Consider the following 144,179-nt stretch of genomic DNA (forward strand, 5'->3'; position numbering starts at 1 on the left):
CTCTGTATAGACCAATATTTGTCTGTGCCTGAAGATGTCTCGAAAAAAGTATAAGAATAGGGCAAATGTGTAATACAGAATCACAGAACTGTAGGAGTTTGAAGGGACCTCTAGAGATCATTGAGTCTAACCCCCCTGCTAAAGCAGGTCCCCTACTGCAGGTCACACAGGTAGGCATCCAGACGAGTCCTGAATATTTCCACATAAGAAGACTTCACAACATCTCTGGGCAGCCTGTTCCAATGCTCTATCACTCTAACAGTGAAGAAGTTCTTCTTTACATTAGTATGTAACTTCCTTGTGTCCCAGTTTGTGCCCACTACTCCTTGTTCTACTGTCACTCACCTCTGAAAAGTGTCCACCCCCATCAACTTGACTCTCACACTTTAAATGTTTATAAACCGCAATGAGATCCCTTCAAAGCCTTCTCTTCTCCGTACAGAAGAGTCCCAGGAAAGTCTCAGACTTTCCTCGTACAGGAGATGCTTCAGGTCCTTTATCATCTTTGTGGCCCTCCACTGGACTCTCTGTAGGAGATCCTTGCCTTTTTTGAACTGAGTAGCCCAGAACAGAACACAGTACTCCAGATCTGGCTTCACCAGGGCAGAGTAGAGGGGAAGGATCACCTCCCTCATCCTGCTGGCCACACTATTTTTAATATACCGCAGGATACCATTGGTCTTCTTGGCCACAAGGGCACTTTGCTGGTTCATGGTCAATTTGCTGTCCACCAGGACACCCAGGTCCTTCTCCACAGAGCTCTTCTCCAACATGTCAGCCCCTCACACGTATTGATGCATGTGGTTATTCTTCCACAAATGTGAGACTCTACACTTGCCCATGTTGAATCTCATAAGGTTCCTCTCTGCCCACAAGGGGAACTCTCCAGCCTGTCCAGGTCTTGCTGAATAGCAGCACAGGTTTCCGGTGTGTCTGCCACTCCTCCCAGCTTTGTATCATCAGCAAACTTGCTGAGGGCGCACTCTATCCCTTTATCCAGGTCGTTGATGAAGAGAGACTGGACCCAGCGTTGACTCCTGGGAAACATCACTAGCTACAGGCCTCCAGCAAGACTCTATGCCACTCATCACGACCCTCTGAGATCTGCCAGTCAGGCAGTTCACAATCCACCTCACTGTCCACTCAACTATCCCACAATTTCTAAGCTTCCTTACAAGGATATTGTGGGAGACAGTATCAAAAGCCTTGCTGAAGTCAAGGTACACAACATCCACTGCTCTCCCCCCAGCTACCTGGCTGGTATTGGCATCATAGAAAGCTACCAGGTTGCTCAAGCATGATTTTCCCCAGGCGAATCCATGTTGACTGCTCCTGATAACTTTCTTCACTTCCAATTGCTTGGAGATGGCATCCAGAAAAAATTGTTCCACCTTCTCAAGGATGGAATTGAGGCTGACTGGCCTTTTAGTTCCCCAAATCATCCTTCTTGCCCTTTTTGAAGACTGGTGTGATACTGGCTATCCTCTAGTCTTCAGGAACCTCTCTCATTCTCCAAGACCTTTCAAAGATGAGTAAGAGCAGTTTGGCAATCACTTCTGCCAGCTCCCTCAGCACACATGTGCATCCCATTGGGGTCCATGGAATTGTGTGTGCTTTCCTTGTAAATTTAGCGGCATGCAAACATGGGGTTCCTGAATTAGAGTTTTCTTTCTAATTGAAAGAACTTAAAACAACTCCTCTTTCATGAGTTTAATCATTTTTTCTCACTTTTTAACTCTGCAAAATATTAGAGTCCAAAATATTTTGGAATGAATGAACTTTTAATAGCATACTGTGTTAATAATCATAGACTCTAATTTGTTTCCACACTGCCACTTGCTAGTTTCATTTGATCAATCTCTTATTTTTGTACTAGAAGAGAGTCATCTCCTCTTTCCATCCTTCATGATATTCATGACTACATGGTCTTCTTTTATATCCCCACACAGTCCTATTTTTTCAACCTGAAGACCCTGTCTCATTTCTCATTGAAGTAATGTTGAAAAGGAAATGAGTTTACTTATGCTGTTTTATTCAGATAGAAATTAAAGCAAAAACTGCTGTTAAGTATGCACAACATTTGCCGATATAATTTTAATCTACAAAAATTTGCCAAGAAATTAATGTGCTATTTTCCACTAATACTTATATGACCCATTCCAAATATATGCTGGTCTGAATGTAGTACCTCTTATTTATTTCCATGGAAATTTTTCAGCATAGTCACCACCATTAGCTCTGCATTTTCACCAGGAACAAGAACCTGCATTCTGTGCTAATAAAAATCTGTACCAGATGTGACCCACTGTTTCACAGCTTCTATAACAGTATCTCCACTGAAACCCACCGCCCACCACCTCACTGTGCTCACATCCACTGTTAGGTCTCCATAAACATCCAGCAACCATCAGTGAATGTCAGCGGATGTCATATTTTTCTGCATGGAGGAATTCAATTCCACACCTTTGCTTCATACGCACTTCCATGTCAGACACCATTCTGCCAGACTGCTCCTCTGCTGCCATCAGTCACACAGTAACAAAATATAACAGAATATTGGTGGGGAGGTTCAGCTTCTACTGCCATACCACCAACATCTGCTTCTGACATCGTGGAGCAGTATCATGAAATAGAAGACATTACTTTTGGAGAAGACCTCATAGATTTTCTGCTAGTGTGCTCTTCTTGAGGTGTTTGATTCAGAGCTAGTGGCCAAGTTCTGAAGATCTGTAGTTCTGAAAAAAAAAGAAAAAGAAAAGGAAAAGAAAAAAATAAAAAGAAAACAGAAGATCTCTTTGGAAGTGGTTTTTCAATAAATCTCTGAGGCACTATACAGAAGTGCTTTCGTATGCATAGTTAATACTGTGTAATGTGTAAATTCCAGTATAACAAGCCATACTGGATATGCAAGGGTACTTGATCCTTCATTAAAAATCACTTACTTTGTTACTGTTATGTATCAATGATGATCCTTGTGTGCTGGAATAATTCGCGATGATACATTAGGTTTTCTCACAGAAGTTCTTGTAATAGAAAAAAAAAATATTCCTCTTTGCAAAAAAATCACCTGTGCCTAAGATTCTTGATTTTAATAAGGCCATTATGGTGGAATACAGCAGCCTTGTCAACAGAAGATATATTACAGCTAGGGATCAATACCCTTGGCCAGGCTGGAGGAACCCAGTAGCTGTTGTGTCTATTTGTCAGATCAGGTACAGTCAGTCATTAAAAGTATTCATACATACTGATGGGCTGCAGTTGACACTGGTATTTCAATTTATTAAAACTGTTTCTTTGAAAATAAAAGTGTAGGTCTGCGTGATGAGATAAGACCTTAGAGTGTGACAGCACAGAGTCACACAACGAAACAATTCATCTCCTGTTAAGGAGACAGACAAAAAAAACCTGTTATTGCAAAACTATTGAAAATTTAACTATTCAACATTTTCTACACCACAGTGCTCAGGAAACATCTTGGTACCTGACTAAATTTTATAGTCAAACAGCTGCAGAGGTATAGGGAATAGTAGTGGGATACCAAGGCTCGACACTGGAAGCTGGTTTCAAGCCAGATCTGCTATTGTCTGAGCATTATTTCTACATGATAGTGCAGCCAACTGTGAAACCAATTATTTTCCTATTTCACTTCACCTGATGAAAAGAATCCCACATTACAAAGCCAGTGCTGCAGTTTGCCATTCTTGTTCCACTCATCGGCAGTTTCCAAAATTTTAGTCTTGTGGATTTAGACCATCTGATTCTTTCAGGGAATGAAATAAGGAATGAATTGCTCTGGTGAGCCAGTGGGGTAACTGCAATGTCAACAAATGCCTCTGCTGCTCCATGGCATCTCTAGTCACATCCAACTGACACCCTCCACTGACAACAACACCCTCATAAACTGCTTTTAAATATAAGATTGAATTCCTCAGAGGACTTTTGAGTTAATAATATTGTTTGTAAAATAAGCATTTTAATCATAATAAAGACAATTAAATTCACCTTCAAGAATATATTTATAGCATACATGGAGATAACTGCTGATTGAAGAAAGTAGTTGTAAGAACAGAGTAGTAAACAGAATGGCTTATATTGTATACAGCCAGATAATTTAGATCGTTGTGATTTTCAGGAGGGAAAAATAACATAATCATACGTTTTTTTACTTTCATCTCTGAAAATAAGAATAATATATTTTGAGACAAAGGACTAAATGAAAACACAGAAATTTTTCTCTGATAAGTATGTTTCCTGTTTCATCATTCTTCCACTAGCAATAGAAATCTTTCACTCTGCAGCTCCCATTTCTATCTTTTGGTGATGGTTATCAGCTCTGAAATTGTTTTTGCATTTGCTTCAGCACGTATGTTTCTGTGTTCAGTACCATGTTACCCCACTCCTTTAGTGTTTTTTAAGCATATAATATGTTGATTACCACCAGTAAAACATTCACACAGATTAATATCATTAACAATTCTACTATGCAGAGCCATGTTTCTAGCTTCTAGTGAACAGCCTGCAACTAATGATATCAACTTCATTGTATCAGTGAGGAAATTGTTGGTTTTACAGTTTGATACCTGTCATGGATCCTGGGGTAAGCACTATGCTATACAAGTTAGACCATACAACTCCTTTTCACACTGGAAAACCTACTCCCAGATTAGAGACTGAGTCAAGTCAAAAGCTGTATTTCTGGATTTGGACCAACCTGTTAATATTTGGTGATCTTATTGTAAGAGAGCATTCTACCGTTATAAGTTGTTTCTGTGGATGCTGGTTTTGTATAGAGGTACTTGTCCCTTATGTATAACATTGTCTGGGTCTTAGAGCTCATTCAAGGCAATTTCTGGGCCATCAGTGTGTACACTCATCTCTCTCTGGATATTTATGAACAAAATACTTCTGATAGAGAGGGCATCTGGATAATTATAGGTATAATCCCTAGTGTCTATTTTGTGTACTGTATTTTGCTGAGGTTTTGTTGTATGTGCTCTGTTATATTAAAAGCTATCATGAAATAGAGCAAATGTGGCCACTTTTGGTGCAGTTAGTCTTCATTACATACTTGCAATAGAAGTGACACATCCATTGACCATACAAAAACCAATGTCACTATAAATAGTTTTTCTTCCTGGTACTAAAACACAATAGGAAAAAAATGGAACGAAAATATACCATCCTTTAAAAAAACAGATAACACTGTCATACTACCAAGAAAAGGATGCTAATTTTTATGAGAAAAGCACTTTATTTACAGAATCCAGCAAGAAACTGACTTCTGATTCATCTTGATGTTCTCAGTTTTCACATTTAGCCCACTGGAGCACTGCTAAGAACGTCTACATTTTACAGTTCTTTTGGGAAATCTTGTTTCAGAGGTCCCAACTGTTTAACAACTTTCCTGCGCTCAGCAGTGCTTATTCATATCAAATGCTTTTGTATACTCTTCCTTAGAATCTGGTAGGAATTTAAAGTTAGTCTCCAGGAAAGCTGCCAAATGGCAAATGTATCATACAATAACAGATCCACCAGAAGCAGAAAAATATTCATCGCTTCAACACATAAATATGTAGATAATGCTCCTTTATTGAGTCTTGCGTGGCAGAAGAGATGGACTGAAGTCTTTTCCATCTCCTACTTCGCAACAAGACTTATATATTTCAGCAAGCTTTATTCATGGGATGATACATAGCTATAAAGCCCCAACATTATCTGAAGAAATGGGATCATGAGTCATCATTTCTTCCCATACTGCTCTGGTAACAGAATACTTTTGTTGTTTTTCAGCCTGAATGCAATATGGTCACCTTCACTGCATGAGGAATTTATGTTATGAAATGTACCTTTTTTTCCCTTGGTATTTTCTAGAGCACTGTCATGGTTTTGTAATTTTCAGTTATTGATATACCACATCATAACATCATGTAGTGAATGTATCTGGTTCTCAGAAGAGAAGGACTACTACATTTCCCAGGGTACTTTGCTCCTTTGTTACCATTTTCCAGCCAGAGGGAAAAGATAAAAGCTTGCAGATCACAAGACCTAGTCCCTTTTTCCGCCCGTCTCTCGTCCTGGCAGCACCTCGTTCTCCAGCCGCCTTATCGTCGGTAGTAGAGTAAGGCCTACCTTGATTTTGGGACATTCTCTCTCTCTGTATTGGATTTATCAGCTTAAATTGTAATTATATTGTTTTATAGTGTGTTGTTTGGCGTTCTGATATCTTATTTAGTAAATTAGTTTGTTTCTCCTCAGATTGTTGCCGCTGTTCTTTGCTCTCAGGGCCATCTCCTTACCCTTTTTCCCTTTTCCCTTTTCCCGGGTCGTGAGTCTGTGGGTCCCCCGTCCCCTTCATCACGGAACCGGGCTGAATGCCCGTAAACCGTTGACAAGCACCAACAAGAAAGACACCATACAGTGGGCACCTCCCTCCGAATATATCCAGATTTGGTCTATATCACTCCATTCATGTATAACCATTTAATGTAGCTAGTTAAGATACAAGCTGATTCCCCTGAATCACCTTACAAAAGTGCTTATACTTCTCCATGACCTAGTGAAGTAGCCTAGGCAGACTACTTAACTAACTTAGGTTTTTGACTCATCCTCAAAGATGAATCAACATGATTTCTGCAAGGAAGTGTCTGAAACATGCATGATTTTTCAGTCTGCATAATCTTAGTTTTGATTTACAAGAGAGAAGTGAAGAGGGATAAAGGACAACAATCAAAAAGTGCTACACAAACATCCAGTCCTTTCAAAAAGTAATAGTAATGATTCATCATGGTGCTTATTTGCACAGTTTTGAACCTACAAGCTTTTCTAAGTTTCACATTGGTGTTTGATGTCTGATATATCCCATAAAATTTGTTCATTCATTCAAGAGGTCATCACACTTTTCTGTGTTCTTAAGCAAATCAGAATGCATACTATTTCTTCCAGTCATGAAAGATTTCTCTCTCTCCACAATTGACAGGAATATTCTTTCCAGAACTCTTTCCTTTTTCTAGTCCAACAACACATTAACAGAATTAGTTCTCTCTAAATAAAATTTTCATGCCACATTCTTGCCAAAATCATCTTTGCACATTGTCCTATTTGTTTAATTAGACTTACCTGAACTGACGCTTCCCAGAAGATTAATAACACTTTTTAAAAATTATCTGAGTGTTTCCAAGACACAGGAAGAGCACCAGTGTCATTGCACGTATGGGAAGCTAAGGAGGAGGAAGGCAAAAAATAATTAAGGAGAGCAGCATGATTAATGTTGGAATTAACAAATAAAGAGGAGAAACAAAAGCAAGTGTTCTGAAGCAGCTGAACCAATGATTCTCTCATATCCCTCCAGAACAATAATTCCCCTCCACATTCCTGTGACTTTCACTATTTTGTAATGACCCGTCAAATCCTTATAACCTATTCCCATGATATCATCAATTTCCCCTTCTCTCCTAGCCTCGCGGTACTCTCATCACTTTTTTCTACAGAGTAAGAGGCTGGTCAAGACTTTACCTCTTGAAGACATGCTGAGTTGCACTATCGCTTGAAAAGCCTACAACGGTTCCAAATTCCATCTACATTCCAACAGACAGATCCACCAATGTGGGAACCCCTCCTCTGATGAAACACCATTTTGTGTGCTATTTGCTGAAACAAAGTCACATCAAAAACTGTCTTCTCTGTCATACTTGGCTGAAGTTTTCCTAACAGTTCAAAAGTGGATGAGGAAAACAGACATGAACAGTCATAAAGTCTAATCAGCTGATTTCTTTAAGAAATTGGTCTCAAAAAGTGCTTACAAAACTCTGTCTCTACAGACAGCTTTCAAGTAGCTAATTATCAGAATTGTGGGTGTAGTGATGATTCTGCATCAAACTGGAAAGTTTTGCTGACATAATATATTAGTATTACTGTTACCTTTTTCCATTCACACTGTCCATCTTCTATGCATGGTTCTCTTTGGATTAAAATATTTTGTCAAATGGTAATGGGTAATGTTTGAATCTGAACTGGCTTGAGCTATGACAAGGGACATGTTTCCCATCAGAATGATTTAAATTTTTAATTCTTTAAGTAGGGTGACCTCTGCTTTCCTGTATGTTATTGAAGTGGAAATGCCTTATCCTTTGATGCTCTGCCATTTATTTGAGGTTTTTGGCAAGTTTCCGACTTCCAGTTGCATTAATTCATATCACCTTTACATTTTCTTTCTTTAGTTAATCAATGAAAAATAAATTACAATCCTCCTCTAACTTAGGACAGCAAAGCCAGCTCTGATAGTTTTTAAAGGAGACTTTCACCTCAGACAATTACTTTAGACAACTCCTATTGACTAGTTCTTTTTAACATCAAGTTTCCTCTATTTCTCTCCCCTTTCTCCCACTTCAGAAGCTTCATGAATCATTCTGAAAGAGCTGAACAATGAGCTCTCATCCTGTTTGGACGAGGTGATCTTTATTTCCTGTATAGCACGTTTTCTCAATAAAAACAAGAGCCTAGTGGGGATTTTTCTTCACTGAACTATTACGTTTTGAAAAATCTGTCATTCTAAGGCAGTAACAGACAAAGCCAATGATGGAGAAAGACATATTGCATCTATAGGGAAACACGGTCCAAAACTGCTTACATGTACTTCACTGATAAATAGAGCGGTTCCTTCTCAGTTAGAACACTAAAAGTAAACATGTCCCAGGCCAACTAAGGAACAACCTTGATGGTCTTTACTGATTTACTTTAGTGTTTTTAGTTCTGATCAGAACTGTGACTATGGAGAAGACCCTTTTTTTCATTTTTTCTTCAGGAAGCTTTGATTTTGAACTTACTTCAAGGCAGAAGCAAGCTCAATGGAGTTTTGTTAGCATTCGTACAACATAGCTCCACTGAAACAACTGCTGAAATGAGGCTTCTATATCTGATTTATAATTCAAGGGCCAACGCTTTGTCACATACATTTTTAGACAGTTTAGTAAAACTCCACTGAAGTTATTCAAATTATTAGTTACTTTTACCACTCCATAAATGTATTGGCAATGTGTACAATCAAAATAAGAGGCACGGTATTAGCTCAAAACAAGCAATAGTTTTCTATCCACTGAACATCAAGAAGCAATGCCAGCTGAACTGATATTATTTTCAACATGCAAATCACTAGAACAGAAGCTTGTTCTCTTCTTAAGAATGAAGAAATTGATACCATAAGAACCATTTTGGTTTTTACTTAGCTTTGCAGTAGGTAATTTTGATAATTTGTGATATTTTAAAAATTATTTTTATTTGACTTGGAATGAAAGCATTTGAACATGTCACCAAACAGTTTTATGCCACAGTGATTTTTCTCAGATTGAAAATATCAGCTTTTTGGAAAATAATAGTTTTCTTTCATTTCTATTCTTTCTGGCTTTTTATCTTCCCTCTTTCTGCCTTCCCTTGTCTTACAGCCTCTGAAACAAATAGGTCGTCTCCCTTGGATTAGAAAAAAAAATCCCATCAAGAACTTTTTCAGATTCAATAACTCTAAAGAAATATGGCAATAGGACAACTATTGTAAGTAACATTAAAATAATAGATGATAGATTCTATAGATAGAATTTTCTAACATACTAGGAAAGTATAATTATCTTTTTTCATACCTTGGTTGGTTTGTCCCACTCAGTCAGATTCAGCTAAATGTGCATAATCTCTTCGGTTTTCCAGCAATTTCACCTGCAATGGAAATAAGCCCCACACCCCACCTCCGCTGCAGTCTGATAATTCCTGGAACAAAGAAAACTTTGTTGCAATCCAAAAGGTTTCCAGTATGAAATTGTTCATAGAATAAAGATCAAAAGACAAACTCTGTGCACTCATAAGGCTACTTTTCCTTTGTTTTTTATCTAATGTAGTGGTTCTCACCTCGGTGCCAGGGAAGGTTATGGAACGGATAATCTCAGGATACATTGTGGATCAGTTAAAGGTCAACCAGGGGATCAGGCCCAGTCAGCATGGGTTTTTGAATGGTAGATCCTGTTTGACAAACCTGATTTCGTTCTATGACAAGGTGACCCACTCAGTGGATGAAGGCAAGGCTGTCGACGTGGTCTACCTGGACTTCAGTAAGGCCTTTGACAGTGCCTCCCACAGCATCCTTGTGGAGAAGCTGGCTGCCCATGGTTTGGATGGGCATACGCTCTGCTGGGTGAAACACTGGCTGGATAGCCGGGCCCAGAGAGTTGTGGTGGATGGAGTTAAATCCAGTTGGTGGCCAGTCACGATCGGTGTCCCCCAGGGCTCGGTGCTGGGGCCTCTTCTATTCAACATCTTTATCAATTATCTTGATGAGGGGATTGAATGCACCCTCAGTAAGTTTGCAGACGACACCAAGTTGGGAGGGAGTGTTGATCTGCCAGAGGGTAGAAAGGCACTACAGAGGGACCTGGATAGACTGCATCGATGGGCCAAGGTAAACCATATGAGTTTCAATAGGGCCAAGTGTCGGGTCCTGCACTTTGGTCACAACAACCCCAGGCAACACTACAGGCTTGGGGAGGAGTGGCTGGAAAGCTGCCTGATGGAAAGGGACCTTGGTGTGCTGATGGACGGTCAGCTGAATATGAGCCAGCAGTGTGCCCAGGTGGCCAAGAAGGCCAATGGCACCCTGGCTTGTATCAGGAATGGTGTGGTGAGCAGGACTAGGGAAGTAATCCTGCCCCTGTACTCGGCACTGGTGAGGCCTCATCTCGAGTACTGCGTTCAGTTTTGGGCACCTCAATACAGAAAGGACATTGAGGTGCTGGAGCAGGTCCAAAGAAGGGCAACAAGGCTGGTGAAGGGCTTGGAGAATATGCCCTGTGAAGAGAGACTAAAGGAACTGGGGCTGTTTAGTCTGAGGAAGAGGAGACTGAGGGGAGACCTCATTGCTCTCTTCAAATACCTGAAAGGTGATTGCAGTGAGAGCGGGGCTGGTCTCTTCTCACTGGTGACAAGTGACTGGACAAGGGGAAATGGCCTCAAGTTGTGCCAGGGGAGGTTTAGGTTGGATATCAGGAAAAACTTCTTTCCAGAAAGGGTTGTTAAGCACTGGAACCGGCTCCCCAGGGAGGTGGTTGAGTCACCATCCCTGAATGTGTTTAAAAACCGTTTGGATGTGGTGCTCGGGGACATCATTTAGCGGTGGGTTGTTAGAGCAGTATGGTTAGGTTGCAGTTGGACTTGATGATCTTGAAGATCCTTTCCAACCTGAGCAATTCTATGATTATCAGCTGTGCCATATTATTGCTACTCATTAGAAAGGCCCACTATAATATATAATATTTTATTTATAGCATATAAACTTTTCAACAGTATGTAGTCTTCAAAGCTTTTTCAGTATTTTGCTGCCTGTAACTGTATTGGGTTGGTTTATTAACTGATATCTCAACTTATGAAATGTTAGAATAAATCACACTGTGAATTTCAATTTCAAGTTCTATATATGAGTGACTGATTGCTAATTTTTTTTCCTAGGATCAAGCAGTTTTTTCAACATGTGTATTTAAGTCAGTAGTCAGTTTGTCTGAAAAAAGACATACTTGATTCTATGTCTGATTTCTTCACTCTAAAGGAAAATTGAATTTATTCTTACACATACTCCTGCATTAAAAGAAAGGACTCTGACATAACCTGGAAAAAAATAACATAGTTGTCTTTCATGTGGGGAAAATCATCACCACCAGATCAGTTTTGTAACCCATCACAAATCAGTGTGCCAGGCAGGGGAGAACATTAAGAGAAATGAGGGTTCAGGAGGAAGTTCTTCAGCAGAATTAATTTAATTCCCCAAAAACTTCATCAGGATAAAATAAGTAGAACCGTAATATCAAAAATTTTATAAGACCCAAGAAAGAATAATATTGTCAGTTCAGGGAGTAGAGGAAAGAATTACGTGATCTTAGGAGCTAGTACACAGGGAGGAACGAAATAAAGTACTACAGAGAAGGAGGATGTTCACAGGCAGACTGTGACCTGACAGTAAATTATAGGGAACTGAAAAAGTGTGAGAATGAGGATAAATGATGGAGAGGTTTATGATCTGTGTGATGTAGCTATGAGAAAATCTGATATATATTTATATGTATAGGGAAAAATATTGTTACAGTTCCTGGTAACAATATAGTTATAAACCAAACACTACGTATTCAACATAACACACTTCTGCTTAGGAAAGAAAATAGTTCAAAGTCTGGATTCATGTTTTGACATCACTATTTTTCCTAACATCAAAACCTGTTGTTTATTTAATTTATAATTAACTTATTACTCAATTTATATTAGGTGTCCTGACTGAAATACATCTTTGCTTCAGATTTGAAATTATGACAGTGCTTAATATTTGACCGATAACACACTGCCCGTGCTATTAGAACTTATACTCTATGGTTTTCTGGAAAGTGACCAAATTTTTTGTGCAATTAAGATTTCAGCTCTTGGGGGCAGGGACATTTGATCATTGAAATAAACTGATAGAAAACAATCCATTACATCCTGGTCCCATCATTTAAGCCAATTTCCCGTGTATGGATTTTCAGAACATCTTTCCTAACATGAATTATCAGTTATTGGCTATAACAAAATCCAAATCCAATCTGAGTTATATGAGATGTGAACTCAACCTTTTCTACTTCCTGAAACTGGAGAAAATATTTTCAAAATGAGGAAACACATAACCTTATTGAGAGCAAAATGAGATACCACATTTGTTACAGTCTCCCTTAAATATGCCTATTAAAATTGCTAAGCATGTTGAGAGAAGAGAATGAAAGTTAACTTAAATAATTAAACACACCAAGGGCATCTCACCTACGCACCACACTGGCTTCCTAAGTAGTTATTTCTGAAGTCTTTCACAAATGAATACTGGGGTCATTTTGTCTTCATGTTCTGTGTTGAAAAATAAATAATTCAACAATACATATATACAACGGCAACGTTGTAAGAAACATTCAAACAGTGGAGAAATAAGAAGGCTGGGTACAGAAATTTTTCTTTTCTGATGACAAGAGAAGAAAAATAAACAAAAAACTTAAATGCAGTGAGACTCTCCCGGGGATTCAGTAAGGATCTCCCTCTGTTTTATTCTCTCCAAAAGTATATGATACATGTGATATTCCCTGGCAACACACACTTTCCTCTTGCCTCAAAAAAACCCTTTATTATCTATAAATCATTCAACATTGAAATAATTCAGTGCTGCTTTCTGCCATCAGACTATCAACTCTTAACCTCAAGCTCCTTAGCTTCTTGTGGAGTTGTTTTTTTTCAGCCTTAATCACAGCAATAGCAATAGCATGTGGAATGACCAATTGCCTCTACACTAAAGTCTCAGAATAGCACCTCTTCACCTTCCAGATATTTAATTGTTAGGTAGGGAATGAGATATCTATAGCCTCTGCAGAGAAGCATGAATGTATGTCAGTAGCAGTATTCTGGAAGAAAAATAATTGAAGAAAAAAGAATGATATTTGTTTCCAACCTAAAACATGAACAAAGATGGAGAATGAAACGTTAGAATTGCCATTTGGGCATATGTGATGCACACAGCTCTAAATGTGGACACCCAATTCTTGGTTCTGCCATGTGAAAACTGAATGGACAGCTTACTACTGAGATCCTTTTGTACAAATAGTCTGATAAAATCCTGCTTGATCACATTTATCTAAAACTCTACATTTTCTCCTTCTATATACCTGATATTTCTAATCCAGCACACTCATGGCAAGAAATCAGAGGAGACACAGAGGCACCTCTCTCTTGCCCCTACATGAATGCACTTTCATGGGGAGCAAAAGGACAGTTCTGGAAAGGCTGCTTAGTGCATATATTTGCATGGATTGGTGTTTGCATCTAATTTTGTTTCATAATATAATCACGAGGATACAGATTACTTTGCAATTTAAGCTCAATTTCTGCTCCTCTTTATAACAAAAGGAAGAGACTGTACAAGTCCATACTACCTTCTTTGGGTTTATCAGTGATTTTGCAGTAAAAAAATATATTGTCTGAAATAGTTTTTGTCATTCTAATCACACTGTTATTCTCTTGTTGAATTTCAACAAAAAATTTGAAAGGAAGAAGCTGTAAGTTTTAAACTATGGTACTAGCAGCAACTTTTCTCAAGGAACCATTTACATTCTGTATTCTTCAAAGAATCAGAAGTTAGTCCAGCACTCCATCTTCAGCATAAAACCAGGGAGTGTGACAATTTCTAGTATTATACTGTCATAAGAATATTGCACAGTGGAAAAATATTCATAAAACATACACAGATTTCATTAGCTTTGTTCAGCTCTACACCTAAATCTGTGAGGTCACAAAGGAGGCATGAACTTCCAGATATTTTATAATATTTTGGATCCAAAATTGTAACTTTTTATGGAAATTCCGGCTTAGATAAGTAACCTAAGCAAAATATACTAGTTTGAGTCAAACCATTTTATGTGGTAAAATGAGACTTTTTCCAAAGAATGGGATGAGATTGTTAAAGATATAGAAAAGCAGCCATGCACAGAATTACGTTCAGTGTTAAACATTCGAAAATCTTTTGAAGATATTGACATAAAATAGTTCAGTTGGAAGGGACCTGCAAAGGTCATCAGCTCCAACTGCCTTACCTCTTCTGGAAAAACCCGAAGTTACACCATATTATTGATGGTTAATGCCCCCTGAACAGGCATGGGGCATCCACCACCTCTCTATGAAGTCTGTTCTGGGATTTCACCACACTCGCAGTAAATAAATTCTTCCCAGTGTCCATCCAATCCTTCATGGTGCACTTTGTCTCATTCCCACCCTGCCAACAGTGACCAGGAGCAGGGCACAGCACCTCCCTCTGCTTTCCCTCCTCAGGGAGCTGCAGGCTACAGGGAGTTTGCCACTTGGTCTCCTCTTCTCCAGGCTGGGTAACACAATGTTCTCAGCCTCTCCTCAAAGGACGTGCCTTCCAGCCTTGTTTCCAGATCTGTAGCCCTCCTCTGGATCCTTTCAAGGACCTTACAGTACTTTTTATATTTTGGAGCCCGGAGCTGCACACAATATTCAAGGTGAGGCTGCACCACTGCTAAATGCAGTGAGAGTACCATCTCTTTTGTCTACCTGGGTCTGCTGTGTTTAATGCACCCCAACATGCAGTTTGCCCCGTGGCTGCCAGGCACACTCTGGACTCCAGGACCCTGCCAGGCAGGTAGATCATTGCAGTGTCCTCTGTAGGCAGTTGGGCAGTTCAGAGGCAAGGGATGAAACATGTCTCCTTCCAACTACAACAATAACAGTTTGGCCTAAAGAGAGAGGAGACTACAGCAAAGCTGGTCCCAGGCCAGCAAATTAAACAAAATTCCATTTAGTTCCTACTGTGTAGATCGTACAAATACAGAAACAGTGTACGCTCCAGAAAGATATGTTCTTAATGAACACATACTTGAATTGTGCTACACTTTCAGTCTCCAGATGGCTGTAAGGAATAGCCCTGAGTAAAATACATTGCAAAATCTAAGCTGAAAGTAATAGCTACCAAATGCATGACCTGCAGAAAAAAATAAATAAATCAAAAGCTCAGCTACTTAACTAAATAAGGGTGAACATCAAGGAAGGAAACCAGATTCTTTTCCTTATAGTAGCTCTCTGATTTTTTTTAACATCGGCAGTGAACTAACTTCATTCCTACCTGACTCTTCCAAGTCAAAACTAGCAATATTATCTTTGCCATCTGTTCCTGCTGTTTCCCATAACGAGCACTTTAGTTCTTTTCAAATCAGACATCAGCCATCCAGCCCTTGGCTGCACACGCATCTCACTAATACACACAGGCTGGGATGGATGTTTTGGATGGATACAGCTCAAGGTCGTGAGCTCGACCACGCTGACACCAGATCCATATACAGCACACACAAAGGAAATCCTGATACAACTTGTTCACATGAATGGAGAACGTAATATATGCTTCCTGAAGTTCTCCTCGTGCTAAATATGAAAATGGTGGCTCTAATTAAAATAAGTGCTTCCTACAGTTGCTACAAAATGTACTTGTGTTAGAGAGTTTTTCCAATAATGTATCTGTACAATAGGCTAAGTTTTTGGAAGAAATATTATTTTTACATTACTTACAAAATTGTCAGAACAGTTTAGAACTTTTCTAACAAGAATCTTTCACTTTTTCTTAGAAAATAATCTTGTCTTTCAATTAAGATAAGATTACCAGTTGAAGCTGTTAATATTAAAAATTAATGGAAAAATATTTTACTTGAATCAGTTGGACTTCAATTTTGCAAATGCTTAGATTTTGTTGTTTTATTCTAACTTAAGATGTTTTTTTCCCAGTGAATTCATTTTCAAGTAAAATGGATTCATTGGGAAAGAAGATTTTTTCCTCATTTGCTTCCTACTTTCTGTATGTTTTCCTCATAGCTGCAGTTTAAAAATAAGCTGTATATAAGGCAATCTCTCAATTAGAGTATTATTCAGACTATGGCTACCCGGACAACCTTCTTTCAGATTTCAAGACACAGAAAGGTGGATTACTTTATAACTCACTATGGGACGTTTACTGAGATGCGTTCTTCAGCTTCTTTTTCAGATTTGTGAAAAGCTTCTATATTGTGTGCAAACCCAGAAGAAAACAAATAGCATGCTATCAAAACAAATATCAGTCAGCTGAGAAAGGCCAAATAGAGGTTAATCCAATTACTTAACGGTTGTCTCCTTTTACCTCTTCCTTCAGGCAGCTGTGTTTTTACAAGTTCTGCTTCCACATCCTAATGTGTTTTTAGAATTCTTCCCTTCAAAAAGGAAAAAGCACTTCACTGTGCTCTCTAAACACAATTTTTCTCCATTATGGAGAAAAAAAAATACTTTCAAAAACTTAAACACATAGTGTTGAAATCCTTCATTTGCAGCAAATATTTAATCTCATTTAAAGTGAACAGGCTATTGCTCTTAAATTCGTTTATATTATTCTCAAGGTTAGACCCACTGTTGAATTAAATATACAGTAGGAATAGCACTGAAAATGTAACAGTACTTTTCTAGAGATTTGATTCATACATTAATACTTTATTGTAAATACTCATCTCCAGAGATAACAGTATAAATAGCAGTAAAATAAATATGCTTCATAGAACTCTAATGAGAACAAAAATTAATGAACTGCATATATATATTTTCAACATTCCTGCCTCAGGGAAACTGAGCGTGCTAACTCCTGCTAACATCATCCCTCTGGGAGTCCAATGCCCGACCAGTAAGCTGCACAAAATGACAACGTACCTACAGGGAGGGAAGACAGGAAGCAAAGAGTAAATGAGATGGCTGTGACAATTAATCTTTGGAATTCACTTATAGTATGAGGAGTAATTATCCTTCTGCTTTTAGGATTTATCAAAACGTTCATAGTCCCCTGAACCAGACCTCCTGTGCAGACGCTCAGCACTCCTCTGTCATCCTCTCAACCAGCACTGTCATTGTCCATCCTTGATGGTGTCCTTTGGCACCAACTGAGGTAGCACTATTTATTCCCTGTCAGCCTGACTCAGGATTCCTTTCTTCCTGCAATAAAATTACGATATTTGAGCTGTAAACTGCCCAGAACTGATTCTGCTTGATAGCTTATTCAAACACTGAAATCAATCCTCTTCATTGCTAAATGAAAAGGGAAAACTTCTTTCCTCAGTGTTTCACTGTCATTAACTCAGTGAGCTAATTTGGAAGTTATAACAGTGGGACCAGGAAGAAAAACATTATAACAATAATCTCTGTAAGATTTGGGCCGGTGGATTGGATGGCTAAACTACAAGGTAGGTGAATCTCTTTCTGGACCAAAAATTAGGTCAAAGTCTTGATTAATGTTTCAGAGTTTAACTGGCAACAAGTTTTAACCCATGGAGTTTAATAATGAAGCCCATATGTTTAACTTCTTCACTGACCACCTGGGGGAGAGAGATAAATTGTATCCTCACAGTGCATCAGTGACTGACTAAAGACCTCAACAAATAAAGTGAAAAAGAGCACTGGGAGCTTCAATAAAGACAAACTTCTGTGCCAAGTGGTAATAAAAACTCACACAATAGTACAGGCTACTGACCTCAATGGGAAAAAAAAAAAAAAACAAAAAAAACAAAACAAAAAAAAACTCATAAGGATGATGGTGGATATCAAGCTAAACTAGAGGCAGTAGTGCATCCTTGTAGTGATGGAAAATAACAACAAGCTGGCCTGCATTAGCAGGAGTTCAGTAAGCAGTTTTGGGGAAATAATTGTCACATTCTGCTTGGCATCTGTGTGTGTGTTTGGGGTGGGGGTGGGGGGGGGGGGAGGTATGCAGTGTTCTGTCTCCAGCTTTGCCCCTTGTTACAAGAGGTGACCTGCATACAGGCCAAAGAGCAAATGAGGTGGTTAGGGGCTTGCAGTACGTGATGCATAGGGAAAGGCTGAGGGAACAGGTTTTTGTTCAGTGTGGAAAAGTGGAGAGTAAGAGCAAAGTCTAAAAGCAATCTTCCACTACTCACAGTGGGGTTATGAATAAGGTAAAAACACATTCTTCCTGGAAATGTAATTTTCACAAGTTGCAACAAGAGAAAAAAATGTCATCATCAGAGTCAGTGCCCAGGGATGCTATAGAAGCCCTATCCTCAGAGATTTAAAAATTTTCACCGGCCAAGTCAATTCATGAGTAAAATGATACAACTTTGGCAAAAGTTCAGGTCTGCCCAGACAGTGGGACCGGGTGACTTGCAATGCTTCCTTCTGACAAGAACTGCCCTGTGATTCCCTCAGCCTGAATTCGAGTTCCAACCATGCTATACTTAGTATTGGAACCTCTGTTACATTAAGTAATGCAGGACCAGTTCCTATCAAAGGAAATCAGTAAGAGGGCTGGTAAAAGCTGGGCTATGTGGCTTCCTTCTCATTCTTCATGGGTTATGAAATGCATAAAATACCAGGTGTTCCTTCAAGGATCTAGCAAGTATGATTTACCCAAGGTCATATAAGTCTGATGAGAGATCTGGAAACTGAACTAAACACAGGTTTCCAGCCATCTCACTGATTAATCAACTATCCATTAGCATTACAGTAGCTGCAGCTCCTACAGAAACACACCTGTTGAAGTGATGCTTTCCATCTGCACATCTTTTTTTTTTTTTTTTTTTAGTGAACAAATGGCAATTATAAATACCAATCTTCAATAAATTACAAACTTTGTAAAATAAACCCTCATGTTATGCCCAATTCTTCTTTGTCTTTGAGTATATATTTATGTCCTTGAAAAAAGTTAGCAGCATAACAACAATTATTCATGTCCTGTTCAGAAGATATCTGTTACTTTGGTTCAGCAAACCAAAGTGATCTGAATAGTAGACAAAAAAAACTTTGATCAAGTAACAAAGAACCATTGTTCATCATTTTATAGCTGCAGGGGAAAATAAGACAGAGCAGCCTTGCCATTAGTAGTGCTACATTTAGATCAAGTTAGCCATGCCTGTCATTTCATTTTTTCCTATGCCAGTTCAAATGTAAAGTGTTGAACACACAAATAGCAGTATCTTCAAGCTGTTTCTAAATAACACAACTCTCTTTCAAAAATATGTATGTTCTCTGACCCATTTCCTTACAAAAGGGCAAATTAAAATACTAGAAATCTTTTTGAAAGCTCTTTGCAAAACAAAATTCCTTAATCTGCACAGGCTGTTCTGTAGTGGAAGAAATCACAACTGGGAGGGCATGATAACATATTTCAAAGGACACCTCTATCACCTGCAGTAACAGCTAAGGTTCAAAGATGACTCATGATCTGCGCAAGTTTGGAGTTATAGGCTACCCATGAACCTTCTAGATTAGGAGACAAGGATTCACCTCACTGAATGGTAGATGGCAGTTTTGGCTGTTAGTCACCACAGGATCCCTTCCTCATCAATGGAGCCCTTGTCAGCAATGTCAAAGAGAACAAGTATAATTTAAGAAAGAGATATCTGAAAGAGAAGGTAACTTGCAGCTTCCCCCACTGTCCGCTGAGCAAGTCTGCACTGACTAGCCAGGGCGCACATCCCCTCACTCTGGCTCTGTCCACGATAACAATTCCACTACCAATAGTCCTGGTACAAAAATGATTCTAGTAAATAGTGTAATTCAAGTTTTCCTGTATTAATGTTTTTTTTTTTTTCATAGCAGTTTAGTGGGAAACTAATATTTCTTGTGTGGTTCCTATAGCTCACATACAGCTGCTTAACTTCAGATGAGGTGAAGTGATCATTAGCTACCTAATGTGCTCTTTTTGCTGATGTTGCTCGATATAATTCTTAGTGGTGTAGCTGAATTCTTCTCTTTTTCTTTCTCTCTTTCTTTTATCTTTTTTAGGAAAATGGCCAACTTTCTTGAAATGTAAGGGACAGTAATTGTTAGGCTACACTGGAAAGGTGGTTGAATGAGTAGTAGCAGTCCACAGTGAAAAGAAATCGTGGAAAGGCCAAACATTTAGAGGGAAAAAGGCATCCCAGTACACCAAGCAAAGGGCTCCAGGACCTTTTCAGAAACAATTACTTTACAGCTCACTGGCAATGTCTGTGAGCTGCTGTCTACAGAGACATACTCATCCACTGAGTGAAATACTGAGAAGTCATTTTATTACCATATAAATATTTGGAGTTTCTTAATTTCTCAGTTATTCTAAATCAGATTTTATTAAATTCAAAACCCTTAGTAATTTTTTCCCCATACCAGTGACTGAACCTTTTGATGCAGAGAAAGACTCCGTTTGTCCTTTCATAACAAAACCTTCATATGGCCATTCCAGAGAAGATAGATGTTTTTCTCTTCATATGGAGAGCAGCATAACAGAAGCTGGAATCACACAATTATTGGATTTGTTGTCTCTGAGTGTTTCAGACCAGCTTTAACTCTATCATGTACACAATTCTGGCAACACCACATGTAGTCTTGTCTCTAAATTCATCCTTACCCAGAGAAATGTGGTCAGAAATTAGTAAGAATTTGGAAATACTGCAGTAAATGAAAGTAAAGAGCATTAATCAGAGGTTACCATAGATACCACAGAATCTCAGGACAGCTGGACCTGGCCAGGTGCTCAGGGTGTCCACAGCAGAGTCCCACAGCAGTCCCAGTGCTGAGGCCAGGCTGGGCTGCTCAGGGTTGAGCATGGTTGAGGCTAGAAACACTGAGGATGGAGCCAGCATGGCCTCTCCAGGGCAGATGGCCCCGTGGTCCCAAGGTCCCATGATGACAAATACATTTTCAGCTGTTGCTTTGCATTTCCACACCACCAAATATCCTAGAAAATCTGCTGTTGTGGTGATTGTACATCATTGTAATTCCACCACAACGTGACTATGGTGGAAATAACTAACGGTGAAGAATATACTAGGAATCGTTAAGGAGACTTCTCATCTGAATAAGCAGATTATATTATATCTATCTAAACACTTCTGTAAAAGATAATTTCTGATCATTTAGATGTCAAAATTTAGGTCATGATGTCTTTTAGATGTCTTTTAGGTGCCTAAATGTCTAGGTATTGAAAATAAGGACAACAGATAGTTGTCGCTGTCCAGGGAAAGACATTTCTTTCTCACCCCTTGTTTTGAGACACATGAAGCAATGTTATATCACACTTCAATTTTCAAAACGGTGTTCTATGAAATCCAAATCTTCAGTCTCAAATACTCCATGTCAAAGCTCACTCTACTGCTCTGGTTCAAAAGGAAATGACAGAGAACATGTTGGCAGTAAGTTCCAATTTCACTTTGAGTAACAATGTGAATTTTTTTTCTGGCATGAGGATAACAAAATCCCACTGAGAATAAAATGACAGAAATCATTTTAAGTCACTGTGATTTACTGCTGTTTTAACTACAGAAAAAGCATAGCACTGAAGAAATATTATTTTCCATACACACAGTATTCAGATGCTATTTGTGGGCTGGTCTTTGATGATAGGTCTTTTCCACATCCATTTCCTACTTTATACCTGTAACCCAAAAAGAACTACAGATCACTAGCAAGCATAGAATAATCCTCTCCATTTAAATTTCAGAGCTTCTAATTCCAGACCTGGCCTTTTAATTGAAATAGGTTAGATGACCACAGCAAAGCCATGAACTCCTGCTACTGTGCAATCTTTGGGGTTTCTTTCCTGCCATATTAAATCATGGCAGAGAGCATCAAAAGATATTTGAAAGACAATCCTTCAGGAGTATTTTTTTTTTTGTAATTTTCTGAATATTATTTCTGAGTATTTGAAGTGACTATTTCATAAATACTTGTTTAGCTCATGCTACAAATGAAAATTTCATGCCTGTTCTTCAGATTTATGCATTCTTTTCCATTCAGTTATCAAAACCAAAATTCTGCACACAAAATATTTTAAAAGTTGCACTATTTAATAAACTACTGTCAAGGTTTTATATTCCAAATGTGATCTTCAGTTTTATAATCATTATCTGCAATGGAAAAAGAATCTAAACCTATTTTTTAAGAAAATTTATAGCCTCTTACAAAACAAGTAATAGTAACAAGAATTAATGTCAGTATATTTTGTGCTTTCCCAAGTGTAAGTAGTGTAAAGGAATACATTTGTATTTCTGAAACAACTCCTGACATTAGCACATACAACTCTCTAGTGTTTACATTTTTAATCACATCTGCAGGACATCCCTTATCAGCTTTTAAATCTTTTATTTTAAGTCACATGGAACCAGTCTAAATTCCAGAGAAAGATATATTAGTTTTTCAGAACAATTCCACACCACTGAGGGTAAAATGAAAGAGTGAAGCTACACTTCTGACAAAGAAGGAAGCTGATTTAAAGCAGCCAGTGGGAGTGATTATGAGATACTAGATTATATAATTATTTATTATAAAGTACATTTTGTTCAGAACTGGCAATGCCAACAGCTCAAAAATCATGAGCCAGATTCCCAAAAACTTCATTACCTTGAAAGTTTATTTTAGCTAATTTAATTGAGATTTCAGTGATCATGTTATATGTCTGCCAGTCTCTCAGAATAACTTTTGGATGCTAACTAATATTAATCAAGACCTCAGAGGTCTTCAAAAATATTAAGGCCTGCAAATGTAATGAATGAAAATTGCTAATAAGATGGAGCACCAGTGGCGTGCCCAGTGTTGGAAAGACAGGGCCACATCACTGCTCCTGTTTATGTTGTCCTGTAGCAATAGTTGCCAGTGACCTTTTCCACAACTTTGAATCAGTTAGTGAATGTTGTCACTTGCCCAAACAGCATTTGGAAGAGACAGGTAAAGCAAATGAGGTTCTTGAGGAAGAATAGTATCCCTTGCTATTGTGAGAAAGCTGAAGGACTTGCCCTGACAGACTGAAGAAGGCTTGTTGGAGAATCAAAGGTAACAAGGTAGGGGGCATGGAGAAGATGCAGGGAATTAGGATTGTTAAAACGGAGAGGCAAGAAATGTGGTGCAAGTATCCACAGGAAAATGGGCCTCCTCAGTTCTGCTATTCACAGAACAATTTGTTTTAAGAATGAGCTTTTACTATTAAATCCTTCTTGTGCTGCATCCTCAGGCTATCTTAGAGTCAATTATTTCAGCACTCCTCTGATGGTAGGAACAGTAGGAACTTAGTTTCATATTTTTCTTTGACAGCTTAAGTTCTCACAGTGACAGAAAATGGAGCTTAAAAAAAACAGTTTGAGACATGTGATATAAACAAGTAAATAATAGAAAACAGGGTTGGAAGCATCTTCACTATGCTAGATAAGCTATGTCTAAACCATTCCCAACAAATTCTTGCCTGCCATACTTTTTACAAACCTCCAATGATAAAGTTGCAAAAACTTTTCAGGGTGCTGTGTTCCAGTGCTCCACTATTTTTACACGAACCTCACCAGCTCTTCCTGAACTATTAGTTGGCACTGTCAATATTAATGCACTGCTCAAGAAAAGCTGAAAACCTTTTATGAACAACTTAGAGAAATATAAGATCTATGTTCTTACTCACAAAATTATCCTTTTCATTTACCCTACTTAACTTTGGATCACAATGGGAGGAAAGAAACATTAAGCCCATCCAAAAATGAAAATTTTTACAGAAATTTGCATCTGGCAAAATTAATACAGGAGAGAGTTGGTCATCAAGCTCTTACCATGATTTCTTCAGCTATACAAACAATACAAATGTGATATATAAATTTTTTTCAGCTACTGTTAGGTAAAATAATTCTTTAATGGGAAATCTGCATGGATTCACTTGAATTTTAGAAGAATCTTGATTGAAAAAATATTTTAAACTTAATTCTATCATATTTGTTGCTAAATATTCTGGACAGATTCTAGCCGACGGCTTTCTGTAGAAAACATAAAACCTCATTCAGAGACACCTTCAAGATGTTGTTTATTTCAGCTTTTTAGCCCAGTTTTGTTCTCTGCTTACAGTTAAGAGATTTTAGTAGTCTGACCCTTTGTCATTTTTTCCAGCATAGTCACCACCATTAGCCAATTTGCATGGATGAGCTGATTGAGTGCTCTTCATTACCTGATGTGACAGCTGTTCATGGTCATCTAGAACTTGTCTTTCATGTCACTGTCACCACTGTTGAAATGCATCACCCACCACCTCACTGTGCTCACATCCACTGTTTGGTCTCCATAAACATTCCAGAAGTATGAGTGGGTGTCAGTGGGTGCCATCGTTTCCACACAGAATCATAGAATCATAGAATGGCCTGGGTTGAAAAGGACCTCAAAGATCATCTAGTTTCAATCCCCCCTGCTGAGTGCAGGGTTGCCAGCCATTAGACCAGGCTTCCCAGAGCCATGTCCATCCTGGTCTTGAATGCCTCCAGGGATGGGCCATCCACAACCTCCTTGGGCAACCTGTTCCAGTGTGTCACCACCCTTTGAGTGAAAAACTTCCTCCTAATATCTAACCTAAATCTCCCCTGTCTCAGTTTAAAACCATTCCCCCTTGTCCTATCACTACCCACCCTCACAAACAATGGTTCCCCCTCCTGTTTATATGCTCCCTTCAAGTATTGGAAGGCCACAATGAGGTCTCCCTGGAGCCACCTTTTCTCCAAGCTAAACAAGCCCAGTTCCCTCAACCTTTCTTCATAGGAGAGGTGCTCCAGCCCTCTGATCATCTTGGTGGCCCTCCTCTGAATTCGCTCCAAGAGTTCCACGTCTTTCTTGTACTGGGTGCCCCAGGCCTGGATTCAGTACTCCAACATGGAGGAATTCCTCCACATGGAGGAATTCAATGATACAGCTTTGTTTCACATGCACCTCCATGTCAGATGCCATTCTGTCAGACTTCCCTCCTGTTGCCATCCGTTGTATGGCAGCAAAATGTAAAGGAATATTGGTGGGAAGGTTCAGTCTCTACTGCCATCCCATTTCAATCTGATTACTTTAGCCCGGGGAAGATATGTTCTAGTAAAACAGAATTCTGATAGCTGTAAAAGGGTCTGAAAGCAGCATCAACATAACACAAAAAATTTCTCGCATAAAAATGATGTATCTGAGTTTCCAACATCAGTATGTTTTGCTTCATGTTTTGAAGAGAGAGCTTGTTTGAATGTATGTCTGATTATTTAATGGTGCAGAGATCCTTGAGAGTTTTAAAAAGCAGTGAGAATAATATGGCGATGATTTTCAGTCTGAATTGGCAGTGATATTTTTATTATAAATATAAATGGCAAATGTATTTGTCTTCTCTCACAGAAGAAGCCATAGCCCCACTTGAGCTCCCCATACAGGATACTGGCTTGCACTGGGCTTTGTTGCACAATGATCCCTCAGAGACCAGGAGTCTTACTAACACTGCTTGACCTAGTCCAGGCAGAGCTCTGCATAGCATCACAAGTTTTCAGTTATTCATATCCACCTCAAAGCTTTCTCCTGCAGCATGGTGGCCAGTAGGCTCTGGCCTCAGTGCGTGGCCCTGGAAGCTCAGCTGAGATCCAAAATTAACATATCTACTTTTGCCTGACACCTGCAGAACTTCTGGTTGTGACTTCTAGAGAACCTCCTGTTGCAGTGGCTGCTAACATAACCTTCCACTTCACTGCCCCAAGGGGTGGACATCTCTGAGCTGCCTCCTTGCATTCACCCTCTGTCAGACTGGGTCTCCTCGATTTGATGTTTTTATTCAGTCATTTCATCACCTAATACCACACAGTCTGCTGTAAGTCTAAACAGAGGCTTATTTATTAAAGCTGAAGGTAACAAATTCAGAATTATACCTACAAGACTGCAATCACAGGTGATATAAATTGGTACTCTTAAAAATAAAGGGGTAAAAGGGTGTTTCACAAAAAGACTTTGCAGTGTATGTTGACTTGAGAAGCCAGTGTTAATCTTATTAATCTTTCATGAAACAATGACATCAAGTCATTACACCAAATTATAACGGATTTCTCTTTTTTTCTTTTCTTTTTTTTTTTTTTTCTTTTCTCTTCTTTGTTTCCCCAGATATACTAAGCTTGGTTTCTAGTATCACTTCCAGGTGAATGATCATGTCAGTGCAATTTATTGTGGCTCATATTTACCCCATTGTATCATCCCTGCCTGAGCTAGCCAGGTGCAGACATAACATACATCCAAGCAGTACAACCACAGAGCCCACCTAGCCTAGCCACATGTGGGAAGGGTGGGGAAAGACTGAGGATGGTAGTAACCGTCTCTTGATACCCACTGTAACTATATGCTAGCTAGTGTTTATTGCTAGATGTTTTCAGATCTATAAAATTTGACCATTAATCTTCATTAGTAAACTTTGTTGAATCTGCATTATAATAATCAAAATTATTAAACTAATTCAAATCAGTAATCTGACTTAAAATATAAGTCATATCTATTTTAATAAAACGATGGCTTTTTGTGTTTCTTCAACTTCTTCTTGAGACTGTACGTAACTTTTACGGATAGAGACTTCAGAAAAGATTAAAGACTGACAGTTGTCTTCCCTCCTCAGTACCTGTTTCCAGCTTTCAGGCTTGTTGATGAAAGATTCAAAAGGAGCTCCTCTTAAAGGTTATGCATATAAATCTCAGGGTTTTGCTATATTTTCACAGTTACCTCCAAGAGATACTCAGAACATGATGCAAGGATAAGAAAGACAGAAAGACAGAAGGACAGACAGAAAGAAAGACAGACAGACAGACAGAAAGAAAGAAAGAAAGAAAGAAAGAAAGAAAGAAAGAAAGAAAGAAAAAGTCATTTTGTCCTTGAGAGACCTCGTGAATTACCCAACCCAGACAGCCCAGACCACTTGGATTAAACAGCGTACAGAGGAATAAAGCCTTCATGATTTTTTCTCTCTTGGACACAGATATTACCACCAGCCTTCCCTTAGGGTACCTCCATAGAGATGAGCACAAATAAGCCACAAAACCACTGTTTTTCTAGAAAGTCACTAAATAAAGAGGCTGAAAGGAGACTGGGAATTGCTGGTAGCTAAGTTATTAAAATATTCTCAATGCTGGTTTTGTAAAAGCCTAAGCAACTTCTAAAAATACATTATTTTAAATGTAGCTATAAAATAATGGAATTATATAAAGAACAGTTGGGAGCAACCCTGCGAAAATCAGTTAGCACAGCCCTGGCAGGAGCAATTATCCCTGTGTCATTCATAACAGCTGTATGGCTAAGCTGTTTTTAATATCTCTAGCAATTAAGATTTTTACAACCTCTGCAGATGTCTGCTCATAGAGCACAAAGCTGTATTTTTGACAAGCACTATCACTTACCTTATAATTACAAAATATTTCCTAATATCTGATTTGATCTTTTCTTGCTTAGAAAAGCTGTTTTAAGTTGTTTAATGGTTTTAAGATGTCTGAAGACTTGGAAAAGAGCTTATCCTCTCAATCTTTTGTCAGACTTCTGTACACCTAAAGTCTGCTGCCTTAGCCTGGTCATTTCCTATTCTGTGTATTACACAGGTCCTATTCTTTCAGTGTTTCTCCAAAAGCTATCTTTACAAGGAGATCTCCTGGACTCCTTCCAGTTGCTTCACATGTTTCTCAAAGGATAAGGAGTACAGTAATAAAGTTCGGCCATACAGATCTGAGAGGAGAAGATATCCTGTGGGCTGTTTTCTGAGCATACTTTCCAATCACGTTAATAGCTGTGCAAGATTACTAACTCATGCACTGGTTATTTTCCTCCATAAAACTCAGATTCTATCTCAAATAACAGATATTTCATCTTTTTTTTTTTTTTGCTGTGTTCCCATTAAGCTTAATCTTGGCTTTTTTTCAGACAAATTTGTCAAGACCTGCAGTCCTTCTTCCCTCTTCTCTTTAACTATTACCCAAAGAATTTTGGCATAAACTATTTACTTGCAACCTCCAAGAAAGTGTGTTATCTTGCATGCACACTGTAATAAGTTTTCCCTTCTTCCTTGCTTGTCCTTCACGAGCATACTGTAAAAATTTAAGTTCATTTTCCAGTCATGTGAATTATCCCATCTCTGTTATGCCTGTTACATCACAACAGTGATGAGACTAGGTTTCTTGCATTAATATACGGGTGCCTATATGGTACCTACGCTATGTAATATAGAAATCTTTAATGAGCTGATCAATTATTTCTATTTTTATTCTTCTTAAGAATAATATTAACAACTTAGTAGCTACCAAAAGTATCTTTTTGTTTCTAGGTCCTCTTTTCTTACACCTGCAAAGATCTTACCATCTATCACTTCCAATACAAGGTGTGTCATGGTTTTATGATTTTTCGGTTATTGGTACTCCACATCATAACATCATGTAGTGAATGTACCTGGTTCTCAGAAGAGAAGGACTACTACATTCCCCACGGCACTTTGCTCCTTTGTTACCATTTTCCAGCCAGAGGGAAAAGATAAAAGCTCACAGTATAAAAACTTGCAGATCACGAGACCTCATTCCTTTTTCCGCCGTCTCTCGTCTTGGCAGCACCTCGCTCTCCAGCCGTCTTATCGCCGGTAGTAGAGTAAGGCCTACCTTGATTTTTGGACATTCTCTCTCTCTGTATTGGATTTATCAGCTTAAATTGTAATTATATTGTATTATAGTGTGTTGTTTTGCATTCCGATATCTTATTTAGTAAATTAGTTTGTTTATCCTCAGATTGTTGCCGCTGTTCTTTGCTCTCAGGGCCATCTCCCTACCCTTTTCCCCTTTTCCCTTTTCCCGGGACGTGGGCCCTTGGGTCCCCCATCCCCTTTGTCACGGAATCGGGCCTAACACCTGTAAACCGTTGACAAGGTGGTATCCTTCACACCTAGATGGCAAGAAAACATTCTAGGATAATCTAGATCAGCAAGATAATACCTCACTTTTGTGAGGTTGTCAACGGTTTATGGGCAAGTTTGGCCTAGTTCCACGACTATTGAGGCGGGGGACCCACGGACCCACATCCAAGGAAAGGGAAAAGGGAAAAAGGGTAGGGAGATGGGCCTAAGAACAAAACAGCAGCAACAATCTGAGGAGAAACAAACTAATTTACTAAATAAGATATCAGAATTAAAAATAACACAATAGAATATAATATAATTACAATTTTAAGCTAATAAATCCAATAAAATGAGAGAGAGTGTCCAAAAACCAACGAGGCCTTACTCTAATTGCTGAAGGCAAAACGACTGGGGAGCGAGATACTGCCGGGACGAGAAGGGGCAAAAAAGAGAAGGTCTCATGATACGCGAACAGTTTTATCTTTCCCTCTGACCGGAAAACGGTAACAGCAGCAGAGTCCTCTGGGAAGTGTAGTTCTTCTGAGGACCAGGTACCTGCAACTATCCAAGATCCATGGAGCTGGAGCATTAACTCTTTAACTCCCAGTGTACTACATAACGTTATGATGTGGAATACCGATAATAAAAAATCATAAAACCATGACAGAGGTGAAATTCCCTTTGTCAGCAGGCCATTGGACTTAATTTCCTGCTGAAGGGACTTGTTCTTAATGAACGTTAAGGAGTCAAAATTTGGGTTTTGGTTACAAAGAAAGAAATTACACATATATGTCAGTTAGTTACTTACATAAATGATGGGTTACATGACTACCTGTTCATTTGCATGCACAATTACCCAAACCGATTAAGCAAGCATGGCAAATTTAATGTGCAAATTGGGAGTGCAATCAGGCATTTAGCTACCTCACGCCTAATTGGGCATACTTCGCTTAGAAAATTATTCTCCTTATTTTTTGCTTACTTTTGTATTTTTGGGTGAAGGCTCTACAATCATTCTTTTATAGTTATAAAATCAAACAAAGAGGAATCACATTTGTTCACAAAGTATATACACAGTAACATCACCTATTTTTTTTTTCAGTTTGACCTTGTCAGAAAACTTGTATAAGGCTCTACCAGGCTGCAATGTTGCCATTAATAGGTTTATAGACTCCATTCCACAGCAATCTATTAAACTTGTGAAAATAACTCAGCACCAACTCAGCACTATGCAGAGTTTATGGCTGAGTGTTCTATCAGACCTGGGACTCATAGATTCTATTAGGTACAAATAGTGCTGGATGGTACGAAGTTATGTTTTTAACTAGGATGGCATTTAACTCACTGAGAACCAGACTTTATGTGACAGGCAAACACAGATGTTTGTGGATGCCTGATTTATGTGCATAAACGCCAGCTGGGTAATCATAAATCAAGTATCTGCACACACATATACTTACACTCCAAGTGGATATAAACATAGGCGAACAACTGATGTAAGTATACAGATTCACTTCTGAATCAGAGATAAGCTAGTATTTGGGATGCAGTGCTAGCTTCTACATTCAGGTTAGCCAGAGTTAAAGCAGCTGAAAATAGCTGAAGAATGATATGATTAAAAATATGGAGAATGAAAATATGTTTGAATTTCTTTTGAACATTTGCAAGACTATGGGGCCAGATGGGAGTCATTCAGCAGTATTGAGGAAGTGACAGAAATGCTCATCAAGCTACTTTCAATAATTTGTCAGCAGTTCTGACTTACCAGAGTGGTCCCAGTTGACTGGAGGTGAGCAGATGTGAATCCAATCTACAAGAAGGGCAGGAAGGAGGATCCAGAGAACTGAAGGCATATCAGTCCAACTTCCATATCAGGAAAGGTCATGGAACATATCATCTTGAATGACGTCACGCAGCACACATAGGACAATCAAGTGACTGGATGCAGCCAGCACGGGCTTATGAAGGGCAGGTCCTGCCTGATGAACCTTATCTCCTTCCATGACAAGATGACCTAGTCAGTAGTTGAGGGAAAGGTTGTGGATGTTTTTAACCTGGATTTTAGTCAAGTATTTGACACTGTTTCCCACTGTGTTCTCCTGGAAAAACTGCTTGTGGCTTAGACAGGTGTACAGTTTACTGGGTTAAGAATTGGCTGTATGGCCAGGCTCAAAGAGTTCCAGTGAATGGCGTTCAAGCCAGTTGGCTGGTCACCAATGGTGATCCTCAGCACTCAGTACTAGGGCCAGATTTGTTTAACATTTTTAGCAATTATCTGGATGTGGGGACCAAGATCACCCACCATAATTTTGCAGATGATATCAAATTAGGTGGGACAGTTGAACTTTTTGAAGATCATAAAATCAAAGAATCATAGAATCTCAAGGATGGAAAAGACCTCTAAGATCATCTAGTCCAACTGTCCACCTACCACCAGTGCTGCCCACTATCTCCTTAAGTACTACATCTACCCTTTCCTTAAACAACTGCAGGGACAGTGACTCCACCATATCTCTAGGCAGCCTGTTCCAGTGCCTAACCAGTCCTTCTGAGAAGAAGTTCTTCATAACATCCAATCTGAACCTCCCTTGACACAACTTGAGGCCATTCCCTCTTGTCCTATTGCTAGTTACCTGGGAGAAGAGGCCGACCCCCATGGAAGAATTTGCAGAGGTTAGATTGATGGGTCGAGTCCAATAGCAAGCCATTCAACAAGGCTCAGTGTTAGATACCTCACTTGGCCCATAACAATGCTATGTAGTGGTAGTGGCTTGGGGAAGAGTGACTGAAAAGTTGCCTGACAGAAAAAGAAAGTGGGGTGCTGGTAAAAATCCAGCTGAACATGAGCCAGCAGTGGGCCCAGGTGACCAAGAAGGCCAGCAGCATCCCCACCTGCATGGACATAGTGTGGCCAGTGATTATCCCTTTGAATACTTGGATACTGTGCTCAACTTTGGGTCCCTCACTACAAGAAGGATGTTGAGTTGCTCAAGAATGGGCAGATAAGAGAAGAAGCTGGTGAAGGGACTAGAAAAGAAGACATATGAGGAGCAGCTGAGGGAACTAGGGTTGTTTAGTCTGGAAAAGGAGAGACTAAGGAGAGGCCTCATCTCCCTCTAAAGCTACCTGAAAGGAGATTGCAGCAAGGAGAATGTCAGTCCCTTTTCTCAGGTGACAAGTGATACAACATGAGGAAATGGTCTCAAACTTTGCCAGAAGAGGTTTATAATCAGTATCAGGAAGAATTTCTTCATGAAGAGGGTGATCAAGCACAGAATAGCCTACCTGAGGAACTGGTGGAGTCTCAGTCCCCGGAGGTATTTAAGAGATGTTTGAATGTGGCACTGTGGGACTAGATTTAGTGACAGAACAGATCAAGTCCCCCACCCTTTTTGTCCAAAGCACAGTGTATTAAGGCCTCTCTCACAAATTATAATCAAGAGTTTGAATAGCAACAATATTCAGGGTGGAAACTGCTAGTGAGAGAGAAGCAAGAGCAGGTATCTTCATTTCCTCTTACAGTAGATGCCACACCTGGCATTACTTATTCATCGTAGGTGGTTCAGGAATTAGTTGAAAGGAGGTTACATTGCTGGCTCTCAGTTCTTAATTTCCTTAGAGAAATTATCTGTAAAAAAATATTGAAGTTCTTTTCTCATTAGAAGATGTTTTGATTCAAATGCTTTAACTCGGTCCACAAGATGATTTTGCCTATGTTTTTTCTTGATTAGATTTTTAACTCACTTGACAAAATTGGTAACTTTTGCCTTTCATAAGGTGTTTGATTTAGTACCACATGTGAGTTTTATTATAAAATTAGTCTTATATAAACCAATAGAGAACACATTAAATGTATTAAGAATCACTAATTGGCAGATGCCCAAATGCAGCTGTCAATGGAGAGTCATCAAATGAGGAATATTCTAACAGGATGATCTCTTTGCAGAGATTAATTCAATAATGTTTTATTAATGCTCTGGAAAAATACACAATATCACTGCTAGTAGCATTTGTGGATGACACAGAGATTGCCAAAGTAGCAGATAATAATGATGAAGACACGCAACTTGTCAGTCTGGGTGCACTCAAAAAAATAATCTTCTTAAATGCCAATTATTTCTAGACCAAAGCATCTGGACCATGCCTCTCAAATTAAATAGTTCATATGGAACAGGCACTCTGTGAGAACCACAATGAGCAACCTACTGAGATTCCAGTGTGATAATGTGGTGAAAGGGGGATAATGAAATCACTGCAAGTATGCAACTAGTGGAGTAGAGGTCGGGGAGAAGAGTGTACCTCTGTATGGGTCACAGATAAGGCCAACACTGGAATGCTAGAGGAGAAACTTCCAAGAATTGTCACTGCCTAAACACACAGTCAGATACCCTGCTCGCTGCCATTGTTCATCACATCCACTTCTTTTCTATGTGCAGCATCCAGTGGACAAAAAGCATGAGCTGTTTCAGGAGCAGTGGAGTGCCATACATAACCACTGGACAGCCCAACATTACTATGCTCACAGCCTATTTTCCTTGGCCCTTCAGCTTTTTCTTTCGTAACAATGTTGCTCAGCACCCTCACACCTCAGTGTCATGACAAGTCCTCCATCCATTATCCCATATCCATGCTTCCCACAGCTGGATCTGGTACACAAAACAAAGATGGGAAACATGTTTCTCCTCAATGTTAAAAGAATGGAAAAAGCCATGTTTTCAAGGAATAAGACCTTCTCAGTTGTATGTTGTTTTGTTTTTTTTAATGAAATGTTGCACAAGATTCCCATCATCCAACATTCTGTGGATCCTGAGGAAGATTTAAAAGCCCTCCTTGAGGTTATGCTCAGTCTCCTGACCCTTTCACACCTATACAGTCAGATTAAAAATGGACTACATTTTGTCAGCAAGACTTGTTGATTCCATGACAACTGGAGTATTCTTAATTCTACTCAAAATATCTGTGTTCATTTAACTCCAGAAATGAGGTGTGGTATATAGCTATATGTTCCTGGGCTCTTGGACAGCCATAAACCAATTAAATATACATTTTTTTTCAGTTAGATAAATCTTTTCAATCCCATTAAACTATTTATTTTCTTAAAATAAATATTTATGTTTATGTAGTAAAACAATAAAATAAAAGTTTACTACAAATCTTCCAATAACCTTTCTAAGAGAAACTGAGATCTGCCTTTCTTCTTGGCTTGTGACTAACAAGACAAATGACATATGTTACAGGTTTTTGCTTTAAAGAAAAGTTTCCCTTCATGTTATTCAGACTACATAGCTGAAATAAGCATATGTAAACTATGATTGTTGGTTAAGAACATTACAAGTTGTTAAGTATATATCTACTGTTTAATGTCTTTGGAATAACAATATTCCTGAAGATTGATCTTGCAAACTTCTAAGAAAATGCAGGAATATCTTATAATGTCTTCTGGTGTTCAGAATTCCTAATTAATTAGTTTAGTCTTCTCAGGCAAACATTTCAGTTTCATACATAAATACATCACACAAAAAAAATTGTTCTTGTTACTCTAGTAATAGGAAATATGCCCCTTTCTCCCAGTAAATTAAAATATATATTTAATTCTCCAACAGCATTTATCCAAAAACATACCTGCTTTCTTGTTGTGTAAGTACTGTTTAAAAGAGTCTTAGTAAATATCAACATAAATACTACATTAAACATTTATAAATATCAAAATGTGCTCAGTGCTAATTTCCTCCTTCATATGCCTGGATCTGATGGGAAGATGACTTCAGATCATTCCCACACCACAAAAAAAATCTAACTCCTGACCAGCTCCTAAAATCATAAAACCATGACAAGAACCCTGTCTCAGGATAGATAGTCTTCAAAGTGCTGTAGTACATTTAATTTGGCTGAAGGAGGAGCAATGAGCAATTTAAACATAATGAAGAAGAAATAATTGCCTATTATATGTGCAGAGAGACATTAAGGGAAGAGAATGATTGACAACTTGGAGAAAAATATATAGTTAATTAAAGGTATAGATATAATCATAAGCATACATACAGATAGACTTTGGGAAGATGTAATTCACTGGGCATAAGGAAAACATTCAGGTAAGAAACAAGCTTGCATAAGGCAAGTCAGACGGTTTTAACCTAAATAGCAGGAACAACTGGAGTATTGTGTCCAGTTCTGGGCTCCCCAGTATGAAAAGGACAGGAATCTTCTGGAAAGAGTCCAGAGGAGGGCCACAAAGATGGTAAAGGGCCTGGAGTACCTCTCTTATGAGGAAAGGCTGAGCGACCTGGGTCTGTTCAGCCTTGAGAAAAGAAGACTCAGAGGAGATCTTATGAATGTTTATAAATATCTAAGGTGTGGGAGGCAAAGGGATAAGGCCAGACTCTTTTCAGCGGTGTGTGGCAAAAGGACAAGTGAAAATGGGCACAAAATGAAGCATAAGAAGTTCCGCACAAATGCGCATAAGAACTTCTTCACAGTGAGGGAGATAGAGCACTGGATCAGGCTGCCCAGAGAACTTGTGGTCTCCTTCTCTGGAGACATTCAAGACCCGCCTGGACACCTACCTGTGCAACCTGCTGTAGGGAGACTGCTTTGGCAAGGGGGTTGGACTCAATGCTCTCTAGAGGTCCCTTCCAGCCCCTACAATTCTGTGATTCTGTAATATTTCATGGGTGTGTGCTTGTCCATCTAGGCCTGACTGAAGTCCTGTCTGGTCTTGTTTCCAACAACGGGCAGGAGCAGGTGCCAAGGAAGGATATATGAATGCTGCAAGCAGGAATCTGTGCTCCTTGATGAACTGCACGTGTTCTTGTATCTCAAGATCTCCCTGAGTCAGTGGCCATATATTTTTTTGCCTATAATGACCTTATACAAATAATTCTTTTATGAAAATGTTTTGGAAGTCATTTATACTTTCAGCATCTATAGTGCCACATGGCAATGAAGGGAAGATTTTAATTACAGGTCACATGAAGACATGCCTCCTTTTGTGAGTTCCAAATGTGCTCACAGATCATTTTGGGTGGTGGCTCTTTGTTCCTATATTTAAAGATAAAGAAATAAAGCTATTCAGTTTCTCCAAGCCATTCAAGAATTTGTATGCCTCAAACCCCACAGGCTATTTTCTGTGCTTAACTGTCCTACTGCATTTATTCCCCATGTGCAGATACTGTTATGTCATCTTTGTTATCCCTCTCAGTGAATTTTTAGTTTTATTATATCCTCTCTGTGCAAGCCAACTCATAAATGACCTTTCTAGACTGACTGCTGATAGCGGTCAATATCACTTCAAAGGGGAGATGATCTCTTTTGTAAATAAGGCAGCAACATGTGGTGTGCTATTTGCTAACATATAAAATCAATTTATATAATTGATTTTCATATGATTAGCTGATCAGAAAAGAAAGGGGGCTCCTATTCATGGGAATTACATGTAAAAGCATGGTAATATATATCCTAATGCTTTACTTTCAAGCCATCACTGCCAGGTCTGTGACTTTGCTAATTTTTCAGCTCTCTGCCCAACTCCCTCTTTCTCCAGTATGGTTACTTTTCATTTCTTTATATTCCTGTCCATCAAGAAACACTGTGTTTGTGCACGGTTAATTGCTTCTGACATAATAAGTCTGGACGTAAGATTTTAAAAGGAAAGATGTAAAGCCATCATAAGAGTTAGAAGAGTTTCATGGAGAGTTTAGCCTTTGCCATACCCAAACCCTTCAGTGGAAAATGTCTTCTTGGACAAATTCTGCTTAGTTTCTGGACAATTGCAGAAGCAAACCTTCCTAAAGGAAAAAATTCAAAGGTTTTAAATGTTTCCCTTCCTCGCTGCTTCATGCAGGTGAGAACAGTTTCTGATGACCTCTGATACCGAACTACCTTATAGTAGTATAAATTCAAATAGCATGAAATTAAGCACCATTGCTCTGCTCTGGAAAAATGCACACCATGGTTGTAGGTGTTATGCAGGTAATAAAGCGGAAGGGTGAGTTACTTAAATTTATACAGCAGGCGCAAGCATTAGCTAAACTTTTCAGAAGCCTAGTCATACATTTTAAGATAGGAGCTCATTATCCAATTATATTATATATATAGTTCAGGAAATCAGCAAGCAAGTAAATTACAGCATCCTTTTTATTCTCTAATCTTTGTTGAATACATTGGTGAAAAGAACTGATATGTTTACTGCCTTTGATTTCTCTTGACAGAAATCAAACAATAGAGCAGCTTCAATCTAAGAATTCCTTTTCAATGGGAACTTGTAGCAGTTTCAATTCATTCTGACACAAGGAAACAAAATATGATCTGAGATTTCCTTCAAAAAATTTAATGTTAATAACTCAGGCTCACTAATAATAATATCGTTTTAATATTAGTAATCAGAATAGTAGTTTCAATAAAAAATGAAATCACTTTAACTATTTTAGTTGCATTTTATAAAATGTCATGAAATCATTTTAAATTTAAAGACATTTTGAAAGGGAAAACCAAGGGCTAACTTATCATTTTACTCAAAATGCTCTTGCAAATAAAAACTGCAAACTAGAATACTGAAATCAATACCAGTAATGCTACAAGCCTGTGGTAGTTTTGTCACAACACAAAAAGTCCCTTCGGGAAAGTTTGAGCTCAAGAAAGCTGACGTTACATTTTCTGCCTTTCCAAAATGATTTCTCTGATAGCACCAATACATTTCTCCCTAGGGTGCCGTACTCAGTGAGGATATGTGACAAAAATTCCCCAGAGACTAAGAACCATATCAAATATCATTTATGGAAAAAAAAAAGAGTTTGTATATTTCAAATCTAAATCATGATCTGTGCTGCATCCAGCCTTCATGACCTCCCATTATTTAGTGACTTCAGCCCATAACACAAATTCACTTCAGAAATTTTACAGCCACAAATTACGCTCTGCAAACCAGCAGCAACGAAAGGCAATGGGCAGGTGCCTGAACACTGCATTCAATAAATACAGAACATTTCCTGGTAGTCATTTGTAATAGGGAAGTTTTTTTCTGAACTAACATAAATGAAAAAGCTGTAATATTACTGCATATTTTTGCACAAGGGAAAATGATGATAAGGTAAAAATTAATCCTTTACAGAGGGAAATACTCAAGCTAAACAACATTTCATGCATTTTATTGTCTATGCAGAAGTGTAAATTGCTGTCACTGGGTTTTATATTGCACTGATAAGGTGCTTCCAGGAAAGGGAAACTAGGCAGAAAATTGGTATCATTACGCATAGCTGAGATGCTTATATTTTATAATTATGAACAGCTGATCCTTGAATAATAAACAGGGAGGAAGGGGGGAGAGGATGGAAATCAAACAGTCAAAAATAAATGTCTGCAGCTGCTGAGTTATGAAAACATCACTTGGTTAATAACCTTGAAAAGGAAAAAAAAGACTTATCTCTCTACTTTCCCTTGAAAAAAAACGACACGAAAATAACTAGAGAACTGATAAAATTAGAAGACAGAAAGCTGGCAATTAATGGAGAATAAAGAAATTCCTATATGTAAGGACCATCTACTTCCTTTCATAATGCAGGGACATCAGTAGAGAAAAATTAAAGGCAATGAGCCTTAATAAAGAAGCAAAGAACCAATGGTAGTAACTCACATCTTTTCTGAAAACGTCTGCATGATCCTCAAAAAAAAAAACAAAAAAAGATAATGCCTGCCTGAATTTTAAACAATCCACATTGCACTGGGGTTTCCTCAGTGTTTTATCAAAACATTACAGTGTGGCAGTATTCTCATACTGCGAACTTAAGAGTAGGCCAAAGTCAATTTTTCATAGCAAGATTGCTTACTAAGTCGGCTTATTTAAGCTTATTTAAGTCAGCTGATATTTCCAGGACATATACGCATTTTTTGCTTTTTTGCTTTCTTTTCACTTATTTTGGGTTTGACGACCATCGTGCCCTAAGGTGACAGCAAACCATACCCCTTGAAGAACTAGGTGATTGATATATCTCTTGCAAGGACTTTTCCAAACACTTTCTTTTGAGCTGTAGAATTATTTCATTATCAAGTTTAGGCCATGAATGCTCAGAAGTAGTTTGAAAGCAATCATGCTATAATAACATAAGATGTTATTACAGTTTAATATTCTTGTACATGGGGCATGAGATCCAGACAAGATCACCCTGATGCAGTGTATGGGCTAAGATCCACAGTCTCAATTTTTTAAAGAAAAGTTGTATGTATGAGGAATGAAATAAAGAGATCAGCATGAGCTGTGATATGCCTTGTATCTTTTCTCTGTAGAGGAAACAGATCTGGGGACATTGGTCGATGCTTGGCTGAACATGAGCCAGCAGTGTGCCCAGGTGGCCAAGAAGGCCAATGGCATCCTGGCTTGTATCAGAAATAGTGTTGCCAGTAGGAGTAGGGAAGTCGTTGTCCCTCTGTACTCTGTGCTGGTAAGGCCATACCTCGAGTACTGTGTCCAGTTTTGGGCCCCTCACTGCAAGAAAGACATTGAGGCCCTAGAGTGTGTCCAGAGAAGGGCAACAAAGCTGGTGAGGGGTCCAGAGCACAGGCCTTATGAGGAGTGGCTGAGGGAGCTGGGTTTGTTCAGTCTGGAGAAGAGGAGGTTCAGGGGAGACCTTATTGCTCTCTATAACTACCTGAAGGGAGGTTGTAGTGAGCTGGGGGTCAGCCTCTTCTCTCTTGTAACTAGTGACAGGACGAGGGGGAATGGCTTCAAGTTGCACCAGGGGAGATTTAGGCTAGACATTAGGAAATACTACTTTTTGGAAAGAGTGGTCAGGTGTTGAAAGGGCTGCCCAGGGAGGTGGTTGAGTCACCGTCCCTGGAGGTGTTCAAGGAACGTTTAGACGTTGTGCTGAAGGATGTGGTTTAGTGAGAACTATTGGTGGTAGGTGGACGGCTGGACTCGATGATCTTGCAGGTCTTTTCCAACCTTGGTGATTCTATGATTCTTTTGTTGTTGTTGTTGTTTTCTGCAAACAAGATGCTTTATTTCTCCTTGAGGTCTTCGCTATATAAGCATTAAGAGAATCTAATACTAATGTAAAGCCTTAATAGCTAGAAAATTTTCAGTTAATAGTGTGATGAACAGCTGTGCTTTATGTTTTATGCTGATCACTTCAATATTTCAGGTTATTTTCTTGTTTGTTGGTAGCTTGGTCTGGACTGCAAAAATTTATATGCATTAAAAAAAATGAACTGTAAGCTTTTGAATGTTGAAAATGTTCAGCATCGTGTCAATTTAGAAACTAAAAATCTTCTGTTTTCATATTCAAATTTTGCAATTTTTCAGTTAGCACATCAAAATAAAATCAAATTTTGATATTTTTTTTTCATTAAGATCAGCATTTAAAACCTAGCTTCTTCATCAGGGTTAGGCTTTCTGCAGGGATTCTGTGAATGGATATGGTAAAATCAGTCTAATTCCAAATTTCTTGCTTCATGAAGAAGTGCCATATATTAATGAAATGTATTTGTTTTCAGAGATTGAAATAAAAAATATTGCCATCAAATTGTACAATTAACTGCATCCTCTAGCATTACCATTGCTGTAAGTAACATTTTAACAATGATCTTTTATAATTTTTTAAACTATTTTAAAAACTTCAATAATAAAAAAGTAAAAAATTGCAGATATGAATAGAATGGTAGTATAAAAAATATTATTTCCATTTTGACCAAAGCAACACATTTTTGATGCATATACACATTTCTTGGTTGTTAATCTCCAGAGTTTTGAACAGTTAGGTTGATGGATGAAGGAGAGAAAGATGATTGTTTGACAGCCTAGTAATCTATCCAGAGAGGAAGGAACACTGTCAGTCAGGGTTCAGGTGCTGGAAGTGCTTTTGACCAGCCAATCATCTGCATATGTTTAGAAGGCCAAACACTATTTTTCACTATTACTCATCTTCTGAGAATGAAAACCACCCTGTCAAGACACATGCAGGAACTGAGGCAAAATTATTTATCTTCTACTATCATAGAGAAAATTCAACTTTTTTTTTTAATGTTAAGCTCAGTAGATATTTCTAGATGGAAACCTGTATCTTGTGGTGTTCCCCAGGGATCAGGACTGGATCTTATCTTGTTTAACATTTTCATTAGTGATCTGGATGAAGGGTGTAGTGGAAGTGCTAAGTCACAGCTTGAAACAGTGATTGAGCACCTGGGAAGGCAGGACCAACCCAGAGGAGTTAGGTGTGTGGAATGTACCTGAGTGACTGGGAGGGGTGGATCCTGGCTCCACCCCTTCCCAGACCTCATTTAAGGGTTGGCAGTGGAAGCAAGGTATGCTTGTATACCTGAGGCCTTCTAAGGGTAAGTAGTTTCTTTACTTTATGTCTGTGGCTGTTGTATTTGAGCAAATCTTCACTTATTGTAGCTTGGGATCTTGCTGGTCTGTTGTTATTGCTGCGCTTTCTGTTGTGTTACAATGGGATAGAATGCATCCTGAGGAAGTTTGCTGATAACATAAATCTGGGGAGAGTGGCTGACAGATCAGAAGGCTGTACTGCTATTGAGCAAGATGTGGGTGCGCTGGGCAGAAAGGAACCTGATATGGTTCAACAAGGGCAAGTGTGGAGTCCTACAATTGAGAAGGAATAACCACATACATTCCTACAGCTTAGGTGCTGATCTGCAGGAGAGAAGCTCCTCAGAGAAGGACCTGGGTGCTCTGGTGTCCAAGAGGTTGCCCATTAGCCAGCAGTATGCCCTTGTGGCTAAGAAGGCTGATGGTTTCCTGGGGTGCATTGAAAAGAGTGTGGCCAGCAGGTCAAGGGAGGTGATCCTTCCCCTCTGTTTTGCACTGGTGAGGCTGTATCTGGAGTATGGTGTTCAGTTTTGGGCTCCTCAGTTCAAGAAAGACAGGGATCTCCTAGAGACAGTCCAGTGGAAGGTCACAAAGATGACTGGGGACCTGGAGCATTTCCCTCATGAGGAAGGGCTGAGAGATCTGGAACTGTTCAGCATGGAGGCAAGACTAAGAGGGGATCTTATCAATGCTTATAAATAACTAATGGATGGATGTTGAGTGAAGGGGGCCAGGCTCTTTTTAGTGATGCCCAGTGACAGGATAGGGGTCAATGGACACAAACTGGAACAAAGGAAATTTCACACAAACATGAGGAAGAACTCTTTAAGAGAGTTACAGAGCACTGGAACAGGCTGCTCAGTGAGGTTGTGGAGTCTTCTCTGGAGATATTCAAAACCCATCTGGATGTTTTCCTGTGTAACCTACTCTAGGGAACTTGCTTTAGCTGGAAGATTGGATTAGATTTTCTGTACAGGTCTCATCCAACCTCGGTGATTCTGTGGTTTACAGTGCTGTTGAAGCACCACCAGTTTTGAAATAAATCTCTCTGCTCACATTTCCATTAGGCACTCCTGTAACCTATGCTATGCCATTTTAGCCTGTTGAGGGTGTGTGATCAATAATTAATTTTCCAGATAAGTCTCTGTGACTCCGTGGAGGTGGGAGCTACACTGACACTCCATTTGGCTGGAAGGTATGTACAACCTATGGCCCATACAAAAACACTGGTGCCTGACAGGAAGAGTTTAGCATGTTTGCCATTAGGGAGTTAATAGGATTGCTCTTCCCACCTACATGCTTTGATGATACCACATGTCTAAATCACCCTGTAGTCCTACTGTTGGTGCTCATGGCAACCCAGTTCCCTCAGGCCAAACACAAAGCTGGGCTTCCTCTCAACATCCTCCAGCCCGAAGCCTGGACTCAAAGCTGCAGGATGCTCCAGCCATCTCCCATAGCATGTCTGGGCTACCTCAGCATGTCACACTTTGCTCATATCATTGTAAAGGTGGAATATGTTAGCTGTATAAAGCTTAATGTTGGGTGGAAATAAATAGTATAAAGCCTGTTTAAAAAAATTAAGTAGAGTTCATTCAATTAACATCTGTCCTTCAAGTATTTTTTTTTAGTGCTAGCAAGCCAGACAAACACTCCCAAATACAAACACAAAAATATATATGTATTTTAATTTTCATTTGGTCATGTTTTATTTAACAGAATGTCATTCTTTCTCAGTATCCAACAATGATTTAAAGTAGTAGTACTCTCCAAAGCAGCCCACTGATCACAGAGAACTGATGATATTTAAATATACACTATAAAGAGTGACATGTTTCACAAGTTGCTTAATCTTCAGATTTTAGGTTGGAACACAACAGACCATAAGTAACAATCTTACTAGGTCCAAGAATAAAATTCAAACTGACAACAAGTTCTGAAAAGAGAATAATGAAAATATACATAGAGAGAACATGATTGATAGACTTGTCCTGACTTTACAAATCTCAGACCCCCTGAGTCCTAACAATACTAAATTAGAAATGAACAAACAAAATTTATCCTGAGGATACAAGCTCTGTTTGTAAATTACTTCTGTAATTTCTGAATTCTTGATGTGGTACTATACAGTTTTTTGCAAGGCTTCAAAGTAGATTACTGCATGCAAAAAAAAAAAAAAGTATTCAGTGGTCACTACTACACAAGTACTACAGATCAGGACAGGCTTAAGGCACAGATAGCCAACCTAGCTACTGCAATTTTAGGTGTTGCCATGATTAGCTGTTTATCACCATCCTCAGAGATGTTTTAATAGATTACATGAATATTTTTACATGTACATGAAAGCAAAACCAACAGTCAGTGCGAGTTGTTAACATTTATTGGAAAAGGAGTACTGCCATAATCTACTGCTGCTAAAATGTTGGGGCAGTAATCACTAGCTGAAGAGTGATCATTAACAGCCAGGACAAGGCAACACCATAAATCACAAGAGCTGTCTCAGGTGATTGTCTATCTACACCTTTGTGGATTCGTAGTCAAAATCTTTTTTGTATTCATCTACGGTGAGGTCAGTCTCTGCTCCATCTTCCATTTAACTCTGTTATCAGAGATTTCTGTAAGGGAAATATTTTAAATAATGGTTTTCAAGCTCCTGTCTGTAGACTGTCAGTGTGTTGTGTTTTTTTTTTTTTTTTACAGTTTTCTCCAGTTATACACAGAATGAATTATATACAGAAAACAGGATGTTGTGGAATGCAAGGGATAAAAGAAGAATGAATGCATATGGGAAAGGTTAGCAGGATACATTTCATACAACAGTCCATGAAAACGCTAGAGCCAACTGATTTAAGAGACATTATTGTCAAGCTGAAACCTAATTAACTGCAAAACATTTTTACTTTAATACTGCTAGATATTCTACATGTGCCCATCTGAACAAATTCATAGCTTTAGAATCATATTTTCTACCATTTAATTCCTTCTGCCACTGATGTGTTAAAGATGTACATATGAACCTCAGGAAAAAACTCAATTTAAGGGAAATTGATTACATGGTAAGTCTCATAAAGGTTACAATGCAACCAAACACTGAAAACTTTTAATTCATTATAATCTTAGGCATTACTTGCAAGCATCGCTAATTCAGTATTTTTAGATTTAAGTGTAGTGCTTAAAGTTGTCACTTTCCTTTAAATTATCTCCACTCTGGGTGCCTAGTGGCTACTATTGACATCACCAGCAGACCTCTTAAAGACACAGGACACATCATCAGCTACAGCTTGAAGGCTGCATAATTATCACACAGCACCAGGGTGTGTAGGGGAGGTCTCTACCATTTACGCTCACAGCCTTCTACACAGAACATGAACAGATATAGATGTTAGGGCAAGATAGACTTGAATCCATTCTCCCCTGAAGTTACTGCAGAATATATCCCTTCCTCCTCCTCCTCCTCTGGAAAGATTTGTGAACGTGAGCTTTGCAGCTCCTGGATGCTATGTGATACCCACATCCCAGCAGCCTCAGTGGAAACAACAGCAGAGATGGTTCAGGTCTGGTGTACATATCAGGTTTAAATACATCAAAATCAAGTTTGTGTTGGAAAGAGAGAAATACATTTTCTCACCCTTCTGATAGCAGATTTGCCATTGGGCTTTGTAAGGCCTCTTTAATATCAATTACAGATGAAATAAAAGCCCCTCTCACCATCGTATTCCTATGACTGTCCTGTTCATTCTGTCTCCCCATTGTCCTTTACTCCATAGGCCTCCCACCTTTCCTTTTGGGTGTATGGCTCCTTGCCTTCTCTTCCTGCATGACTTCTTCAACCAGGCAGGACACAGCAGTTTGCATCTTTCTTCAAGTGCCCAAGTCTCAGTCAGCCCAGGGCTCCTCTCTGGCTGAGGATCTGGTGGCAAGCACTGATCTGTTAAGTCATGTTCACAAGCTCAACCAGTCTGTGATTTCACAAGGTAGCTCAGAAGCATCTTCTGAAGACTTGGGAAACTCCATTATGGCTATACAAGTGAAACAGCGTGGAAAAAAAATCGGAACTCTGCTCATAACATAGGTGGTAGACACAAGGCAGACATCCCTTCTTGGAAGCATTTATTCAAGATCCCTCACATCATTTTTTGCCATTCCAGCTTTCCAGCACAGGCCATCTTCTGTCTTTAATTATTGCATTTTATCATTTTTCTATTATCTCTCCCTTTTCTTTTTTTCTCCCCTTAAATTTTTATTAACCAAGGGACCCATTTTGTGATGCTTGCCTCTAGGCACTGCTGTGCATTGCTGATGATGTAGCAGCCTCTTAAGGAATCACAGCAGTACTTCCATATTAAATACAAATCCTAATTAATTACCACCATTTGTCCACTGTTGAGATATGTCAATTCACTGAAAATTCATTATTTGCCAAAAGCAAATAGATTTGTCACACCTTTATTGGAAAAGACTTGTTGTTTGTGACTGGTATGGAAACAAAAGAGTTGCCTGACCAGAGTTCCCATAGACAAAATACTTTGGTCATGTTTCAACATAAATAGCATGCCATAAGGGAGTATCAACATTTTCCCTTAGAGCAGTGTTTCCTTTCCATTTGAGTTCCGCAGTCATATCACCAACTCGGATTTTGAACTCACTGTAGAAAGTTTTTTTTTCGATTTTAAACTTGAGTTTGATATATTCACTATCAATCAAAGCAGTTTATATACACAAAACATTGGAGAATGAATGACAAATTAGTGTGAGCTTGTGACCTATGCTTCAACTGTACCAATGCCCAGCACACTACATCTTGTCATTTTTTAACAGCAAGATCAAGTTGCAAGTTGTGCATTCTGACAGGATTCAATGCCATATTTGTGGCAACAGATTCACTTAAAAGAAACAAAATAAGATCCCAAAATCTGAGAGGAAAAAAAATTCCTGCACAAATGGAAGCTGAAATGCAGACTGAACGATATGTCAAAGTTAATGTGCTAAATACAGACCCTTGAAACAGCATCATTAAAGGTTATGAGGCAATACAGAATGTGGTGTCCTATCTAGCTGGCTTGCACTTTTACTTGAGGTCACTTAAGAATGCCTCCAAATGAAATGCCAGTGTTCCCTGTATAGTTAATAGGACATAAGTATTGTTCAAAGCCCTCAGGAGGAGATCCTTCCTTGACAAGTTCATAGATCTTTATTGGGCAGCCAACAGTAAACAGTTTTTCATCAATTACACGGGGCAGAAGTTATTTCATCTTGGGGACATGCTTCTTTTTTACCAATTCCTCAGCAGAAGGCACATACGTTCAGATATAACTCAAGCAAACCACCCCTGGATTGTAAAGGGCTCAAGCTAAAATGCTTACAACATTTGTAAGGAAACTAGGCATGACTGAATCAACAGCCAGACATTCTTCTCACACAAAATATTTTCTTTCAGTTCAAACCGGACTGAGTGATCAAAGCATTGCTTTTGCCATACATAAACTCAATATGAATGTCTTCTACTGAGATTTGAACATTTCTAACTGGCTTTGTTTCTATATTGCTACCTGAGAAATGGGATAACTATTATTTTCTTGATTTTATAGTGTGCTTTGACCTTTTTGGATGAAAGTACTATTCTCAGCACCACACATGCATGCACAGAAGCTACTCACAAAATGCCTTTCATTAAAAGGACATTACACAGCTAGCCAAGTGATTTTTCAGTACAGACCTTTGAGATCTTTCCTCTTGTTTTTCACACTGATATTCATCTTACAAATTTGTAAAACCCAATCTTGTTGATAGCTCAAACGGACTTTCCCCAGAGGCAAATAAAAATTATCCAAAACAAACTCAGCTTCCCCCTGCCCACAATCCTCTCTTAATATTCTAAACAAAAGCCTGTAGTCTTATTTTGAATTTTTCTCTCGTGCATATGCTCTTCCAAACATGACTTTTTCAAAAATCTGGACAACTACATACATTGTTAATAACAGAAACAATATATTAACAGGGACATGACCAGAGCTTATTGCAAATTGACTTCCAGGTAATTCTAAATGGTAGAATTATTATATTTGGCAAACTTTTTAATTTCCCTAAGAGAAATAATAAAAGTAAATAATAAAAGAGATTAACGTAATACCATCAAGTTGAAATTTTGTCAGATATTGTGCTTAGGCTTCGCTGTGACTTTAAACAATACAAAGAACGTTCCATGCAATGTACTGAGTTAAAACAAATCTTTAAGAGAGACACAATTGAAGAAAATCTGCCCTTCCACACAGCAATACAGCTGACATCTTGAGGTCCCTTCTACACCTATTTTCTTTAATTCTGTGTTGTTTATGTATACCATTATAAACATATTTAGTGATAGGCATATCATGTTTGCAGAATGCAAAACATCTTTTTAAATATGCTATACAATAAATTTACATTTCTGTAAAGACTTCTTAGAGCTATTTTACACCTAATATCTATTGGGAACCTGCATGCTTGTTGGAGCTTAGTGGGACTGATTACCTGTCTTTATAAGGCCAATAGACTTGCACGTCCATGATTACAGCATCAAGGTGCTTTGGGCATTAAAGTTTCCATGACTTCTTCATATAAGCTCAATAGAGTCTTTCATGGAAAAGACACTGTTTAGGAGAGCATTTTTTGATCTTCTTTTTGATCTTTTGATCAAAGGCATTGAATCATCAATTTCACACCTTTTTTCCCCTTTTCATTTTTTTTCACTTAGCTGGTTGAACAGGTGAATCCAGTCTTTCCACTAAGTTCCGCATATGGCAGGATTCTTCTGATATGCATATCGGCATGCATAAGCACAACAAGATTTATTTGACCCAATATATAACAAAGGTAAGAAATAAAAATGACCCTCCCAAACACGTGAATTTTATTTGTAGCACTTCAATTCTGCTATAAAAATTCAACATTAAGTCTTATCATAATAAAGATTGGAAAAAGTTTTCAGTCCAAATTTCAGCTATTAAAAATTGACCTATCTGTAAAGATTTTCTGCAAGAAGCAAGGGAAAAGGGGAAACCCTTTACATACTCTAATGAGTAAAAGATAGATGCCTTCAAAGAATACCAAGAGCATGTGACGGAAAATTGGTTTTCTTATCCATTTTCAATTTTTTTTTCCAATGTCACAACTGCAGTTACCACTGCAAGAATTTGCTTCTGTGAAATAAAAGCTGCAGCCAAGATCTGCAGCCCAACTCCTTAACAGTGAGGATCTTATTGAAAAAGTAGTTTTGTTCTTGGTGAAAGATGAAGACCACATAATGCAAATTTATAATATACCCTACTTTCACTAACTGGAAATAATATATTAATGCTCATTAATTTCAAGCTGAAATCAGGCATCAGAAAACTTTACATAAATTACAGCTAAGTGCATAAAGGAATCACAAACAAAACAGATTTATCAGTTGGTATGCAGAAGCTTCATACAGTTGAGCAGATATACTTTCCTACAAAGATACTCTGTCAGAATTAAGAGGCATTTGCATTTTCTGTCCAGACAGCGGGTGTACTCTGCAATCAGTACTGGGCTGGCTTACACCAAGGTTTGGCCCAGGTATACAAAAGCATCCATGAAGACTTTGATCACTATTGTGTCACAGTTAGCACAAATGTGACTAAATCCCAAAGCCCTTACAAGGAGAACATTTCTACTGATATTACTGTTTATCTGATCAGGATTAAACAATCAGCTATGGCAATACACTATTCCACTAGCCATAAATGTGGGAATGTATAACACATTCAAATATGGCACTTACGTAAATCCTAGAGATACATCTTACCTACACAGCATGATGTTACAAGATTCATGAAAAATAGAATAAAGTTGTAGATAAGAACTCATCAATCTTTCAAGCCCATCAAAGAACAGAATTAGAATTACAATAGCTTCATCTACTGAAAACTTGTAGGACAGACTGCAAAGATGTAGGCAGCTTCAGTTCCCGTGTATCCTTTCTGCAATTGCCACTGATTAATACTTCTCAAGTTCAGGCTCTGTATCTTTTCCCTTTGCATTTCATAACACATATCATGAAAATAGAAATAAGAGAGTGGAAAGGAGATGACTAGTTCAGACAAGTATCTGCAATATGCATGTTGAAGCATATTCTAATTATCAGTGTTCCTAATGAACTGCTTTATCTATTAGCCTGTGTTAATCAAGGGTGATGCTGGAAGAGACTGGCTTATCTCAGCACTGAGGAATGCCAAAGTTGCCACCACGGCTAAATTCTGAGATGACACATTTCCAAGATTTCTCTTAACTCTCCACAGTCTACCAATTCTTAAATCTGCAACCATCCTGGGAGAGGAGAGGTGACCTATAACCAGAAATCTTGAAACTTCAGTGAACACTGAAGTAATGGAGGAAACTCTTACTGCAGAGCTTCCGAGGCAGGATACCTATGAGCTTTTGCCTTCGTAGTGGTCATCTGTTGAGCATATTCTTAATCACTGCATTGTCCAGACATACTGTCGCAATATCTCCAATTATTTGGATGCTTAGATGAGTACCCTGTGCTATCTCATTTTGACTGCAAAGTTAAGCCCTGATAAGAAAAGCCTGGCTAGTTCAAAGAATGTATTCTTGTCTCAGTATATAATAAACTGCACTCGCATCAACACACAACAAAGATTACACAGCCCCTGCATTTCAGCTGACTTAATACCTCGTGAAACCCATTGCCCTTTTGAGGTAAAACATATTTTTCTATTATGGCACATGTTAAATATATACACTTACACTACAAAAAACAAATGAACAAAAAAAAAGTGCCCTGAACACATAGGCTGAGATGTTTGACTACAACTTATTAATATTAATCCTTGCTTGGAGTGGGATGCTGTTGTTCTATGGAAAGTTGTACTATATTAATCATGACATCATCTCAGTATACAATCTATAATATATCTAAGTACATTGAATAGGTATGATTTCCTGTATAAACCTTCAATTAAATATACTTGTCTAACAATGTCACCTTATATATTTGTCAGAGATTGGTAAAAATATATATACGAATGTATCCAAGTCTCCCAGTGCACAGGATTCAGTGATTAACTTTTAACCCCTGCTGCCAGGCTTTACTTTCAAACATTGGTTCTTACATTGAACTTGGAGGATTATTTTCTCATTCCAAGGGAGAACAGAGTTCTGTAAAACTTCTTGACGTGCACCCAAAATGCAAGAGAAATAACTCCAATATGGCCCACATTACAGCACCCAGATTAGGGTAACAAGCCAGGTTACTTGCAAACTGTAAATAAAAAGTTAAGGAAGAAACCTCATACAGAAGACTCATACAGCCAAACATCAAAGCTGTCAAAGAGTTGGTTCCAGCTCATCTGTTATCTTCTTCACAATGCTACATGGTTTATGCTAAATCACAACTCTAAGCCACAAAGTTAGCTGGAAATAAATTCCTACATTTAGGAAATACTTGACTGGTTACAGCATCCCCAAGTTCTTATAATCCCTCTTTATCTTTGCACACTACTGAGCATTGCAGAGAATATACTGTATATTGCAGTCAATATACTAGCTGCAGTATGGCTTCCTACAAGAAGGACAACATTTAATTGGCTTTGATACTTTTCCTTGTCCAGTATGTGTTTCTCTATGTGTGCGCATGCATGTGTGTGTGCATGCACACGTTTACTACTCTTCTGTATGGTGCACTTCATTGACATATTTAGTAGTCACTCGTAGCATTTGCTTACCATAACTTAGAAAGTCAAATTGGAGGATTATATTGTATTTACAAACAAGTTGGCACTTACAGAATAAATTACTGATTCCTATTTTTAAGTTATTTTCCTTCTTTCTTCTCTTCTTTTTCACCCCAGGGCATCCAGAATTCAGGCAGAATAGTAAAAATTTTGGCCTGCTTCCATTATGCTACATAAACATGAGTAAGTAGGATTCCAGCTGGTACACTCCTTCCCGATGGTTTGCTTGTTGCTGAGTGCCTTCCACTTCAGTTCATGTTCAGTGCTCAGGAACTGTTAGTCAAGGGAAAGCAAAGGCTGCATGTTTTCTTCCTCATTCTTATCCATACGTTTTAGCACCCCAGGATCCACCACTGACTGAGACCTGCAGAAGGGTAACATGCTTATTTGACATTTCTAGATGAAAACAAATGAGGGAAAATATCAGCTTTCTTTTGCTTTTCCTTTCTGCCAAGGCTTAAAAACAATGATATTGGTACACTGAACATCCAGTCATCACAAATGGTCAGAAAATACCCTCAAGAAGTGGATACATGCCTTCAAAGAGCTCTGTGTTGGTTTGTGGAAACAGGGCCAAAAAGTGCAATAAAGTAGATCCTCTTTTCTTCAGTGAAGGAGTGAAGTAAAGTGCATCCTTAGCACACAACAAAGAGCAAACAAAGCCGTCTTTTGTATCGACGCAAGCATGGACTCTCTCTACCAGAAAGCAGCTGGCTGGTGAAGAAAGTACAGTTCAGCCACCCAGCTGGCTAATGGCATGCTGCAATTAGTGGCATGTATTAGCTAGAGGCATATTTGTTCCTTTTCCGAACAGCACTTAATGCAACAGAGCATGCTCCTAAGCCAACCCTGGGGAAGCCTGCCATGGCCAGCAGGATTTCTGGAGCAGTGGACACATCTGTCAAACTCACTTGTCAGCTCAGTTAGACACAGCAGAAAAGGATGGCAAAAGGGCAAACTCAGCGATGATTGTAAACCTTCTCCAGATTCTCTGATTCAGCACAGAAACATGACACTGGTATGGATACCACACAACAACCATTTGTGAGGGAGAAAGAGGAAGCCCCAGCCTCCAGCAAAATCAAAACATTCTGTCGGGAACAAAGCCCAAATGAGGTAAGAATGGGTGTCACATCTTGTCACAAGCTTGTCAAAAAACAGACACTTCTAGGGTACCGTGAAAGAAACCTTTCATAGATGTTACCTTTAAAGTGAGATGAATCTCATGCTAGAGATGTACATTTCCTTTTTGTAAAGAGGACTTGACATGGCTAGAGCATGTGTACATCTCAACAATGTAGGCACGAATTTTTGATCAGGAGAAGAACATTGTGATGGCAGCATTACTACAAATTTGCCCATCTGAAGGGCTACAGCACAGAGAAAAAGCTTTATGAATTTAAGATAAAAACATACTGTCAGTATCTGACTGTAGAATGATCACCTGAAGCCAATGAATGAGGTTGCTTGCAGGAGTTGATTTGGTTTTTTTCTCAAAAACTATAAGGAAAACATTTAAAAACATGAACAAGGAAAAACATCTGAATCAAACCTTATAAGAAAACTTTAAATACAAGGACATTTTCTAACAACAATTATCACATGTTCTTACCAGTGCTGCAGTTGAGAAAATTAACTTCAAAAAATCTGATGGTCTCTCTTGTGATAAACACAATTAGAAACTTTTAATTAATACTGTACAATAACCATCATTTAGAATGTTAGCTCAACAGGCAAAAAGTTAAACCAATAAATTAAAAATGTTTTTTTTTAAATCTGCACAAGGTACTGTTCAAAGCTGATTAAAAATTTGCTGGTGGGAAACTGTACTCCTGGAAAATCCAGTCCATCAAGATAAAAAATGCTGTGGGAGCATGCTAATTTCAAAGAATTCCCAATTGAATCTATGTATTAATAGGAGGCTGAGTCTCCTTAGGCTGCCAATATCTGAGAAGCCAAAGTTTCCATTTCTCATCTGGGGAACTGAAGGAGAGATGAAAAGGCTGCAAACCTGGCCTCAAATTCCCAGGGACGCAGTTATGACCATAAATTCTCAGGGCCTCCAAGCTTCCCAGTTCCAAGGCAGATGTGAAAATGAAACTGCACAAATCCTGACCTATGGCTTGCAAGCTCAGGAGAACAAATTCCTTGCAGAAGAAGAAGAAATAGCTTTCATAGAATCATAGAATTAGCTAGGTTGGAAAAGACCTACAAGATCATCCAGTCCAACCATCCACCTATCACCAATAACCCCACTAAACCATGTCTCTCAACGCTATATCTAAATATTTCTTGAACACCTCCAGGGACAGTGACTCAACCACCTCCCAGGGCAGCCTATTCCAGCGCCTGACCACTCTTTCAGAAAAGTAGTGTTTCCTAATGTCCAGCCTAAATCTCCTCTGGAGCAACTTGAGGCCATTCCCCCTCATTCATTCATTTTAAATCAACATTTGCTGTCTTTCCATTCAGCAGCAATTCACGAATGAAGTTATGTTAAAGGGAAAGTATTTGTATAAATCCATAACATCTTCTATTTCTGTCTCCCAAACAACTTTACAGACATTGCTGAATATATTCTCACAAATCACACCAGGACAGAGCTGTAATGCAAAGTCCCACTGAAGAGATGAGGAACCAAAGCTACACAGAGATAATTTGCAAACTTCGTCAACACAGATATCTGCACTGCAGAGTTAGATGTGCAGATCTTTGTGACCCCATCTGAATGCCTCAGCCCTGAGAGCCATGGGTGGACATGGCCACAAACTAAACATGATTACTGAGACAGCTGCAGCAGTGTCACAATGTGAAGGCGTTCTCCTAAGAGGTTTTTGCTACTTAGTGGGGTTAATTTCTCCTTATCTCCACCAGTCTACCTATGATCAGCCTTTATTTCAAGGAGAGATCATCCAATTTACCCAAAGTTCAAGGAGATCTTAAGGAACTTCAGTGGCTCATATGGGGGCAAATACAAATAACAAAGAAATGAACTCTTAGCATGATCTTGGTTTAAGAATGATAATGTTTCAAAGCAATAAGCTAATTCTAGACTGCCAAACCAAACTAAATATGGTAACTGCTGGAGAATTGCTAAACCCTTGTGAAATTTTGCCTATGAACTCAAGCACTTTCATTGACCTACTTCATGTTTTCAGATGTCCTGTTTCTGCAGTAACATACCACACACAGTGTGGTTTTAAACAGAGAGAAATATTATCTGTCATATATTCAATTCAAGTTAAATTTAATTTTAGTAGTATTTTTCTCTTCCTATCTTAACTTTTCTATTTCTATTTTTAAAACATTTGTGCAGTTAATACATCAAAATTGTGGGATTTTGTCCAGAATCTTGCTACCGCTCCCTCCTACTTGGTACTAGCACAGTAAGTCTACTCAGTACTTTTTATACCCAGCAGTTGGGAAGGAGGATTTCAGCAGGTACTGCAGATATGCTAAAGGAAAATAAATACAATGATGGTGAGGAAATTTCAGCTGAATGTAACATAGATCCAATTTTCAACATCCTTATTTTCTGCAATGTTTCCTAATGTGTCAGCTAGCCCGGACTGAAAGAATATCTGGCAGTAAATTCCAGATCAATTAGAAGTATACACTGAAGCATAAGTCTGCATGAAAGACTTTTCAAGCACAAGTTAAATGAGAGGAAAGTAGGTATGCTTTCTTTCCTTTAAGAAAGAAAAAAGAATCTGTCAATCGGCTACTTTTCCAAAGTACTTGTTCAGAGTAGTCTGGAAAACTCTGCTTCAGAGAGTGTTGTTACAGGATTTCTCATGGGTCCTTGCTGCATCCTCAGACAAGGCAATTTTCCCTCATGACTTAATTTTGCATCACTAAGACTTCTGTATTTCAGCTCCTACATTCCACTCATCTTTCCAAGAAAGCTTCTCTACTATTTCATAATTCTTGTATTACGTACAAATCATATATAAATATATCACTCATTTTTCCCCCCTCCCCTAGCTACTCTTTCCCAGCCCCATTTTCTCAAATACTTTTGGTAGTCACACCTTTTTCATATGGATTCATGATCATTTTTTACTTTATTTATCCTAGTTCATTCCCAGCCAGGCTCTAAATATTTCCCACTTTGAATGAATTATAGATTTCTGATACAAAATCTTTAAACTTCGTTGTTTTTTTGTTTGTTTGTTTTTATTTCTATGGCAATTTTCTCCTCTTCGTTTCCTAAAAAAAATCTCTCTTTCAAACTGCACTGTCTTACCAAGTCTTTAAGATATACTCCAGCCAACGTCATTTTCCTGGCTGACAAGCCTCAAAATATTTTCTCCTGTTTGACTCGCTCCCAAATTCTCTCTCACTTCTGCATCAAATGCCAACTCCTGACAATGAATTCTCAAGTTAGCATGTTATGACTTAATTTGAAAGACTTTGTGAAGATTTTCTGTCCCATATGTTCATTGCTAGGCTTACCCAGTATGAACTGGGGGTCAGCCTCTTCTGCCTAGTAACTAGTGACAGGACAAGAGGCAATAATTAACACTATGGATTATAGTCAAGAGTCTTCTTAAGGAAAAAAAAGTCCTTGTACCTAATAAGCTGAGGAAACTACCTACAGGTTCATAAACAAGGAACACAGAAGTTCCATACAAACAAAATGAAGAACTTCTTTACTGTGAACGTGAGAGAGCACAGGAACAGGCTGCCCAAAGAGGTTGTGGAGTCTCCTGCTCTGGAGATATTAAAGAGCCATCTGAATAACTACCTGTGTGACCTGCTGTTTGGAGCCTGCTTTAGCAGGGGATTGGACTCAATGCTCTCTAGAGGTCCCTTCCAACCCCTACAATTCTGTGATTCTATGATTTTGTGAGAAGCCAAATGTTAACCTCATGGCAATCCTGAAACATAATAGCATCTTTAACCCACCTTTTCATGGACTTGGGAGAGAGGTCCTTTTCTATATCTTTTGCTGGAGCATTATAGGAGTCCGCATTGCATTCACTGTCATCATCATATTCATGGTCTAGCAGTGTTCTTGCCCATGTCCCCATGTCATATGGGGGCAACATTCCTCCAAACTCTGAAGGCAGGATCTCAGGATGTATTAGCTGATGTAGACTGTTGAGGTTATTACCATGAAGGAATATCTGTATGTATATAAAAAGGTAAAAACAAAGCAGTATCACAAAAATCATCAAAGCCCAAATTACATCATCATTATTACAAAATATTGCACAGTTCCAATGTTATGCCTGTGTTGGGCTAACAGCAATAGCCACCAAAGCACACATCACTTCTGCCTTCAGTACAGTCAGACAATGTTTGTATACCTACACAGCAATTAAAGCATTAATGTTTGCAGGAAAAGTGGCCTAAAGATTGTAAGATCTAATGTTGACTAACAAGACAGACTGAAGACAAGACAGACAGACACCTTATCTTTTGTAATTTGTTTATCCTAATCCTGTGAAATAAGTACCTAAATTAAGCACACAATTTAATAAATAAAATTAGCATCCATTATATACATTAAGGAATATATATTGACTTCCAAGCATACAGCATTGAGTTCTATGAAAATAAGATAAAAAAGATAAACAAGAATACAATGAAGAAAAACTTCTTCCTTCTGTTCATACATGGCAAGTTACGAAGCAAGTAATAACAGTAAAATACTTTTGGTGACAACAAGGGAATCATTGGTGGTCTACTTGATATTGTCCATCAGTATTTTTATTGACTGATTTATTTTCAGATATGCTTTACGTTTACATACACATAGTGTATGTATATGAAGTACATGTATACCTATACTTACATTGACACTTCTATTTATACTTAACCTCATTGTTTCTCCTCAGAAATCTGCAATGTGTGATCAGTGAGTACTAAAAATGGATGATCTCTGGATTTGGATAGCCTTCTCCCACTTTGGAGGACCTACAGACATAACACTGAGAGGAAATGCCTTCTCTTGGGTGTGGCTTCACAGATAGTTCACAGAAGCTATTTCTAGAGTAGCAGAAAGGCCAGGATTCAATTACTGGCACCAAGAGCAAGTACTACGGCACAGTTTACATCCACAGAGTTTAATTCCCTCTATCTCCAGAACAGGCTCATCTCATCAATACTACTTACTGGTCCTTACCATTCTTGAACTGTTTCAAAGCAATGTCTAAGAGCACTAGCTGGCACTGGCCAGTGCCATGCCAGAGAGTGCTTGTACAATTAAATAGTCGGAATGGCAGTGCCCAGTCCTTTTTTAATTGACTTGTGCAGAAGCAGCCAAGAAGGCAAGGGAGGTTATTGCCTCACAACGCTGCCTCTTGCTCTCCATGGGGCAGGCAGGGTGTACAAAGACGTGGAGTGCTTCCAGTTCACATCCTACTTCACCTTGCACGGGCTTCTCTGGGCAGCTATACCTTGATTTATCAAATGTTAAATTCAAACAGCAGAAACACACACACACACAAAAGCAAATATATGCTTGTCTCATATTTCAGCCCATTTGGCCATGGGACATGCTCTCTGTACCTCAGCTGGAAAACTGATTCTGTAATGGGAGTGAAGAAAGGTAAAGAAAAAAAAACAGTCATAAATTTTGTCATCTTCCAGTCAGCTGCAGAGACAGAAAGCTTAAGGTAAACATGCAAATACAGTACTTCCTTCTCTGAAAAGAATTATCTCTGTGTGAAAGAACAAATATTAATGGCAAAAGTAACTTATTTTATGGTCATTTTCAAACTGAATGATTCACTTTTTTTGCAATTGCTTTATATGTGCCAAGTACTACATTTATCTGAATGCAATTATCAGTTACAAATCGACCAGACATATTCAAAAATTGCAAAAATAATTCAGGAAATACATAAAAGATAAACAATGAGATCTTGATACAATTCTGAAGATAATTCTGTGGGATTTTTTTTTCACAATAATTTGTTCTCTTTCATTCTTTTGAAACTTTTTCAATAGTTAACTACCTGACCACTGGTAGAAATGGCTAAGAACTGACAACAAAAATTGTAAAAAGTTAGTATTTGGACAAGGGAAGAACCACTGATGTCATCTATCTGGACTTCAGTAAGGCCTTTCACACAGTACCCCACCACATCCTTCTCTCCAAATTGGAAAGATATGGATTTGATGGGGAGACTGTTCAATGGATGGAGAACTGGCTGCAGGATCGAGTCCAGAGAGTGGTGGTCAATGGCTCAGTGTCTGGATGGAGATCAGTGACGAGTGGTGTCCCACAGGATCAGTGCCGGGACTGATACTCTTTAATATCTTCATCAGTGACATCGACAGTGGGGTCAAGTGCACCCTCAGCGAGTTTGTGGATGACTCCAAGCTGTGGAGTGCAGTCAACACACCAGAGGGATGGGATGCCACCCAGAGGGCCCTAGACAGGCTTGAGCAGTGCACCCAGGAAAACCTCATGAGGTTCAACAAATCCAAGTGTAAGGTCTTGCACTTGAACCAAGGCAACGCCCACTACAAATACAAGCTGGGGGACGAAAGGACTGAGCGCAGCCCTGCTGAAAAGGACCTGTGGGTACTGGTGGATGGGACCAGTACCATCCACCAGTACACGCTGGACATGAGCCAGCAGTGTGCCTTCACAGCCCAGAAAGCCAACCTGTATCCTGGGCTGCTTCAAAAGAAGCATGGTCAGCAGGTCGAGGGAGGTGATCTTGCCCCGGTGAGGCCTCATCTGGACTGCAGAATCCAGATGTGGATTCCTCAGTACAAGAGAGACACAGACCTGTTGGAATGCATCCAGAGGAGGGCCACACAAATGATGCAAGGGGTGGAACACCTTTCCTATGAGGACAGGCTAAGAGAGCTGGGAGAAGAGAAGGCTGCGACATGACCTGATAGCAGCCTTTCAGTATCTAAAGGGGAGCTACAGGAAAGAAGGGGACAGACTCTTTAGCAGGGTTTTGTGGTGACAGGACAAGGGGAAGTGGTTTCAAGCTTAAAGAGGGTAGATTTAGATTAGATATAAGGAATAAGTCTTTTACAGTGGTATTCATGAGGCACTGGAATATGCTGCCCAGAGATGTGGTTGATGCCCCATCCCTGGAGACTTTCAAGGCCACGCTGGGCCAGGCTTTGGGCAACCTGATCTAGCTGTGAGTCTCCCTGTTCACTGCAGGGGAGTTGGACTAGATGACCTTCAAAGGTCCCTTCCAGCTCTAAGGATTCTATGTTTCTATGATTCTATTTCTGAAAATATAAGCCACTGATTTAGATGTCTTAATAAAAATTTAGATACCTAACTGATTAGCACATATTTTCTACTGCCTTGTTGCTTACTTTTAGTCTTGTAACAAACCCAGGAGCTGTACTTTACTCCCTTGCTGTGGATACATGGTCCTTGACTTAAATAGGCCTCAAACATATCTGGCACTGTAATGTTCTTTGTTGAAGCTGTAGTCAGTCAAGTGCAACTGAATCCTGCAGAATGAGTTTGCATTTGCATATTTACAACAGATATTACATAAAAGCCTTTGTGATCTATAGTTCAAAACCTGGTGAATACCAGAGGCCTCTAAAGTGTAATGTCAGTAAAAAGCAGCTAAACACCAAGGATCATAGTAGCCTTATAGACTGTGTTTGCAGGGAAAAAACAGAGCTCCTAAGAGATCTGACCCTGTAAGCAAACAAACAAAAAATATAATCACATTTTTGGTAGTGATTTTGTATGCAATGCTATGTTTTGCTGGATGATAAGTTTCCTGTTACAGAAATAATACCACTCTTTGTGCTGTTGCCACAAAGCTCTAATTTAATTGCACTGATGCAAATGCTGCAAATCAACATCTGAGAGACTACTCATGCTCATGCACAGACACATGCATACACATTTCCTTTCACTGGCTTTAACTCAACTGAATATGTGCAAGCTACTGTGTACCAGCTGTGTATTTTAGTTCATACCAATGACAAGGAAATCACTAGGAAAGGACTTGCTATCCAGTATGTCTATCATAAAAGAAAGACACAAATAATTCCAAGATTTTATTGCTACAACTTTCTTATAGAAATTCCAATGCTGACAACACTATTATATAATGCAGAAGGAATCATATGCTTGTATGTAAAAATACATTTTAAAAACCTGCTTTACAGTGTCCTTGGTGGATAAAGCTACATATGTCTCTAAAACAGGTTCAGAAACTTTTTACAATGCAGCTGCAATTAAAAACTTTCCACCAATAACAAGCTGATGAATTGTGTATATCTGTTACTGTACATCTGCTGATTACAATTACCAGGTAATGGAAAATCAAACAGAAGTATACCCTTTTTCGTGTCTTCTCCTTTAAAAATGGCCGTATAACTGTGTAGAGGGCATGAATATACCATGGTTGATTGACAAAATGTATTCCTCCAAACCGAGCTGGAAAACTGTCCTGTACATCAGAAAAAAAAAACAAACAATAATAGATGCAATGTGAGTTAAATCCCAACAGAAGCAGCACACACATATATCAAATCTTTTTTTTTTATGCTGAATGCTTTCATTTTTATAAAAAGAAAAAAACTCAAATGAAAAGAAATATTTTTCAGAAGTGTCCTTTCAGTGTGTTTCAGCCTTCCATACCAAGGAGCAACACATCCTGAGCAGACTGGTTAAGAACTGGGACAAAACAGCTAGGACATTCGAAAAACAAGAATGGATACAGTATTTCTAACCTCCAGAAATGCTTTAAACACATGTGATTTGTCCATAATTCATCTATGCAATATATTTTTCTCCTTCCCACTTCTTTGGAATTTTATTCATTTTATTTACTCATCTCTACCAGTGTCACTAAAGAGCACTGGAAATGCCCCTCTGATTTCCACTACTATTAAAAATGTCTCCAATACTACTCATATTTCATAAAACCGAGAATGCATTAGACATCATGCATAAATGTGTTATGCAAAATCCACAACCACAATTTTTCTCATGTTGTCAGAGGCCTTCTGGGAACTTAAATGTATGGATAGAATATCTGTATTGAAGAAATGACTTTTTTTCTTATTGAAAAACACAAGGGGTAGACAATCCCCTAGTAAAGATTCTGATCCGCATTTTCAGTTTCTAAGTGAAGAGAATATGCAAAAGGATTTGGCAGTCTGAAAAGGGCAGACACTCTGTCCTGGAATACTATTGCCAGATTCATCACATGTCCTGATCTTGTCTTTGCCTGATTGATCATATGCTCAAACAATGCAATAAGCTGCTGCTGCTTCCCATGTTGCCTAGTCTTACAGGCATCAGACTTGATGAAAGCCTCCTTTTGTTTCCCCAGATTATGTCAGAACCTTTGTGGTGTTTAGGTAATACAAACTTATTAAATGAATGACTTCCTTTTGAAGCCGTATTCAACATGTGGAACAGTCCAGGCAATCACAATAGTCACTTATATCAAAACCATATTTTCTTACAGCAGCAGCAATTCCTATCTCTTTCTTGACAATATAGGTAAAGACAAGGACATGTTTGCCAGCTACACCTCCTGCCCTTGTGTGGCTGCAATAACGCAGATTCAGGTCAGTGTCAGAGGGATCAGAAGCTCAGAAGGAGGCAATCAAATATTTTGACAGGACCATCCATGTAAATATACTTTTTTTCTAATCTCCTCTGGGGACAAGATAGCAGGCCATATACAAGTATCCACCAGTCTAAATATAACCCACAAAGGACCATTTGAAGCGTACGGATTTAAGGTCATAGAGTACACAGTAAAAAAAATAAAATAGCTAAGAAAAAGTCATAAGCTATATCAACCAAGCAAGAGTTCTCAAATAAGGAAAGCAGGAACTAAATCTTTAATGAAATGTTTCCAGACAATAATATACCTTGACAAAGTGTATGTGCCAAGAAACCTCCATAGTTCTGCAAGTGCATACAGAACTGTTGCAAAAATGAAGCCTGAAGAGGGCATCTGCTCCTCTCAACACTACCCATTCAGATCATGGTAGGCATTCCTAACGAAGGGAGTCTTACCCACTCGGAAGCAACATGATGTGATGCAAAACTGTAATCAGAATAAGGATATAACTGTCTTGCACATATGCATGTGCCTTGTATAGAACTGACGCATGCAGACACACATATGCAAACTTGTTTTTCAAAATCTCAATCTATGTGATTAGTACAGTATCTCCCTTCTTCCCTTCTCTCTGCCACTCTTTTAGTGTGTGCCACTTACCTTCTAATTCCAACATATGTGAGGATTCAAGGAAGAAATACTTTCCATCAAGGAGGCAATACCTTAAAATATTCTGCAGGGAGGTTGACAGATAAAACAGACACTACTAACATCTGGATGGCCACAGCACAACAGCCAATGTGATTAACAGTCTATTTTGAAGATTTTCTCCAGAAATATTTGATTAACAAGAGCCTTGAAATAAAACAATCCTACTGGAAGATTGTGCTACTTGCTAAATGCCCATTTCCTGCCAACACTAAATGTCAGACAGGATAGTTGATAATATGACATGTAATTCACCCTGTTCAATATCATAAATCCCCAAGCACCATTTTGAGAACACAACCTTTGATATATGAAAGGTAGTAAGTTATGTCCCTATCACAGGAACCCAATGAATCCATTGGAAAGGATAAATCATTGGATGACAACCTTTCATTGCAGGAGATACCATTCATCTATAGAAGGTTGTGCGTATTGGTTTATCCAGCAAGGAAGTGCAGTGCAGCAGGCTGCATACACAAAAGAACATTCACTATATCTGCAGAGGAGATCTTTTGCTAGTGCCATCTAAATGTCTTTGAAGATATCTTCTGAATTAATAGTGGAATGGTAGCTACATTAAGGCTTGCGAGGATCAAACACTTTTTGTAATGTAAGTAATATGGAAGACAACAAAATGAACAAGACATTCCTAACAGTATTGCCTTCCTGTGTAATTTTAATAAGCTTTTAAAATTAATACAAGTACCCCCAAACTTACACACACAAAGCTACAGAATGCTTGTTCTTTATTGCTCAAAAAATGCCTCCCACAGAAACTGACAATTTTTGAATAAGAAGATCTCAGTAGGCTACACATGGATGCACACAGAGCAGCGAGCCAACTGCACTTGTATTCTACTATGTGGTCAAAATGCATGCCCTGACAATTTGTGGTTATTTATGAAGATATTACATTTCTAAGAGATAAATGGAGTATCTTAGAAAGTACCACTTTGACACTTAGGATTTTCCTGTATCTAGGAATCCATTTACATGGACAACTGTGAATAAATCTGAAATGATCCTTCAATAGGACATGCCATTTGACATTAAAATCAGTTCGTCTTGGTGTTCTTCAGCAATTCTAAAGGCATTTTCCAAACCTGACTGAAGTTCTTGGATATTTAACAATTTCTATGACTACACCCATACCCACTTTCAGCTCTAAGTCGGTACCCAAAAAATTTAGGCCCATAATGAGAAAGGGTGATTTGGTCAAAACATTATATCATTATCAACAGTGCTGAGAGTAGAATTCAAAAGCTCCTGAATGCAGATAAAAAAAATAAAAAATCAGCTTCATCAGTACCTAATAAGAAAATAAAAAGGCAGAATAAGGAACAACAGCTGCTGGAGAAAGAGGCGTCAGAAGGTTGTCTGGCTCTTCTCAAATCTATCTGACTACCGCACTGGGATTTGCCAGACAGATGGCCATCCTACACAAACAGCAGGTACGAATTTTTTCCAAATCACTGACTCTTGTGTGTTGTGTTTTGTTTTGTTTTTATGTAGATTAAGTCACAGGTATGGTAGTAGTCATGAATGCCTCTCTAAAAATACTGTATTTCAGCAGAAAAGCCTGTAACCCATGAATCATACAAATCTTAAGTAAAAGATATCCCATGCCAGAAAACAATCAGAAATGGAGATCATCCATAAAGTAAGCCATTTTACAAGAAAAGTAATAAATCAAATGGGGAAATACCAAACCATGGAAAAGGTCTAATTATATATACACAATGTGAGGATTTGTTAACATTCACAATAAGCTGTAATCTGTAAGCAGAAAACAACCTAAAGATACCCCAGATATCTTGTGACATGGCCATTCCACCACCACAGGCAGACAGGTAGTTAGAATTAAGGCCTGCATTCCTTGTGATACAAGGCATATAAGGGACAATTAACAGCATGCTGTCAAGGAAGAGGCGCAGATCTACGCGATAGATCTGTTTGCAGGACTGGGTGACTACCATTGCATGGTATTAACTGACCTTTCCTCTAATGTCTCCAGGCCAGCTATGGAAAATGACCCAACACATGCTACTTTACTGGGTTTCCAGCCCTGACAGCAGAATTTTGCTCATACGCAGGAGAGCAGTTTTTTCTCTTCCTCCCATAATTCATAATACCTGTCTCCCTCCACTTTCTTCCCAAGGAGTCAGCTGCTGTTTCCTCTTACCACTCACAGCACACGCTGAGAGGCCAGGTTTCCTCCTGCTGTGCACCACATCCCATCCTATGCTGTGCTCAACCATGATCTGAAGAAGCTCCCTTGGAGTCAGAGAGGGTTCTGGCCTTCTCTGAAGAAACTGAAGGCCTGAAGAAACACTTGTAGCACATGTAATAGCAAAATCAGTACACAGTATTATCAACAGTACTTAAGAGAGGAAAGTGCCAGATTCCAACCGAGTATCAGTCTTCTTGGTGGTGTGAACACTGTTACTGTACTAAGAAATAATAAAAATATGAAAAACAAGAGTTTTTTTAAAGTCTCAGAATTCTCCTCTCCACATAAAATTTGTCTACATTTAAATATCCTAAGTCTACTTTTAATTCCCCAGACGAAATCAGTGCTGAGATCATCTTTGTTTTCACAGCTTTTAAAAGTGGAGTTCCAGTCACATCTGGGACTGCTGAAAGCCCAGAGATGCACGTAGCCCAGCCACATCTTGGCCGCAGGAGCACATTGCCCACCACCCGCTAATAGCCTGTCCGGACACACCTCGCCACATAGTAACACTGTGCTTAGGCGCATATGCTCTGGGGCTCTGTTCTGAGGGTTTGGTGTTCTTATGGGAAGTGAAACTGTTTTTGTGGACAGTGTCGAGACATCCTTCAGCAGACTGCCTAGACAATTATAACAAACACACTCACATGCTTTACTTAAGGCTATGTTTGAGTGCTGTGCTGAATTTAGGCCTTGTCTGAGTGCTGTGCTGAATTCAGGTCATAGCATCCACAGGCAACAAGAGGCTACAGGGTCAAAACTGTGGAAACTGTATCTGCATATAAAAATTACAAGTTCAAAGATGGCATATTAAATTATTAATATCTTAAAAGTCACTTAAGAGTTATCCCTGAGGATAAAAAATTCAGATCTCCTCCAGTTATTCAACAAAGTCAAACACTTCAGAGAAAAAAAAGAATCATTATGATGAACCCAAAGAGTATTTTCATAATGGAAAGCTCCATGAGAACAATACTGGAACATTCCGTAAGATGAGAGATGAGAGATGCAGCATGACTAAACTTAATTTTTATTATGCTAAAGAGGAAACCATGCAAAATCAGAGGCAGAAAAGCTCTGACCGGAAAATTAAAGCTTCACTTCCTCGGTACTACAAGATTTGAAGTACCAGAGGAACGAAGAGCCACTGCTATGCACATAAGAAAAGTTTTGCTCCAAAATTGTTATTTTCATTGAAGGAATTAAAGAATAAGGCATTTCTAACACCAAACTTCCCGCAGGCATCCATCCTTGACAAGAGTAGTTACAATGTCTAAAAAAAAAGTAACTTGTGTCTCAAGACTGATCAGCACTGCTCAAGACAGCACTTTAGACTGGGACTGTATCCACTGGTATGGTAGGATGATAGAGGATTCCAGAAGAATTTGGACTGTCAAGCTTATGGAATACCAGAAGGAAGATGCTATCCATAGCCATGCTAGAGAGAATAAATGACAGATGAGGAAAGACTCATTCAAAACAAAGGACAACACTGACACCCAAACAAAAGTGTAACAGTTTACCACGACCACAGCTTGGCTGAAAAGTGGTAGAGAGCCTCAAATCATGAACATACAACAAATCTGGGGGGCGGGGGGAATAAGCAACCTAACTCATTTTCATAGAATCATGGAATATGAGTCAGAAGGATTATAAAGACCATCAGAGACTTTGAGACAGTGATTACTAAATTATGAGGAAGCTGAGCTCCAGTTTGTAGCAACAGGAGAGTTTGTGAACTCTCAACAACCTTGTGAACTCTCCTGTACTAAACTTTTTAAGGTTTGGATCCCAAAACTTTGTTAATGTAAAGATACTCAAGATACTAAAGCAGATGTTTATTTGCAGTCTATGATAGACCGCTTTTACTTCTAGACTTCTGAAAAAGCGAAAAGACATTTCATTTTTCGAGTTTCGTTTTTTTTTAAAGGTGGTGAAATTTTTCTTGATTCCTGAAATCTTCGTAGCATCTACATAATCTTTATCAAAACTAGTGTACAATGAAAGAGATATTAACTATGAAATTTCCTCCTATCCAAAAATATATGGATATATTCATATGCTACAGTTAGTTGCTTTAATGGTTTTCCTCTGTAAGAGTATGGTGATGTTTTCCCTCAGCTGAAGCTTTTCATTGAACAATGTTAAAGCATTTCTAAGACAAACTAGAAGTGCACAAATAAATTTTTGTTACTCTGTTCAACTAAAAGAGCACTACCTAAAAGCAAATTAACATCATTCAGTGACATTCCTACAAAATAAGATTTAATTATCTAGAACTGGATGTTGTCATTTTGCTAAGAAGTTTCCAGTGAGGCATTTTGACTTTTGGCAGTCCTCCTTTCCATTTCTATTAGTCCTTTTATCTTACAGCTCATATAGAAATATGTTAAATTGAAAGAGCTGAGAACAGAGAGAGATGATATCCATTCAATGAGAACATTGCTCTTTTCACTGAAGTATCTGTTTTAATTTCAAATAATCTTCCATCTTTCATTTCAATATGTTAATCATAAAAACTATATATTGGTAAGATTAACTGGGTGGATAAGGACTTAAAAGTCATCTATGTGTGTACCTATTTATATTTTATTACTTATATATATTATACTATATATAAATATAAAATATTATATATTATATGTAAACACAATAATGTATGAATCTATATAGAATTTATGTTTCCATTATTTAGATAAAGGACTCAGATCACTGCCATTTTTCTAATTATATGCACTTGATAAAGAAAATATTTTGCATAAAAGCTCTCCATTGCATTTAGAATTAATTTTTGTAAATTTTAACTTCAAGAGTTTTTTTGGCCTGATCTTTTATAAGAGATCAAACTTCAGTTAGAAATTGTGTGAAATTCTTTAACCAATATTTGCTTGTTTTGACAGGGGCTTGGGGGTTTGAGTATTTTTTTTCCCCTTGGCTCATTTGTCATCTTGAATTTGGAAAAATGAAGAATTTAATTTTATAAAGGAAATTTAAAAATGCTATTTTCCATGGAGAATTCTATCTTCAGCTACAAATCCTGGCTCTTTTGTTAATTTTGCACAACACTTTAACAGTTTGGAATGTGAGATAATAGAAAGGAAAAAAAAAATTCCTTTTCAAAGTGTGATGCTGTTCCCAAATTGGCAAAACCAGAAAAACAGTAAGAGATAGTCAGTACAGTAGGTTCTTCTATACCATTTTCTTCTCCTGTGATGGAAATCATTTTTTACAATAGGCAATTATCAGATGATGATTTCTGCTGTGGAAATTCCCATGGGGGAAAAAAAAAAAACATTTTTCAGGCAGCTTGTGATGCCTTATTAAATTAAGTTTACAGACAAATGGAAAAACACTGTACTATCAGCAAGTTTGCTGGGAGGAGTGGCTGACACACCAGAAGGCCGTGCTATGATTCAGCAAGACCTGGACAGGCTAGAGAGTACACTTGGTGTACTCTCCACTTCATTGGAGAGGAACCTTATGAGGTTCAACGAGGGCAAGTGTAGAGTCCAACACCTGGAGAGGAATAGCCACATGCATCAGTACAGATTAGGAGCTGGAAAGGAGCTCTGTGGAGAAGGACCTGGGTGTCCTGGTGGACAACAGGTTGGCCATGAGCCAGCAGTGTGCCCTTGTGGCCAAGAAGGCCAATATTATCCTGGGGTGCATTAAAAAGAGCATGGCCAGCAGGGTGAGAGAGGTGATCCTCCCCCTCTACTCTCCCCTGGAGAGGTGAAATCTGGAGTACTGTGTCCAGTTCCAGGCTCCTCAGTTCAAGAAAGACAAGTAAATTCCAGAGAGAGCCCAGCAGAGAGCCGCAACAAAAATTAGGGGCCTGGAGCATTTCCCATATGAAGAAAGATCTGGGACTGTTCAGCCTGTAGAAAAGGAGACCGAGAGGGCATCTTATCAATGCTTACAAACATCTAATGGGTGGGAGTCAAGTGGATGGGACCAGGTTCTTTTCAACAGTGGCCAGCAACTGAATAAGGGGCAATGATCACAAACTGGAACATAGAAAGTACCATATGAACATGAGAAAAAATTTATTTAGTTTGAGGGTGACTGAGCACCAGAACAGGCTGTCCAGTGAGGCTGTGGAGTCTCCTTCTCTGGAGATATTCAAAACCCACCTAGACATATTCCTGTACAAAATACTGCAGAGAACCTGCTTTAGCAGGGGTGTTGAACTTGCTGATCTTTAGAGCTCCTTTGCAACTCCTATGATTCTGTGAAAATGGTGCAGTGCATAAATACAAAAGCAATGCCTTTTTAATCTTGATGGAATAAAAATAATGCAGGAAATTACCTTTCCTAAAAACTACCATACTCAAATTTCTGAAGGCAAATGTCTTTGGTCAGGAATGGCACACAAAAGGATGAAATGCCACACCAGCATCTCAACTCCTACCAACACAATCATGAAGTCATCATTTTTTAGTCAGAGAGGCTAACCTGATCCCAAACAGCCCATGGTCTCTACTGAGGTCACTGCCCACAGGATGAATGTCATGATGCTTTTCATGATGAGGGAAGCTTCCCACAACCCCAAGGCCATATTAAAGAGGAGCACAAATATTCACAGCTTCTGCTTCACACTGCGATCACTTCCAAATGTTAGAAGACTAAGTAACATCATATATAGAATTGCCTTAGGGGAGCTACACCTATTTGTTCGGTGAGGTATAACCAAAACATGATCTCTTGTGTGATCTCACAGTTCCTTCAGAGAAGAAAGAGGAAAGAGAAACCTTTGGAAAAGAACAAAGATAGAAAGAAACAATGAGAAGGCAGAAATCAGAGCAATAACATAAGAGTAAGGAGCTGAGGAAAAGGGAGAGATTAAATTAAAATTAATTCAGAGAGGAATAGAGAATAGAGGAACAGAAAAATTACCATGATGCACAAGAGAAAAACATATTCGTCACATTTCTTCTCTAGTTCCTCTTCAAAAATTAAATAGAAAGTCAGGAAAAGAGAAATGAATAACGATCTTACACAGAGGACCCACATTTTTTGATAACAGGTCAAGACTGAACGGATTTTGCAGACCTAATCTCAAGCAGGGTAAGCAAATACCAAATCTTATGGTTTCCATATAATATCTGCATATCATTCGAACTGGAAATTTCCCAGATGAAACAGAGCCTACCTAAGGATTTCAGCCAAAATTTGCAAGAAATTACATCTGAACTGTATATATTAGCTGTACAGGCAATGAAGTGCACAGGTCTGCAGATAGATAGGGTGAACAGAGGCAAAAATGCAAGCTTCTTTGTTGTGGCAGCGTTCAAATACTGTGCAGCTTTGCATTGCCAGCATTGAGCTGAAAATTGCCAACCATTGAGCTGAAAATACCAATTCTCCAAACAAAATAATCACCTTTTTTCCCTACGGATGAAGAACTCATAAACTGTTGCCTACAGTTTTATTATCCAAAACTCTCCAAACATGCAACATTTTGTTTCAGACAGGATGCATTGAAATTGGATCATCACTTTACCAGCTTCAATTTACAACAATACAATAGACTAAAAACTGCAGTGATTCAAGAGTTACTTCATGAGCCATGTTTCCTCATGCTATGAGGAATTAATCTTCATAAATGCAGTAGGCACTAAAAGCAGAAATCTTCCTAGCCATCCAATTTTAATCTGTCACTCTATGCAAATGAGAGTCCTGAGAATTGAACTGAACTGTAAAATTGGAGGGATAGTGACTAAAGAAAAATCAGTTCAGGACAGCCACTCAGATCTAGAATGCAGTGTAATTAAGCTTTAAATTACTAGGGAAATTGAATATCTGACTTGAGATCCATTAATAAGTATTATATTTTATTAAAAGTAGAGTTATTTTGAACTATGAAGCATATAAATTTTCAAAAGGTCAGTTTTCAGCACTAAAAACTACACCAGTTCCAAAAAGTGTTCAAACATCTTCATCATAGTATAAAATGTAGATTTATGTCAGCCTTCCAGCTTTGAGAAAGGCTCGGTCTGAACTGCCCTTCTACGCTTTCTCTTTACGAAGATGCTTGAAAAGATGTGGCTTCCTATAAGGTAACCCCGCCTCAGCTTCCCTCTTCTGCACTCCTGAACGACTGCTGGTGGTATGCACACATAAAATCCTCCAGTAAGCCCAGGGAATTACAGTACTGTTTGAGGGAGAACTATCAGTCTGGTTATTACTCTAGAGGATCAGAAATCACTGTTAATGAATTGTAATTCCAGACATCAATTCCTTGTCTTTTTAAGTCATGCGAGCGTGGCTGTTTCTGCGTTAGCTGCTGCAACGTAAACCCTAACATTCAAAAAACAGAGGTTCACAAAAGCTGGAAAAATAAATGAATGTTTACTTTATCATACATATCTAGTACATACATAGTATGTACTAGTGCATACATAGTATGCAATTATTGTGTTAGTAATGAAGAAATGTGATGTTCCTCTATCCTGAAATCCCACTTTCATGGCTCTTGAAAACTCATACCCAAAGGTTTCAGGAGTTGGATCAAAATCAGAAATGTAAATCTCTTCTCGCTAAGACCAAAGTGCAGCCCATGTGAATCTCTTCTCAAAAAGAGAAAATAACAGTAGTTTCATTCCGTTATGTGGATACTCACAGACAAAAAGAACTGGACTCTGAAATCATCCAGAGTGCCAGCCCATTTTCTGGACTCTCCAGTACAAGGCAGTCAGAGACATACTGGAGTAAGGCCAGCAAAGGGCCGCACAGACAACTAAGGTACTGCAGTACTTAACTTTCAAGGAGAGGCTGAGAGAGCTGGCACTGTCTAGCCTGGAGAACAGAAGGCTCAGGACATCTTATCAGTGTGTATAAATACCTGCAGGGAAGATGCAAAGAGGCGCTGCCCAGTGCCAGGACAAGAGGCCATGGGCACAAACTGGAATACAAACTGTTTGCTCTAAGCATAAGAAAACCACGAGGGAGAGCACACTAGCAGTTCTGACCAAGTCAGTCACTAACAAAAAATACAAAACTACAGGAGGTCTTCATACTTTTTCCAAAATTTCTGCACTTCCCAAAGTTGTGCTATTTTTGAAGTTCATCACCAGCCAAAACACTGACGTGATGACAGACTTCTCAAGATAAAAAAAATGATCTGTAGGTAGACTTTAATATTTACCCTGTGTAACGTACTCAAGCTCTTGGTTTGCCTGAGATCACTCATCTTTTCATCAGAAGTGACTACATAAAATGTAAAAGGCTTAATCCACCTAAATAAAGACTTGACTTACTTGAAAACTCCAGTTTCATGCATCATATTCACTGGACAAGGATTAACAAGGTGTTTACACTGCCAAGCTGCCTGCAGAAGATTGAACAAGCTTAGCTTCCAAAAGCTGGGAATGAGCTGCTCTCTTAGTTCTGGATCTACACATACTGGCAGTCCAGCTTTGCAGAAATGTTACAGAAGGGATAGCTGCAGGGAAAGCCTGCCACGCTGATTAACTTCATTAACAAAGTCTCTAGGAAAGAAGTTCAATTTTCATTTTGAGGCTGACTGTTTACTGCTATGCTCTTAGCATTACCAACCTAATAAAAGATGATTGCATGTGAAAAAATGCCTTTTTCCAAATATAGCAATTGTTTAATAAAGTAGATTTTTATTGCACATGTAACATCTTAAATGTTTGTAATTGTATTTTGTGAAACGTTTACTGCTATACTGTTAATGCGTTATTCAGACTGCAGTGTCTTAAGTCTAATGCAGTATGCTAAAATTGTGCAACCTATTTTTCACATACACAGCCTTAAAAAACGCACAAAAAGGTTCTATTTCCTCCCCCTTCCTTACTACTTTTCTGACTTAGTCACCTTCTGATTTGCAGCCCTCTTCTACAGCACGACTTAAATTTTCTGCTTTCTTACATTACTTTCTCTGCAGTGTTAGTGTCTGATACTAAGAGAAGAACTAAATCCCTAGCACATGGAAGATGACATATGGCATGCCTGAATGGACTTAATGGAAGGGAGAGACACCCTGAAGACTGTTGCTTGTTTCCCATCTATTAGCACCATCCGCTGTACCTTGCTACGCCATCCGGCATACACAGGCTATTAGTCACACAACCGTGCAACCATCATCCTCTTGTCATTCATGCTATAGCTGCAAACACCCCTGCTGTGACTGCCATGTGTACCTTCACAGGAGCCTGAAAATACAGAAGAATTCACTTCAGTGAGAATATTATTAAACATTAAGCCTTAAACAAGCTTCCATCTCCTTTTAACTGAACAGTCAAGAGTCATTCCTCGGCAACTAAGAAAAGTGACATATGCCAAGCTGAAGCAAAATCAGAGCCAATGTTAATGTGAGCAGACACGGCCTTTTTCAGTCTGTCCACTTACAAAGGGATGCAGTTGTTGAGGGAATCTGAAGTGAATGGCACCTCTACAGAAAATAGTTAAGCAGTGAAAATCTTCCATTAGGCACTAACAGGTGTAGGATCACAGCATGAGACAAATACAGACCCAAACCACATAACATATCTTCGACATAAGGTATTTTCAAGAGCCAGTGAACAAAATCAAAATGAAATTTAAAAATGTGTCAAAATTATGTGCGTCTTTGTGTATAAAAATAATTATACCTCAAATATCACATTAATATCTTAAGTAGATTATTACCATGGGTAATAAACTATTGTCAGCTTCTATTTGTCTAAACACTATTTGTCAGTTTCTGGTAACCTATTCACTTTAATTTGAAATAGACTTTATTGCTCAGACTGTCAGCGTAGGACAAAAAAGAAGGCATTTCTTATCTCTGAATAAGAATCAGTTCTTTGAGTTCTACTGGTAGATCAATTATGTATTAGTGCTGCTTCTTGACTTTTAATCCACGTTAGTTCACAGACCTTGAGTTAATGTGATGCTACCATATGAAAAAGAGAAAGGACTAGAATAAGCTATATACAAAAAGAAAGGAAAACAGATCAAGCAAAGGGCCAATTAATCAGACAAATGCCGACAATGAAGAGACAGGCTGCCTACTGCCAGCAAAGAGGGAAATAGGAACTGTACAGATAATTCACTTAAATTCCCTCAAATGTAATAAATTTCAATTGAAATAACATAAGATCAATTTTAACATGCTGCATTGTTACCTTTCTTTTTGGCAATTCAGAAAAAGGAATCTGCTGATGTGTCCATATGTGTACATTTTAGTACAATAGATCCAAGATCTGTTCTTATCCTGAATGAATAATATTTCAAGTCATATTCTAGATATCAGACACCAGCTGTATGCTTAACTATTTAAAGATCTTGGCTGTGCATTTACTGAAATAGATAATTTAAAGCAATACTCCAGTCAGCTTTGCTCACTTTGGAGCCCAACTGAAAAATATTCACACATAGCTCAAGCATTAAAAAGCCTTCCATTTTCTGAGCACAAATTCCTGCATCATCATATCCACTACCACTTGCAGCACTAAAATTAAAAGCAGCATGAATATTTAAGTGTTTTGTGATAAGAATGCAGCAGCTAAATCTGCCAGTATACAAAAGGCAAAGGCAACCTTTGAATTTGAGTTCCCAGAAATACAGAACAGAGGGGGAAGAAGGGGGATTAAAAAAAAAAAAAAGAGAGAGAGAGAGAGAGAAAATTATCTCAAAACGCTTGCTGGCTGTTACGAGGAGTTGCTTCTGTCGCCTTATACAGACAACATTATTTGGTTGAAATCTATTTCCCATGGTGCACAGTAGTTTCTCCTGGAGACAGGAACAGATACAGCCTGGAGGCAAATGGGGACGTGAGGGTCTGAATACTCCATTCAGTACTGGCATCCCTCCCAAACCAAAATGGTTCCTTTCTGACCCATTTGATGTTTGCCTGTAGGAGGAAATAAACTCTCTAGATAGGAGACATTTTACATGTGCATTTTCATTTACTCTTGATGGCAAATATACAACTCTTCTTAGAAAGAACGTAGTCCCAAAGGTTATAATATTTCTGCTTAAATTTTTAAAAGAACAAGAATGTCAGAGTTTTTTTGTGTACAAATGTAGCACCTCAATGCTATCCTAATAGATTCCACTTTGTTATTTGATGTGATCGTATAAAATGCAAGCGTATGCCAAGATCAGAAACTGAATTGCATGCAGATCTGATGTGTGAAGCTGTGCAATGAAAAAACTATAGATGAGCACTTTCTGTGTGTCTCAATACATTCTGAGTAAACAAACAGATTCCTTTGTTATTTTAAGCTGTTGTGCTGCTGGAAATTTTCTCTCTTGGCTCAGTAGCTGTGACAGAGGTCACCTGAGAAATGAGGCCATGCAGGTTCATCTCCAGGTGGCAGCCGCAGCGCTGCACAGCAGCTGCTGGCACTTCAGAACTTGGTTCCTCCTGACTCAGCTCTCCCCGAGCCCCGGAACCATCATGCAAGATGGCTGTGCTTGCTGGAGTTGCCAGTTTCCAGCAGAAAAGAGCAACTGAGGCCTTGACCACTTCTGTTCGTGTAGTCCCATGGTGCCACTATAGAAGTAGAGGTATTAACCCCAATGTCTTGATCAAATAACAGCTCAAGTAATCTAATTCTGCCCATCTAAGTGCTACACTTTCAGCTGACTCCAGCGTTTTCACTGCAGCTTTCCACTGCCTCAAAGTGTCACCAGACACTGAAAAACACCAGACATGACTATTCATTTGATGGAAGATGCGCTCGTGTCATCACACTGCAAACACTTCAGACTTTAAACACATAAAAGCTAATAGCAAGTGAGTCTGCTAAACTCAACTCTGTGACATTCCAGCCCTGCTCCACCACATGCCTGCAAGGGTGAGCGGAAAGATCTCCAAAGCAATGTTCTCCAAATAGAGCATGCTCACTTGAGCTCTTTGGGGACTTGCCACCAGTTAGACAGAATACACCTAACGTGGTCAACCTTCTTAAAATGTACCAGAGGAAATACCAAGATGCACAAAATGACATTTTACAAAACTCAAGTAACATCTATATTGGGCATTTAGCACCCAGAAGCATTCATAGAGGAGAAACTCAATTAACTACACTGTGAAATTTAGAGGTCAGAGCTACCCAGCACTTTCCCAAACATTTTGGCAGTTTGCATACATCAGGCACCACTCTCAAAAGAGTCTTCACATGTAGCCATCTGTTCAGGATGACAACAACTTTAACAGCCAGGATGTAGCTACTCCATGGCCTCAGCAGCAGGCAGCAGCCCTGGGCATGTCTCATTTATTAATACAGACACTGCTGCACTATGTTAGAGACACTCTCCACTGGCAGCTGCCCATTATAAAACAGTGGGAAACTCATAAAAATATGAAGTAATGTAACATTATTATGTCTTACACAAAGCAAATAAATTCACTTTCAAATGAAAGCCATACACCTTTTAAATACTATTGATTACACTGATTAAATCTTCTAAATACCACTAATTAAACAGAGTGGCCACTCAAGCACTATGAGGTCTATTGTATAAATACATTTTAAGGCGTCCTGGGAGCTGTTTCCGCCCACTACAGTGAACTCTACTGAATAGCTTTTTCTTAAGAAAATTAGTATCAGAAAAATGCTTTTGTTCACATTCTGTTATTGAAACTTTTGTTGTCCACATTTTGTACAGCCCAGAAAACAGGGTGGAAATGGCTTCAAGATGTAAATTATTCTCCAAGCAAAACACTTTCTAATTGTTACTTTCTTATCTACTAACTCTTCAGTATCCCAGTTCCTTTCCTACAGGACTGAGCAATGTAGCATCACTTACACTTGAGAGCAATGTTAAGTAGGTAATCTTAAGCAAGGTTAAATAAAATAACCTGAGGAAGTGATACATGGATGACACTGTATTTTTACAACACCAGACAGGCCACACTTTACCATACAACCAGACACTTTCTTGGTGATTTTTATTATATTTAAAAAAAAAAAAAAAAAAAAAAAAAACCCACATGCACATGCAAGGACACAACATGAAGAGAGTCATGTTTGGAAATTCTGTCCTTCTTCTTGCTAATTCAGTAGTAACTCAAAGGTATCAACCTTAACAGACCAGGATCAGTAATAAAATTGGGCTTAGGGGAAGTGAAGGCACAGAAAGAGCCCACCTTGGAATCAGAACCAGTCTGATCACAGAACAAATCCAAAGTAACTTGTAATACGCTTATTCATGCTAACAGTTATTTCTCATGGTCTTAAAGACAACATCATTCAGGCTGTAAGATTCTTTTTATTCAAAACTATGCTCCTGTCAGAAAACGGTTCTCTAAGTATCTACTGAATCCTTTTTATGTATGAGAGATTTCATAAACATAATAATAAAAGTAATTTACCCCCTACCATCAGCAGGGTGAAAAGCACAGCCGCAGTGCAAGTATGAGCTAGGCTAAGAGAGAAGTTGAATTCATAGTAAATAAATACTGTGATCGAGACCTTTTCACGGTCCTGTATTTCACAGTAGAAAAATCAATTTACAAGTATTTTATTTGTTGGAAAAAACTCTCCTTCACTGTGTTTTTTGACATAAAAGTAGACACATTCACAAAAAAAAATTAAGTGATCTTTTCTAAAGTGCTATTGTTAAACAAGTGGTGACATGTTAATAGAATCAAGCACCAATGCAGAAAGCTTGCTATACACGTTCTACAAGAGCATCAACTTTATAAAATAAAAGTATCATGGCATGATTATCAGGATATATTTTATATAGTCCACATAAGCTATGAATCTCCCCTACTCCATATCTATCACACTGAGGTGTTCTTCAGTACCACACAAAGCAGTAAAAATTGCAGTTGCTGTTCACATGCGCAAGTAAGTGGGTGATCTACCATTACTGCAGATGAAAAGTATTCCCAGAGAAGATCATACCACACTGCCCTGAACACAGCTCCTAGCCAGGAAGAGAAGATACTTTTTTTTTTTATTATTTTTTTTTCAGATGTGGGATCTGAAATAATGCCTGAAGCAAGAATCAAACCAGAAGCCAAAATTTTGAAATTCAAGCAAGTAACTCTCTGTCCAATCTGGTAGGCCTAGCTTTGTTGAAATCCACATCAAATTGACACTGGCTCTGGTGATCTCTGTGGACAGGCAGCTGCTGCAGGGCTTCAGGAACACAGGAGGGTACAGGATGCGGGCACTGCAATGCACAAGAACTTGCACATGCATGCAGTGTGAGTACAGGGCAAAGAAAAGTGTAAGGACATCAGATAAAGAAGGACACAGGCAGTGCTTTCTGGAAAGTTCTGACCTCCTGCACTGGAGCATCTTACCTAGCTCAAAAAAAGGGTGGCAGAGGTTTGGATGGGCTTTGATGAAAGCTGCCTGCTTGAAGCTCTTCTGCCTTGATGGAGAGCAGCCTTATTACATTAAACGTGTTAACTAGAAATGTGATTGTTAAAACTAATTAAAGATGTTTAAATCTTGGCTTTGACTCACTGTTATATAATACTAAGGGAAACTTAGGCTCTATTTTAGGAAGACAAAAACAAGGACAAAACAAACAGCATACACAAACATGAAACCCTAACCCCCCAAGTCACACTGCACAGCAGATGTGCTCCACACTTGGGTCTCACCTGCCCCATGACAATTTCACCTGTTACCTTGGAAACCTACCCACAGATGAGGCTTTTTAGCACCAGCTCCTCTAATTCTACTCCTGATTACATTTTCTTGCAGCAGGGGCTCCTATTTTCACTCCCCCTTCTTCTCTTATTATTTTCTTTAGCATATAAATGCATTACAGTCTCTTTCACTTTTCATACCTCCTCTATTCAATTATCGTTGCTTAAGAAATGGGATGCCCTCAACTGCTGGATCACCCATTTTCTGTCTCCTCCCCAGCCTCTGCATTCTTTGCAGCCTGGACCCCCCATGTTTCAACACTGTAGGTCACCCTTGTATTTGGAGCCTCCTCTTGAGATTTTTTTTTCCCTAAGTCCGCTCTTTCCCTGTTTTTACTGCAAACCCAAAGAACTCTGCCCTTCTTTAATGTTCTCTTCCCATTAAGTGCCATCCCTGCAGAATTCGCTTCACTTGCAAACATTTAACTGCTATCCCCGGGCTGAAACGCACCTCCCTACAGACATTCTGTCTTCCACAGATAAGCCTCACATTTCATACTACTTGGCTGAAAGCTCACTAGCCAACATGAAGCTCAAATTCTCTCATTTTTTATTTTCTGTAGTGTTACTGCAATCCCCCAAAACTCTCTGCTAGACAAACATCCTTGGCTTCATCTGTAAAGTCCTGTTCTCTAACACCAATGTTGTCAATGGAAGACCACCACCTAAAATGCCTTCCTCGACAACAGTGCAGGCATCAATTTTGGTTTGATGAGTCCATGGCTGCAAACTTCAGTCCATGTTGGAAGGATCAAACCCAAGAGAGGAAGAACAGGAACACATCTTTCACAAGTAAAAACAGAGAAGTAAACCAGACTGACACTATCTGGATGAGAATAACTGCAGTCTATGTGAATCCTAACTGAATCTGACTGAATCCCCTTTGTAGTTTTTAATTGAATGTGTTCAAAACAAAAACAAACTTCTGAATGAGGAGGTGTAAACAGAAAGCAACATCTAGCACAGTCTGATGTATTAATGGCAAAAAAAAATAATAATAATAATAATTGGACAGAGAGTTACTTGCTAAGAGTTACTTGCTTGAATTTCAAAATTTTGGCTTCTGGTTTGATTCTTGCTTCAGGCATTATTTCATTATTTCACATAATACAATATGTGAATCAAAGCAGATTATGCCCAGAGTTTGCTGCAGAATATGGAACAAAAGTTATTCTAAACCAACCTCCTTATCAGCCTGCAGTTGATCCAAGCTCTGGAATGCCAAATAAAAAGCTGAACAGCATGCCGGATCTTTGCACCATCCAGTATTACATCAGGAATAGGGACAGATGGTACCAGTGACTCAGATCTCCAAAAGGCTCCCATCTCATAGCAATACCCTATGTCCCAGTCCTGTAGCAGTCTGTCCACACAAGCATTATTTTTCAAGGACGTAAGTGTGAAGCTGGTGCTGGTAGGAAAACGCAACAGCATTCCCTCACAGATAACTTCTTCTACTGAGACCTGGGCAAATTCTATTCTGCACTATTTCACCAGTATGAACCTATGTATGAGAAGACAATTCCTCAGGAAACAATGCTGGACAATGTAAGTTACTGTTTAGTGTGACAAACCATGACAAGTGTACTACTTTTGACTAGTTAAAATTGTCTAAAACCTTTCCAGGAAAGAATTTGTAATTGTACTTCTTTTCCCAAAAAGAAGCCACATCACTGACTGAAAAGAACACAGAAGAACTCAGGCTCAACATCTAGTCCTGGTCAGAGCCACCTACTAATTGAGGATGAGGAGACAGGGAACAAAGATTAGGTACAGCAAAACCTATGTAGAAATGAATTGCAGAGAAGAATGGTGCAAATGACACCTACAGTGATGGTATTGTTAAAGCCATCATGCTGTAATGACACAAGCACATTAATGTTTGTGGAGAAGAATTATTCTAGGCAAAATAGCACAGAATGAGATAATTACATATTGACCCAAATTGCTATTTTAGGGAGTTGTTCCAAAAAGAAAGATTTAGATGACACTTTTGTGCCCCTCACTGGTGATATAGATACTTCCACTCTTAATTCAGCTCAGTGCAACACAGTCACAGTCTACTTTCCATTTGCCCTCCCAACTGTGTGTACATTGCTCATTTGGTATCCTTAAGATGCTCTGTATCTCATCACTGTTCTGCATTCAGAGGTCCTAATGAAAGTCAGACTCTGTAGCCTGTCCTCCCACAGAAAACTACTAGTACATTTGACCACAATTTTGTAGTTACCTTACACTGACTTGCTTTGTTGGCTCTCCTTCTTCCTGCTCTATCTTTTGGTGAGCTTGTTTCTCAGTCTTTCTCCATATGGGTCCAAAAGCACTCTACCCTCAGTCCCTTCCACTTCTTTCCCCATGTGTCAGCCAGGGCATACACCTCCACAAATATGAACTCAAACATCTCTGTGTTAGTAGCTCACATGGAGATTTCCCCAGACTCCTCATGTTCAATAACTTAAAACTACACTTGTTGATCTGGCCTAGACTGAAAAATGCTCCACTTTTATCAAAAGCCCAATGTAGCAAGAAGAAGAGCTGCTAAACTTACCATCCTTACCTCAATTTTCCAACACTGTGCATAACAGCACCAGGCTATTTATCACTATTCAGGCCCTAGTGTCATACTTGCTTTTGACTGCTCTCAAGCACAACACATTTCAGCACTGCTTACATCCCACAAATTATGTCTTCACGGTTTTGCATAGATGATATATGTGGTTGATAGACTGTGCTCACCAAAGCAGCAAATTTTTCTTTCTAGAAACACAGAGACATGCCTTTTATACTTTTTCAGATAATACATCAATGCTACAAATGTATGTGTTCTTTTTTTTTTTCATCTCAGTCCTCATGTCTGCTTTCTTAGCCTGTGATTTAATGAAAGATTAAAGACTAGCTTATGAAACTTCACCACGGCAACTGCTGATGTCATTGGGAACTAGATTCCCAACTGGGGCTTAAGGAAAGATGAAAACCATATTGATAATTGACAATATTTTTTGACATTATTCATCTAGCTAATTAAGGCACAACCCTATGCTATTACCTATGCTCAAAACTGAATGAACAGAAAATGTAGCATTATTAAGTCAACTGTTGGCATGATATAAATTTACCCCACAGAAATTCAGTGTTCATGGAATGTACAGATTATTTACTCCTTTCCCAATCAAAAGCAGAAAACAAGATTTATACAGCTACTTCTAACTGCAATGTCTTTGATTGTTTTACTGAATTAAAAAAAAAGGATGTGAGTTCTTCCTCAGAAAATGAATGTAAGCATTGTATCCCACATAACTTAAAAGAAAGCGAGGTTTTTATCCATTTAATTGCAAGCACATTTAAGCATCAAAGGAAAGGAGACACATGCTACTACCTGGAATAGTTTTGCATGTAAGGCACAAGCAGTAATTTTCCCTCTTGCTCTGTTTTTTTTTCAGTTTTATTTTTTAGAATAGGCAAGTCACCAAACTGTATGTGTGCTCCCTTTTTCGATTCTTCTGAGGCAAGACACTGATAAAATAACTTTAAGGTAGTTTGTTCCTCACAGCGTACTGAAATGCAGTCAGCCCCATGGCATGCAGGTACACTTAGTTAAGGAGAATACCCACCACAAAACCAAAATTCTTCAGGATGAAGCATGGAGGTTTGATCATGTCTCTTAGCAGATTTCATGAAGACAAAAATGCAATTAGAAGAGAGAGAGAAGATCTGCTTATGTGGCAAGCATGTTACATCATCTTTGAGAAACACTAGCAATAAGCATAAGCAGTTAAGTTTTGAATCTACCATAACTACAAGTATTTGGATGACAGGAATGAGAATAGAAGTAGAAGGACCATATTCTCCCTGCATTTAAGTGAAACCCCTGAGAATTTGGACTGTGCCAGAGCCCTAGATAGAAAGCCAAGAGGCTGCGCAGTCATACTACAATATTGCTGCTGTCTTCAGGAGGGAATATCAGAGCTCATTACAAAAATTGCATAAGGCTGTCAAAGGTGGGCTCTTAAAAGAAGATGTTTACGGCTGCCATATGAAAGTAATATAATTCATCAAGATTTAATGGGAGAGAATATCAACAGGATGAAGAGGAAAATATATTGCAAGGATTACCTTGCAAGTTAGATACTGTTTGGTTTGATTTATTTCCTGTAACTTGAAGTAAGAACACACATGGTCCTAGCTTTTGCCATGGATCATCAAATAGACTCATACTTAATTGGCTTTCCATGCAGCTCTCTTTAAGGGCTTGAGTGCTACTTTCATTTGATTCTGCATTGATTTTCTCAGAAGTTTCCTCTTATTACAGCTACCCTGATCAATTAGTGTTCTATAAATAAAGAGGTCAGTTTTCTTTCACTGGTCTCATTAAATTGCACCCCTGCTGAATTTCTGAGGAGAACAGAATTGGATCATACTGATAGCAATAGTATGAAGATGCCCTCAGGTTTTCCAGTGAAAATCAATTGCTGGATATTCGTAATAAAATGATTTGAAAAGCAAGACCCAACATACAGCAAACCTTAGTTGCAATTCTTAATAACTTAAAACCACCAAAGAGAAAGAATGGGAAAACAAGTGCGTAAAGGGCACAGACAGCTCCACAGTGATATATAATCCCTCATCAATCATAACTACTTAACTGCATCACCTTGTAATGCAAATATGTTGCTGGAGGTCTTGAGCAAACATATAAGTCACCATGTAATGGTGGTGTGATTACCAAGCAAAGCCAAAAGGCACTGATAATCTTTGGTGGTATGAAATAGGATAATTATCACAGGTATGGCAATGTAGCTTTAAAAACCTATTTTAGAGAGGACATTTTACTCAGTGAGATTGGAAACAGCCATAAAATATGAAATGGAATTTTCTAATTTCAAACATTTCAGAATTTAATCTGAAGGATGGCATTTAGGTCTCCACTCTGTCCCTGCAGCTTGCCGTATCTTTTCATAACTATTCATTTTTCTCCTCATGTCCTATACGTCCTATTTTCTCCTCTGTTAAGCACAACTCTTCCATCTTCTTCTCAAAATGAAGCAACACTGTCATCATAGACTCTCCTGCAGATTGAAAGTCTCACTTGCAAAGCTTGTGGCTTTTAACTACAGTCCTTGATTACCCCATGTATTCATTGTTTCTATATGGGCTCACTGGTGTTTGCTGTATAAACTATGATGTTTTTTTTTCTGCTAAGATGTCAATGAAACATTGGAAACTTCAGAGGACTGGCTGTGCCTTCTGAAGACTTTGCAAGGAGAACAGTGGAGCACAACCAGTACTCAATGATTTACCCTGGACCCTTCATATTTAGTGTGGTGGCTCTGAGCCAGAAGATGCAGGGCTCTAAATGACATTTTCAGTCAAATAGCTTAACCCAGAACAAAGGCACATCCCAGCAAACTCAGAAGATTTTGTGGGTAATAAAGCACCTTCACTGAAATATCAGGTAAGGATTCATGCCAATTGCAGTGTAAACATACTTGTAGGGAGGCCCTCCCCAGAATCATAGCGCTCCTTCCAGAAGGACTGGGAAGTGCAGAAAGTTGAAATTCAGCTCGTCTGGATTTCTGGATTCTTCCAGAATGATTAACGGATTCTTAAGAACCAATTTGCACAAGCGAAATTAACAAATACATTTGAAAAGACAATCTTTAACCTCAGATTGTGTGGTGCTAGAGTCAGTCATAAGGACAATGAATGCCTATTTTATAGTCAGAACTCAGGCCTAAGCTGTGAGGCACAACATTAAATGAAACCCAAGAAGCAGTAAGCACTATAGCATAGCCAGAACTGTTTGAGGTGAGATACAGACATAGGACTTTACCAGTTTTGAGTCTTGGAGTTATATGCGGTTTTTTGACTGAATCTATGCTCAAACTTCCACAAACTGAATGATAAGTGCAGCCACCTCAGAGTTCAGTCCATATCCATGTTTGGATATTCATTACATTTAGACAAACATTAGCACTCATTCTTTTTCATTACAGAAGACACTGGAAAGGATTACAAGAACTGTTTTCCCATTCCACACAATAATAAGCCAAAATTGTTTTTTAGGAACTTGTTTCAATCTTTGAAAAATACGCAGGAAATGAATGGAGAAATGTTTCGCCCTGGGTTAGTTTCTATTCTGCGTTTTTTTTTTATTGCTGTTGTTTTGTTTTGCTGCTGTTTTTTAATATATTATCCAAGTTGTGTTTCTTTTACTTATTTTTTCCTTTAAAATATAATTTTCTTTATGTGTTACAAATCTGAACTTGCAGATCCTGAGTGAGTTCAGAGCACCAGAGTAGCACCTATTTAAACATAGTTGCACCAATTAAAATATACGAGAATCAAACTGTCCTAATTTTTTTATGGTTATGAAATATGAGAAAAAACCACCTCCAGCTAAACAGTATAATTTCCCATTTTTGTAGCAGTTCACCCAAGGCAAATCTCCCATGTGTACTTTTTTTCAGCGTTAGGGAAATATCATAGCAGTTTTTCCCGTACAACAATCACTTATAACCAAAGCCAAATTTTTGCTTATAAGCTAAGTTAAATTTGAGTCAGCAAAATAATTTTCATAGGAGCTGAACCCTTGCTAAGAAATATAAACAAACAAACAAAACAATCACAATAAATTACACTGTATTGTTTTGGAGAGAGCACTGAAAGTTTAGCTGATAAGCCAGGGACTATATGCAAAGGCAGCACGTAGAGAAGACAATAACAAGACAAAGCCAACTGTGCACAGCCTAATAAGATCACAGAGGACTTGTGAGTGTCACAGAAAATAAAGGTTATACTACTTTCAGAAAATAATTCCAAAAATGATTCATCATATCCTTTTGAGGTAAAACTGAAAGAAGTATACAAAAAATGGATTGATAACACAGGCAATCTGGACACTATAACAAAAAGAAAATTTAAGTTCCCAGTGTAAGAAGGATTTTGCTGATTTTCATACTAAAAAAGAGACCACAAATCTCACATCCCCACTGGCAAACAAGACAGGAAGAATCTCCACAGGACCTGATTCCACATCATTGTTGCTGCAGATACTTCATCATATAATTCCTTTCTTTGCCTTACTGTGAGTCAAAAACAGATGTTCGCATACCAGTTTCTGCTTTGGACCCAACAGCACCTAATGAAATAATGAAGGGTTTATAGGGGGTGACACTCCAAAACAAAAAATTAAGGATTAGAGCCGAGAGAAAATCTGAAGAGAAAGTAGCTGTGGAAAGGTCTCCAAAGAATTGCCAGATATGCCTTTAAGACTTTAAATTACACTGTGCAAAGTAGCAGAAAATGTAATACATGAGAGCTAATCATGCCTTAGCAGGAAGGTGAACTATGATCTTAAAACATGTCTTCTGTCTCTGTCTTTACGATTTAGAACAAATTAGGTTTATTTCTGATATGGAAAAACTTATGATATGGAAGCAAAGAGAAATATTTAGGTCTTGAGTGAAGAAAATCATTTTAAAAAATAATTATGTATTTTAAAGTTGACGAACAGTCGTAACCATATATTCACTGAACCATGGTCTACCGGAGACTGGAAGTCATGACAAAGCCAAGAGTTAATTTCCTTTGCCAAGTTTGTGCTACAAGCCCTTCTTTTTTCATGCTGGTGACACTCACCTTAGCATAACACTAACTTTTCAGCTTAATCAAGGCAGTGTATTTATTATCATTATTTAATACAGATAGATTCTGTTTCCCAAATTAAAAAAAAAAAAAGTTGTAGGCGTTTAACAAAGGTTAATGAAAGAGGTAGTATGTACATACAGAAAGAATCTCTTCTACGTTCTTTCTCTCAAGCAGTAATAACATTAATTGGATGCTTTTCTCTATTAACAGAATGATGGGGAAATTGTAGTTATTTTCATTGGCTTTTACACTAGTCATGGCTGGCCTGTTAAAGCAGAAGAAATCTTCAGGTATATGTTCCCTGATCATGCAGTGTCATTCCACTACATCCTCCAGAAGTTCCTGTTGTCTCCAGGCCCCATGAGCTCTGATTCGTACATACCAAGCAGACCAGCTCCAGTCTGAGCAACTACAGGGTCAGTTTCCTTAACAGCTTGGTCTCCAGAGGCCTTGCACATTTCATATGTGAAGAGATCAGGACTCATTCTCTAGTGCTGCTTTCCAGAGTGACACAAAGAACAATGGGAACACTGTTTACAGCAAGGCAGTAGGGAGATTTGAAGCTGACTAGACACCACATGTGGAGAATATTTGGACAGAGAGACCAGAAAAGGCTGAGATCTCCTTAGGAATCAAGGATGACCTTACCACGCCATGCAATCACAACTGAGGTTTCACAGTGTGACACCAAGACATCAGTGAAGACTGGTACAAAATAAGGCAATGTGAAAAGGAGTGGGATAAGGAATTGAGGCAGTGGTAGGACAGGGACAAAGGCTTGGAGGAAGAGGGCAGGAGGAATGGGCACAAGTCTGTGCCAGCTAGATCAAAGAGTCTGAATGAAAGCCAAGATCCTCACAAATAATCATGCCTTGCTTACAGCAAATAGCTGCAAAACAGTGGCAAAGTGCCCACTCTCTTCCTCATGCTGCTTCACAAGGAGGGTGACAACCCACTACAGTCAGTTACTCCACTAACTCCAGTGGCAGAATTTGCATGATGGATATTTAACCCCATTACAGATCCTTGTGGTTTCCAGCGAGATGCCACATGGCAATTTCTGGGAGTGAAAATTTTTTGCTTCCTACCACTTGTTTCAAAGAGGCAGCAGCCCACACAAAGACACATTCAAAGAACAATTAATGAGAAACTCTAAATTTAGGTAATGCTAGAATTCAGGCTCCTGGCTTGATAGTTCAGGATCAAATCTTTAAATCTTCCTCTTCATTGAAAATCAAAGGCAGCTGGACAGGGAAAATATAAAAAGTGCACAAAAATAAGATCATGGCCTGTCACAGTGGGCACCACAAATTAGTAGGCATTTTTAGCAGTAATTTTTCAGTGGAATAGCTCTCAGCTGAAGAGAAAAAACAAGAAAGAGAGAAAGAGAATAGTATCCCCACATCTTTAAAGTGTGTTTGTGTGAATAAATATATTAACATTTAGAAGGTATTCAGTGCCTTTTATTGATGAGCATCATAACAGAATCTGGCAAGGAAATGAATTAGTCTATCTTCAAATAATAGGTTTTTAACAGCCTGGATCACACTGAAGAATAGCTATGTCTATACAGACCTGCTTGTAAGCAACTGAACTCAAGATCTGACCATCATGTCCTTTCTTAACTGGCAGGTTTAGCCCATCGAAACAGCATTTGAGAAGCCAGCACTAACAATCAGCTCCAGCCCACTCTTTTTCCACAGCAAATAGCCAGCAAACCTTCTTAAAAAAATACTATTTTTTTCATAAGCCCTTTGTTCTAGTAGTTCCTGACAAACAAATTGAGTGTTACGCAGATGTAGTACAGAATTAGGTGGCTAAATTTAAGCACTGTATTTGGATATTTAATAGGAAGATGAACCAATCATAAAGTTCAGATAGGACTCCCTGTAAGATACTAATGAAGTTTATACTCAGAGAAAATGAGCATAGAAAGCCCTGTCCCTTTCTTCACTGGATTCTACATGCTCTGGTGTCTTTTACTTCCACTTTACACTGCTGCAGCAAGTCTGATTGGGGATATTATGCTCACAGTTCACAAGAACAGCTGACTGAAAGATGTTTTGGATAGCTATAGTAGCTGCAAATATGCTGTCTCTGTGATCTTTCTGTTTTACTTTTATGTTCACAGTAACCAGTTTGTTTTAGCTTGTGAATCCTTCCTTTGTTACAAAAACAAGTCACGATCAGTTGAAAGACCTGCCTTGTCCCCACAACACTTTCACTCTCTCCCTGTAAACATCCTCAATTTAAAAGCGAGTCTTCTGTCTTCTGTAACAATACTGACTGTCCATATATGTTCAGTTTGCACTGTAAATGTGTATTACCTCCTGCTCCCCAGTCTTTCACTTAGACAAAAAGCATTAATATTCAGCCTCCAATACTCACACAGTTTTGCAAAGCCTACCTGTGTAGGAACATGCAAAATGAATCTGTCATGTATACAACTACTAGTATGAGCTAAATAGAAATCAAGTATTTAAGAAGGATTTAGTGTTCAAGGTTTTAAAATCCTAAAGATCAGTTAATCAACCATCACTTAGAGCGTTTAATGTATGCCCACAACTTTCCAGTCTGCAAAGCTCATTTATAGTTACCGCCTAAGCTGCCCATCAGAATTACTAATCAAACTCAACTTTCAATATAATTTTCAAATTGGATTTTCAGTCTTTGACACTATTTTTTAACTTCTTTCTGAAAACAGTGGTGTCCTGATGAATAATAAAAGCCCAAGTAGCTATAAAACAGCTATCACAAATAAAAGAATCATACGTAGAACCTCCTTCTTCCTTCTGCCCAAGTGTTCCCAGCTATGAAAACAGAAAAAAGTAAGTGGGGAGAAAGAATCACAGAATCATATAATTGCAGGAGTTGGAAGGCAACTCAATAAATCATCGAGACCAACTCCTGTTTGGAGTACCTAAAGATTAGGCACTGAATACTCTGGAGAGAGCCAATACAAGGTGCTATGTCAGGGTATGAGTTTAGGTTTCACTCTTGTGTGTTTGATGCTTCTGTCTGCTCAGGTTTCACAGCCTTGAGCTCTTCGGTACTCCTATGTACCTAATCCAGACAGACCATTCTCAGAAAATAGAATACTACATGTTGCATTTGCTTATGAGCTCATTCTTCAATACAGAATGATAAGGGATCTAAGTTTAAATCATCCTTCTCAATTACTAGGAGCAATATAAATCCCACATCCGCTTGCATCCACAAGGAAGAGTATTGCTCTTTCCCACAAGGACAAGGCCCGTGAGTCAGCTGGGACTGCAGTGTCAAGAATCCCAGCCAACTGCCTCGACCTCCACAGGAGATAATGAGTGTTTCTTGGCAAGTAATCCCCTTTGATCTAAAAATCAGAAGTGGTCTACATTGCACCAGCTGGATGGCACAGCACAGTTGGAATGGATATCCTAGAAATTCACATTAGTTAATTGCTGTATCACAGATAACCACTGTCCTTTAAGATTAAAAAATTCCAGGGCCAAAGGCCCTTTTCCTAAAAGCAACTGCATGCACCTAGGATATTTTTCTAATGTATTCAAGTTATCTAGGTGTATGATTCTTTTCATGCTCCCATTTAACACATACATTTAGACAAAGTGTAAAGCGGAACCTTATACAGTAGAAAGCAGTATATATTTACTTATCGTACTTTCAAAAAACATTTCTTGAAAAATAAACAGTTATAAAGAGCCCAGAAATGACATAGCTTGTAATAAGTTCAGTTTGGTACATGCCATATTCTACTCACCATGGAAGCTAAGCAAATATAATGCAAATTTAGTAGATTTCATTGAGGGGGCAAAGAGATTTGGTTAGCATCAAATTTAGTGGTCAGTAATCCCATTTCCCCTGTCTCTTCCCACCCAAGTAAGAAAAGTATTTAAATTCCCCAAATGGTAAAGTTCAGCATCTTGAGCCCTGTTAAATCTTATACGCCAAAGTAAATTCCATTTCTCTGATTAAACAGAGAGTATTTACAAAGATCACAAATAAACTGTGTGCCTGAGCTGCTCTTATTCTTCTTCATACCACCTGAATGTTTTTCTCTTTAACATTGTTCAGAATTACGTTCCTACTACAAATTTTTGTTAAAAATAAAAGGCAATTGCTGTAGAGCGTAACGAAATGGAATATTTTAGGCACTAAATCTTGCAAGAAGATGCAAGTAAATGCATCCCTTGCCCAGGATCTCTCTGCATAATCTTTCTACCATGATATACTCTTATTTCCTTCCTGGTCATAACTGTTTTTGAAGTGAGGCTCTCTGTCCAAGACAATCAATGTAATTGGTTTGAGCCCTTCTCATTGATTCTAAGATAAATCTAGATAGAGTTGCATTTCTAATTCCCTGGAATCAACAGGACTGGAGACAGTGAATAGAAAATGATGCCCTGACTGTTGACCACTGTCAGAGCAAGAATATTGGGAAATACAGAACTGGGGACATGGGTAAACTAATCAAATGGACTTCACCTCAACTCAGCAATGTCAAGAGAACACAGTTTCAGATTCCAAGTAACTTATCCACTGACATTCTCAAAATAACCTCTGGTTAGTGTCCAAGAAGAGACATCACCATTTAAAAGCAAAGAGTACTGAAGTATTTATTCATGATCTAAATGAGAAAACAATGGCTAACTTTGAAAAGCAGCACAAAGAAGAAAACAATGTTGAAAACAACAAAAAGAAACAGCACTTTGAAAGCAGAGATCCTACTGCTGCCTTGTGATATACATCTGAAGACTATGGAATCACACTATTGTATAATTAAGCACAACAAAACGAAAATTCAGATCTTCATTAATGACTGTCACTACCTTTCTGTGTGCAACAGCAGGCTGAATACTGTTTCAGCCATTTCAAGATTTAGATCAAAACTCCAAATTACTGCTATAAAAGTTTCTTCAAAATAGCAATATCAAAGTGAAGAAAGTTCAAAGTTAAGGTTGCTATTCTGCTTCATAAGTAATAAAAATGTATAAATGATGAAAATATCACAGAAAAGAAATATATGTCCTTGTAAAATCAAAGTACACTACCATGTTTAGCAGTGAAGTACAGGTATTTTTAACACAGTACCTCAAGATCCTACAGGAAATAACCACTTCATGGATTCTAGTTTTTTATTGTAATAAGCATTAAAAATCACAGGAGTCAACAGTGTCTTTTCCACATACGTGCCTGTTTCACGTAAAGTACATTTAGAAGGAGCAAAAAGAAATGTAAATCACTGCACACTCAGTCCTAAAAGATGCCACTCAAATTAATCCTAACCCAGTAAAAAAGTAAAACGTATGCTGACCTTTCCATGAGTAAAGAGTCCCAGCTACCTGTCCCGCACTTTTCAGGCCAGATGATATAGTGTGAGCCTGTCTCCATTACGACCAACAAAACAAATGGCCTAGCAAGGCAGCAGCACCCCACACTCCGTTAGCCCTCTTCAGAATGACAAAATAAATGGTTTCTAAGTTGCAGCTACAGAAGCTATGGTCTGAATTTGCAGGAAGGCAGCCACTCTGGGATAAAGACAGAGATGTTACCTCTTATTTATGGCAAAGAAGGAGCCTACATGCCAGGACTTACTGCAGTTAGCAGACTGAGCTCACACATTAGCTTCCTCTACTGTAACTTGACTGATAATACATTAAGGTGCTAAGAGCCTTGCTATTTGGAAGTATGCATCATTCTTGGATTTTTGTTTCGGTGCTTTTTTAGCCTTCCAGATTTACAATGAACTGACCAAAAATAAAAGGAGAACTGGGAAAAGAAAGAAAGAAGAACATTACCTGAAGGCCCTCTATGGCTAACCTAAGCATACTTGGTGTGAGCTTGGAGGCCTGCTTGAAGGTGAAGTTGCTCCAGTCTATAATCAAAACAAATCCATTCACTTGAAGCTCGGGGTCTTCTATCATGGCTTCTAAAGAAAGAAGTATGGCACGCAAAATATCCACCAATGTATACCTGTGAATGTGAAAGCAAGAATCGGTTAAGCCATGTGCATCAAGGCATGGTAGAAGTTCTGAGTACTCCTCCTTTGCACTGCTTATCCAGAGTCTAACAGCATACGTAACCTCAAAAGTCATGGGTATGTAAACTTAGGAAGGTCTCAAAAGCTCGGTTAGTTGACTTCAACCTCTGGGATTACATACACCTAAGACCATCAGCCAGCCAAAAGAAAAATACAGGAATATGAAACACCAAAAGGAAATTTGACTTTTCTCTATAAGTCTGCCTAACATATCTGTGCATTATGTCAAATGTCTGCACAAATGTATATAAACAAATTGTATTTTCCTGAAATCATAATGATATCAAATCTGAGTCTAACACCAGAAGCCTAGACCCAAAGTTTCCTCCTATATTATTTCCAAATAATTGAAATAACAGCCTCCACAAAATTACCCTCTTAAAAAAACGGAAATTCCACATGCTCCTCTTACCCATATCTAGGTAATGTTTTCTCTTAAATCTACAAAGGGTGTTACAGAAGACTGATCTGTAATCAGCCTCAAGGATCTCAAAAGTAGAAAGCAACATACAATAGGGTTGGAGTGAGTGCCTCTCGTTAAGAGTAATAGCCTTTGTCTGGTGTCTCTGGTCCTTCAAATAAGGCCCTGTGACAGCATCAAACACAGAAGTTCCAATGTTCTGAGTTCTCAGAGAAATCTCACCATATCATATATCCAGCAAAAAGCACATATGCCTATTTCAATGTTGCATTAAATTATATTAAATGCTACTCCTTTCAATACAATGTGTGCACTGTTCCATTATATACATTACTATATTTTGAAAGAAGGTAAAAAAGACAAGTGAAAGTCATCTGATCTAGCTAACTTCTCACATTTTTCCATGTATTTTTGTTTTAGCCTAGTAAAACTCGAGGAATCTCCTGACTACACTGTCCCAGGAAAGGGACAGTTAATGTCAGCCTAACTCAAGTCAACAAGAAAAAGTGTGTCTTCCCCTGAAAAGAATAGGGGAAGCATTGTTTACTATGATTTTTCTCCTCGTTTTAGAAACTCTTACTTTGATTTGAATTTGGTTTGGTTGACTAGGATAAGAGTTTTCATATTCTCCTATTTTCCACTTTTCTGAGATGTAACTTTTTTCTGATGTTTTACTGCTCACATTTGCAGGTAGTTTTGTATGCTCCCTTTTATTGTTCAGATTTTTCCAGCAGGGAGAGGGAACTGCAGAAGAAAAATTCTTCTCTGTTATTTCCCTATGGAAATCCTCAAAATTCTGAAATTCTCTATTTCCCTTTGGCAAGGAAAAAAAAAAGAAAAAAAGGCCATTATTGAAAATGGAAATTTTTCCACAGGGAGATCAAAGAGCTGTAATCCCAGGACCCCATTTCTGCAGAAGGTACAGTGAAGCAAGCCTGGGTAAAGCTTCCCAGGGGCACAGGCAGTGCCTCAGGCATGGCCCAGTTGATGTTCTCCCCCTCTCCCCAGGCAGAGCAGTTCCCCTAGCCCAATCGCTACATGCAATGTCCATTTGGGAGGGGAAAATGCCATAGTTGCTGTTGATGCCTCTGAATAAGCCAACAAATACCCTCAGCACTGTAGTGTAAAAAGTGACTTGAGGAAAAATGAAATCATCCATCATCTCTTTCCTGACCAAGGTGCAAGTGAAATGGGATACGTTGGGGGTGTTCTGCAGCAGGAAGGCTACAGAAGGTTGCACTGGCAGTAAAATGGTCTTAGTGCACCTAGAGACATCAGTTAACCCATCTGCTACAGCACAGGCATGCAAAGGCATTAGGGGATGCCTAATCAAGAAGAGTACTGAAGGTCCCCTGTATGGTCAACGTCTTGTGTAACTGCCAGCGTTATGATCAAAGAACACTTAGCCTGAGGGAGTGAGGTACACAGCATTGTGTTCAGGGTCAGGGGCTGGGCTGAAGAGTGGCCAACTGCCTTCAAACCCACTGGATATGTCCACACAATGGGATATGTCTCAGAATTAGTATTTTTTAATATAAAGTTAGATAGAAATACACCCTGTAAGAGATCTTCCAAGGGGAAAGGTGGCACAGAGATGGAAATTGCCCCCAGGTGAGTCAATGTGAGAGCAGCTATTTACAAATATCTCAGTCTGCGGCAGACCACCTATTAGATCTCATATTTACAAGAAAAATAAATTGGAATTACTCAAATTATACAATTAGCCTCAAACTCACTTGCAATTTATGCTACCTCATTCAGACAATCTCATTCTCCATGACAGGGGTTCCAAAAAGCAGGAGGCTGCTGCAAACACCCAACCTCCAGTCCAAGATTCCCTGGTTCCTGCTATAGATCCCTAAACACTCTCCCTAGGGGACTGTCATGGTTTTATGATTTTCGGTTATTGGTATCCCACATCATAACATCATGTAGTGAATGTACCTGGTTCTCAGAAGAGAAGGACTACTACAGTCCCCACGGTACTTTGCTCCTCTGTTACCATTTTCCAGCCGGAGGGAAAAGATACAAGCTCGCAGTATAAAAACTTGCAGATCACGAGACCTCGTCCCTTTTTCCGCCGTCTCTCGTCTTGGCAGCACCTCGCTCTCTGGCCGTCTTATCGTCGGTAGTAGAGTAAGGCCTACCTTGATTTTGGGACATTCTCTCTCTCTGTATTGGATTTATCAGCTTAAATTGTAATTATATTGTATTATAGTGTGTTGTTTTGCATTCCGATATTTTATTTAGTAAATTAGTTTGTTTATCCTCAGATTGTTGCCGCTGCTCTTTGCTCTCAGGGCCATCTCCTTACCCTTTTCCCCTTTTCCTTTTCCCGGGGCGTGGACCCGTGGATCCCCCGTCCCCTTCGTCACGGAACCAGGCTGAACGCCCGTAAACCGTTGACAGGGACTTTAGGAAGCCATTGCATGCCTTAAATTAATGGCTCTCTGGTGGCAAAAGGCTGCTTTGCTTTGTTTGATCAGTCCTGTAAATAGTACGTTTTTACTTTTATATATATATGTACACCTGAATTATATATATATGTACCTAATAATATCCTGAATTTGTTCAAGTCTATGGGAAAACTGTCAGATATCAATGAGGACTCCAGCCACCACAGAGAGTAACCAACAGCCACAGGGCTGGGTCGCCACAAATCTATAATTTATTCACCATTGCCTATTGCATGTTTGCTTAGTGTAAGAAATACTGTCTACAATGACAATGACAACATTGTATGTTTACCCAGTGTAAAAGACAAAAGGTTGTTTTCTCATTGAAAACAATGTCCTGAAGAACAAATATCTGGCTAGAAGCAAGCAACAACACCCTCTGTCAAAGGAAAGAACCTGAGGTACTCATTTAAGTCTAAAAAGCCACATTAGGTTTACACAGAGACTTGACACTGATAACCAAGCTTCCGCCCTCTAATACTGTTTAGGGCAATTAGCTGGAAATAAGAGTGATCTTCCATTCTGTAATGGACCTCCTCTTCTGTTTCTGACATGATACTTAAGTACAGTACAGAAAACCAGACAAGAAACACAAATCCATTAGTGGATATTTAAAGCAGCTTTTCCTCTGGACACATGCTGAGGTAAGCCAGAAATGTAAGCTTGGTGTGATATATGAAATCTCAGGTGCTGCAAATGGCAAGCTGAGTACTGGATGTATCACCTGAACAATCCAATATGATTAAATACGATTAAAGAAACTATATTAAAGCTTTCACACAGTAGAGAGTTATTTGTGTACACTCATCTTAAATCCACTCCAGCCATATGCTTCCAACATTTCACCTCACTGCTACTACTGTCCACATTAGCATCAGCATGCACAGGCTTTACCACAACACGTGCTCCAGTCTTAGCTGGGCTTTAGGGACATGAAAATCCCATGAAAACAGAAGGTAGAAAAATGTACTTGATGCAGATGCACAAAAACCACACATCAAGCAAACCTATGGCTATACCATTGCCTACAGCCAACCACAAGCTAATCTAAATCCCACTGAACTTCTTTACATAGTCCCACACAAACTATCTGATACAGTCGGTCTCCAGACAAGAACTGGAAATTTAACTGGTAGGTAGGACAACTGCAGTATTGCTCTGGATATATAACATTTTGAGAAGTGGGGGCTATTTTTCACAACAGCCATGCCATCCTATTGCTGCATTAGTTATTCCACGTAGGGAATTGCTTCCCCTTAATTTGCTCTGTCCCAGCCAAAACCTAGATAGGAATATTTGCCAAAATAATTATCCTATCAGCTTTCAGAGATGTGTGACGAACTGTACTTAGCACCTTCATAGCTAAAAGCTGAACTCCTTCTGCTGAAAGCTGAACTTCCAATCCCTCATGAATTTTGAGTCTCTGGAAAACTGGTATACCAGTTTGAGAAATGTGCATTACACTGCATTTAATAAATTCTATTTCTGCAGAAATACAGCACTGAGAGCACTATGTAAAAGGTGATACAGAAATTACAGCTTTAAGGTGATATGCATATTACTGGTTTAATGCGGGCTTTTATTTTAATGTTTTGCAGGTTACCACTGACTTTTACAAACTCCAAGTAGGTATCTTATTTTTTTCAGAAAAAGCCTTTCTCTACGTAAGACAGCCTTAACACCAGTCTACCCTGTCCTTGGGATTGCACTGCTGAAGCTTTCACTCCACACTGAAATTACATTCTATGTAGATACAGAAACACAACCAACAGAACACAACAGAAACACAAGGGAGAAAAGCAGGATGAGAGCTACTAGTGATTGTGAAATAAATTTGGTGCAAAGTGGCTCTGACTGCTTTTCTACACTTTAAAGCAAAAAGAAAAAAAATACTGACCTTTAATGTAAAGAGAATGTAGTATGAAGAAAAGACACTATCATTTTATTCTTACTGATGTGTGTTAAGTTGCAGAGCTTATTTAGGAGACCTTCATTTCGCTCAGGTCCCAGTTCCAAAGCACTGGCTGCAGAGCTATCGGAAGTGGGGTGCACTGGCAGCCCCACTGCAGCACTTGTCCTGAGGCAGCCTGGAGCTGGGCTAGGCACAGTCAAGTCCTGCCTTATTTATGCCTAACTTCAGTCACAGTCCTTTGTTCCAGCAGACTCTTCCAGCACACTCTGTAGCTAGCAAGGTACCACTAATTCCTAGGATAATCTAGAACTCATGGCTAATTTAGATGTATTTAATGTCCTCTATTTATAGAATCATGCTTAATTCAATGAAGAGCTCAGACAATGTTTTTAGCCTGGCTGTTAAAGTGAGTAACACAAGCTGAAAATACATCGTCACATACATAATGCACTCATAATGTTCCTTTTCTATGTCAACCCCAGCTTGAGTTCAAATGAGGTGGGGAGCAGCGTGTAGAGAACTCTACTGCCTCTTGAAATGTTCTGTTCCAGTTGACTTTGAGGCAATGAGGCTAGAAAGGCTTGACAAGTTAATAGCCACGCTGACAGTGATTCTTACAAATGTAAGAGGGCTACCATTTCCACAACGACGGCAACAGGGCCTACTAGATTAATGCCTCACTGAGGCCTTGATTTGTCAAGAACAGAACAGCTCAAGCTGCTGAACATTCCACTCTCTTGTTATTTAACAGTGGCAGCAATTTACAGAAAAGAAGAGTTCTTTGAGAATTTTTTATGGGACACAAACAGCATCAAAATTTTCAAAGGGATTATAGGAAAAACAGTCTGGAAGACACTCTTGGTAGTGCTTCGCTACAATCCTTCACCTTTTAACTCTACGCTACCAGAGGCCACTGTGGTTTCCACAAGGCCAAGAGAAGGACAAGAGAGGGAGAATACAGGAGACAGAAGTCTCATGTCAAATCCAGCTGACAGCTGTTTTCAATACTTAAAATCCTTGGTGATAGGTGGCAATCCACCATATCTTCTGCTTAGACACATTTTGGTTCCAGCCAATTCACATTCAAATTGAACAACAGGTAATCTAATTTGGCACAGTTATCCTATTGTCTTAATTGCCATCCTATCCACAGTATCACAAAGTTTTAGTTTGAGAATTAAAACTGAGTGGAATGATTGTGCCACTCAAGATGCAAACTGTTAACTAGAAGAGATAAATGATAAATCTCCTTTGATTGAATTTAAACCACATGTCTCCTGAAAGTGCAAAACATGTAAAGAATCCACAACTTCTATCTGAAGATCATCACTGTCTTGGCAAGTAAACATTTTTGTTAAACGAGCCCTTGTGCCACTGTGGTTTAAAGGATAATGCTATCTGAGCCTGAGCAATCATCTCATTTCTAATCTACTGTTCTGACTTAATATTTTTAGAGTTTCAATGAAAGAAGAGCCCTCAAGATATACACAGGAGTACCCAGAAATGATGCCTCAGATTTCCTTGCTTCATCAATCTGGGTACAGATTGAAATGGTTAGAAGGGAGGGAATAAAAACTTCTCTTATAGCTATTCTGTTTAAGTAGTGGCAGCAGACCCCAGGAGCCTTTATTTTGAAGAGAACCAACAGTGTTACATAAATGCATAGAAAATTAGAAAATACAACAAAGATTTTATCCAATTAAGTTTTAGATTCATATTTCATACCACCCACATCTCATGTTAGACCAGTATCTAACAATCACAGCCATGGACAAAGATTCAGTTGATCTAAATTTTACACAAACACTAATCAAAAAGACCCCTAGCCAAAACACTCACAGTCTACACACACATGTGAAAAGGTGGATATGGATAGATGGGGGAAGGCTAGGAAAGAGTAAAACAGTATTAGTCAGCAGGAGAAGCTACAGAATAAAACATCTGTGTGAGCTATGTGAAAGACTTGACTTCCATTCAAAAATTGACTCTATTAACCAGGTATTTTGTTATTGTTAACATGTTACTACTGTTAATATTGCTATTTGTTTTGTCACACTGCCTCCATCAGAGCTTGAAAAATGACCTGCCACCCCACCTGCGAGCTGGGGAACAGAGCAGCCTCCTAGCAGCTACAGAACTTACATTTTCATTTCTCTGGTGGAAAAGTTCCTAGTAATTCTGCAGATAAAAGCATAGTTTTGAAAGCAAAGCAGTGGACTCTGTCTTTGCCCTTTGACTGTGTATTATCTGAGGAAACAGTAGCACTAACAGTATTAAGTGCAGTGGATTTCTGTATTCACTGAGGATGTTGTGAGCTACTGGGTTACTATGACACAGACAAGAACCATGGATTAGTGCACTTCTCTCCTGCACTTTCTAGGAAATCTCTAAGATAACTAATACAAGGAAAGAGCTCAAGAAAATAGCATCAAAATGGACCAATTTTCATTAGGAACTTGTGTACACACACTACAAAGCATATAGAAAAACATGAATGGCAAAAGATCCTTTGCTGTGAGAGCTGAAGTTAACTGTGCCATTAACCCAAAAAAACACCATCTGGACACATGAAAAAGAGGAGTCTTCAAATGCAAGCACACACCTACAAGCCACACAGATACGAATCAATTGTCTGGAAGCTCATATGGAAGGCTGATCCCACCACCCCAAGTGCCATGCGGACAGGAATGATGGAGAGCAAACAGGGTCCCACTGGAAAGCTGTTGGGCTACTTGATGCTTTATCCTTCACCTTTTTCTTTTTTTTTTTTTTTGTTTGTTTGTTTGTTTGAAACACGTCTGATTTAGTTGTTCAGAGGGAAGTCAGCTCGTACAGTTTTCAGGCCCTGCTTTAATTTAACAATTTAATATTGAGTAGATAGGCTTGGTTTACCATAGGAATTCTTGCCTCCCACACTTTTCTTTCTAATAGGAACTATGTAAATGACAGACTATTGGTGCTAAATAAATCACCTGTAGCATGTCTGAAATTCATCTAAATAACAAGTTGGAACTTTTTATTTCTAATGGTTCCATGCTGGCCATAATAAATTGTACACGTGATAAATTTGGAGGCTTGCTGAGCACTATTTACGTAGTTTACGAAGCATGTAATGAGGTCCTAACAAAACAAACTTTGAAAAGGAATCCTCCCAGCGTTGCTGTCAGAGGAGAACTGTTTACTTGCTGCAATACTTCAAATCAGTTAGGGCATGAGCTTGAAACCTACTGTGTAGCAACCCCAGTATGCTCCGCACACTATACCCCACAGGTTCAGTTGCAGAACATCAGATAATAGAAATGGATAATTAGGAAAAAAAAGTGGCCTAGCTCCATTCCCAGGTCTGTTGCTGATGTGTTCTGAGCCTTGGAGCAAGCCACTCCCCACAGCTAGGCTCCAGGGCTCTCCCCTTTGTGCTGCTGTCTGAAAACGAATCTCTCAGACAGAGGAGAGCATGCCTGAGACATGTGCTGCTGAGGAGCAGGGACCCTGCTGCAGACGTGGCCACTGGGTATGCAGGTGGACCTCAGTCACTCTACTGTTCTAAGATGAAGAATTGTACCAATATCACTTCTGGAAAAACACAATAAATGTACTGTTGTGTCAGTTGGTCTGCAATTTAAATATCAGCACATTCAAAATTAAGAAAATAGAGTTATTCTTTTCACGTGGCTATTATTTTTTGAAATGTTACTTTCTGTCTGAGCTCAAGTTACACAAAACCACAGAATCACTGGGGTTGGAAATGACCTCTAGGAATCACATAGTCCACCTCCCCTGCTACAGCATGTTCCTTACATTAGGCTTCAAGTTCTTGGCATCCATTTGATTAGGAGCTGATGATCTGTAAAGTGTCACAAAGTTTCAGGAATTTTCTTCATTTCTGAGAAATAATGGCATTTAGGAGTCCATGCTGTCCTAAGCATAGGAAATTCTTCATGGTAGATGCAAGATTTATTAAATGGTCTAAACATCCACACCTCTGCTAACTATTCCTTTGGGGATTTTAAGAGTTTGTGGAGCTGTTTTTAAAATAAGAATTTGACCTGGTCCCCAGAAGGGACAATGAAGCTGCTCACAGAGTCCCCAGCCGCGTCACCCTTGCTCATCATTCATCTTCAATGGCTCCACATGCCAGAAAACCAAAGCAGAGTGAGGATCTGACCCCAGCTCTGCCCACTTTCATCCGTATTTCTCAGTTGTCAGCATGGTGGTGGGTGCAATTCCAATTTGTGCTAGACATCAGCTTCCCGATCCCTGGGTACAACCCAAGGGCTAGCAGGGGCCAGGAAGCTTCTCTGGCAGGCAACGTGGATGTGGCCACCCTGTCTGGAGGAAGAAAGGCACAGCAGGCAGAGGCCCACCCTGGCTGGGGCACCCACTGGTGATGGGAGCAGAGTGAGCCGTTCTCACAATGGCCATGGACAGCCCATGGGAGGGCCTTGCACAAACACTTCTACTTCTGTACCCATTCTATCCACCATGGCCAATGTTTGTGTCCTGCCCATTTCAAAGCAGCTGAGCGTGGGATATCAGTGCTGAGCTTGTTTTGACTGTACAGGACAGTGTGGGTGAAGGCAGCTAGCAGGTGTTTCAGGTGTTCACTAAGCGCTACAGATCTTAAACCCGCTCCCACCTGAGAGCCTGGAGAAGCCTAAAGATGTAGTGCTCAAAGGTGCAGGTTTTAGAGTCCTCTTTTTATGGACTCAAATGTTTACATGTACTGAAGTCAAGCTGTGTTGGTGATTTTAGGCTGCAAGAGAAAATGGGCATGGCACCTGACAGTCATATAATACCCAGCCAAAAGCTAAAAGAAAGGGCCCTGATGGTAGGCAGCTTTCAGGCCAACCTGCCAAGTCATCTTCAGGCTAGAGCAGTCCCCAGAAGGATGAGACTATTCTGGAGACTGCATCAGCCTCCTTCAACCTGCTACCAGAGCTTTGTGTGCCTGGATCATACCAGCAAGCGGATTCACACCCTGAGCAGTGTGAGTGGGGAAAAGAAGTGGCTGCTCTAACTTTCATCCAGGCATTTCCAGGTGGCTCAGAAAGGGCTTTCTTTAGCTGAGGGAAAGGATTCGGAGCCTCGGCTTCCCATATGGGCAAACTTTTCAGCTCCAAAACCATGATGGATACCCTCAATTTGCAAAAACCATCTCCCACTTTCTCCTATTGTACCTGGGCAGCCCTGTGTGTGCTGAAGTAGAGAGACCAGCACAGTGAGTGCAGCCAGCCTTTGTCAGGGTTGAGCACAGCATCTGCCACACCAGTCCCCTGCAGTGAAGGGGAAGCAGATGGGCATAAACCCCAAAACACCTAGCTGAGAAGAGCACCTGAGCAGCTCTCAAAAATTCAGAGCCTAAAGGATGAAAGGGCTGAAGAGGTGCTAAGCCACCAAAATATATTTATTTTCTCTCCCCTTACCTCCAGGCTGTTGCCCAGCTCCTGTGTCCCACTGCCCGCCCACCCACTCCCTCTGCACTGGCACAGCTTTTCCCACACATCTCCCAGGGAAAGAAGGGGTGAAGGCAGGCAGGTGGCCCCGCATTTACCTGCTCTGGTCCCAGTTGGCAGCAAAAAGGACGAGGATCTTCCTGCCATAGTGGTCCAGATTGGCCAGCCCGCCGGGGAAGCCGTCCTTCAGCGCCTGCTTGATGCCCGGGTCTGTGGCCTTGAAGCTCTTGAACATGTCCAGGTTCTGCTGGCGGTACTCAAAGTACTGGGCCAGGAGGCGAAACGCCTCAAAGTGCTGAAACTTCCTGGCCCGCAGGAACCGCAGGATGAAGGCATCATCGGTGCGGAGGAAGCCGATGTCCGGCCGGGTGATGACCATGTCCCGCACCTCCTGGATGTCCTGGTGCAAGGTGTCGGGGTTCTCGTTCAGCTCCAGCCGGGCTTTCTCCAGAGTCTCAGGGGAGAGCCCTGCCTGCAAGTGAGTCATGGCGCTGCCCTCCTCCTCCTCCTGCTGCCGCCCGCGCTCCTCAGCCGCCCGCACGCCGGCCCCGAGGCACGTAGCCGGGCACAGCAAACCGCCACTCCCCGCCACCGGGCCTCGCCCCGCCGTTCCCCGGCCCGCTCCGGAGGCTCCCGGGTCCCGGGGGCTGCTGGCTCCCCCCGCCGGCACCGCGACGCCCCCGGCTGCTGGCGGAGCCGCGTTATCTCTCCCGCATAGCGCCCTCCCCGCGGCGGGCTTCGCTGGGCCGCATCTTCCCCGGGACCGCTCAGCGGAGGCGCCGCCGCCCGCCGCCGAGGACGGGGCTGCAGGCTCACGGCTGCCGCCCGCCCCCGGTGCCGGTGCCGCGGAAAGGGCCGCTAGGTAAGGCGAGGGGAGCCAGGGGCTGCTCCCCCGGCCCGGGGCTGGCAGGGGGGCTGCCCTCCCCACTGCGGCACCATCTACTGGAAATCAGCGCTCGCCCCGCTTCGGAAGCGTCTTCGTAGGAGAAAAAAAAAAAAAAAAAAAAAAAAAAAAAAAAAAAAAAAAAAAACCAAAAAAAAAAAAAAAAAAACAGGAGGAGGAGGCGGCAAACCGATCTGCAGGTACTTCGCTGGTACCAGTGCCCAAGAGCCGGCTCGGAGCCTGCAGAAACGAACAGAGCCTCGGCCTGAAGGATGCTCGTCCTCCCCCTGCGCCCTCCTCCGCTCCACGCCCCGGCTCCCAGATGGCAGCAGCCGGCGCGGGCTGCGCGGCCCCGCCTTGCGCACGCGGACGGACGGACACACGCCCAGGCAGCAGAGCGCCGGCGGACGCCGCCCCCGCGGACAGGATCGGGAGACGCGGAGACTCAGCCTCTGCCCGCAGTGTTGCGCGGAATTTGCGCCAGTGCTGCGAGCAGCAAGATGGTGGTGGTGTGGCGGGAGGGGCCGTGCAGAGCTCGGGGTGCCGTCAGCGGGCGGTGTGCTGCCTCCAGCCCCCTCGGGGCTGCATTTCTTAACGTGCAGTGTTGTGGGGGCAAGAGCCTGGGCTTGAAATACAGCAACCTTCCGTTTTGGCCTCGGGTGTCTTAAATTGCATTGTGTTGCAATGAGCAAAAGTACCCTGCTCCTGTATACTGGAGATGTCAGTGAGGAAAGATGCCTTTTTGACGCAGAAAGTTCAGGTCTGCGGTCAGAATTCAGGGAAACTTCCCGCTGAAGAGCATCTGACCTTTGTCTGAGGGACTGGACCTTTCTGATGCAAATGTGTCTGAAAATGAAGCGAAAGGCACAGGGAAGCCTCCGCCGTGCGCCTCCTCCTCCTGCCGGTGGGAAGCGCAGCGCGCCTTGGTGCTTCTTTCCCGAGACGACATCGCTAAAGCACACAGCCTGAATTATTGAAAAGGCGCTGAAATCACTGATCCGTATGCAGAGTGCAGATGGGAACGAGACCAGCGGGAAGCATAGGCTGAGTTCTGAGACGAATAAAGATACTCATAAAAACAATTAAATGGTGCCCTGCATTTTCTGCAAACCTTCAGATGGAACGTATGAGGTCAGCAGCAGGAGGGGGTGTCGGCAGTGAGTGTGGGGCTATGCCGTGAGCAGCTGTCAGATGGCAGAGTCATTACTCATCAGAGGACTTCAGGGAGGTTTTGTTTTCACAGCGTTCTTTGGGGTCTAACAGTTCTTCACCAGATCCCTTGTGCCAAGACAGGTTTCACCTATTTCTTACAGCAGCCCAATCTCAAAATACTTGCAGTGTGTGTGGCTGGGAGGGCAGCAGAAACACAGCCCTTCCTGGGCTGGAATGGCATGGACTAAAGGTAGGCCAGTCTGGGGGAGCCCCAGTCTATTCTATCCAGCCATACTATGTGAGGATGCCTTACAAGAGAGTATGGTGCATTGTCCTGCTAAGGACTGAACTGCTCTCTAGAAATGCCTATTCTTTCTAGGAGGAGGCTGAGAGGAAGCCTCTTGGTGGCCTACAGCTCCTCACCAGGGGAGCGGAGGAGCAGCACTGAGCTCTTCTCTCTGGTGACAGCAGCAGAACCCAAGGGAATGGCATGGAGCAGTGTCAGGGAAGGGTTAGGTGGGTGATAGGGAAAGGTTCTTCACCAAAGGGTGGTCAGGCATGGAACAGGCTCGCCAGGGCAGTGGTCATGGCCCCAAGCCACCAGAGTTCAATAAGTGTTTGGACAATGCTCTTGGACATGTGATCTGATTTTTGGGTGGTCCCATGTGGAGCCAGGAACTGGACTTGATAATCATTGTGGGTCCCTTTCAGCTTGGGATATTCTGTGATTCTCTGTTTCCTAAAATGCTTTTACAGTAGCTTCCTTAAGAAGATGTGATTCATCTGAGCTGGTAACTCTTAGAGCAATCATTGCTCCAGAAATAGTTTGTGTCATTTTTACCTTTTTTGTTTTGTATCGCACCAATTTGTATCATTGTTAAGTCTTCCTTTTTTTTCACTCTCGCTGTCTACCTGTGTATTACTCACATATTCTTCTGGAGTGACCCTTTGAGAGTAGCTGTTTCCATTAGCCATAGGGAACCACTGACCAGGCTTTCCCTGTCATCGTTTACCCTTTCTGATGCTACTGCTCTGCCATTTCCACTGCAACAAAGCTATAAAAGAGTAGGTGATGTGATAAGTGCCTCAAATTCACTTTGTGTCAAGCAGACTGTGGCCATTCACTCTTGCAAAATGAAGTCCGTATATCCTAGGACCTCCAGTGACACAGTCCTTAATTTGTTTTACTTTTCTTTTACAAATGGAAACATATGCACATAGCAGATTTTCTCATGTATTTCAGCACACAAACACAGTGAAGAGGGAAAAAAAATGAGGTGGCCAAAATTGAAATATTAACAATTTTGAAACTTCATAAAAGGTTAATTCAAAAGATTAAAAAAAAAAGTTAAGAAAATGTGTGGAATTTTAACTGAAAACTTTTATTTGCAGTTATCTTTGTTTTTCCCATTCTTGACCAAATTAAATGATTTCTCTCCTCACCCTTTCTTAAATAGAAAAAGCACACTCGCACACACACACACACACACACACACAAAAAGCCACAGGAAAGAGTGCAAAATAGAGGATTAAAAAAAAAATCTGGAAGCCAAATATGTTATTTCATCAAAAATGATCCCACTTAATAAGCTTCATTTTCAAAGAACAGTCTAGTTTCCATAAAAATGGATTTACTGATATAAAAATTTCTAGCCAGTAGTACTTCATCACAAAATTCACCAACCATTAACAGAATTTCAAGAAAATATTTTTTTGGTGAATTTTGTAGTTGAATCATAGATCAAACAGATCAATAATCATAGACCAATTTTGTAGTTGAATCATAGATCAAAATGTCCTCATCATGAATGAAATGGTTTACACAGCTCTCTCCTGACCAGAGTGGACTCAGGTGGATCTCATTAAGAAAAGTGCATGCAGCAAGGCAGCCTGAAGGTAGAGCAGGTCAGCAAACAAGATGTTGGTCATATTCTACCTGAGCCACAGATGGGGCTTATTAAGATGATAACATTTAAAAATATTTTGAAACCTTGTGTATAAAGGTATGAAAGATTTGTTTTAAGTATAAACAACTTGGTAGGAGCAATAAAAATGTTTTTATCATCTAGAAGCTGATCTCTCAAACCATTTAAATAGTATAATGAGGAAGTATGTGTTTTCCAACATGTTGTGCTACCTAAGTCATGAGGGAAAAAATGGAGCCTCTAACGCAGTTAAATGCAACATACTGATGGCACAGTGTAATTTATTTATTGTGCACATGCACTTTTCCCTCTGTGAAACAGTAGGGTATCTGAATAAAGCCATTATGTAAATCTAAGCATCTTTTCACTTTTTCTTACAAACTATTAATTTTCCTTGATATTTTTATAGTTACATTTTCCTGAATTAAAATCTGAGAGTCTTGCAATCCTACAAGCACTAAAATTAAGCACCTGATTTGAAATAAAATTAAAACACAAATAAGGCACAAAGGTGTTTGTGTAGGTTGTACCAGGCTGCTGATTCACATTCAGAACAATATTGTATAAAATCAATAATAGACCAGAGCATTCAGGAACGAATATGGAATATACGCATGAAGCTAAAGAAGATGTATGTCACTCAAAAAAGTAATGCCTCCTATTTATTTCCATAGAAACTATACAGATAGAGTACAATAACACTATTTGATGGAGAAAATTCTCAGCTACAGTGAACTATTTTTGAACATAGTCACCACCATTAGCTATGCATTTTCACCAGCAATGAAGAAGAGCCCTAATGCCATGTTCATAAAAATCTGCACCAGCAGAGGTGATCCACTGTTTCACAGCTGCTATGATGGCATCATTGCTAGGAAGATGTTGCCCACACAGTCCATGTTTCATCAGTCTGAACAGATGGAAGTCAGAAGGCACCAAATCTGGACTATACAGTGGGTGTGGTAGGACAGTGCAGCCAAGATTGGCAATGCGCTCCGTGGCCTTCAAAGTGATATGGGGCCTGATGTCGTCATGTTGCAAGAGAAAGGTTGTCTTCTATGGCCTGACTCTGGACATTTGAGACTTAGCTATGGTTTGTCCAGGTTCCAGGAAATCTAGAAGGATCACTCCTTTGCTATCTCAGAAGAGAGTGCACATCACTTTACCTGCTGAAAGATGTGTCTTGAGCTTTCTCTTCAGTGGTGAATTCACATGCTTCCACTTCATGAACAGCTATTTTAACTCCAGCTTGTAGTGGTATCATCACATATCATCATCAGTAATTATGTCATCATCACTAAACCATCACTTTCAGCCTCATATTGGTTCAGTAGGTCCTGACAAACTTGCATACAGTGTTCTTTCTATTCCTGTGTGAGTATTTATGACACCCACCTGGAGTAAACTTTCCAACATTGCCACCATTGTTTCCAACGCATTGAAGCCAATATTCAGCTCCATACACAGTTCCCTGATTGTAATCCACCAGTTTGCATGAATGAGCTGATCAAAACGTTCTTCATTTCATGGTGTGACAGCTGTGCATGGCCATCTGGAACGTGGCTTATCTTTCACACCGCTGAAATGCACCACCCACTGCCTCACTGTGCTCACATCCACTGTTTGGTCTCCATAAACGTTCAGCAAACGTCAATGAATGTTACTGGATGCTATTTTTTCTGCATGGAAGAATTCAATTCAACCCCTTTGCTTCATATGCACTTCCATGTCAGATGCCATTCTGCTGCCATCTGTCATACAACAACATGTAACAGGATATTGGTGGGAAAGTTCAATCTCTACTGCCATACCACCAACATCCACTTCTGATGTCATGGGCCAACATAATAAAATAGGAAGCATTACTTTTGGAGCAGCCCTCATAAAAACCTTGATGGGAATTAAAAAAAACTCAATTAAGACCAATGTTGGTACCTTACTTTTTGTGAAGTTGGGCTAAGACTTTGGACAGCTCTTGCTGCTGCCTTAGACTTCATTTATATTGTCCTTAGCATCCTGCTCTAAGTATTCCTCCACGAAAACATGGATATATGATCAAGTATTCGAGAGCATTTGTCTCATTTAGCTATGATATAGCTGAAGAGATGAATAACATATTTAAGAGTACATAAAAACAGGAATACACGGCAGCATCCATTTCTCTTCAGCAAAGTATTTCTGTAGGTTTACATAGTTAAGCATGTCCTTGAAGATTTTGAAAAGGGCTAAATATAATTTCAAACCTAAATGATGGCTTAATCAAAAGCAACTAAATTCAGATTCTAGGTCCTATTTTCAGAACTGGTTTAGAAAGTTCGTTTGAACACCTTAGGAGCACAAGAACAAGTATAGAGGGTCAGAATAAGCATATTTATAGCTCCATATCATGCCTCTGCAATGGCTTGGAGTAGAGGCCTAAGGAACAGTATCTGAGTTGGTGTAAGGCTCCTGGACTCCTGCTTTAATTAAGCAGATACGTAGAAATGGTCAGGACACTTGACCTATGAAGTTCCATCATATCGGGACTAAGGGAACCTCTAGAACTAAGCTCTGTTGGAAATCCATCTGTAAATTCAAATGCTGATCAGCTGAAAAATTGGCTTTAGAAAGCAAACTAGTCATCTGTGTCTTTTATTCATCATCATACATCTAACAACGTAAGGATAAATAGCACTGCAGTAGACAAGTGATAGCATCAGACCTTAATAAGAGAAGTATTTCAGTATGACAAGACTACTTACAAAAATCATAAAAGATAGAACTGGAAGAGTTTTTAAGAGAATGCCTAGTTTATCTATCCCCTATCCTGATAAAGGTTTTTCTGAATGGTGTTTAGAAATCTCCAGCAGCTCTACAGCTTCTCTAGGCAGCCTCTCCCAGAGCTTCAGTATCTACACCGCACATTATTCCCGAGGTCTAGTCTATCTTTCACCTACTGCAATTTAGCCCATTGCTTTTTATCTTATCTGCTGTAGGCTGACAGAGTACTTTATTTTGTAGCTATGTTTTCTTTATTTGGTGATTGCTAAAAGCTCAGGTAAAACGTCCCTCCTCTTTTTGTCTGCAAAATCTCTGTATTTTCAATTTCTAGTATTTGAAATGTGCGTGAGCAGGGCAGGGTATTAGCATCCTGGGGACAGCATTTTGCTGGGTTTTCCTCTTCTATCCACTTGCCATGTCATTTTTACTGTTGGAATAGACAGTCTTCCAGTGGTCAATTTCTAGACAAAAAAAAAATGGACCTGTGATTTAAAAAAGTCAGCACATCACAAACAAGTGATAGACAAAAATGAAAGTTTCATCTAGCATTAGCACCACCACAAAATATCTTAATATCTGAATTTTTTTTTTAAATAGGCAACTCTAAAGACTTTTTATCAAGCAAGTTCAAATATTAATTTACTGTAAGTAAAAAGGTATCTGGCAATGTAATGAATTTCATTGTTACATTAATACTGCATTAACTAGAAGCAAAGCAGTCATTCATTGCTATAAAAATTTGCATATCAGAGATATGTGAGAAATAAAAGATTATGAATTCATAACTGAGCCAATAGTTTTAGTAAGCTTAGTCAAACGATGAGTAAGAACATTAAACATTCTAAAATTTAGGTACCAAATTAATACAGAATGCTGAAGATTGTATTTTATTAAAAATGGATAAATGCAGTCATGGAACAAAATTATTCATTTTTATGCAAGTACAAGAAAGACATGTAAGTCTGAAAAGTTCCAGATGATGGTCTTTGTCTTGGCTTTCTTGAAGTCGATATCCAGCGTTGCATGCCTAAGTAGAAGCTGTCCTCAAATATATAACAACATATGCACCAGATGAGTGAGAGCCACATATGGATGACACGTAGATTGAAAAATCCAAGCTGATTTATGGTACTGATTATCAATACCAGAGTAGCTACCAGATTCACTGCACTGGAAACCAGGTAATGCCTGGTTTGGCTGTGCATACTAAAGTGCTTCTAACTTCAGTAAGCCTCATTTAGCTCACAGTTCAGGAAGCTGAGCACTGTCTTAGCCAGGATCGGATTCTTCAAATCCTGGTGGGAGAGATGCTATCAGATAGAATCATGGCCATAAAGTTACTTGAAGAACTCCTTTGCCTAATGGGGACATTTTCATCTTTTGCAATAGTGAATTTGGGGAAATTAAGACTGTCCAGCTTCAAAATCTCTTGGTGGATTTGCTTTTACAGTTAGCTGCAGCCTTCATCTGACTGGACAGACTGCAGAGCTTTGTTTTCATAAAGAATTTCTGTCTAACTATATTTCATGTTTGGAGCTCATTTTCTCCTAAGCAATTAAACATTTCCTATTTGAACAATTATAATCTGTTTTCCAGCTCCCATTTCCTGATTTTTCTTTACAATATTTTTTAACTCCTGCTTTGTCTACATGGTCAGAAAATGTTACGCTTCTTCACTGGAAGTCTCTCTACAGACTGAGCGACATAGATGCCTGATGGTGTGCACAGCATCGTGTTTTATCCCTAGATATGACACTTTGTACTACATTATGTCTCTTGATTAAGATACATAGGAATTTTTTGCTTTAATGTAGCATCTCTTTTAGGATACTTTTCCCATGATATGTGATTTCATTACCAGTTTCGTGAGTAGTTCTTAGTACTATATTGTTTTCAGTATTCTCTAGGCAAGTTTAACTCAAATAATCACAGAATCAACAAGTCACAGAATTGCAGGGGCTGGAAGGGACCTCAAGAGATCATCAAGTCCAACCCCCTGCTAAATCAGGTACTGTACAGTAGGTCACACAGGTAGGCATCCAGATGGGTCTTGAATATCTCCATAGAAGGAGACTCCACAACCTCCCTGGGAAACCTGTTCCAGTACTCCATCACTCTTACCTTAAAGAAGTTCTTCCGTATGTTTATATGGAACTTCCTGTGTTCAAGTTTTAGGCCATTGCTCCTTGTCTTATTGCTACACAACACCGAGAATAGCCTGGGCTCATCCATTTGCCTCCCACCTCCCTTTATATATTTATAAACATTTATCAGATCTCTCCTCAGTCTTCTTTTCCCCAGACTGAACAGACCCAGGTTATTCACCCTTTCCTCATATGGGCAATGCTCCAGACCCTTAATCATCTTTGTGGCCCTCCACTGGACCCTTCTTAATCTTTTTTGAACTGGGGAGCCCAGAACTGGACACAGTATTCTAAATGTGGCTTCACCAGGGCAGAGGGGAGGGGGAGGATTGCCTCCCTCAACCTGCTGACCATGCTCTTTTTAATGCATCCCAGGATTCCACTGGCCTTCTTGGCCACAAAGGCACACTGCTGGCTCATGGCCAACCTCTTGTCCACCAGAACAGGCAGGTCCTTCTCTGAGGAGCTCAATTCCAGCAGGTTATGATAATACCTACAGTAATAATGATGTATGTTACTCTGCCAGTTGTAAACTGGATACAACTGCTGATATTAGTCCTCCAGTATCACCACACCATATCTGGTCATGCTTAGCCCCCGCAACAAGAGAAAATAACTAATTTATCACTGTTGACTTAGTTATATCAACTGATCAGCAGATTACTTGGTATAAACTACAAGTGAAGTTATTATGAATTTTCATGTCACCTTCCATATGTAGAAGGAGCAAAGCCACATGCCATCTATAAAAGTTGATTTTCATCTACCATTACAATATAATACTGTTCAGAAATTTTCACAGAAATATCCATTCTGATCTTAAAAGTCAGAATTTATATGAATTTGAATGTCTGAGCTTGTAAATTTGTCTCAGTTCTGTCCGTCACCTTGAAATAGCAGAAACTGCCTGAAAGCAAAGCAATAGAATAAAGCTGAAGTCAGCCTGTTCTCCTAAGGCAAAACTTTCAGTTTATTCAGCAAAATACACCGATTGTCCATCACAGTACCAATACTTGTGTGGCAAGGTAATGTGTACAAACATGAACTATGTTCAATGATATAGCCTAATTTCATCAGGATTTTCCATTTTTCTTCCTTTCTTTGAAAAATTGGAATATCATCCATATATTTCATGATTGGTTTTTTTTTCTTCAGAATATTGTGAGGCTTGAAGAAGCTTTCTGCCTCTCAATTTTGTCTCCAGTATATATATTTTTTTCCAATTAAAGAATTCAGGCTATTTGAGAGCTTCATCTATTTACTAAGTCAAAAACAGATTGCACTTCAAGCTATCAAGTGGCAAAATTGCCTTCTACTGTAACTTGTTTCAAAATAAATGGAGCTACTGAAAAATCCTTAGACTAGAAGGGGCAGAGAGGTGGCTGTGTTTTCTAAACTTACCCACATGGCATATGGAGAGCTTATCCTCACGTCTTACAGACAGCAACTGCAGCAACAAACTAAAGCTCCATTTTCTTTGAAAGTAATGATGGAAACAGCTCAACACTACCAAATGCTGACATGTTTGTTTTTGGAAATGAAGTTAATTCTGCCACTGCTGCAGGTGATTTGATTTTATCACTTTAGAAATGCTAATTTTAAACTTCATTCTGTCACTTAAGATTCAATTCAGCTGCCAAAGCACAGACATTCAGAGTCATTTGAGATGGCTTCAGCAATCACACCTAATCTTCAGCTAGTGCTCTGGAAGGCATAGGTTGCCCATAGCTTTTGTGTTCCACCTGCCAACTCAATGCAGATACTGCAGGTATCCCAAGGAAACTCACATGGTACTGAATACCTGTCTTTTCAAAACCAAGCTAAGCCCTATTTAATAATAATCACAACATAGGATTGTATATTTATTTCCATTAGAGGTTGATATAGGCTGGTTTAACAATAACAATCAATATATTAGCTTAAGGACCAATATATTAGTTTGGCAAAAGGAATTAATGTGTGCTAGTTCTAAAACTTTCCAGTTTAGCTTTGCTTGGTACGTGAACAGTCTTGTTTTTCTGAACGATCCCTGGTTCACTGAAGCACTGAAGTCACAATAGACTACTTTTATCTTTGTATCCACCAGGTGCAAAGACTTTTTTCTTGGGTTTCATATAAATCTTTTAGAGTTATAGTGTACCAAGACAAAAAGGTACTCATAATGGCATAACAAGAAATGGAAATTTGCCAAATTGGCGGAAAATAGCTAAAGGTCTGCCAAGGGGCACTGGGAGGAAGATGATGATGGAATTATGAGGATGAAGTAAGCGGGAGACAACCCCGAAAGCTATCTTTTCCACATGCCCAGAGGGACAGTAGCATATATTCATGAGTTTTTGGAAAAGAATGAATATGTATGCCAATGTATTGCATATGTATGTCCTAACTGTTTATATGTAGAACTTGAACTTCAAGACTGCACACTTGATTTGCCAAGTCACCTGGTTAAGTATTGTGAGAATAAAGGAATGCCAGCTTTCTAACACCACATTGGAGTTAGAGAGTTTTCTTCCCAGATTTTTTCGATGACAAGGTTAAACATTAGCTATCAATTGGTTGTTTTACTGTTTCTGAAACTATGAGGTGTTAAGAGGTAAAAAGGACTCCTACACTTGATCCGTTAATTATAGAGGCAAGCAACTGCTTTTAGTTTTGCCAGTTTAAGTTTTATGTCCCTTTATCCCTAGGAAGTTCAAGGAAAGAAAGGAGTGCAAAGTAAGATGGCTGTTGAACACTTTTCACAAACATTCCTGAGATTTCCAACCACTGTTTGATTCACACTAAATATTGAACAACAATCACTGAAGAATCGTGGGTTCCATGTCTAAACCTCCTTCACAAAGGCACTGCAGAAGATAGGGGAGCAAAGAGGTGAGGCACAAACTAAGGCACACAGAAACGCTGATAGCAACAAAAGGAGTCCTGGTTGAACTTAGCCTGTTCAAGGAGAAACTCCAGCATCTTCTGTAGGTTCTTCTTGATGAAAACGAGACCTCTGGCCAGAAGAAATGCACTTTCAAACAGCTAAGAATACAAGAGGACTGAGTGTATTCTGTGTTGAAGAGAAGACCTTTCGAATTTGTGTCCCTGTCATCAAATTGTAAATGTAGGGAAAAAAAATGGAATCAAGAGGTAACATCATGGTATGGCTATGGTGTTGAACAGGTCAGCTCTCACCAGTTCTTTCTACACATAGAGTAGGTCAGTCTGGAGAAGAGGAGGCTGAGGGGGGACCTTATCACTCTCTATAACTACCTGAAGGGAGGTTGTAGTGAGCTGGGGGTTGGCCTCTTCTCTCTTGTAACTAGTGACAGGACGAGGGGGAATGGCCTCAAGTTGCACCAGGGGAGATTTAGGCTGGACATTAGGAAACACTACTTTTCTGAAAGAGTGGTCAGGCGCTGGAATGGGCTGCCCAGGGAGGTGGTTGAGTCACCGTCCCTGGAGGTGTTCATGAAACGTTTAGATATAGCGTTGAGAGACATGGTTTAGTGGGGTTATTGGTGGTAGGTGAATGGTTGGACTGGGTGATCTTGTAGGTCTTTTCCAACCTAGCCATTTCTATGATTCTATGATTCTATGACATGGGCACTTCATAATGACTCTTCACACTGGGAAGGTACCTACCTAACTTGTCTTTCAGTATGGCCAAATTTACTAATAGAGCCTAGGAATGCTCCTGTAGATAAAAATAAAATATGGTCCATGTTTGACAAGTCTCCTGTATAGAAATTCTTTCGAATTCCCTTGTGACCTTTAACTTTCAACTTATTTCAATGAATTACCTCACTGATGTGACGACACCAAACCTATGAGCTTACTTTTTTCTGCACATCAGTTCAGGGAAAAATTTAATATAGATTATGAAGTCTTATTATTATGAGGCACAAACTCAGGGGGAGTTTTCCTACTGCCCTTGAGAAGTGAGGGAACTCATTCAGTTCTTAAACTTCTGCAAGTAAGGAAGAATACTTCTTGTAACAAAGGAGGTCAGCATAGACTAACACAGCAGTCCCTCTGGCCTTAAAAATATAAGTGAATCTATAAAGCGTAATGTCTGTGAAAAGGTTAACTGCCTCACTCTTAATAGTGAAATAAAAAGAAGCAATGACATACCACAGTGCTGACTAAGAAACTTTTCTGCCAAGGAATTTGTAAAATTCAGGGAAAAGCAAAACCAAAAACATCAGATGAAACAGATGTAGTTCCAAGATTTTGTAAGAAATACATAGACAATACAGCTGAATGTATAGAAAACATGCTTGATGAAGGAGCAGGTGTAGTACTACAGATTCTCTGCCCTTCAAGGTAAATGGCATTAAAAATGAGAGGTATCTTGTAAAAGAAGGCATATTTTGCTGATTTGACAAAACTTATTTGATATTCCTGCACCAGGGAAGCATTAAGTAAATCTTTGAAGATGTCAAGTCCAAATGTCATGAAGTCTTAAACTACCAGGACAACACAAAATGAGTCCAGAATATGCCCAAATCTGTTGCAAGATAATGTTAGAAAATGAGTTCTGAAAGTGTATTTCGCAATAGCACTTCCTCCTATTCTCACCGTATAGTTTCATAGTCCATGGTATAAATTTTAGTTCAGCAGAATAGCATTCAGTTTTTTAACTGCCACAAATGCTAATGAGAATCTTTTGGGGTAAAACTCACTAATCAGAAAGTTTACATTCAAAGGTCAAAAGGATCCCATGGCATTTGAAGGCAATGAAATCTATTTTCAAGGCACTATTTATTCAGCCACAGAAAATCTAGTTCTTGAGTCTCCAAAGTCCTGCGAGTTACATTTATTATCATTCATAAAGAGCAGAAAACTGTGCTGACTGTTAAAATAGCAAGAATCCAGACAGATTCTCCTTCTCTTTAACCATGAAAGCAAGCTAAAACTGTTAAAAAAATGATTTAGAAGTATTTAAAGGTTCTAAGCTTGTGCGAGATACAGGTGTGGTTTGCACCAGTTCGTGTTTCAGAAATATGTTTCTACTGTGAAGCGCACACACACACACACACACACACACAGGCACAGACCCTAAAAGAAAGAAGCCAAGAAACTCATGCTCATCTCAATGATATTGCATACATATAAGCAAAAAAAAAAAAATAGATTATGTGGACACTATATAGGATGGGTCTGAGATTTTGGGATGTGTTTTTATCAGAAGTATCAGCTGATTCTCCAAAACAGTCTGAGAAACACTGCTGTAGAGCCACAAACACAAGCCTTCTTACTTTCAGGAGCTGAATGTCTCCTGTAACTTGAAACTCAGTGGCCACTTACCCGATTCTGAAGAACTTTTTAAAACTGGAATCAGAATAGTTGTGAAAGGCCTGTAATTGTTTCCTCTTCCCAGAAGCACTTATTTTATGGTAGGTAGCTCCTGTCTGGTGGTGTTTGGTTCACAGCAACCCTCCTAACACAACCTGTCTGGTCCAAAAGGATTGAAAAAAGACATGGAATAGCACATTTTCTATGACTTTTTTGGAATATTCTCCCTTAGATTCTGTCCAAAGATTTAATGCTGTTCTCCTCATAGCTGCAGCAGCAAATTGATTCTGTCTTTCAAAACTTTTATAAAAAAGCTACAAAAACATGATTCTTTTAAAGAGACCCTGATAACATCTGTATTGCATGGCCAGCTGCCGTATTAAAATTGAAATATTTCCTGAAGAATCAAGAAAGAAAAGTGGGTAATTGGATTTTCTTCTGCTTGTCAGGAATGTACCACTCAACACTAGGCACTGAATGGAAGAGATACTACTGCTTAGGAAGTCATGGTAATTTGACAGTTGACCTAAAAGGCCATTTGACTGTGAACAATAGGTATCTATTAAGGATTTATCATTGCTTCTGATTATATTACCAGAGCCTTCCTTAGAGAAAGTCAAAAAAATCCAGCAGGAGTAAGCACCTCCTTTTGTAGTCTGGATTTACATTCATGTAACTCCAATAGCCTTAGAAGGATCATCCTTGATTTGCAATAGTAAGATATGAGAATCAAGCCAAAGATTTGTGGCTATTTCAAACTGATTTTTAAAACACCCAGTATGTTCTACTTGGGCATAAATACAGATTAAGGACAATTCAGCACATGGTCGTATTGAAAATTGACACAAAGGAAGATAAGCTGCAATAATTGGAGGTCTAAGATAATAAATGGGGGACAATGCTGAAAATTATTCCTTCAGTAGACAGACAAAGGACAAGTGGAAGAAGTCTTGCTCTATCCACTAGCATTCTTGTTCTAAAGGAGCAGATCTTTTTGTTATGTTTTGGATATCTAAACAAATTTCCTGGTAAAAACAAAAAGCATAGATTACTTAAACCACTCCATTAGCTCTTCTTACCAAGTAGGGACTATGTCTTCCCCACTTTTACTTTGAAGTCACATTTTCAGTACTGCAAGTTATTTATATGACAAGTTTGTTCAAGTGAATTTTATTTGCCATTGAAGTGTTGAAAAAAAAACAGATGTTAGGAAAATTAACCTGATCTTTCAAACCTGTGGAATGTCATACTTCATACAACAATTCCTACCCATGCAAACTCCAGCTCCTAAAAATGTGAAATAGGTAACATCAATTAATTTAACACATTAAAAAGTGAATATTTATCACCAGCTTGATTATTAACATCTACCATTATCTTTTCCCTATATGACATGTGCATACACAGCTGATATCAGCATTTGTTGCAAATGGCAGTGAAGGCAAGTATCCACAGTATGAACGTTGAAGTGAGTAGATATAGATGAAAAACATTAACTCTCTGAAGAATCTCCATTTTAAAACAAGAATCAATCAGAATGGTAAATATTCAAGGGGATGGGATATCTAAATTCTGCAATTTGATTCAGTTTTTATCAAAGTCGGTGTTTTATCACTGCAAAGTTACCCTCTTTTCAGTGTGCTTATTCATATTTCTCTTGAACATTACTACATAGGCTTAACTGGCAATACAACGGAATGGTGAGCTTTGGCAATGCCAGCAGTGTTCCTTGGAAAAGCTCCATAAAGCAGTACTGGATCAGTAACAGTAGAAATGTTACTGCAGCAGTAATTGTAAAAAAAAGCTTTTTGTTTTCTATATCAACACATATCTGATCTCACATGCTTCTAACCAGCCTTACTGAATTTATATTTCCAATACAAAAGACTCATCCCCTTGTCTCCTTAATTTGACATGCTAATAGCATGAATTTTTTTATAGCAATGCTTTACCAACATGCATCGGTAGGTTATTTTTGCACAGAAGACTCATGGCAAAAACCAGGGTCAACATTCAGTCCACTGAAGTCACTATAAAGAGTCTTACAGATTTCAGCAGACACTGCATCAGATCCTAAATGCTGATAACTCTCCAGTGTAGCTGTGAAAACACTTGAAAGCCAATTCAACCTAACAAGACTAAAGAAGCTAACAGGCCACTTTCCCACGGCTGCTATTTTCAGTTTATGCTGTAGCGGGAGGTCATGGGATAGACTTGACACTTGGCATTTTCTTCTCCTTCTCTGTGTCTTTGCAGAATTATGCCTGACACCCTCAGGCTGTCACCGAGGTGTGTATGGAGGGCAGAGCAGGAGAAATGCACAGGGAGAAAAAGAAAGGTGATTCCAGCAGACGACAGACTCCTGTTAGTCCGTCAGAAGAATTTGTGCGTTGAGTATTTTTGCCACCATTCCTGTCAGTTTCAGGTTGGCATCTTGGGAGTTTACAGAAGTCCTTGTCAAAATAATACAAGCAGAACTGTAGAAGGAGAAATGAAAGAGACATCACAAAAAGAGAGATTTAAATTTAATTGCAAAACTGCGCTTTTCCATTCAGAGAATTTTTTCTGCTAGCCAGTCACAAGGTGACACTTGACTCTTGTAGGTCTTCAGCACAGATTACAGAAGCAGAGGAAAATGGAGGCAGGAGAATTTCAAAAGTGCAAAAGAGGAGTTGAGCTCTTCCTCAGTGCAGGGAAATTAACCTTTCCTTGAAAATAATCCCCACAAGGATACGGTCCAGTTAGGACTTACTTTCATCTGTCTAAATCTGAGAAAGATTCTCTACTCCCTAGTAATGTGATTTTACTCATACATTTAAAACAAAAAAATTACAAGCATATGTTGGTGGGAGGTAGTAATCATTTAAAAGAACCAGAAGTGTATAATTACTCTAACAAGGACCCTAAAAAGGGGTTGAAGAGATTTTTAGAACAGGACGTAAAATGTTCTAAGAATACAAGAAATGCTTCCTGGCAAACAGTGAAGAGGTGGGTTCCTGAAAATCCAGAGAAAGTCTTGGATAAGACAAAAAAAGCTGCAAAAGAGTCAATCACATCAGTTTCTAGAATGAACTTCTATGTTGACCTGTTTGGGGTTTTTTTGTTTGTTTGTTTTTTGGTCTTTTTTCTTGCTTTTTATGGTGTTCATCTGTAACTATCCATCAGTCATTAATTCCTACACTCTCATTTATGTAAAATTGTCCTCCACTCTTTTCTGCACTTCACATAGCTGAATCCACATACTAATTAGAACAGTGAGCTGTATGAAAAAAAAAATCACTACAGAATTTGTTCCTGTAGTTTTCCCCTATCTTTTCAAGCAGATGATCACTTAGAAAAAAATGGACCCAAAAACCAGATAGCTCTCTGTAGGCTGTCAGCAATTATTTCATTAGTCATCAATTAATGAATTATCATTGGATTCTCTTTTGAAGCCTATGTCAATGCTTCATTTGTCTCTGCTTTCTGTAGTCTGAGGACCAAAATGCACTCATTTCCCTCTTGACAGTGATATGAGAGGAATAGAAAGATCACTAGCCAGAGCAATTCAGATCAGAGGTCACTAAACAAAATCACAGTTAATGATGTTCCAGAACTTATTCACAAAATAATTAATTTATAGCAACCTTTGGCCTCAGTCACTTTTGCAAGTCTTGTAAACAGTAACTGACATCAGCTACATCTGTTTGAGTTTTCAGCTTGTCCATTAATTAAGAAAGTTAAAATGATGTGAAGTAGGAAAATTTATTCATCTTTCCTACTTAAATAAGTGGAAACTTGATGTTTACAAATTAGACTTTTGTTTTGGTTATCTGCTTGGCTCTTGTTGTCCTATATGATGCATAAAACCTTCCTCATTTCTCCTAATAGTGCAGGTAATTTTTATGTAAGTCCCAGTAGGAAAAGTGTCTTGGTTATCCTAAGCTCCAGAACAACTGTCAAGGAGCAAGAGAATGAAAAAGAACTGTAAACATCCTCCACTTGTACAGGATCCTTGGGATTTTCTCTGCAAACGCTATTTTAAAGGCAGTGTCCTGTGTCAGAGCAAGGGGCTGACATAGTCTGTAATCACTGTTCTTTACTCTGTACTCAAGGTAAATGGGAGACAACAAACTGTCATGAAACCATAAAAGGATGAATGTGTGGTATTCATACACTGTAGCAACACTACCCCACTTCCTTCCAAAATGTTTATTGCAAAATTGTCAATGGATATTTAAATTGTATTTACTTCAGGTCTTTTCTAGACAACACTGAGAACACACATTCCCAGATTTTGATTAATCTGGGACATGTTTATGCATTTGCAATTGTAACAACCTAGGATACGTATCATAATGTATAACATTTTATATGATCAAAGTGACTCAAGAATACCATACTACACAGCATTGCAGTGCAAGAACACAGAAGGAATAAGCCATATGCAAGGTGATATTGTTATTTTTTTATCTGTGCACATAGCATTTCAACTTGAATCAAATCCTTCTGGTAGCAGAGGCTTGAGGTCCCCTCTCACTTACTTGTCAATATCAGTCAGTTTGCCAAAATCGGGATATTGACATCCCTAAAACATCACTATAGGACAGGAAGAAAGGAAATTATTGACCTTCTAGTTACTAGAAATTAGATGGTTAGCAATGTCTCTGTCTGCATTCCCATTTTAAATGTTTGAGACTTGCTAGGGAGGCATACACAGGCCATTAGCTGGCTTTTCCTCTAGAAAGGCCAGGAAAAGTTACGGCATATCTCACTGCAAGTAAATTTACATTAAAATACTTGCCATTTCTGGGAAATAAAAATTTCCATTTGGGTCAAGGAAAGAGGTATTCCCATTTGAGTAAGTTTTATAGCATCTGCCAGAACTGGTGTTCAGCAGACATCAGAGATCTGCTACCAAGATATCTTACAATCTGTAAAAAGAAATGGGGCAGTTCATTTTGGCTATGCAATATGGAAATAAATGATAACATAGACAGGAAGGATAAAGTGGAAGGGACAAGTGTATAGAACAGAGGTTATGGAGATGATGTCAAAAGTTCTTTGAGAGGCTTCTCTTGAGGCGGTTTCTCTTTTTGCAGGCAATAGTTACAGCACAGTGGAATAGCCAACAGTAATACTTGAAGAGACAGAATAATTTGAAAAAAAACCTCTTCATTAACATGAATAACAATTTATATGAGTTGTAACAACTAATACAGAAATGTTTTTATAATGGTCAGGTAAGGAAAACTGACTGCATGGTATTAAAATCAGTTAGTTCAAATTAATTCATTCCACTCAAATGTCCAAGAAACTAGATGCCTCATCACCTTATCATTTAAATAGCTGCATCTAGCTAGGACCCTCACTTTTTTGTTAAACTGAGCGTATTTCCTACAGCCTTTTTGGTCACTTCCTTTATCAAAAGGATACAGTAACATAGTAATGTATATCTTATTCATCCATTTTTAAAATGTGTAGGGAAGATGCTAAATTTATTTTTACTGCTCACAAGTGGCCAAATTTCAGTAGTTTTCAGGTTTCCAGGAGTCTAGTCTAATAGATGAACACTAAGATTGATGTAATCTTTAACATATGCCAGCCAGGCTGAAGAGAAAGAGGTTAAAATGGGCTAATATGCAATAGGAGTTATTGATGTGCAAGCTAAGCACTTCTCTTAAACAGCTGAGTTGTGTGGGAGCCAGAGTTATCTTGTTCCTCAGGTTAAAGGGTAAGTGAAGGACCAAGGGCTGTCTGTGTCAAGCCATGTATGTGTATATACCCTGAGGATCACAGGGGAGAGTAGGGGATGTGCTCTTTAGCAAGGACAGGCTGAGTAGTCAAGGAGGTGGAGTTGCCCTTTACATGATAGAGCAGCAGGAATGCATGGAGCTCTGCCTGGGGAGAGATGATGAGCCAGATGTGTCGGTATATGAGTCAGAATGGGTATACAGACCAAAATGGCTGAGATGTTGTGGTATGTGTCTGCTTTAGATCTTTGACTGGGAAGAAATAAGTGTGGCCTTCTTCAGACAACCGGAAGGAGCCTCATGTTTGCAGGCCCTGGTCCTTGCAGGGGATTTTAACCACCCCTATGTCTGGTGGAAGGACAACACAGAAGGGCACATGCAATCTAGGAGGTTTCTGAAGTGCATTCCTAGCATGGGCAATTTATGTGATTAGGAGAGACCACTCTATTGGACCCCATATCTACAAAGAGGAATTGCTGGTCAGGTATGTGAAGGTCAACAAGCCACTGTCTTGGCTGCAGTGATCATGAGATGGTGGCCATTAAATGTCAGAGTTCAGGATGCTGAGAGGAGGAAACAAGGAGAAAAGCAGGACTATATCTAGAATCCAGGAGAACAGACTGTCCTATTCAGGTGCCTGCTTGGAAGAATCCCATGGCATATGGCCCCAGTGAGAAGAGAAGTTCAAGAGAGCTGGTAGCTTTTCCATTATGATTCTTCCAAGATCAAGGATCTTCCATCCCAATGAGCAGAAAATCAAACACAGCAGAAGGTCTGCATGGATGAATGAGAAGCTCCTGACGAAACTCAAAAGGAAACCACAGAAAACGTGGAAGAAATATCAGGTGAGCCAGAGAAATATAGAGAAATTATCCATGCATACAGGAATAGGTGTAAGAAGTGGAATTGAATCAGGTGAGGGATATGAAGGGCAACAGAAAGGGTTTCCACGAGCATGCCAGCAACAAGAGGAAAACTAGGGAAAATATGGGCCTTCTGCTGAGTGGAGCAGGAAAATGGTGATAATGAATATGGTGAAGATGGAGATACCTTCTTTGCTTTGATCTTTACTTGTACGACCAGTTGTCAGGATCTCAGGTTCATAAGACCAGTGGGAAACTCTGGAGCAAGGAACATTGTCCTTGATGGGAGAGGATCAGGGAACATTTATACAAACTGGACATGCACATATCCATGGGAATTGGTGGGATGCTCCCACAAGTGCTGAAGGAGATGGCAGAAATCACCAAGTGGCCACTCTCTTTGAAAGTCACAGCAAATGGCAGAAGCTTCCTGAGAACAGATAGAAAGCAAATGTCATTTCTGTCTTCAAGCAGAGCAAAAAGGATTCAAGGAACTAAAGCCTTGTCAGCCTCACCTCAGCTCCTGGTGCAACCAAACCTGGAAAGCACTTCCAAAAATGTTAAGGACAAGAAGGTGGCTGGGAGTTGTCAGCATGGATTTATGAAGGGGAAATGATGCCTGATTGACCCAGTTGCCTTCTACAGTGACATGATTGGCTTGGCAGTCAACAAGGGAGCAGTGCATGTTTTTATCTTAATTTTAGTAAGGCTTTCAAAATCATCTTTCATAACAACCTCATGGATGAACTGATGGACTGTGGAGAGTAAAGTCAACCAAAAAGTAGCTGAACTGCCAGAATTAAAGAATTGTGATCACTGGCACTAATCCTGGCTGGCAGCAGACTAGTGGTGTACCCCAGGATCAATAATGGGTCTTGTGGTTTTTAAAAGCTACATTAACAATCTAGGTGATGGGATACAGTACACCCTCTGTCAGAGTGTGAAAAGAAGAAATGGGCACAAATTGTAATAGAGGAAATTCCATTTAAACATAAGAGAAAGCTTTTTCTCACTGAGGGTTATCAAACACAGGAACTGGTTGCCTAAAGAGGCTGTATAGTTTCCATCCTGGAAATCATTGTAAACCCAGGTACTTGGACATGGCCCTAAGCAATGTAGTCCAGCTGGCCCTGCTGTAACTCAGAGGTCTGGATTAGTTGATTTCCAAAAGACCCTTCCAAATTCAGTCATTCTGATCTCTGGCCTTAAGATCCTATTTCTCCCAAGCTCTCTTTCCTGTAAAATCCTGGAAACTATATAAAAACAACATTAACTCTTCCAGTCTTTTCATGAAAATTGCTAGGATAATTCTCAGGAGTTCTTTCAACTTTGGTAAATGTAGATTAATCTTTTGATGAAATTATATCTCATAGCTCTGTCAGAATAGATGTAGTCAAATATATTGTTCTAACAACTCCAGTACAGAAACTCTACAAACCAAATATGAACAGAGAAGAAAATCAGACAGTAGTCAACATTTCTAAAAGATTCAAGGAAATGAAGACATCGTCTAATCCAGCCAGAAATCTCATTATATTAGAAAATCTCATAAGATCCTCAAATATCATTAAAAGTAAGACAGCTTGCAGAAATCTACAGATCATGTTCTTTCAGACACAGTTTTTATTCTTGTTCATGTGATTCTAGTAGGGAAGTATAATTTCTAGCTACGATTATTCTCATCTCGCCTAGAGACACTATTTTAGTGAGCACAATATTGGAGACATTCTTTACATACTACTGAGAGAGAAAACTTTCATTAGTTCAATCTTATTTCCCTCTAGGTTGCCCTCAGTCTGCATCTATCTCTCCACCTAGTGAGATTTAATATTCCAGCTTTTGCAAAAATGTCTGGAATTACACGACAATGACCCACACACTCTTACAGTTAACTGGTTCATTCTTTTCTATCTTCTCCTGCTCCTCTGAATTGATATTTGTCTCTAGAGGAAATGAAACTTTAACATTAACTCTCCTGAAGGCAAATGCTTTTTTACACATTTTTTAACTGATCACAAGGGTAGTTTTATAACTTACACATTCCAAGAATGTAATCACTATCCCCCTCTGAGAGTCATAGCTACCATTTCAAAGGGAAAATCAAATACTTGCATACACCAGTGCAACTGCTGCCCCTTTTTTCCCCAGCCTTCCTACTGTCAAGAAAATGATATGGGCAGGTACTTCAAGCACTTTAAAGTCAACAGGACTTGGATTCTTGAATCAGTTGGGTGTTTATAAAAACTCATGTCAAAGAGAGCTGAGCACAAGACTGGAGAACTGTGGTAAGGAAGTTCAAAACTCCATGACTTTACAGAACATGAATGCTGTCAATTCAAATGTAGTTTCTATTTCACCATCCTCTCAGAGATTGACTTGGATTTCCATCAAAGTCAGTGGAAAGAGACTACTGACACTGAAATTGTAATCACTGTCCTATTCTTTGGATGAGTTCCACCAAGAGCAACAGCATCAGGCTCTCAACTTTACCACTTTGCATCCACCCAGGTTCACTTCATGTCCTCTGTCTTCTAAAATCATCAAAGCAGCTGCCAGAATTTTTCATTCCTGGTTATGAATATTGTATTCTTTGCCTTGGTAGTGGCCAGACAAAGATGTTAAAACCCAAATCCTTACAGACTCTTTTAGGCATTGTGAGCTATAATGATTTTTGTTCCTAACAAGTGCTTCTTTGACTGCTCCAAGGAAACATATGGTACAGGTAAGCATAGAAAAGTAAGTTCCATTTACTTGAGAAAATCTGCCTATCTGTGTCTCAGAAAAGGGAGCTGACTGAGTTGCTTTTACAACAGCAAAACTAATGAGTCTTCCCTGAGGCTTCAGCCAGTGTAGCATGCATTAAGCTAAAGTGGGTCTTCCCAGCCTTGCCTGGGGTAAAGCTGGACTGTGGAAACACTGCTTGGTATTTAAGTACTTTAAGTATGAGAAGGTTGTAGGAAGAACAAAACTTTTATTTTACTTAAAGACACATATGTTTTGTCACAGCTTGTCCTTGTTAGTCCTACAAGTTATTAAATAAGACCCTGCGATCTCAGGAGTGATTCAGATCAGCCGGCCTCAAGGTCAGTATGGCAGCAGCATGTTCTGTGTTAAATTTCCCAGATTTCACCAGAAATGTAGCACATCCAATAGTGCAGCTTTGAAAGAAGTGCTCCTAGGTACTTCCCCTTGGGTCTTTCAAGCTAGTGCAGTACACTCACAAATGTTTGCTCCTATTTCATTTTTCATTCTTAAAGGAGAGTTACTTTGCTTTGACACTTATTTTTGTTTGTCACTGTCAGCCAGGCTCAATTTCTCAGCTTCTCAGAAAGGTTCAGCTTTTTAATACAGAGGTCAATGGAAGAAGCAGAGCCCTCCAACTGGCAGTAGCTTAACAGTTTTCATAGGTTTTGTCAGACACCATTGCAAAGGACAGCTTGAAGACAAACAGAGAATGTGCTTTGTAGACAGCTTCAGAAAAAATAATTTTAAAAAGTCCACATGCAAAATGCCCCAAAATTATTTCAAGAAAAAGGTCAGAAAAAGATACCTGTAAAAACGTGCTATGGAGGCTGGACTTACAAAGTAAATGGAAGCAGCTTTTGACAATGTAAATCCAAATAAGAGATAATAAATAGGCCACACTTTTAAGAGGCAAGAAGCGTAGCGTAAGCATGACCTGCAAGAAAATAAGTAGTTGTCTAGGCCAAAAATGAAATACAAAAAGATATTATGGATATATAGTGCAGAACTGATTACTTCTAAGTTATTTATTGGCTGGTATTCTATCATTATACAGAATATTAGCATGAATTAGCAAGCAACAGCCAAGTTAAATGTATACAAATATACTCCAGTATCTCTTGTATTTCATCATTTCTTGTGGTTTCAGTAACATAAAAGACAATAATTAGAAGGCTGCTTCACTATATCTCCTTCTGAAGCATGATATAAAAACATAAGTTTTAAAATGAAAGTTATGATTGAATCTTTTGATTTTTTCTTTACCACACGGTGTATAAATCCTGAAGATGAGGAATGTCTAAAACAATGTGCTACAAAAGCACAGAATTTAAGAGCATATTAAATTACAGTGGATCTCTTTGTCTTACTCCAGTGACATATTATGAAAAAAATATAGCCTCTATTTGAAATTTGATTACAGGAAAGCAGAGATTTAGAGAAAGCATCTTATTAGAAGAAGCAGCAACAAAACGTAGGTTGAGATTTTTATAGATTAAAAATACCTTTTTCACTGTCTTTTTTTCATTACGAAACAGAATGCAAACCATATAGAAAAAAATGCATATTTATCATATTCTTCATGAATGCTAAGGTGCATTTCTATCAGGAAAAGTAATTTTTACAAATTGACTCAAAGTAATTTGTCAGTAATTTTTAAAATGTTGCACTCAATGCCCACTGTAACGCTATCAGTACAAGCATGTTCTTTTGTTTGCATGTCAGAACTTTCTTCAAAATCTTAATTTATATTTAGAGTTTTGTATGAAATGTGATTATCCTGAACAATTTTACATACTGTTACACTGTATAATGTTTTGGTTTTAAATGGGGGAAACTTGTCCCCACTGTTAGGGTTTTGCTCACAGAGGTATCAATAGGAGATGCTCTTGTGCATGTATGAGGATTGAAATATGATATTTGAGTTTTTCTGGAAAACCTCTGAAAGATTATAAAGTGAAATGAGCACTATGACATGTTCAAGTTGCCTCCTCCTTTTGCATTTCCTAAAGAATATTGATTGCTTGACGTTTTCTTATCTTTATTGTGTCTTAGTCATAAAGCTTCAGTTAAATTATAGTTGGAGAGGTTAGTATTAATATGTTAATTGCTTAAACATCAGTTTTTAAATATACTATGACAGCTTCAGAATAGCACAAGCTACATATGTATACTAATGCACTTTTTCTCTGATTCCTGTATTCTTCTAATCTTGCCAATATCTTTGAACAAAAAAGGGTTTATTTTTAGAAGGAACATGTTCTTCTACAGGTTCTGTTGCTTTAGGAAAGTACTGACATAAATAGAGCTAGGAGACTTTTCAGTTCCAAAGCAGCTTTATCAGAGAGATTTTAAAAATCATATTTGCATCTCTGATGCTTAAGGTCATATTCATTACAAATGAAAGATCTGTACACTTATTGACAAAGCTCTTAGCAAACTCAGGCAATGCACACATGGGGTTAATTGAACTTTGCTTTTATTTCTGTGCTGAATTAACCTAACCCTATCAGTGCTGTATGTGTTCTACAGCCTAAACCAACCTGGGGATGTTTCACAAAAAGCATTGCTGCCATGAACTACCTTCACTTGCCCTCTTTGTCATCTTTCTTCATTTAAATCTACTATCTCTCCTCTCTTCACCTATGTCAGTCTTTCACTCTCTTCTTCTTTCTCACGTTATAACTGCTGCTGAAAGCAGCAAGCTGTTTCACACATAGAAGGAATACAGAAAATAAGAATTCTCGCCTGTCCATCTGTTCCATGCCTGCAGATCTTGGACAAAGGTAAGAATTACCCTTTTGCAACCCATCATTTCCATGTAACCTCAACTTTGGAGGAGGAAAGAAAAACCTTTTTCCTTGTACTTGGTGGAAGAGAAGTAAAAAACTATGTCTTCCTGATGCACACGTGTAAAAATTAGACTGGGACAGAGGATAAAATATTTTCAACATCTAGTGGTCAAAGACACCTGGGACAAAACAATCACACTGGTACAAACACAATATGATTTACTACCACTGTGTAGGAAAGAGAACTGGACCCACCCTATGGCACTGTGAACACATCATCCCTGCTCAGTAATAGCCAAAAATCCACAAACGAAAGATTGCAATAAAAAACTGTAGAATGGCTATTTAGAGTGAGTGTTTAAGATTAGAGTCTGCGTAGACCAGGACTGTCTTGGAATGGAGGAAAATAAAAGAAAGCCTGAATTCAAGGTCTGAATAACTAGAAAGACATCTACTACATCTTTCAGCAAAACAGCCAAGAACATATAAGCTACTAATTGGACAACAGTTGCACTCCACACATAACTAAGCTGGAAAAATCATTCCCAACATCAAAATCATTATTAGGTTTAAAAGTAGACAAATAATGGAGGTTAATTTTTAGGTATTCCACTTATATTCTTAATAAAACCTGAAAAAAAAAACCTAAGACACAGACTGCTGGGAACTGCGAGAAGACCACGGGAAGGAACACTGTGCATTTGCTCAGCTCCAGAGCATCTGCTACACAGCAATGCAGGAGGCAGGAGTCACAGATGGACAGAGCTTTGATCTAAAGGAGCAAGACTAATATTGAACTCTTATGATAACCCATAACTGACAAAGCGCTTCTGCTGAGACTTGTTTAAATTCAAAAAGTATGTAAAGTGACCACCTGCTTCCCTTTTTATCATAATGGTTCTGGTGACAATTGGAAGATTCAAAAAAATGAGCCAAATTCTGTTTTATGCCTTTCCCTGGAGACCCTTCCTTCTCAGTCCAATACTATTCTGCAGGCTATTATGATGTTCCCATCTGTCTTAGTCATTGTGCAGCCAAGCTATTTGTATTTAGCTCCTTAACCTTTCCTCATGAATCAATTTCTCTAACTCGATAATCAAAGCCGACTGATGGGGAAGGAAAGTAAATCTTGGATTTGGAAATAGGGCTTCACACAGCAACTTAATGCAATGAAAGATGTAGAATTTCTCTGAGTTCCTTACCTTACCTTTGATTGGGTGAGCGTGTATGCTTGCCGGAGGGATCAATGAACCAAGAAGCATTGATTATGTTTGTAAACTGGATAGGAAAGGCTGTTGAAAAGTAAAACAGCTAGAGGGAGAAAAAAAAAACTCTTTGCTCCTTCTCGGGAGATTATGAAAATGCACTGGAGTCTTCCTTCCTTTCCTTCCTTCCTCTTGCCCTCTCTCTCTTCCTTCCTGGCTTCCATCCTTCTATCTATCCCTCACCCCTTGTTCATGCTGTGGCTTTGAAAACTCTCAGGAGCACTTTGAACCTCTAAACTATTGGGCGAATGGCCACAGAAGGAAGAGACAGGTTATCCAACATAAACTACCTATATTTCAGAATACTTCTTTCAAGACAGTCTTTTACAAGTCTTTGACATTTTCCTCTAAATAAATGATACGTCACTGGGAAGAGTGTAAATCAAGGTCTGCCCCATTTTTGGAAATTTTCTTCTTTGTGGTCAGTAAAATGGATTTTTTGGTTGCTGATTTGAACTGGACTTACACAGCTGCTGAGACAGAGAACTACTGTGGAGCATAGCCCACAAAAACTACATTCTGTGATGAACAAGGACCTCAACATACTGCATTATCAGCATTTGAAGTGCATTTACAGACATCTTTGATAGCACTCATTTTCATGCTCTGTGGGTTACTGACAGATTAAAGATAATGAATTAGAAACAGTATCAATAGTTTTGTTAAAAGTATGGAGGTGCTGACTCTTATGCTATTTACTTCTTTAGAAATGTATGCACATTATATACCTGGGAATATATTTTGCCAGTTAATTTTGTTGTTTGTTTGTTTTAATTCATTGATTAAATATCACTTACATTACATAGTCTAAGGAAGTTATATAGCGTGGAACACGACAAATCCTGATTTGAACCTATTTTCCATAAGTTTTAGTAGGCTACAGTAAAATGAAGACTTTTTAATTAGGAAGGACATTCTATTACTAACTCTGATATCGATTTTGATCTATTTGGGGACATTCAAATTAATGTTCTCTGTACACTGAGTGTATACAGTCTGGTCATTTATAAATGTTGTTCTGTACAGGGCTTTGTTTGGCACAAAGCTGCCTAAAAATATGAGCCGCAGTTGTGAAGAAAATTTTGGAATGAAGTTTTAGGTCACAGATTTCTCAGGGAAATGAACTAGCAAGTATCTTTCATTGCCTAGTAGTGATAGTAGTCATTAATGAAGCATAAATAAAGATTAGTAGTTGGTATAGTTACTTCCAACTTCACCCAGTTTTAACCCTCCACATTCATTTCCTTAGTGCTTCTTCTCTGCTTCAGTGTTGCTTTTATAAAATTTCAGTTCCAAAAACAAAGATTAATGAAAAGACACAAAATTTCTTTGAAGCAATGTGTTGAAGCCAGATCTGCTTATGGTTAACTCTACATGGACCATTTGCCTTGGTTATGTTCATGACCAACTTGGCAGCCTTTTCTCAAAGCAATTATAGACGCCATGGAGAACGGTGTTACTGATCGAAGACTACCCATCAGCTCGTGCTGAACAGAGAGATTAATGTAACAGGATGTATGGCGAGACCTTAAGGATTGAGAGCTGATATTTTCTCACAGGTTATTCTCAGCTATCTTCTCAAATCAACACACTCACAGGCAGCAAGATGCATATGTCCAAGCTATCTGCCCAGAAATTCTTGTCTGCATCCCAGCGGGCAACCAACAACAGCTATAGAGCCCTCACTGTGTCCCCTGGGTTCCTCTTGATTGTCAATGATGGACTGGTTTTTGTGCAGGCCTTTTAAGACTCCCTGTTGGAGCCTAACAATTACTACAGTGGGATCTTTTGACTCAGAATTTTGCTTATCTCATCCTTCATAAATCTCAGACAAGATTGCCAGGCACTGTCTTCGTTTGCCTTTTCTGGGTATCTGTGGCTCCTGTCAGACTTCCTGGCACATAGAATGCATCTTACAGCCTGCATGGAAATGTTGTTCACTGAACAAGTTCAGCTGAAAATCACGTCTTTAACACCTCAGCAGGAGTGAACAGCATAAGTCCATGTGTGGTCTTCTCAGCTTCCATAAAGAGATCATCATGCAATAGGGCTGAAGGACTCTAATGAAAAACTGACAGGGGGTGCTGCAAAGTTCGTTACCTCTCAAACTAACATTAGAAGATTCTCAGTGAACCCACAAGGATTCCCAATGGCACACCAACTGATTTTTTCTTCAAAAAGAATGTTGCTTCCAAAAAAATCTCATATAGGTGTCTCATATTTTCAAACTACACAAAAATTCCTGAGTTATGAAATGAAATAATATTTTAACTTTAACTTTTAACTTTTTATTTCTCAAAAGATTCATGGGGTGTTTCTGTCTTGAATGTCAGAGACATATAATCCCCTTCTGGGTAAGAACTGGTTGGATTTAGGAGCTGTGAAAACAGCTTTTCTCTACAACATGCTACGCTGAAGAGAAAGTTGATATCTGCACATAAATCAGTTCTGCTGCTGTACTGTACTGCCTCCCCCTCTACTAATAGCGTGATCACTGCCATAAATTTGGCACCTTTACCTGGTTATTACTGGCACAATTAGTTCTTCAATGCAGAGAATGTATTTGTAAGTGAGTAGCTATTAGTAGGAAGCATAATGGGGACAGGAGTGATTTAGTTCAATGCAGCCTTCCTGAACTGTATTTTCTATCAATTTCATGTGATATAAACTGATCAGTAGCTGAAAATCTCTTTGTTTTAGAAGTAAGAAATTTTCCCATGAATAATGGGTAAGTCTGATGAGAACAGAGCATGGTTATAGAAAGGCTAGAAGTGAAATAGAGTAATTTTTCTGGATGATAAAAATTAAATAGTAATAAACTTTGTTGACAGAGGAAAAAATATCCATCATAGCCCAATACATAAAGAAGAAGGGAAAATTATAATAAATATGACTTTATAAAATAATATTCCAGTAATTCCACTTGTGACAAATTACAGCTTTAAAAATCTCTTAAGATTCTGTTACAGTTGCATTATTTAAACTTTACCTCTTCCACTGAGAAAACAACATGGTGCTAATGGATGAATAAATCTTTTTTCAGAATTATTTCAAGACACAAGAATTGGAAAAATCATTAAACATTTGATGACAGCTGCAATATGCACCTGATTTAGAAGCAGATCTATTCCCAGGAAAATACAGAGAGGACGATAAAAAGGAGATCAATAAATCTCTGCTTATGTATATCGTATGAAGGAAATAAAATGAAGATATAGTAGATGCAATGTATTCCTAAATGGAACTGCAGATGGAATATAATTTGTTTCCCTCACATTTTAGCTTCCATTGAAAGAACAAAAACAAAACATAAACTTCACAAATTCATTAAAAGCATGCAAAGTAAAAATCATGCACTGCCGAAGTCGAAGGACAGCTTATCACTAACTTCAGCTGGGACGGGTCATCTGTTATGCTGAGCTCTTGCTACAACTGGATCCTTATCTTTGTGGATGCAAAAAAAATGTGAACAGTATATAATTCATCTGCTAATCTCTCAACACAGTTTTCAGTCACTTAGCCCATGTTCAGAATAGCAAGTACTGCAGCTTAATTCAGCTGTTTTGCAGCATCACTGCTGCAGACAGTGAAAGTTGCACTGTAGATAAGATGAAGGCATGCCTATCGTTATTTCATCTCATTCTATTGATGTAGCTAGATAAGATTAAAATTATTTTAGTTAGAGATGCATGTGCTTAGAATCTGTTAACACTAAGCCTTACATGTTATTTATTTCTGTTGTACTGATTGTAAATCCCAAAGTAGGAAATCAGAGTGCCACGAAGGAAATTATCGTAGAATGTCATATGACAGAATGGCTTAGGTTGGAAGGGACCTTGAAGATCACCTAATTCCAATCCCTTGCTGTGAGCAGTGTTGACACCCACTGGGTTATGGCTAATACAGGCTCAGAAGACTGTTTATATTTCTATGGTAAACCCAAGCTGCTCATCTCTTTGATCGTTCAAGGCCTCAGGGTATCATTGTCTGAGCAGTATAGTTTTTGGTTTGGTGCAGTGCTTGTGCAGTGGTGTTTCTGCTTTGTTGGGGAGAGGAGGGAGGCATTGAAGTATCGTAGAATCACAGAGTCATAGAAACCTTAGAGTTGGAAGGGCCCTCTGAGTGCCATCTAGTCCAACTCCCCTGCAATGAACAGGGACACCCACAGATAGATCAGGTTGCCCAGGGCCTGATCCAGCCTTGCCTTGAAAGTCTCCATGGACGGGGCATCAACCACATCACTAGGCAACCTGTTCCAGAGCCTCACCACCCTCACTGTAAGAGATTTTTTCCTTATATCTAATGTAAATCTACCCTACGTAAGATTGAATATGAAATTAAATATTTGAAACAACCTACTTTACACCTGAACAAGAATGTTCACTGTGCTTCTTGTAATGATTTTGACTCAGCTGCATGCAAATGAAAGCAACTCCTGTAGTTAAGTTCAGGCAGGACCCCTTCCTTGACAGCAGGGTTAATTCTGTATGTTCTCATTAGTTTTACTTAACCTGAAGGACACAGCTGAAAAGCAGAATGTGTGGTGTGCCCAGCTGACAGACCGATTGCTTCCCTGGCCCTGCTCCAGTGGGAGGGCTGTGCACTGGCATGAGCTCAGACACAACCACAGTCACAGTCACAGTGTGTGTGTGCAAGACCAGTTGGTGCTAATGGAAGGAGCTTAAGCTCCTTATCTCCCTTCCATCCCTAACCTTAAATCCATGCTGGATTTTTTATTGTGTATGCCCATCCTTTTTAAAAATAGAACAGAAAGCCATTTTTTCAGTGCTATTTTTAATTTCTTCCTCTTTGGTTTTAGTGTTATGTCCCTTAATTGCTGTCTTTCAGTGAAGGTTCCCAGACTTCATCATGCCAGTAAATAAATTATTTTCATTTATAACTCCAAATAGTCTGTTCATAGCTGACAATAGCTAATATATTCATTTGAATCCTGAAAAGGCTCCAGACTGTAAAACCTAATTAATATTTACTATGCAGAAGAAAATGATGTGGAAGGAAGCATTTGTCTCTAGCATGTATAATGTGTACTTGTTCTTTCTGCCTTTTTCTCTGTCGTTTACCCGTACTTGGGACCTGCTATGACTGCTTTATCTTTAAGCATGGCACACACAGGCCTCTGTTGCCATGCACATGTCCCTGAGGGCATCCTCCTGAATGCCATGAGCAAAGCAATGGCTTCCCACTGGCCTGAGAGCTCAGTATGAGCAGACATGGAGAGCTGTGGCACACTGTGTTGCTGTACTGCTCCTGCTGGTCCCTCCATTATGTCTGAGGGCTTCACTCCATAGACCGAGTAGTCCAGATTAACGTCTCATTTAGTAGAAGAGAGAAGCGTTCTTCAGTGGTACTGACCATCTGAAACTGAGTTAAGTCCACTCTGAGGGGCACTCCTCTGAATTACTGTAACCAATTTTTTTCTTCCCTGGCACTGGACACTAAACATCCTAAAATCCTATCCTATACATCCTAGAGATGCAGGCTAAGTGGATTGCATCCATCAGAAAGCAACCTACCCTCTACCATTCCGCTGAGATCAATCCCATCTGCACAGTTTCTCTGCTTTGGCCCTGACAGATGGAAACTTGGCCTCTCCCCACTCCCATCCCCCTAAATCTCATCCTAATAGGAGAAATTCTCTTAGCATTCAATAGGGGAACAATGCAGCCAACCTCTCAATAATTTGGCTCTGATTTATTACCATCTCTCTTTGTTGGAGGCGCCTTGAGTTTCTGTTGTGATAAAAGCTTTCTCTGATTGAACTTTGTTCTCCTGCCAGGTTATTTTTTTGTTTGGCTTTCCTTTTAGAGCATGGCTTAGCCAGAAGAATTGATATGTACACACACCTACTATGCTTCTTCACAGACTGAATTTACTCTCATGAGTGTGAGAAAATCCACTTTTGCTATGAGGTTTCCAGCATTGGTTCTACCTTGGCTGAAAATCATGGGGCACAGTCTACAAAAGAAACTGCTGGCTGTCATCCATTAAAAAATACATACATACACACACACGTTCACAAAAAAAGCCAAAATGAAGCATTTAAAATATTAAAGAAAGGCTCCTTTTTCCTACAGCATGCTTTAGCAAAATGGTTTTCCTCCAGGTGCAAAATGCATGTACCTGCTGTCCTGGATCCAGGCCCTGAAGACCTGTCCGTTGTTTACCTGCAGAGGTTTGTTCAGGACACTGCAGTGGAGGGACAGAGAGCAAGCTGCGTGTCCAGGCAGATGGGACAAGGAACCTATAAACATTTTATGAGGAAATTATGCCTTTTCTGAGAGTTTCAGAGCTGAATTTGGTAGACAGCAGAAAAAGCATACTGCTTTACTGAAGTGACTTTGTCCATTGGAACGACATAGTTGTGATACATTTTTAATTCTGGAAAAAGAACCTACATTAACAAAGGCATTTATCAACTTTTTTAGCACTTAAACTTTTCATCATCTCATTCTACTTAATCTGGAAGGGCACAACCCATTAGACAGCAAACTACAGCTGAAAAAACTTTCTTGCTTTTCAGTCAGACCAATCAATGAATTGTCATAAATCTCTAAAGTGCAGCTCTATATTCTTTATGAGCCTTTGACAATTGTTCTTATGGCACATTTATGATTTAGCTTATTATTTGCATAGAAAAGAAACCCTAAAAGTAAAAAAACTGCCTACAGCTGAATTTTTTCCTGCAGTGGTTTAGCCCCAGAGTGATTCTTTTTGTAAATGCTTGGAAATGAAGTACTTGGCTACTTTTAAAATGCAAAATTAAAGAAAGAAGATACTACTTTTATCAGCTTAAAATATTTTGTCAAATATTTTGTTGTAGAGTAATGGAAAATCGAATGTTACAGGCCATTCTGGATTATTGATTTTACTACCGTAATGCTGTGAAAGGATTGTGTTCAAACAGGTAACTTTAAAAAAAAATTCCTATTCTGCATCTAAATAACTCATGTCCAAACTAAAGCCTGAATCGTCTCTCTGCATACAACAGGGCTGGCCATCAGCTGTACCCTATCCTCATGGGGCTGGTGTCACAGGTATCATTCAGGTATCTGCTGGAAGTTTTTTAATTTGTAAACTTGAGCACTCTTACCCTACATACAATAAGAGTAGAAAGGCAGTCTCTCAGAGAAACGTGGCCATATTCTAGAAACAAAAATTCAGCCTATGAAGCACTGAGAAGTTAGCAGAAACTTTTAAAAATTATTTTTAAGCTCTTGTTTATAATGAAAATTTATGTATATTCTCAATGACCAAAATTTTAATAGCACAACTAAGTAGAGAAAGTAATAACAAATGGATGGATTCCAGGAATGAGGATGAGGTACTAGTAAAGAAGACATTGAAGAAGAAGGGAATATGTTACTTATGAAAACTCTGGGACAATGGATTGAAAGTGAGATTGATTTTAGATGCTTTGTAAGGCACCAGCCAAACCATAGAGTGAATACCCAGAGAGCAATCCACCTGACTTAACTTAGATACCTATATGTGACTTGGATGAAATAAATGTGCTCTGAAGGTGTCCTTTCTCTCCACTAACTTAGATACCTGGCTTAGACCAGACATTTAGCTCTCAGACTGAAAAGTTAGGTGAAATGTATGCCATGCAAAGTGAAAAAGGATCAGTTCAAGTTAATGGCATCAGCTGCTGAGAAATAGAAGGGAGATGAACTGCAAGGGGCCTTTGGGATTAGTGGAAAGAATTTGGAAGATAGGAAAGAACCAAAGCAGGTAATAAATGGGACCACACAAAAGGATTTGAAGTGCAGGGAGAAGTGATTTTGCAGCAACTAGATACATCTTACTGGGCTGTCATGTGGTATAGAAGGAAATAGAAAAGCTGTCTAGAGGAAAGTTTTGTAATAACCAGTCTAAGATTTGCTTCGTGTGTGAATACAAGAGCCTCCTGCAGGGATGCAAAAGAATCACCAATCTTTGGGGTACTGTGAAAACACAAAGGGTATTCAATCACAGTATCTGCAAAAGATGAGAAAGGCACTGAAGGTGGAAATAGGTTGTATTTTTACTGTCCTGGAGATAAAAGAGATTATATGCAAAATGTGGTGAGAAAAGATACTTCATCTTTGAGCTGAATTTGGGCCTTAAAATGAGAAATAATTCACTGCATGTTAGTATGTTTTTTTTCTTGCTTTCTATTGTGGCAGAGTTGCTGATTAAGATACTAGAAACACTTAAGCAGGAGAACTTTAATGGTGCACTACCAAAGGCAATCTATTTTATTGAAGGAATAAATAAAACTGACAGGATCAAATAAAGAAATCTGCTCACTGATCATGCATTATATCTTCTAGTCTGAATAGTCTTACTATACATTTTATCTTCTAGTCTGAATAGTCTTACTATACATTGAATACTATCAGTCTGTACTATAACAATAAATACCACACATTCCAGGCACATAAAAACAGACAGAAGATTTGATTCAACCAAATTCTAATTATTGTCTGAGAAATACTGAATGACTGCAATGGCTTCCAGGACTGGATGTTTTAGGAAATTGTGATAAAGTGCTATAAAACCCGTGGTGATCATCAGCATCCTGTACTATCTGAAGCTAATCCCAAAGTAACAGAAGACCTTATAAAAGCAAATCAATGGCTTATTACTCTTATCTGAAACAATTTTAGATATTTCTTGCCATTTTCCTAGCTCAGAATCTGAGCTGTACTCCTTGTGCTATCTAGGGATTCACCTACGATTGCTAGCTATCCCTGTGATGTTTTGACTATATTTTTAAGTGCAAATATTACAAATTCCTTCCTGTCAACATTTGATTTACCAAGCATTTGGCCGAGTCAGTGAACAGATTAAGCTCACTCCATAATACCAGATGGCTTTATGGTTTTTTGTCCTCTCCTGGGCAGGGCTCGCTGTCATCTCTGAGCATCTGCACAGAGCCACGAGGGATGTGTGCACTTTTCATTCACTCAGCTGGGTCACTCGTCATTAATATTCAGAGGAGGAAAGGAGGTGTCAGACAAGAGAATTGGTTCTGGCTTCTGTTAGCACACTGAAATGTCAATCACTCACCCTGGAGGCTGCCAGGCCCAATTTAGAACAAAAGTAACTGCTGGGCTGAACACATCATAAAAGGAGATGAGATTTCTTTGTGTTAACCAGCCCCTTTGCAGGGTTGAAACATAATTAGAGTCTTCCTCACGACCAATAACACATGAAGCCGAGTGATTAGCGGGACCTACTTTGAGATAAAATCGCTGACCTCAATCACGTTATGAATGATTCTGCTGCAATTGCAGAGTGCTTGCAAAATGAAATTGTATTTAAAACACCGCTCTGAGGAAAGCTGCCCAACCCAGCACTGTTACAGCCTGAATATGTTAAGTTCCCTGACATTTCTTACATGACAGCTTTGATCACTCATAAAAGGTACTTTTGTTTTCCAAATTAATATAGTCACCTTTAAAGGAAAAAAAAAGCCAGCACAAACAAATTAATCCTCACATTGTTTGATCAGAGTGCAATTTCCCAGCAGCAGCACGTGTAGCAGCCTCCTAGTGCACCCTACTGGAATCCCTCAAGAATGCTCCCTGCTGCCAGGGAGCAGCTTGAATGGGAAAAACCTGGTTACGGTGGCAAGCCTCACATGGGCTGGGCTGCTCAGATGAGGAAATACAATGCTGTCCCTCCACAGACCCCTCAATCCTTTCTTGCAACATTTTATCATTTTTGGCGCTTGAATTAAAACAAATGTAAGTATCATCAGTACTATTTACTATCACCATTCATATCTGTTTACCATCAAAACACAAGAGTTTCATTTTATTCCAATAGGCAGCTCCCCCTCCAGCAGAGAGGCTGACACAGGACAGCTTTCACGTGTCTATGAGCAGACTTAAACTTCTCAGACACCAGGAAATGAACATTAAAGGTAGCTTCTCCTCTGGCAAAAGTTGAACCAACATCTAGCTTGCAAGTAACAAGGGGTGGGTAAAATATTTATTCTATTGATTAGCTCCATCTCTGTGTGCAATATCTCTTACCACCTAGGGATAAATAAAGAAACATTTTTTCAGGACAAGCCACATGTAAACCACACTATCAGAATCAACAGACAGACACCTTTCCATACAAGCTGAAGAACCAGTCTGTTTAGTTTGAATATAATGTTGTCAAATGTTTTCTTCCATTAAGCATGCAGTTCTCTGCTGTTTACTGCATGTGATACAAGCAATCCACCCTAAACTTCTGTCCTGGTCAGGTTATAAACCTTTCACCTACAGCATTTCTCATATAAGATAGCAATTGTTTCATATACTAAATTTATTCCCGCAAGAAAAGATTTATTTCAGAGTCCTTAATCCATTTATCTCCTTAAGCCTCACTGTCTATATCTGACCATATCATGAAAGATGTATTCTTAGTGTGGTTTGGTTTTTATAATTAAATTTTATAGCCATTTAAATATAACCCAAAGTATGAACTCTGGATCTCTGCTTCAGATCCTGCAAAACAAATGCATAATATGATCAGCTAAGAGTTGTAGCTAAACTGCAGGAGTAAGAAACAACAACAGTGGGAAAAAATAGCCACTTCTATTTCAGCTCTCACAGGTATATCTTACTAATGCTATTTAGTAATGAGTTTATTTGAATGGCTGCATCTCATGGGCAGGCGAGAGGAAAGCTAGATTTCCCTAGTCACATAGCCATTTCAGGTACAAGGAGTGAAACACCATAAAATATTTGGCTTTGGGTTTCATTTGTACTGCTACTCTACTTATACAGTTATTTTAGTATTCAGTTATTTAAAGATCGATTTTATGGCTGACTGCAGCAATTATTCTGCATTTCAAAAATCTGACAGCATGTCCACAAAAGACTAAAAAGACAGCATTTTAATGAACTTTTAAAAGTATGTTTTGATCACTATTATAAAGCCATTCCCCTTTTATACTGTGAGAGATTAAATAGGAAGCACGTGGCCACTTATTTGCCTTAATGAATGATACTATCATATAAATTATACAATTCTTATTAATAATACCGCCTTCAAATAACATGTTCTTGTTTAGTTTGCATAGGGTCGTAAGGCTACTGAAATGATACGGCACATAGACTCTGGCCTAAACATCTGACAGCACCAGTGAGTATATGCCATAGTCGAAGAAAGAGGGGCAGAGGAGCTTTTGTACTCTCACAAATGGACAGAAATGCGTGTCTGCATGCCATCTTCTCTGAAGCTGTCTCCTCTAAATTATGTGAGGGGGCAAAGAGTTTATGATCATACTTTTTTTAATGGTATTTCCTCAGAAAAAAATGTTGGTCCTTCCATATTTCAGATAAAACTTTATGCAAGCCCCACTTCCCCACAACCTGTCCCAGCATGAAGAAATGGAGGCTAAGTACAGTAAAATTCTGGGCAAGAGCCACCTCTGGTTACATAATCCATAGAGAGTACCTCCAAGTTCATTATGTCAATATGCATCAGAACTACACTACAAATACATGCACATGTAGATGGTTTGTCAGAGAGGAAGAATAGGTCAATGCGACCTATCAGAAAAGACAGATTCAGTTGTTTGCTCAGCAGAGACTTCCCATGTTCCTATTTGTCCTATTCGGTTCCTCACCTCTAAAATGAGAACAACATTTTTTGTTTACTTTACAGAGATGTATGAGGTCCTCAGGAAAAACATTAATAGTATTGTTATGAATATCTTTGTTAGATTTTTTTTTATGATTTTTTTAAATTGAAATAGCTTGTTGTATGCTAGCTACGTTGTATGCTAGCACATTTTAGCATAAAAGTACACAAATTTTCAGCATGCTTACAGTTTTTTTAGTATTATTATATCTTCTTGCCCTTGTTTCTGTAGGCATGGTTTTTACATATGAAATAACTGGTTCCATTGTAATTCATTACCCATATGTTGCATTTTCATAAATCATTTCATAAATTCAAAGGCAAATAGTTTGAGAAGACCATATGCTTTCATTTGCCTCATTCACCATGTGCGCTCTGCTCTGAGGTACATGTGTAGCAACTGCTAAAATAATAATCTCAAAATTGAATTATCTCCGTCTCTTTAAAGAGGGTAAGAACTCTTTTTATTACAAATTCTATCTGTTGTGATACAGGAGAGCAGCAGATATACACAAGGAGGGGCAATGAGCTTCCATTACTGTGCATTCATGAGTTTAGGGAGTTATTTTCATGTTAAAAGAAACTGCATGTACAAAGTTGCTGTATCAGAGTACTGAAATAATCAAGATGTTCTATGGATAAACTTAGAGTGAAAAAGAAGATATAAAGGTATGTTGCTAAATATAGCTGAGACGAAAATTCGGCAAGCCCAAGAAAAGCTGGACAAAACTGTGAAGCAGAAAGTAAAACACTTCAAGGAAATCAACAGTTTGAAAGGCAGAAAATAATGTCAAAGGCAAAAACTTGATAATGGTGAAAAATATCAGCTACAGGAGATAAAAGACATAATCAGAAGAAGAGATCGTAGGAGCAATCTATTCTTAAGAGATAAGCAACCTGCTGCAGAAAAAGCTAGAAAAAATACCCAGTGCATTTTACAGTCCGAGACAAGAAGTGAGAGAACTAATAAAGAGCTATACACATGACTAGATGTCTTCAGATGCCTCTTACAGCACAGATATTCTTAAGACAGAAAAATTACTGCCATTGCTGTGCTAAAAAGATGGTTTGCAGTTTATTCCTTTTGTGATTTGGGAAGAGCTCTGGGATGTATTGCACTAAAATGGTTTCATTTTAACCTGGCTGCACCTCAGGAATAAGCCAGCCACTTTCTGAGGGCACTGGGTCACCCAGGAGTCCAGCTGGCCCTGCCCAGCCTCCCCTGGGGACTCCCCTGCCCTGCTGAGGGCCCAGGCCTGTTTCAGCTCTGGCCTTGTTCCCAGACTGATTACAGCTCAAGCTGCAAATGCCAGAATACTGCCTGCCTGCATCCAGAGAAACAGATCTAGCTGTTGTCTCTTACTAAAGGCACTTGAATTTTACATGGGATCCTCAAGCTGAACTTGTTTGGATTTGTTGTGTATAGACCTCAGCCAGCTGCCAATAACCTACACAGTGGCTTGTTCAAAACAAACACGAGAAACCTTGTAGGCCAAGATAAACAGAATTTAATGGATGAAGGAAAGGGGAAAAACAGGTGATGCAAAGGCAGTCACATACCATGTAATAAAAGCCAGTCAGTCTTCGAGCAGCAGCCTAGTTGGAAGCCAAAAAGCTCACTTCATTGTTCACCTACCTCAGTTTCTATTGCTCAGCATGACATTGCATCATATAGAATATCCTTTCTGTCAGGTCAGCTGTCTCAGTTGTATCCCCTACCAACTTCTTGCTCACCCCTAGCCTCCTTCTAAAAATAGAGGCTGATGATGTACTTTGTACTTGTAGAAGCTGACAGTGGATTATTTTGTTTTGTATCAGAGTATTTCAGGTACTTTCGTGGTCTGGTGCTGTGCAGGATTGCAAGATTATAATCCTTCTTCAGAGAAACATCAAAAGAGTGTCAAACATCCTTCACTATTTTGTATAACATTCCCATGATATTTAATTTATTTATAAATTATATATTATGATATTTAATTCATTTATAAATCATTTTTAAATCATGTATAATGAATCATATGAAGTAAAAATATGTAATGCAAATAAATTCCAAATATGTACAATGACATCATACCTGAGGCTGTCATTGTTTTACGTATGTAATAAATAGATATCTCTTTACAAGTAATTCTTACCTTTCATTAACGGTTTTTGCTTTGAAAAGAATGAATTGCTTATATCTGTTGCATAGTATCTGCGTGAAAGCTTACAACTGAAATTCTTTTTTTTTTTCCTCAGGTATGCAACATCTGCTACTAATGCAGCATTACCATAATACAGCAATATCATCAGGTTCTTTCTCAAGCTAAGAGAATTAGCAGTCCTAAAACAAAGGTAGTTATACTTAAACTAACACTCAGCAAGCTAATGTGCAATCTGAAATGAAATTTAGTTTTATAAACTGTTGAGTGAAATGTGAATTACATGACTCCTTGCAATGACATATTCTTATTATAGGACATATTGAGCTTCAATACATTACTTTTTGTGGTACTTCTAATTTTCATTTCTGAAAGTTGTATTATGGTACCATTCACAGCATGCTAGATACAAAATCCAACTTGTATTTTTTTGAGAAAAAGCAATCCCTGTGATATAGGATTTTGAATAATTAAATGTTTTGGAGTGGGGGAATTTTGTGCACCACAGTGAGAAAAATATACTCCAGTTCAAAGGCTGCAACACAGTCCTG

The 144,179-nt window shown here is 39.1% G+C and overlaps 1 protein-coding gene and 1 long non-coding RNA gene across 2 annotated transcripts; one reads left to right on the forward strand and one right to left on the reverse strand.

Moving 5' to 3' along the window:
* On the forward strand, positions 41,517 to 45,382 carry LOC110396757. The gene is made up of 4 exons (XR_002437227.1): positions 41,517 to 41,533; positions 42,665 to 42,723; positions 44,229 to 44,321; positions 45,296 to 45,382. It is a non-coding gene; the product is annotated as an uncharacterized LOC110396757 (long non-coding RNA).
* CLVS2 (clavesin 2) lies at positions 43,189 to 102,844 on the reverse strand. The gene is made up of 5 exons (XM_021392596.1): positions 102,402 to 102,844; positions 91,820 to 91,994; positions 60,574 to 60,684; positions 56,192 to 56,412; positions 43,189 to 51,647 (listed from the first exon to the last, which is right to left on the reverse strand). Exons 1-5 carry the CDS (start codon positions 102,788 to 102,790, stop codon positions 51,560 to 51,562), a joined length of 984 nt encoding a protein of 327 aa, XP_021248271.1. The 5' UTR covers positions 102,791 to 102,844; the 3' UTR covers positions 43,189 to 51,559.

Source organism: Numida meleagris, chromosome 3 (assembly GCF_002078875.1).
Source record: "Numida meleagris isolate 19003 breed g44 Domestic line chromosome 3, NumMel1.0, whole genome shotgun sequence".
In the NCBI taxonomy this organism is placed as follows: domain Eukaryota; kingdom Metazoa; phylum Chordata; class Aves; order Galliformes; family Numididae; genus Numida; species Numida meleagris.

Excerpts from the sequence above, each read along its gene's own strand:
- CLVS2 (XM_021392596.1), bottom strand. The coding sequence starts at position 102,790 with ATGACTCACTTGCAGGCAGGGCTCTCCCCTGAGACTCTGGAGAAAGCC. Across the intron at positions 56,413-60,573 it reads AGGAGAAGACACGAAAAAGG|ATATTCCTTCATGGTAATAA; the intron begins GTATACTTCTGT and ends ATATACATACAG. Across the intron at positions 51,648-56,191 it reads TCTCCCAAGTCCATGAAAAG|GTCTCAGTCAGTGGTGGATC; the intron begins GTGGGTTAAAGA and ends ACCCTTCTGCAG.